Genomic DNA, 117,638 nt, shown 5'->3' with positions numbered 1-117,638 from the left:
ATAAATATAGTCTGTGATTAATTACTTGATTGAAGATGCTGTAAATAACTTCTATGAGGACTGTAAATGACTGGTCGTGCATCAACATACAGGATTACGTTAAGTATGTGATTGGGTACATTAGCACTTTTGTTAACAACAATGCCAACACCATTAACATGGTCATTCCCCACAAACACACCCATAAACTGTCTACACTTGGCCTGTACCTCACCTGGACTCTTTGACTGGGAAGCCTCAGTCTGTCAGTGTTGGTAATAAACCTTCAGCCGGTATTACTATAAACATGGGCACTCCACCACAAAGAGGCATTTTCAGTCCCATCCGCTACACTCTGTTCACCAACAACTGTGTTACCTATCACAAAGATAACATCATCTTAAAGTTTGTGGACAACACCATCCTGATAGGACACAGTACATACAAAGCAACCTACAGAAGGGAGGTCTGATGTCTATGTGCGAGAACAACAACCTCACTCTCAACACAGCCAAGACAAAAGAGATCATAGTGGAAGAAGAGGAGATTCCACCTGCCACCGGTCATCTGGGAGCTGGAAGTGGAGAGGGTAAGCTGCTTGGGTATCTACATCAGTGAGGACGTGTAATACCAAGTAGTCTGGTATGTTGCCTAAAATCCTCAGCAGTGTCTACAGCTGCATTGTGGACAATATCTTGACCAGTACAGTAATGCCAGTGCTATGCACCACAAATGCCTGCAAAGTAGTAAGGACTGCCAAACAATTTTCAAGTTTTCACAATTGATTATTAAGTATTTATTGGCATCAGACAAACTGGAAAGGATGCCACTGCCTATTGAACAGAATTTTTGTAATATGGAACAATAAAGGCATTAATGTGATTGGTTAAAAAAGTTGGGCCAAGGCAAGGGTTTAAACTTGGCCCTCCCTTTATGGTCTTTGTCCATCCCTTGGTCATGTTTCATCTTCTGCACTGGGCTTGTCCTGCAAGATAAGAGCAGACAACTCCTCCCACTTCACCATGGCAACAGCTCTGTCAGCCCTGGGGAGGAAGGGTGAGAGGGATGAAAGAGAGAGAGAAAGAGAGAGCGCTCTTCTCTAAAACTTTTGAATATAACTTTTGAACAAGATGGAAAAAAAAGTCACAAAATACTTGCACTATAAGAAAAATTCTAAAAACAAGCAGCATAGCCTGCTAACCTTCTGTCAAAAAGTTATTAGGCCTTTTTTAATGAAATAAATTGATTTTTACAGTAATCGCCATTAAACAGGCATTCAGTTATTGGCAAAATGGAAACATTCTTATTTACAGCACAGCCTCTGTATCAATAACTTCTTTATCAAATCTGTACCACTAGTACTCAACACCTGTAGAACTAATAACACGTAGGCTTCATTTTGTGTTAAATATAAATCTATTTTATTTCACTCTATTTCTCCTTTGACAAGATCAGTAAATTGCAGTTACACCAACATGAATAAATAAATTCACAAACTGAACATCTTTTAAACATACTTTCCAGATAAGTTGTATCTCATGTGAATGTGTTCTTATGCATTCAAGTATTCGCTCGTCTATTGTAAGACACATATGATCTTGGGTATCATCTGATTCTTAATCCATAAAGTTCAATCTCATGTCGACCCAGCCTTTGCAACTATCACAGCCGAAATTGTGGTTTATTAAAATGGGACAAACAGACAAATGGCACAGCTGTCGTGCCGAAAATAAATGCGCACTATCACAATATCATAGTGCCTTTTCCAGTTACGATCACATGGCCGCAAACTCGGTACAGTAGAAATGCGGTATAGCTTACAAACGTAGTCCTTGTGCGTGTGTGTGTGTGTGTGAGAGAGAGAGATTTCACTGTATTTCTAAGTTTTTTCACTTAGAAAAAACGGTGAACCTGGCTGAAGACTTGAAAACTATTTCTCTTTGGAAAAGCGAGCGAAATCCCTCACCTCGGGAAACCCAGGTGCAACACTTTGAAGCACATTGGTTCCGTTTAGGTGGCCCCACTTTACATTTTCAGCATAAAGTAAAAAAACAACAACACACATTTGTTTTCACTACAGGTGCAATTACTTACTGTGGTACGTTTTCTTAATACCGAAATATTATGTCTGCAGTGTTTTTAATTACAATCAGTGACGTGATGATAATGTAATGCTCACTGTATAAAGCATCAATACGCCTCTCTCACTCCTCTGGCATCCACCCTCTCTCCCCACATATGTTTGAAGCTCGCTCTATCACAGCCAGTCTCTGGCCCATCTCGAAGCTTGTGCAGCAATAATCTGCCAATAGCGAGCCTGCTGAGGTGGGGAGAGAGCGAGCACAAGCACATACTATACAGCGTGCGAAGCTCGTGTTTATATGTAATATGTGAGCGGCAGGAAGCAGCTCGCTCTGCTCATTGCAGAAGGACGGCAGGATGGCGAGAGGACGGCGGGGTCTCGTGGCCCCTCAGAACACGTTTCTAGAGAACATCGTCCGCCGGTCCAACGGTAAGATACGATCCGGTTCTGATCTGTTCTGCACCTGGCTTCAAATGGTGATAATATATTTCTTATATATAATGTTTTGTGATTTTGTTGCTCATTTCGCCTTCAGGCATAGCCACATAAACACACACGGGCAATTGCTAAAAACCTAAGTAGTACTGAAACCACAAGTAATTATGGTTTAAATTTATTATGGTAGCTCTTTACTTTCAGTGATGGCTATTCCTCTCTCTCTCTCTCTCTCTCTCTCTCTCTCTCGCTCTCCCTCACTTTCCCCACACACACACACACACACACACACACACACACACACACACACACACACACACACACATATATATATATATATATATATATATATATATATATATATATATATATATATATATTCACACGTTGTAACAGTTACAAAAGGCACATAGGCTCCTTATTAACAAGTAGGGGTAAGGCAAATCAATTTCATAGAGCAAAGTTTATTAGATAAACAACTACCAATTTAGAGCTGCAGAGAATAAAAACAAACTAAATAGCAGGGCTGACAGTACCAAACCGTTAAGACACTTTATTAATAAACATTACTTTAAAGGACCAGGTTCACTGCCATGATGCTGCCCTTGGTTAAAATAGCAGCTCAAGAAAATAGTTAACTAAAATGGTGGAGACTAGCCACTTGAAGGCAACCTACAGGGAGGAGGGACCAAGGGTGCCACCAATCACTCACCCGTGCAATCTTTCTGAAATCCTCACTGCCACTCTCACTGCAACTTAAATGGCCCGTTATACTTGTTTCCCGGTATGTACACTCCAATCCACAAAAGGGAATTCCACCACACGTGCCTAGCCCCCCTCCCCCTGCAAGCAGCTGTGTCTTCACTAAAGAAAATTAAAATAAACATGCATATCAAGCAATACAGAACACAAAATTCAGGAAATATTATATACAGGAATACAAACACACACACACACACCGTTTAAAATACAATTATTAGCAGTACAACTAAAAGCATGATTAAAATATAACAAACTGTTAACACTAAAGCACTATAGAACAAGGAACCAATCGATGCCAGTCAAACACAACAGCAACAAAGCAACAAAGGGTACAAGACAGCAGCGGTGTGTAGGCCTGTAACAAGAGAAAGAAACCAGTTATCCAGGGTCCACCCTACTTCTAAAAACAAAGAAAAGTACAAATGAAGTCACTTAAAAACAGCAAAAGTACGTAAGTGCAAATTGCATCAATAAATAATATGTACACTATAAAACTAAGAACATTTTCTAATTGTTACTCGCTGCTCTCTATGGGCGTATTTGCTTTAACTAAAGCCACACTAATCGGGGGGAATAATTATTTTACTAAATCACAGCCTGTATAGTAACATTCTACATTTACCTTTGCTGTAAGCTAACATTACCATCACACCTCACTGAATTGAATAAAATTACTCAGCTGCCTTAATTCAAACTGACACTACTCTACATTTATAATAATAATAATAATCAGTTTGTGGTTCCAAGTTTCACAAGAAACAATTTTCTTGAATGTTTTGCAAAGTACTGGTTGTTAAAGTAAATCCCTTTTTTGCTGCTAGTGCTCTCTCAGAAATGCCCAGACTTGTCCCATTGTTGCTTATACTAGGAAATGTAAATGTGCTGCATTGGTATCGAAAAGATACTTGCAAAATGGATGGATGGATGGATGGATGGATATTTTTTTTTTCATATCACCAGGCACTAATTTAAATGCTAGGAAGTTCCTCTAGACATGCTTTGAATTACACCAGCCATTATTCAGTAAAAGGGGGTAACTGCATCTCTAATTATATATTAACAAAAGACATTCATGAAGACTCAAGAAGGAATGCAGCACACTAAATCCAGTGCCAAGACCATGACCGTGCTGGAAAAGATAAGCAACTTTAATGACTTGAGTTTTCATTCATTATATTTATATGATGTCAATTTACAACAGTCACTTCAAGGCACTTTTATATTGTAAAGACCCTAAGACAATAATAGAAGAAAAATAGAGTACTTAGAGGAAGATGTCCGTGAAGGTTATCAGTCATCCAGGTCATTGTAGTCAAAGGAGCTTGGAAAGAAAAGCGTCTGGACTTTTTTAAGTTGCTTGAAGACGTTTCACCTCTCATCCGAGAAGCTTCTTCAGTTCTATGGTCAAATGGTGGAGAGTCCCAGATTTAAGATCTGTGGAAGTAACCCACCATGAGGGACAATTGACCCAATAATGATCCTCTACCTAATCACATGAGCCAAGGTGTGAAAATGGGTGTAGGTCACAATCAGCCAAGGTTTCGGGTGAGCTCATTGTGAAACCTAGCCCCACCCTATCATGTGATTTCCTGAGGTCAGATGGCCCAGGATGTGAGTGGGCGTTAAGGCGTCTGGGAAGGGATCTCAAAACTGGATTATAGATGGCAGACAATTAGTGTCGTAAACCACCGCCTGAGAGCAATGAGAGGCGAAACGTCTTCAAGCAACTTAAAGAAGTCCAGACGCTTTTCTTTCCAAGCTCCTTAGAGTACTTAGAGGAAGTAACAAGCAAGACAGTATTTTCCCCATAGTAGCTTCTTTTCATTGCCTTCGTGTTAAATCCAGAATCAAATTTCAACGTGCTTCTCCTTATGTAAGGTCTTGAATAATCAGGCCCCATTTTACCATCCATATTTTATCTGTGAAAAGTGCTTTATAAATAAATGTTACTTACTTAATTACTTTCTTAGCCTCTGGTTCCTGAGGTAAAAGTAGAATGTGGGGCAGAAAAAAAAGAGTTTTTCTTTTCTGCCGTCGCCTTATTTCCTCATAGAACATCTGATTGTTGGGGGTGGGATGGGAATCAAGAACCAGTTCCCAGGAGTTCAATTCCTTTGAACTGTTAGTCTGTGTGCCTGCTCATTGATTCCACTTGCACTTGTACTACAATCAGCTGATTTTGGCACATTCTTAAAGGTGGATATAGACATTACTTTTATTTTTAATTCACAAAAGGACAAAAATACAAGAGTAAGTGGAACCTCCATCCAGGACAAACACATTTTGCTGCCAACACAAATTCGGCTCTTTGCAAGTACCTGCACAGACAACATGCTAACACTAAGCTAGCTAAAAACCTAGATTGATGTTAAAGCTGAGTGAATCCCATCCCTGGTCCAGCAACTAGACCCTGAACTTCAACAGGTAACAAACAAATCAGTAAGAGAATCAATAAGTAATATCACTTATCCATACCAATAATAATGGTATTGGAATTGATAAATTCTTATTAATTCCCATCCACTATTAGAGGTTTCCCCTCTGTTATCAGAGGGTCCCAACCTTACAATAAAACGCACGTGGAGGACACTGTTGTGATTTGGCACTTTATAAATTAACCTGAATTGAACTGAATTGAAAAATGACTGTCTTTTAATAGCACAGGTATTAAGTGTAGGCCAGTTGGTTATTAAATAAAAAGAATCATCATAATTAGTTTAACACTGATTTTACAGGTGTAAAAGTGAGGCAATTATTTATTAGTTTAATTTACCACTTAATTGATTAGCAATAATTACTTACGTAATAGTTAGCTTAACTTAGCTTCTCTATTGGGTTTGGTGCTATTGAACAACCAAAATATTTTATCAGAATAATGTGGACTCTGGAAGGCTGCAATGGGCATTTTTTAAACTAGTTGTTGTAGCCCTCGTGAAATGTGGAGAAATATTGTGTATGCTGGATTCATATAATTTTTCAGTCATGTGATGTTGCGAAGTAGGGCAGACTATCACTTATTGGTTTCTGTGGTCAGATACCAATTTTGTGCTGGGAAACGCTCAGATCGTGGAGTGGCCTATCGTCTATAGCAATGATGGCTTCTGTAAACTCTCTGGCTACCATCGTGCTGAGGTCATGCAAAAGAGCAGCACCTGCAGGTACCACAACACACATGGATACCACCGCATGGATTATTGAGGACTGATTGTCTCAAGTAAATGTGTACTGTATCAATGCAAATACTTGGTTTTCCTCTGCAGCTTCATGTATGGAGAGCTGACAGACAAGGAAATGAGTGAGAAGGTTCGACAGACCTTTGAGAACTACGAGATGAACTCTTTTGAGATTCTGATGTACAAGAAAAACCGTGAGTATTTAATAGTACTGGATATGACCGTGTAAGCTGCATCCAAAAATGTTTGTATGAACTGCTTCCTCAAAAACCCAGATACCTAAGGATCTCAAGAAATCTAGAAATTGTATATATGCTAATCTGGGACACACCATGCTAAAAGCTCACAGCCTTTTAATTACCTAGCCAGGGGTCAGCAACCTTTAACACCCAAAGAGCCATTTGGACCTGGTTTCCACGCAAAAGAAAACACTGGGAGCCGCAAATACTTTTTGACATCTAAAATGAAGATAACACTATATATTGTTTTTTTTACCTTTATGCTTTGTGTGAACAACTAAAGTAAGTAAAGTTTATTTATTAAGCGCTTTTCACAGACAGGCAGTCACAAAGCGCTGTACACAAATATTAAAATAAACAATACAATCAATAGACATTATACACAATGTAAAAGATCAAATGTAAATAATGTAAAGAATATAAAATACGTAGATCAACAAAAGGCTTGTTTGAACAGAATATTTTTTAACTGCTTTTTAAAAGAATCCACAGAGCAACTAAGTTGTGTTGCTTATGAAATCCATGAAGTGCTACAGAGAAAATGACATTTTATTCATGTAAATAACACATTTTGAACTCTTAAAGAAATATAACAAAAGGAAAGACACCCAGCTGAACTAAAATGATCCAGCAAACAAAAGCTGTTGTGAGCCGCCACCCTTATATCGCCTTTGGGCTTTTGGAGCCTTGACCTGACTTTTAAAAAATAATTTGAAAAAAAAGCACTATGCTGCAAAAAAAAATTTGATATTTGCAAAATTCTGCCTAAATATGTATTTTACCTGGTTAATGTGTGTGGCGGGGCGTGGTCTGCAGCGCCGCTGCAGGGGAGGCAGACGCACCTGAGCGGGACCCGCAATCACGCCTCGCTGCCTTAAAGTCTGTGCCCTCTCTGCTGTTGAAAAGCTACAGCTGGCTGTATGCGTCAGCAACCGTGTGTGAAAAGTGGTCAATAAAGAGATGCTGAAAAGCATGATCATGCAAACATCGTCAGGTCTGCCGTGATATGTTTACAATAAGACTTATGGTCCCGAACCTCTGCGCACAGCGTCTGCAAATCGGGGCTTTCATCTTTACGCAGGACTGTAAGCTGTCGTCTGTGAGGCGTGAGCGGTGTTTGTTTTTAACATAGTTCACGGTGGAGAACAGCTGCTGACATAATGTGGATCCGAAGATCCACGATTGGCCTTCCTGGGGTTGAAAGTCTCGATAAACGCACAGCGTTTCGGCGGGTACACCGGCTTCCGCGAGTGTGACGCTTATTTTGAGCGATGAAAAAATAATAAGATATAATTTTATTTTTATATTTCAAAATCACAATAATCTTCCAATTTAGAACTACAAGTTAAAAAAAGAACTAAACACAAATAAAATACACTTCAGCTAAATACTTCTAATTTATTTTCCCAAACCACCCGGAGCCGCAAAATAAAGACTAAAGAGCCGCGGGTTGCTGACCCCTGACCTAGCCTATTACATTTGCAAACAACTTTTGCCAGTAAAAAAAAAAAAAGTATTTGATAAAGAATTCAGAAGGTGAAGGTTCCTTTATTTTTTATTTCTGTGTTTTTATATATTTTTATAAGCATAACACCACCTAAAGCAAACTTCACACATCATACAAAATAACTTAGTATTTAACAAGACTTTGGTTTTAAAATGGTATTGATTCTTCTAAGTTGTAAGATTATACTAAACAACTTTCCTTTTTGATAAAATTTATGGTTGGATCAGGTGACCCAGAACACTTGTTTAGGTATGCTGCAATAGGTCAAGGCTGCTGGAGGCTGCATATCAACAAAAAAACTGGGCTTTCTTGGCTCCCATGTTATCTTTTTCTCTGTTGGTGACAAGTTGTATAGTTAGGGGTTGTTTTGTGTAAAGGATCAGTGAAAAAAATATTGTTCTTTTTTTTCTGCCTGGATAGAAAGTTATCGGTGAAATTTAAATCTCTCTATTTGGGAGCAAATAACATAATTAGAATAGAAGATATCAAGCTAATGCCACTGAGCTATGTATAGCTGCAGATCGCATACGTTTACTTTTCAAATTCAAAGCTTGAAATTGGTCTTTCCATGGGATGCAGCATTTAACATTCCATTTTTAGGCACTTGCCATTATTGAATATTTCTTTGTTGTAACAGTGCTTCTTGGCAGTAGATTTTATACCATTGGAAAACACATTTCCTCTAAATGGTGTAACATTTATAAGGAAATTTAATTGGTTTGTTGAGCAGCAGAGTTGAGTATGTGGGTTGTATCAATGAAAACCTTGGCATATCATCTCTGCCAATGCCAAACAGGTTATTTTCCAATTGACTCCTCTTTGGTGGTTGGATGATTAGTCTAAAGAAACAAGAAATATTAAGAGTTTAACAGTTTATTCATCCTCACTCATGCTCAGTGGCGGTCCTAGCCTGTTTGGCGCCCTGGGCGAGCACTAACCTCTGCCCCCCCCCCCCCCCACACACACACACAAAACATGTTAAGGATTGTACCATTGTACCGAATTGGTGAATTGTACTGGATTGCACACACACACACACACACACACACACACACACACACACACACACACACACACACACACACACACACACACACACACACACACATATGAAGAGAGAGAGAGTATGCATAGTAGCATAGTATGCAAATGATTACCAAACAGCCATCATAATTTGTCATACAATGAGAACAGGACAAATCAACAACTGACACTGACTAATTAATATTAAAATCTGTAACATAATGTATTGTTTGGAGTTTAGTCTGTTACTGTTACTATTTTTACCATTTCTTCTTGGAACAACTGTAACCCATATAGTGTCCTTAGGGATTAATAAAGATTCTGATTGTTTCAGGATACATGACATAATCCAATGACACATCTGCTTACCTGCATCTTTTGCTCGTTTCTCCTCCTCTTCTTTTCTCTTTTTTCTAAACTGAGGACCTGATGGCTTTGAACTTTTCTTGTCCATCTCCCATTGGTTTTAATTTTGCACTCCAGTATGAACACCCATCCCCCAACCTGAGGATCACCACAACATAACCTTCACCTTAGTTCACAGATTCACTTTGTCTAGGGTTTATTTCTGGGATTCCAGGATTCAAATCATGAATACATAATGGATTTGGATTTACAACATTATGAATGAAATGTGCTCTATTTGGAAGCAGCAGGGCCCCGTCCCCTTTTGACGGGTTGTGTGTGAGACTTTAAATCATCAAACTATAAATTATAAATTGTTATTGATCCCATTACCCCGAGTCCTAAAGTGTGTATTTATTTTCTTACTCTTCTTCTTCTTATTGTTTGTTTACTTGCACTGCTGTAACAGGAGCCTCGTCGTCTCGTCTCTCTATATACTGGACTGTATGTAGCGGAGATGACAATAAAGTTTACTTTGACTTCAGCAGCGAGCAGGCGCACCGAGGGCTCTCGCGCTCACTTTTCGCTTATAGAATTTCGAAAAAACATCGGTGCAAATTGTAAGTCTGTATCATGATGTCTGGTGTTTTCGTGTTTGTTGGTTTGTTTTTATTTTGTGTTATTTTGCGAGCTGGTTATTAGATGCTGCTCCAGCCAGCCGGAGAATACACCACCCCCCCGCCCTCTCCTCCCTGTGCCGCAAGCAGCAGGCGCACCTCGCAAATGGAGGGCGCCCTTACTCCCAGCAAATGGGCGATAGAAAACCGGTCGGTGCCTATGCCATTCCCAATATGCGCTGGCATGATGTCAGGGCAGCATGAGTACGAGCAATTTTTTTTTTCCTGATGCCTGTGATGCCGCCCCCCACCACGATGCCGCCCCGGGCAACCGCCTGTGTCGCCCGTATCAAAAACCACTACTGCTCATGCTGGCCAGCTTGCTGTGGGATGGCATCCCAGTGTATTGGCCAATCTGGCACAAGCAGCACACCCAAGGCAATCCCATAAGTGTTCAATAGCACTGAGATCTGGACTGCAGGTCCGTTTTTCCATCCTCTCCACTCCACTTCAGGGTTCAGTGCTAAGACCACTTCTCTTTACATTACACATGATTCCATTAGGCAGTATCATTAGAGAACATAGCATATGTTTTCATTGCTAGGTAGATGATACCCAGCTTTATCCATGAAGACAGACACCACACACACCAATTAGCTAGACTATAGGAATGTATTTAAAACATAAAGACCTGGATGACCTGGATTCAGATAAAACTGAGGTTATTGTGCTCTGCCCTAAAAAATTTGAAACATGGTTTCTAACCAGATACTTACTCTGAATGGCATTACCTTGGCCTCCAGTAACAGTGAAGAATCATTTTTAAATGAATCTTTTTTGACCACAGTATGTTCTTCAGTGTGCATACTGTATTAAACTGTTTTCTTTTGATTGCACAATATGTCTAAAATTAGAAATATTTTGTATGAGAAGACTACTTTATGCATTTATTTCTTCCAGGCTGGACAATAATTCATTATTGTCAGGTTGTCTTGAAAACTCCCCAAAAAGCCTTCAGTTGATCGAAAATGCTGCAGCAAAAGTAATAATATATAAATAAAACTGAATTGAAATGAATTCAACTGACCACTGTAGTAGGGACCATGCTTACAGTTGCTGTGTATCATGCACCAATCAGCTACCTAATTGTCAGCACCTAGTGTAACAGTATAGTAGAATCAGCTGCTCGGCATTGGCAGAGAAGGTTTGGCAACTGTGCATTTTCCATTTTCATATGTGTTTTCCTTACAAATGTGGCACAATGTAGGGGGAAATAAACAGGCTTTCCAACAATATAAGAAGAAGGATGGTTACAACAAAGATAACTGACCAAACACCAGGGCTGGTCTAGCATACCAGGCATTTTCCCGGTGGGCCATCGCACTTTTGGGCCGATGTGCCAGCCTGAAGGGCTGCTGCGTAGCAACCGTACAAGCACTGATAGCAGCTCGTTGGTTCATTTTCATTACTGACAGTGGATTTCCCAATTAAATCTCTCAATATGACCGGCGCCTCCCCTACCTTCGCTGTTGTCTCACGTTTCTTGTAGAAAAAGTTTAGTGTGGAAGAAGTGGCAAACAAAAAAAAAAAAACAGGCCCCACAGTCACAGAAAGCTGCTGCTGCTAGCACCAAGCCATCCTGTTCTATCCTGGTATTAATGTAATAGGGCTGCAGAAAAGCAGATGCCAATACAGATCACTGGTGCATCTCAGGTCCAACATAGAGACAGGCAACAGTCCACACCCTTACAAGATCTAACACTTATTTGTCTTTCCTCAACATTTTTCTTCTTTTTTGTGAGAATTCATTTATCATTTTTCTTTTTGTTTTGTTTTTTTGCCTGTTCTATCCAGCACTGTTTCAATCAGCATTATTGTCTGAAGGCCAAGAAAAAAGCCCATCAGATTGCTATAGTGGTCAATTTGACTGTCATAGTTTATTAGTTTATTAGTTATTTGAGATGTTCCGAGAGAGGTGGAGTCTAAGACCCCACTCTACACATAGACAAACAGGCACACACTCAGATACAAACAAACATACATTCCCACCCCCATTTCACATATACTCAGCAGCTGGTGTCAGCACAGCCCCTCCCAAGAACCCTCAATGTCTACATGTATTTAAAATTGAGAGCACCAGCACCAGAGGTGAAGCAAAATAAATAGACCGTCTTTTGGACGCCCATCCCCAAGGCCCAATATGTATGCGTCATGAGAGTGGAAGTAATGTGAGCCTCTAAGTGGTGGAATAAAATTGAGGCACAGGTGGCCTGGAGAGGAAAAAGGACATATGCCTCCCCTGCACCTCAGTGACGCACCTGTACCTCAAGGCCCTGCATGTGTGGTGGTGTGAAGGAGCGGGAGGAGAGATGCAATTGCGGATGGGGCGGAAAGGATTGGCAGTGGGGGCAAAGTACCCTATTCTTGGAGCCAGCTCCCCTGCTGACCCCCATGGGCATCCCTGTTTCCCGAAATCTACCAAGGGCAGGGGGCCTGGACCAATCCAGACCAGGGCCCACAGCAGCAGCACCACCAAGCCCCATAGAGCACAGGGCGGCCCACCTGTCCCCACCGCAGAGGACAAACAATGCCCACTCTACATTCAGTCAACTCTCAGACTACATAAGACAATAGACACCAAGGTTAGGTTTATCCGCCACCTCTGCTAGATCCCTCCCACTTATAGAAGCAGCTTCTGCTTCAATCAATCAATCGATCAATTAAAACAGAATATTATGGATTTCAAAATCTTATTTGGTTTTCATATGTACCTATTTTCAATGATATCAACTTTAATAGCAGGAAATTAACTCTATACATATTCTTTTTTTCTATTGCCAAATTTTTCAAGTAACTTATATTTGACAACAACATAAAAAAAACCCATGAAATTCTGTTTTTGGTGCTACCCCCCAATATTTGTATGTACCCCTATGAAAAAATTCTGGAGGCACCCCTGCTAGTACCAACTGTGGAGAAGTGAAGAAGAGATGGAGAAAGTGAAATTAATGTGGTAAGAAAATAGATGGAGAAACATAATTATGAAGGGAGAGTATCACAGATTACCAACTTGTTTCAATCAATCAAACAAGATGAAATATATACATATATACATTACATACAGTGGGGCAAAAAAGTATTTAGTCAGCCACCGATTGTGCAAGTTCCCCCACCTAAAATGATGACAGAGGTCAGTAATTTGCACCAGAGGTACACTTCAACTGTGAGAGACAGAATGTGAAAAAAAAATCCATGAATCCACATGGTAGGATTTGTAAAGAATTTATTCGTAAATCAGGGTGGAAAATAAGTATTTGGTCAATAACAAAAATACAACTCAATACTTTGTAACATAACCTTTGTTGGCAATAACAGAGGTCAAACGTTTACTATAGGTCTTTACCAGGTTTGCACACACAGTAGCTGGTATTTTGGCCCATTCCTCCATGCAGATCTTCTCGAGAGCAGTGATGTTTTGGGGCTGTCGCCGAGCAACACGGACTTTCAACTCCCGCCACAGATTTTCTATGGGGTTGAGGTCTGGAGACTGGCTAGGCCACTCCAGGACTTTCAAATGCTTCTTACGGAGCCACTCCTTTGTTGCCCGGGCGGTGTGTTTTAGATCATTGTCATGTTGGAAGACCCAGCCTCGTTTCATCTTCAAAGTTCTCACTGATGGAAGGAGGTTTTGGCTCAAAATCTCACGATACATGGCCCCATTCATTCTGTCCTTAACACGGATCAGTCGTCCTGTCCCCTTGGCAGAAAAACAGCCCCATAGCATGATGTTTCCACCCCCATGCTTCACAGTAGGTATGGTGTTCTTGGGATGCAACTCAGTATTCTTCTTCCTCCAAACACGACGAGTTGAGTTTATACCAAAAAGTTCTACTTTGGTTTCATCTGACCACATGACATTCTCCCAATCCTCTGCTGTATCATCCATGTGCTCTCTGGCAGACTTCAGACGGGCCTGGACATGCACTGGCTTCAGCAGCGGAACACGTCTGGCACTGCGGGATTTGATTCCCTGCCGTTGTAGTGTGTTACTGATGGTGACCTTTGTTACTTTGGTCCCAGCTCTCTGCAGGTCATTCACCAGGTCCCCCCGTGTGGTTCTGGGATCTTTGCTCACCGTTCTCATGATCATTTTGACCCCACGGGATGAGATCTTGCGTGGAGCCCCAGATCGAGGGAGATTATCAGTGGTCTTGTATGTCTTCCATTTTCTGATGATTGCTCCCACAGTTGATTTTTTCACACCAAGCTGCTTGCCTATTGTAGATTCACTCTTCCCAGTCTGGTGCAGGTCTACAATACTTTTCCTGGTGTCCTTCGAAAGCTCTTTGGTCTTGGCCATGGCGGAGTTTGGAGTCTGACTATTTGAGGCTGTGGACAGGTGTCTTTTATACAGATGATGAGTTCAAACAGGTGCCATTCATACAGGTAACGAGTGGGGGACAGAAAAGCTTCTTACAGAAGACGTTACAGGTCTGTGAGAGCCAGAGATTTTCCATGTTTGAGGTGACCAAATACTTATTTTCCACCCTAATTTACAAATAAATTCTTTACAAATCCTACCATGTGGATTCATGGATTTTTTTTCACATTCTGTCTCTCACAGTTGAAGTGTACCTCTGGTGCAAATTACTGACCTCTGTCATCATTTTAAGTGGGGGAACTTGCACAATCGGTGGCTGACTAAATACTTTTTTGCCCCACTGTATATTGCCGTCTGAACTAGAAATGCCAGGGCTTTTTTTTTTGTCCCATTTCAGCTCTGCCAAACACAAATTTCCTTACATTTTATATATTTATTATGGGGGTCTTGAGGCAATTGTTGTGATTTTGCGGTATATGAATGAATAAACTTTAATATCTATACACAAACTCTTGTAGTAAAATGACAATTGGAGAATTTCTATGTGGATGATGAGTAAATTTAAACTAGTGATTAGCTAATAATATGAAAATCTGCAGTATTAGTATTTGATAATGAAAAGAAATTTCTATTCTACTTATCCACTGAAAAATTCACTTGTCCCTAACAGGTAAACAAGCTTCAGTATTAAGCCCTGTAGTGTTCTGTTAGTATTATTGTAACCTAACAGCAATTTGGAGTCTTCCACTGGACTGTAAGTTAGGGCAGGCTGGGGAGCAGTTAAATAATGTAGTGATATCCAGATGCTGTAACAAATTATATTGTATAGACAAAAAGGATTAGCAGACCTTTGTATGCATATGACGTGGTAGTAAATACATTACATTGCAAGTGACTAGCAGGTGTATATACAGCTTTAGGCATAAAGTTGTTGATTTACCGATATAGCAGTGGGTTACGGTGCATGTGATCACTCACTGAACTTCAGAGAGTGTGAACAAAAAACATTTAGGTTGTAGACCGCGTACACACAATATTATCAGATGGTGTCGATATCAGAATTATATTGTTTAAAAGAACCTTTTTGTACAATAAATTTTTTAATTGGATATTTAAAATGGAGTGGTCCCACCGATGGTTACTTGAATTTTTGACACCATCATGTCAACATGCCAATGCCCAGAGGAAATGTAGTACTACAGTGAAACAGTACAAATCACAAATAAATTGTTGTCTACTTGTTATTCTTTATTAAATTTTATTTTAATTTTGCATTATTATATTTTCCTTGTTGACAGATTGTTGTTGTGAGAAACAGTGCTTTACTTCCTGTTCTGTTCCGCAGGGATGCCAGTTTGGTTTTTCATGAAGATTGCCCCAATCAGAAATGAGCAGGACAAAGTTGTCCTGTTTCTCTGCACTTTCAGTGACATCACTGCCTTCAAGCAACCGATTGAGGATGAATCTTCTAAAGGTGGGTTGGTTCCAAAGTGTGGGTAATCTTGACAGAGATAAAAGACAAACATAGAAAAGGCTGAAGGAACAGAATAGGAGCACACAGCTGGATTAACCTAAGGATATAAAAAACAGAAACTCAAAACTTTAGACTTGAAATAACAATATCAAAGGAAATTTTACCAGGTGTAGGGAAAAAATAAACATAGATATATAAACATTAGGAAATGGCTGACAGCTCAATTCCAACAATACATAATCCTCTTTCAAATAAATAAAACTCTAGAAAGAACCAAAAACCCCCAAACTCATAACATAGACAGCCCCAACAGCAAGTGTGCCAGAAGTGTAAAAGGGTCAAAAAGCTATTATCCTATAAGGATCACCTTAGCCTTCATTCGCATCCACTCAAAGTCATCCACTGAGCATAAATATTTACTATATTGAAGAAGAAAGATGTGTAAAAGTATTGTGAGCTTACTTGGGAAAAGTGACGAGACAGAAATCTCAAATATGAACAGGAATTCATAAATACTGATGTATCACCCTGTTTCAGAAAATCATTTCTTCTGTTGACATTTGGGCATTTATTGAAGAGGAACAATGCACAGAACTCTATAAGCCTCAGCCTTAGGTAAGGTAAATAAATAAAAAAAATGGCAGTGGTGCCACTATCGAAACTTTGGGGCATTACTGGAGATTGACAATTCATCTCTTCTTCCACAACATCGCAGGATAAAATACTGTCCTTACTCAAGAGTACACTTTAGCTAACTTTCAGAAGAGTTGATTCTGTTAATCTGGACATAGTACTTTCAGTGTTTCCTTACTTATCCAAGCGACTTCTTCGGTTTTAGCTGAATGCAAGTTTCCCCAACCTTATAGAGAGTACATTTGTATGATTACTGAAACTAGCACCACTGATGAACGATGGGCTGTGAGGTCAGTTTCTTGATTATTAATATGCACATTGTCATGATTATTAATCAACAACCACTGATCATGACATGCCGTGAGTACCATTCACAGAGAGTTGGGGAATGGCTGCAATCTCAGCATTGCAATATAGTAAAAGATGTAACGTCCTCAATTCAGAGATAGTCTTTCCCCACTTCACGTAAATGGCCTCCTTGACTCCTTGCTCAAATTACTGTTCCTCTCTGTCCAGGATGCGTGTATCCTCATCTTGGAGTATACATGCATATGTATAAAATTCACCTCTCCCCCCTGTGGATGGTCTTTATCCTTCAAGCTCAGGTCCTCTGCAAGAGGCCTGGGAGCTTTAGGGTGCTGCACAGTGTCTTTGCTGTTCTTAGGACTGAGCTGCTCTGGACAGATCTCGGATGTTGTTCCTGGGATCTGCTGGAGCCACTCTGCACCGAGTGCTCCAATTATCACTGGGACCACTGTTACCTTCACCCTCCATATCTTCTCAAGCTCTTCTCTGAGTCATTGGAACTTCTCCAACTTCCTTTTTCCTGATGTTGCTGTCATTCGGTTTCGCTATATCTATCACAGGGGTCGGCGTGCGGCTCTTTAGTCGTTATAGTGCGGCTCCTCGTGGTTTGGGAAAATAAATTAGAAGTATTCAGCTGAAGTGTATTTTATTTATGTTAGTTCTTTTTTACCTTGTAGTTCTAAATTGGAAGATTATTGTGATATTGAAATATAAAAATAAAATTATATTTTATTATTTTTTCATCACTCAAAATAAGCGTCACACTCGCGGAAGCCGGTATACCCGCCGAAACGCCGTGCATTTATCGAGACTTTCTTTCTCACAACAGTTTTTGTTTGCTGGATCATTTTAGTTCAGCGTCTTTCCTTTTGTTATATTTCTTTAAGAGTTCAAAATGTGTTAATTACATAAATAAAATGTAATTTTCTCTGTAGCACTTCATGGATTTCATAAGTAACACACCTTAGTTGTTCACACAAAGCATAAAGGTAAAAAACAGTATATACAGTGTTATCTTCATTTTAGATCTCAAAACGTATTTGTGGCTCCCAGTGTTTTCCCAAATGGCTCTTTGGGTCTTAAAGGTTGCTGACCCCCCTAATCTATCACTACGGCCATTTTCCTCTGCTTCTCCACTACTACTATGTCTGTTTGGTTAGCCATCGCCATTTTGTCTGTCTGTGGAAGTCCCCAGGATCTTAGCTAGGTCATTCTCAACCACCCATTTTGACCTTGGGACTTCCAAGCCATATTCGGCACAGATGTTTCTATATACTATGCCGGCCACTTGGTTATAGCGTTCTATGTATGCCCTGCCTGCTAGCATCTTGCACCCTGCTGTTATGTGCTAGATTGTCTAAGGGGTATCTTTACACAGCCTGCACCTGGGGTCTTGCCCGGTGTGATAGACCCCAGCCTCTACGGATCTTGTGCTCAGAGCTGGTTTCTGTGGTGCCATGATTAGTGCCTCTGTGTTATCTGTCAGTCCAGCTTTGTCCAGCCACTGGTAGGATTTATGGATGTCAGCCACTTCCTCTATCTGCTGGTGGCACATACCGTGAAGGCATCTGTCCTTCCATGATGGTTCCTCCTCTTTCTTGGGTTTCTGCTGCCTGAGGTATTCACTGAGCATGCAGTTGGTCCTGGCCATTTTTCTGATGTACTCATGAATGTTTGTTGTCTCATCCTATACTGTGGTACTGACACTCAGTAGTCCCCGGCCTCCTTTCTTCCACTTAGTGTACAGTCTCAGGGTGCTGGACTTGGGGTGAAACTCTCTATGCATGGTCAGGAGCTTCCTTGTCTTGATGTCAGTGTCCTCTACCTCCTTTGACCAGCTTATTATTGCAGAAGGGTATGTGATCACAAGCAGGTCGTAGTTGTTGATAGCCCGAATGCGGTTCTCCCATTCAGTTGACACCTCAGGACTTCCCTGACCCTGCAGGTATTTGTTGGGTTCAGTTTTTCTAGCAGCCTCTTTATGGTTCCCATTTGCCTGTGGGATTCCCAGGTACAGTGGGGCAAAAAAGTATTTAGTCAGCCACCGATTGTGCAAGTTCCCCCACCTAAAATGATGACAGAGGTCAGTAATTTGCACCAGAGGTACACTTCAACTGTGAGAGACAGAATGTGAAAAAAAAATCCATGAATCCACATGGTAGGATTTGTAAAGAATTTATTCGTAAATCAGGGTGGAAAATAAGTATTTGGTCAATAACAAAAATACAACTCAATACTTTGTAACATAACCTTTGTTGGCAATAACAGAGGTCAAACGTTTACTATAGGTCTTTACCAGGTTTGCACACACAGTAGCTGGTATTTTGGCCCATTCCTCCATGCAGATCTTCTCGAGAGCAGTGATGTTTTGGGGCTGTCGCCGAGCAACACGGACTTTCAACTCCCGCCACAGATTTTCTATGGGGTTGAGGTCTGGAGACTGGCTAGGCCACTCCAGGACTTTCAAATGCTTCTTACAGAGCCACTCCTTTGTTGCCCGGGCGGTGTGTTTTGGATCATTGTCATGTTGGAAGACCCAGCCTCGTCTCATCTTCAAAGTTCTCACTGATGGAAGGAGGTTTTGGCTCAAAATCTCACGATACATGGCCCCATTCATTCTGTCCTTAACACGGATCAGTCGTCCTGTCCCCTTGGCAGAAAAACAGCCCCATAGCATGATGTTTCCACCCCCATGCTTCACAGTAGGTATGGTGTTCTTGGGATGCAACTCAAATTCAAATTCAAATTCAAATTTTATTTGTCACGTACACAGTCATACACAGTACGATATGTAGTGAAATGCTTGGACAACTGCTCGTGACCTAAAGAAAACAAAAAAGGAAAAGGCTATGAATAAGATAGGAAATAAATATGAAAAATTAAAAAGGGTAAATTTAACTAGGAAGGAATAAAATATAAATTAAGGTTAAAAATGAAATAACTGTACAACACAAATTAGAATGAAGGGTAAATTTAACTGGGAAGAATAAGATAAAATATATAAATTAAAGTTGAAAATAAAATAACTGTACAACAAAATACACAATATAGAACTATATAAGAATGTATGAAGAAATCTAAATATAAATAAATATATACACAATAACAGCAGCTGTACAAGTATTAACCGGAAATGAAGAATATAGTGACCAGTGTTGTGCAAAACCAAAGTCCAGAAAGTCCAGTGTGTGTGTAAGAACCATATGTGTGGGTCAGTACTGTGTGGTGGTGTGATTGAGAGACCGTATCACCTGCGGGAAGAAGCTCCTCCTCAGTCTCTCTGTGTTGGTCTTCAGGGAGCGGAATCGCTTTCCTGACCTCAACAGAGAGAACAGTCTGTTGTTGGGATGGCTGAGGTCCTTCACGATCTTCCTGGCCTTGGTCCAGCACCGCCTGCTGTAGATTGAGTGCAGGTCAGGGAGCTCGGAGCGGATGGTGCGCTCAGCTGACCGCACAACCCTCTGTAGAGCTCGTCTGTCCTGCATGGTGCTGTTCCCGAACCAGGTTAAGATGTTTCCCGCCAGGATGCTCTCTATGGTGCACGAGTAAAAGTTCCTGAGCACCTTGGAGGGCAGTTGGAAGTCTCTCAAGCGTCTGAGGTGGTAGAGACGCTGACGGGCCTTTTTCACCACGGTGTTGATGTGACAGGACCATGACAGGTCCTGCGTGATGTGAACTCCGAGGTATTTGAAGCTGTCCACTCTCTCCACTGGGCACTCGTTGATGACGGGGGTCTGGTAGTTCCTCTCCTGCTTAGTGCTGAAGTCCACTATCAGCTCCTTTGTCTTACTGACGTTTAGAAGGAGGTTGTTCCTCTGGCACCAGTTCTCCAGATTCCTAATCTCCTTCAGGTAGGCCGTCTCGTTGTTATCAGAGATCAGGCCCACCACGACGGTGTCGTCAGCAAACTTGATGATGGTGGTGGAGCTGGTAGTGGCCACACAGTCATATGTGTACAAAGAGTACAGCAGGGGGCTCAGAACACACCCCTGGGGGGCTCCAGTGCTGAGAGTGGTGGAGGCTGAGACATGTCCGCCCATCCTTACTGCCTGTGGTCTGCCGGTTAGGAAGTTGGAGATCCACTGACACATAGATGAGCTGAGTCCCAGATGCTCCAGCTTGGTGGTGAGTGTGGAGGGAATTATGGTGTTAAATGCAGAGCTGTAGTCTATGAAGAGCATTTTAACATAATTCCCCCTTCTAGTGTCCAAGTGAGTGAGTGATGTGTGGAGGAGATGAGAGATGGCATCGTCTGTGGAACGATTTGGACGGTAAGCGAACTGTAGTGGGTCCAGTGTGTCTGGTAGTGAAGAAATGATGAAGTCTCTGACCAGGCGTTCAAAGCACTTCATCACTACTGAGGTGAGGGCTACAGGGCGATAGTCATTGAGAGAAGCAGGGTGGGGTTTCTTCGGGACAGGAACAATGATGGACTCTTTGAAGCATGTGGGGATCACCGACTGAGATAAAGAGATGTTGAATATCTCAGTGAACACAGGAGCTAGCTGGTATGCGCAGTCTCTTAGGATACGACCTGGGATGCCGTCTGGTCCTGCTGCTTTCCTGGTGTTCACTCTTTTGAAGGCTCTCCTTACTTCATGCTCGGAGATGACGAGCACGTTTCCGGTGCTGGCAGTATCTTCCTGTCTGCAGCCGTTAGCGCCGCTAACACTAGCATCGTTGGAGACCTTAGCTGCAGCCTCGAAGCGAGCATAGAAAGTGTTCAGCTCGTCTGCCAGAGTCACGGCCGCGTTCGTCATACCGGTTGTTGGTGCTTTATAGTCCGTTATTGTCCTTAGTCCCCGCCACAGGCTCCTAGAGTCACTCTGTTGGAGTTGTGACTCTAGTTTCCTCCCGTAGCGCTGCTTCGCCTCTTTCACCGCCCTCCGCACGTTATATGACGCGGCTTTGTACGGGTCCATGTCCCCCGTCATGAGTCCCGTGTTGTAGGCAGCGGTGCGGGATCTCAGAGCGTCGCGGATGGTTTTATCCACCCACGGCTTCTGGTTGGGAAACGTTGTGATAGTCTTTGTCTCCACGGTATCATCCGCTAGTTTCCCGATGAATCCCACAACCGCTTCCGTAAACACGTTGACGTCATCGTCGGAGCTGTTTCTGAACATGCCCCAGTCTGCGTCATCGAGTGCGTCCTGTAACGCGGCCACCGATTGATCCGTCCAGCGCGCGACCTTCCTCTGAACCGGAACTTCCTGTTTCAGCCTTTGTTTGTATTTTGGCATGAGGAAGATGGCGGCGTGATCAGATTTGCCAAACGGGGGGCGGGATTGTGCCTTGTAGCCGTCCTTGACCGTAGTGTAGCAGTGGTCCAGTGTCCTTCTTCCTCCAAACACGACGAGTTGAGTTTATACCAAAATGTTCTTGTTACGTTTCGGTGTGTCAGTGTTTTGTTTTTGCATGACTTATGTATTTCCTGCTTTACTTTGAAAGTCTGTGTTATCTTAGTGTGTTCAGTTTACATTTTCCCTGTCTCGTCAGTTCTAATTTGCCCCAGCTGTGTTTCCCTCCTGTGGTCCATTCCCTAATTGCTCCTTCTATGTATTTAAGCCTTGTGTTTCAGTATGTCATGGTCGCGATCTTCCCCCCGTTGTAAATAGTTTGACGTCTTGTGTTTGGTGATGTAAATAAATGTGGTATCTTGCTTTAAATTTCGTTTTGGGATTATTTTTGTGGAAGTCCGTATTAGTTTTTTCTCGTGTGTTTTTGCCTTATTTTTATTTTCCTGCGTTGCACCCCGGTTGCAGTTCTACTTTGGTTTCATCTGACCACATGACATTCTCCCAATCCTCTGCTGTATCATCCATGTGCTCTCTGGCAAACTTCAGACGGGCCTGGACATGCACTGGCTTCAGCAGCGGAACACGTCTGGCACTGCGGGATTTGATTCCCTGCCGTTGTAGTGTGTTACTGATGGTGACCTTTGTTACTTTGGTCCCAGCTCTCTGCAGGTCATTCACCAGGTCCCCCCGTGTGGTTCTGGGATCTTTGCCCACCGTTCTCATGATCATTTTGACCCCACGGGATGAGATCTTGCGTGGAGCCCCAGATCGAGGGAGATTATGGTAAAAATGGCCTGTATTTATATAGCGCTTTTCTAGTCCCTAAGGACCCCAAAGATTATCAGTGGTCTTGTATGTCTTCCATTTTCTGATGATTGCTCCCACAGTTGATTTTTTCACACCAAGCTGCTTGCCTATTGTAGATTCACTCTTCCCAGTCTGGTGCAGGTCTACAATACTTTTCCTGGTGTCCTTCGAAAGCTCTTTGGTCTTGGCCATGGCGGAGTTTGGAGTCTGACTGTTTGAGGCTGTGGACAGGTGTCTTTTATACAGATGATGAGTTCAAACAGGTGCCATTCATACAGGTAACGAGTGGGGGACAGAAAACCTTCTTACAGAAGACGTTACAGGTCTGTGAGAGCCAGAGATCTTCCTTGTTTGAGGTGACCAAATACTTATTTTCCACCCTAATTTACGAATAAATTCTTTACAAATCCTACCATGTGGATTCATGGATTTTTTTTTCACATTCTGTCTCTCACAGTTGAAGTGTACCTCTGGTGCAAATTACTGACCTCTGTCATCATTTTAAGTGGGGGAACTTGCACAATCGGTGGCTGACTAAATACTTTTTTGCCCCACTGTACTTGTAGCTGGTAAGCAAACTGAAGGGGATCCTGATGTGGCCTGACAATAGGTCAGAGCTGGTCAAGGATAAGTCTTTCCAGTGTCTTCATGACATGGGAAGTTAGTGCCACAGGTCTGAAATCCTGGGGGCCACTGGGACCCCAGTGTGTCTCATTCCCTGTGCGTCTTTGGCACAGGAATGAGGCATGATGTCTTCCACAGCAGTGGGACCCTCTGCATACTCAGACTCATCATGAACAGTTTATGAAGGACTCCACAAAGCTGGGTCTTCAAGACCCAGCTTTGTGGAGTCCGAGTGCTGGTCTTGAAGACACAGGGACTCACCCCATCTGGACCAGCAGATTTTCTTGAGTGGAGTCTTCTCATTAGTCTCTGAACCCGGGCATGAGTGAAAGTGATAGATGGGGGAGGGGTGTCAGAACTATTACAAGGGGCAATGGTGCCAGGTGGTAAGAGAGCGAGAAATAGTGGTGTAGCTGTGTATTACACGCTGACTAGAGGCAAGTCAGAAGGGTGGTGATCATTCATTGCAGTGATGAATCTGTTGAAAAACACATACAGCTCATTAGCTCTGTCCTCACCGCCCTCAGCTCCTCTGCTGTTAATTGGCCCGAATCCAGTGATTGCCTTCCACACCTTTCTCATGCTGTTCTGCTGGAGTTTCCAAACCAGCTTTCTCTTGTAATTGTCTTTAGCCTCTCTGATCTTGCCCTTCAATAACAAATGAACCATTCTGACCATTCATATACCTATCAGTTGATGTTCCTATACTTTGGGTCATACCACTACGGTTTGCTGTCATGGAAAGCTATCCGTCTTTAACATTAAATGGTTGGAATATTTAAAATTGTTTAAAAAAAGGAAAGAACCAAACCAACAAAACTAGCCTACTATGGCTAACTGGGTTAAACATTAGTTGCTTCAAAATCCAGCAGTGTTTTAGTCATTCATCATGTTTAATGTTAAGATAAGTTTTCAGTGTCTTCATGCTGTTGTGTTATCTCCTTGACAGGGTGGGGTAAATTTGCTCGTTTGACTCGTGCACTAACCAGCAGTCGAGGAGTTCTTCAGCAGCTTGCCCCAGCTGTCCATAAAGGAGAGAATGTTCATAAACATTCACGCCTGGCAGAGGTAACACCATTTCCCCTACAGTAAGGTCTTTTTTCTCCCTAATGAAAAAACAAACAAACAAAAAAAAAACACTGGGATGGGGTACTGCAAGGGTTGAGGAGGTGATTATGAGAATGTGTGCCAGGCACAGTAGCAGGAGGGCAGGCCACACAAAGGACACACATTAATACAGAAAACCAAACAGGGAACCCAGGAGTAAAAAGAGTTGTAGAAACATCTTTTGTCACACATCAGCCATGTATAGAAGATAGAGGATTATGAGCTCATTTTGTCAGTTTGCTGAAAAAATTATCTGAATTAAATTTGTAATAGTCACCATGCCAAAAATAGAGATAAATACATCTAAATAACAAGAAGAATTGTGCTAAGCTAAAAGGTTTGTTGCCCCAAAATAAGTTTTTAAAAATACTTTATCATGTTTGTTGAACTTCTACTAAGTCAGGTACTTCTGGATAATTGCTGAATGTTATGTCTTACTTACTATAGGACAGAAAATACTGTAAGATAGCTCAAATGTGCTGTTTAGCAAAGTATTTCAGTCTCAGGCTGGACAGTTTCAGGTAAAAACAAGTTGTACTATACTGCATCGCTTGTTCACATTATGGTAATATATTCTTTCTGCTTTTAAGCCCAGCCTAACTCTTGTGTGTGTGTGTGTGTGTGTGTGTGTGTGTGTGTGTGTGTGTGTGTGTGTGTGTGTGTGTGTGTGTGTGTGTGTGTGTGTTTTGCAGGTTCTCCAGCTGGGTTCAGATATCTTGCCTCAGTACAAACAGGAAACCCCAAAGACACCACCACACATCATTCTCCACTACTGCCTTTTCAAGACCACGTGGGACTGGGTTATCCTCATCCTGACATTCTACACTGCTATCATGGTGCCCTACAATGTCTCGTTTAAGACCAAGCAGAACAATGTCACCTGGCTGGTGGTGGACAGCATTGTGGATGTCATCTTCCTCGTGGACATTGTCCTCAATTTCCACACTACGTTTGTTGGTCCAGCTGGAGAGGTTATCTCTGATCCCAAACTAATTCGCATGAACTATGTCAAAACCTGGTTTGTCATCGACCTCTTGTCCTGCTTGCCTTATGATGTTATCAACGCTTTTGAGAATGTGGATGAGGTTTGTAGGGATTTTTATTATAATTTATTTAAGATGAATGCTATGTTTTTACATCCTCTTTGTTCAGTCATGAGGTTGCAGTCATGATTGAACACTGGGTTCCTGTCACAGACCAGATTTAAAACTAACCAGTGTGTAGTACCTAAGATGAGCAGACTTAATAAGCTGTTCAGTGCAACTGAGTCTCTTGGAATTTGGGGATATTTTAGGGACATATGTTGATGATGTTTTAGATTGAAAATAACTACTGTGTTTAATTATCAATGAATCTATTATTCAGCTCCATTCAAATCCAAAGGCATTTGGTTGATTAAGACTTTCCATAATCATAACAGTATTAAATGATTATAAGTGATTTGTAACCTTTAGCAATTCAAATCACATTTGTTGAGAATGAGCTCTTGTTATGTAAATCTTTGAAACCAAAAAAATATAATTGGCTGATTTATGTCATGTTTGGGTTTGACCAGCAAATAGAACTCTTTAGAATTTGAATATTCTTTGGGTTAAGACTGGAAGTATTTAGCCTAGTCTAATTTTTGATTGAGGGAGAAACTGGAGTTTCTAGAGAAGACACGTGAAAGCACAGTGTATACACAGCAAGATGTAATGTATTATCTTTATAACAAGTTTCCTATGTTATGCACAGGCCCTTAAACTTCAGCTTGTAGAATCAAAGCTCAAACATAGAGGTAGAAGTGTGATGATTTGGGTGTCCCTTGACTAAAAGAGATATGACAGAATTTTGCTGAGAAAACGCCTATGGGAGCAGCTATATTTTGACTTTTCGTAGAACAGAGTGCCGGCTTCCAACTCATATTCTTTTATTTGTGTTTTCTTTCAGCATTAATGTGAGAGTGCAGCTACAATGGATTTTTCATCTCAGAGACTCACTTTATTTTTTACTTCATGTGTTTTTAAGTCTTTGCAAACTGGCCTGAATTTTAATTTACTCAAGCAGTTTGCTACGAACCCAATTCCACAGAGGACTTGGGCTTATTTAATGCATAGTAACTTCTCAACAGAAAATATACATATAAAATGTAACAGTTATAAACTTCCAGTTTAACATAGGCTTACACACAGCTAACAAGTTGGTTACTCTTTTGAGACCTGCATATATGTGTCTTTCAGAAAGACATCAATGTTAAATACTATAGTTTAAATAATCTTTGGTAGTGAGGAACTAGTTTCTGTAATGCATCAAATTTCTGTGTGTCTATTTTTGATTTTTTGATAGCCAACTCTTCCTACACAGTCAGGAGTTGCGCATCCGAACTTGGCACATAAGTCCATTATAGGCCCTTGAAGACTCTGAAGACCATGTCACATATTATCTTGTCATTGTCCTGCATAAACTGTTCATGATGAGTCTGAGTATGCAGAGGGTCCCGCTGCTGTGGAAGACATCATGCCTCATTCCTGTCATTGCGTTGTTGACAATTGACAGGCAAGCGGGCTAACAGTTCCAAGGAATTCCCATCCTTACTTCTTATTCCCTTAGGTGGATTGGGCATGCAACCTTTTTCCTGCTCAGAACCATGGCCCCTATATTGGAGGAGTTAATTCTAATTCTTCACATGACATTGTAGAGGCATGTCAACCAAGGCAGCCCTACATCATCCAGGGCCATCTGGAAGTCAGGGTCTATTGCATCCACCCCAGGGGCCCTGCCACCAAGGAGTTAACAGCCTCAGTAACTTCGGCCCCACTGATAGGGAAGTCATCCCTGTCATTCCCACCCATATAGAAAAGAAATAGTAAAAACTTACATGATTTACTCATGAAAGTGGCCACTTTCTCATTACTTTCATATATTGTTTTAGTAAGTATCCAAAACATACAAGTTTCATTATATAATTTTTCACTCTTGTATGCTTTTCATACAAGTTTCACACAAGACAGATGCAAACTTTATAAGATTTATATATATCTTTTCCATATGGGCAAACTTACCGTCTGAAATTTTAGTTCCGCACATCAAATAATTTTCAAGAAAATTTAGTTAAATCTGTGTATATTTGTCATTTTCAAAACCTGGATCACTTGAATCTCAAATCATCAGGTTTTTGGGGATGAATCTTCTAAAGGTGGGTTGGTTCCAAAGTGTGGGTAATCTTGACAGAGATAAAAGACAAACATAGAAAAGGCTGAAGGAACAGAATAGGAGCACACAGCTGGATTAACCTAAGGATATAAAAAACAGAAACTCAAAACTATAGACTTGAAATAACAATATCAAAGGAAATTTTACCAGGTGTAGGGAAAAAATAAACATAGACATATAAACATTAGGAAATGGCTGACAGCTCAATTCCAACAATACATAATCCTCTTTCAAATAAATAAAACTCTAGAAAGAACCAAAAACCCCAAAACTCATAACATAGACAGCCCCAACAGCAAGTGTGCCAGAACTGTAAAAGGGTCAAAAAGCTATTATCCTATAAGGATCACCTTAGCCTTCATTCGCATCCACTCAAAGTCATCTACTGAGCATAAATATTTACTATATTGAAGAAGAAAGATGTGTAAAAGTATTGTGAGCTTACTTGGGAAAAGTGACGAGACAGAAATCTCAAATATGAACAGGAATTCATAAATACTGATGTATCACCCTGTTTCAGAAAATCATTTCTTCTGTTGACATTTGGGCATTTATTGAAGAGGAACAATGCACAGAACTCTATAAGCCTCAGCCTTAGGTAAGGTAAATAAATAAAAAAAATGGCAGTGGTGCCACTATCGAAACTTTGGGGCATTACTGGAGATTGACAATTCATCTCTTCTTCCACAACATCGCAGGATAAAATACTGTCCTTACTCAAGAGTACACTTTAGCTAACTTTCAGAAGAGTTGATTCTGTTAATCTGGACATAGTACTTTCAGTGTTTCCTTACTTATCCAAGCGACTTCTTCGGTTTTAGCTGAATGCAAGTTTCCCCAACCTTATAGAGAGTACATTTGTATGATTACTGAAACTAGCACCACTGACGAACGATGGGCTGTGAGGTCAGTTTCTTGATTATTAATATGCACATTGTCATGATTATTAATCAACAACCACTGATCATGACATGCCGTGAGTACCATTCACAGAGAGTTGGGGAATGGCTGCAATCTCAGCATTGCAATATAGTAAAAGATGTAACGTCCTCAATTCAGAGATAGTCTTTCCCCACTTCACGTAAATGGTCTCCTTGACTCCTTGCTCAAATTACTGTTCCTCCCTGTCCAGGATGCGTGTATCCTCATCTTGGAGTATACATGCATATGTATAAAGTTCCCCATTCGCACCTGTGGGCGGTTAATCCTTCAAGCTCAGGTCCTCTACCAGAGGCCTGGGAGCTTGAGGGTCCTGCGCAGTATCTTAGTTGTTCCTAGGACTGCGCTCTTCTGGACAGAGATCTCCGGGACAGAGATCGCCGATGTTGTTCCCGGGATCTGCTGGAGCCACTCGCCTAGCTTGGGAGTCACTGCACCTAGTGCTCCGATTACCACTGGGACCACCGTTACCTTCACCCTCCACATCCTCGCGAGCTCTTCTCTGAGCCCTTGGTATTTCTCGAGCTTCTCGTGTTCCTTCTTCCTGATGTTGCTGTCATTCGGAACCACTACATCGATCACTACGGCCGTCTTCTTCTGTTTGTCTACCACCACTATGTCTGCTTAGTTAGCCACCACCATTTTGTCTGTCTGTATCTGGAAGTCCCACAGGATCTTAGCTTGGTCATTCTTCATCACCCTTGGGAGCATCTCCCATTTTGACCTCGGGAGTTCCAGGTTGCTCAAGAAATGCTCTTTGCTCTTTTAAAGGGAGAGTACCTAGCCACTGGTACAGATATGTAGATGAAACCTGGGTCAAAATCAAAACACGAGAAGTGGAATCCTTCATTGCTCACATTAACGTTGTGGATAAAAACATCAAGTTCACCAGGGAAGACACAAAGGATAACTGTTTGCCTTTTCTGGACTGAAGAGAATGGAACCCTCAACATTGAAGTTTACCGGAAGCCCACACACACACGGACCAGTGCCTCCTCTTTGACTCCCACCACCCCCTGGAACACAAACTTGGAATAATCAGGACCCTACATCACCGGGCAGAGAATGTTCCCTCTAAGCCTGAAGGGAAAAAGAAGGAGCACACACATGTAAAGGAAGCGCTTAAAACATGCGGCTATCCTAGATGGGCTTTCATCAAGTCAGCAAAGAGGCACAGAAAAGAAGATCAGACACTAGGGAAGATAAGAAAGAAAAACGCAACAATATTGTCATCCCCTATGTAGCCGATGTATCTGAAACACTAAGAAGAGTCTTCTCCAAGCACGACATCCCAGTGTACTTCAGACCCCGTAACACACTCAGACAAAAACTGGTTAATCCCAAAGACAAAATTCCTAAACACAAGCTGTACAGTGTAGCGAGGAATGCCCAGACCTCTACATTGGAGAGACCAAACAGCTACTTCATAAACGCATGGCACAACACAGAAGAGACACCTCCATGGGACAAGACTCGGCGGTCCATCTGCATCTAAAGGACAAGAGTCAGTCTTTTGAGGATGCCAATGTACACATATTTCGGACAGAGAAGACAGATGGTTTGAAAGAGGATTAAAAGAAGCCATTTATGTCCACTGTGAGCGAATGTCTTTGAGCAGTGGTTTACGGTGGTTTACGACACCATCTATAATTTTGAGATCCCTTCCCAAACGCCTTAATGCCCGTTCTGAGATCCCTTCCCAAACGCCTTAATGCCCTCTCCTGGGCCTCTAACCTCAGGAAATCACATGATAGGGTGGGGCTAGGTTTCACAACGAGCTCACCCAAAACCTTGGCTGATTATGACCTACACCCAGCTTCTCAGATGAGAGGTGAAACGTCTTCAAGCAACCTAAAGAAGTCCGAGAACGGTCATTGTAGTCTACGATGACAGAGAACCTGCACAGACAGGTAGGTGTACAGTTTCGCTAAACCAAAAAGACTATCATGAGAAAATTTTGTCACTGCTTAGTGACGAAAATACATATGAGTCCCTGAAACGAAACCACGGAAGTGACTACAGGAGGAGGGTGATAGACCATCTGAAGCAGTTAGAACAGGACAATGCTATTGACCGGACCTCATACCACAGGCTATACCCAGAGGAATCTACACCAAGTCTGTATGGTTTACCGAAGATACATAAATAGGATGCACCTTTAAGACCGATTGTCTGTATGATCAACTTGGTTATGTCTGTGAAGGTTCTCAGTCATCCAGGTCATCGTAGTCAAAGGAGCTTGCAAAGAAAAGCGTCTGGACTTCTTTAAGTTGCTTGAAGACGTTTCGCCTCTCATCCGAGAAGCTTCTTCAGTTCTAAGGTCAAATGGTGGGGAGTACCAGATTTAAACCTAGTGGGAGTGGTCTTCAAGCAACTTAAAGAAGTCCAGACGCTTTTCTTTGAAAGCTCCTTTGATCAACTTGGTTACCTATAACATCTCTTATTTTCTGGCTTTGGTCCTCAACCCGCTGTTAGGCAGCTCTGAACACCACATTCAGAACCCCTTGGATTTTGTTGAGAAGGTGAGAGATGTCATTATGGAGGCACATGAAACCATGGTCTCGTACGATGTTACATCTCTCTTCACTTGCATCCCAGTCACGGAAGGGAGGTAGTTCGTAAGAGATTACAGGATGATCCCAACCTCAGCAACAGGACCACTCTCCGCATTGAAAAAGTCTGTTTGTTTTTGGAACTGTGTCTTCATTCCACCTATTTCACATACAAGGGTCAGTTCTACAGGCAGAAACATGGGTGTGCCTTGGGTTTCCCAGTTTCACCCATCATGGCAAATTTTGTACATGGAAGAAGTGAAAAAGAGGTCTTTATTTTGTCTACCTTGGAACACCACAAAGTCATTGGTTCAGGTATGTGGATGACACTTGGGTGAAAATCAGGACGTACCACAATTCACGGATCACATTAACTCGGTGGACAGACACATCAAATTCACCAGGGAGGATATGAAAAGTGGCAGGTTTGCCTTCTTAGACAGTGAGATCTCCATCAGTAATGGGGGACATCTAAAAGTCGATGTGTACCGGAAACCTACGCATATGGATTAGTATTTAAGGTTTGACTCTCATCATCCACTGGAGCATAAATTGGGTGTCATCAGGATGCTACAACACAGAGCAAACACCATCCCCACAGACACAGCGGGCAGAGAAGCAGAAGAACATCACATCAAGAAGGCCCTGAGTGAATATGGTTATCCCAGCTGGACTTTTGTCAAAGCTGGGAAGGCTCCTAAAGAAAGCTCCAGCCGATCCAGGAGATAAGGATAACCGCTGACGAAGCGAAAACCTGTAGTGATCCCATACGTGTCAGGAGCATCGGAACAGTTGAGACATATTTTTTCTAAACACCGTGTCTCTGTGGGTTTCAAACCTCAAAAAATGCTGCGCCAAAAATTGGTCCACCCCAAGGATCAGGTCCCCCGACACAAACAGAGTAACATAGTGTACGCTGTTAAGTGCCAGGAGGATTGCCAGGATTTATACATTTGGGAAACCAAACAACCTCTGGCGAACCGAATGGCACAACACAGAAGAGTTACCTTGTCAGGCCAGGACTCTGCAGTCTATTTACACCTACAGGCCAGTGGACACTCTTTCAATGATGAGGATGTAACATCCTGGACAGGAAGGAACGCTGGTTTGAGCGCGGAATCAAGGAGGACATTTACGTGAAAAGGGAATCGAGGAGGGGGCTTCTGTAAGCCATCTTACAGTGCTGTGATTGCAGCCATTCCCCAACTCTCTGTGAATGGTATTCATGGCCATTGATCAGTGGTCTTTGATCAGTGGTTGTTGATCAGTGGTCATGAGAATTTGCATAATCACGATGAAGGAACTGACCTAAGTGCAGTCGAAAAAACCCTCAAGTGCTATCATGAAAGTGGCTCACATGAGGACCGCCCCAGGAAAGGAAGACCAACAGTCACCTCTGCTGCTGAGGATAAATTCATCTGAGTTACCAGCCTCAAAAATTGCTAGTCAAGAGTACCTCAGATTAGAGTTCCAGTAGCAGACACATCTCTACATCAACTGTTCAGGGGAGGCCAAGAAACACAAGGAATGTACATTAGACCAGTGGAAATCTGTGCTTTGGTCTAATGAGTCCAAATTTGAGATGTTTGCAACCATGCATATGGAGACCATCTCCTCACACAAAGACACTGTGTCTTTGTGTGAAGGGATGGTCTCTATTTGCATGGTTTCCATCATGAAGCATGGAGGAGGAGGTGTGATGGTGTGGTCAAACTGTTGGGGATTTATTCAAAAATGAAGGCACAATGAGTCAGCATGGCTAACCCAGCATCCTGCAGAGATGTGCTATCCCATCTGGTGTACGTTTAGTTGAACCATCATTTATTTTTCAACAGGACAATGACCCCAAACACACCTCCAGGATGGGTAAGGGCTATTTGACTATTTGACCAAGAAGGAGAGTGAGGGAGTGCTGCTCTAGATGGCCTGGCTTCCACAGTCACCTAAACTAAACCCAATCGAGATGCTTGGGATGAGATCGATTGAGGAGTGAAAACTATTTCAGGTGACTACATCATGAAGCTCAATGAGAGAATACCAAGAGTGTGCAAAGGAGTAATCAAAGCAAAGGGTGGCTATTTTGAAGAATCTAAATCCTAAAACATTAGAATTTATGTTATGAGTTACTTCATAGTTTTTCATTTGCTACACAATTCCACACGTGTTTATTCATAGTTTTGATGCCTTCAGTGAGAAGCTGCAATTTAAATAGTCATGAAAATAAAGAAAAACCATTAAATGAAATTAATTAAATTGACTGGTAGTGTATATTTACCTTTTAGTTAAAATATACTAAAAGGCAAAAAAATGCATATATATAAAATTCCCCTCTTGCCCCTGCTGGCAAACTTTATCCTTCAAGCTCAGGTCCTCTGCCAGAGGCGTGGGAGCTTGAGGGACCTCCACAGTATCTTATCTGTTCCTAGGACTGTGCTGTTCTGCATAGAGATCTTGGATGCTGTTCCAGGGATCTGCTGGAGACACTCCCTTAGTTTGGGAGTCACTGCACTAGGGATGGGTATCGTTTAGGTTTTATCCGATACCGGTGCCAAATCGGTACTTTTGAAACGGTGCCGGTGCTCAAATGGTGCTCAAACCGGTGCTTAAAGAATGGAGAACACAAAATTGGTCCAAAAACCTCTCATGTTCAGCTGTTTTTTGTAAAAAGATAACAATGTTAGCCTTTTCTGCAGCTATGGGGCATATATGGTATCACTCTTGGCTGGAAGCAGTGCTTAAACAATGGAAAAAACACAAACTTTGTCCAAAAACCTTTCATGTTTAACTGTTTTCCACTTTTTCTTTGGTCATTTTAGCCTTTTTGTCCAGGGTGAAGGGAGTATCTGCCATCAAACAAGAAGACAGCTGCATGTAGCTATGATGATGTTTGCTAGTTCACCTTACATGCATTAATGTAATAACGTGGTTAGCCTACTCAACGTAAATTACACACGAACAACATTAAGCTACTCACGCAGAGAAGAACGGCTGCTGCTGCATCATCATCCGTCATCATTTCTGCTACACTGGCAGGGCTAGGGGCCAGGACTCTCCTCTTCGTGTTTTTGGGGGATGTTGCATAACAGGCAACCCACCCGCAGTAGATGCGCTCGGTGTGAGGTCTCGCAGCAAGCTATCAAATACGGTGCATTTCTGGGCTTTTAAAAAAAACGCTATGCGTCGCCAGGTGTTTCATCGGATTTGAGGTGTTACCTCCTTTGACAGTATCACAGTATCAGCTTAAAGCACTTGTTGCTGCTGAGTTTGCATATTTTGCTGTGAAGTACAGCCAGACTTTTGACCGCTTCGCCTTGGACATTTTTAATCTGTAGCTCTGCTCTAAAAGAACGTACGTACCTGGGCCCGCCTACTATCCTCGGAAACGTAAAGTGATTGGCTAGAAGTGTATCACAGCTCAGGGAAAAAAAGCACCGAAATAAAGCACCGAAATGTGCGCTGCTTTTCGGTCTGGTTACTACCGTTTATGTCAGAACCGGTGCCATCATGGCACCGGACACCGGTACCCATCCCTACACTGCACTAAGAGCATTGATTACCACTAGGTATTGCCTTCACCTTTCACATCTACTCAAGCTCTTCTCTCAGCACCTTTAGTTCTCTAGCTCCTCATGTTCCTTCTTCCTGTCCCATTTTGACCTCTGCTGTTATGTGCTGGGCTGTCTCAGGGGCACTTTACACTGCCTCCATCTGGGGTCTTGCCTTTCATGGTATGATCTTGTGCCACTTCCTCTATCTGCCAGGGGTACTATGCAGGGGCCTGATGATTTTTCTCTTTGCTCATCTTCTTTCTCAGGTTTCTGTTGCCTGCTGTATTCACTAAGCACACAGTCTGTTGTGGCCATCTTCCTGATGGATGTTTGTTGTGTCATCCTGGAAAGTGGTTCTGACACTCACCAGTCCTCAGTCTTCCTTGTTCTGCTGGGTGTACAGTCTCAGCATGCTGGATTTGGGGTGAAACCCTCCATGCATGGTCAAGGAGGGTTTTATGTTTCCTTTATGTTTCCTACCATTTGTTTTGTTTTGTTTTTTGGCAAAAAAGAATAAAACCTTACTCTTCTGGATGTCCTTCCTTATGTCAAGATCTGGTTTGGTACAGTTGCCAGTGCTCCTAGGTGTTGCCCACTTCTTGAGTGGTAAGAAAATAGAATAGCTTAGTGAAAAGGGAAGTCTGGGTTTCAAAAAAGAAAAGAGAGACACGTGGAAATTACACTCATAGCAAGTCAATATGAAAGAAACTGCTCGACTTCCCTAGTATTAGTTACCTTACTTCATTTCTAATGGAAAATAATGTTTTGGGGTTTTTTTAGCCGACATGTAATCGGTGCAGGCAGACCCTTTGAACATGTTATATTTATATTCATATTTTTTCTACACACAATTAATTTTGTGATAATAGTATATTATCACTACAACCCACATAACCAGAGTGTTTTTGGAGAAGTGTGTATTGCTTTGGATATATTTTGCACACTGTCGATGACTAATGCAGGTGAAGAGAGCTTTCATTAAGCTAAATCAGATTAAAACCCAATCTTTGCACAGTGTTATATTTTTAGGGCCACCGTGATTTGCAACATTAAACTAATATTAAATTGGGCTAATATTTTTTTCATGGGGCCCCAAATCCCTGGTGGCACCCCTGAGTACTCTTCCCCATTCCACACTCTTTAAGATTATGTTAAGCAGCCTGGTCAAAAGGTCCACGGCCTGCTCTTCTACACATCTCCATACCTCCATAGGCATGTCATCTGGACTGACTGTCTTTATCTTTTTGTGGCTATTTCAACAACATCTTTACCCCTCTATTCATCTTGACCTTTAGTAGACCTGGCTGGATTTTTACAGTGTCACATGAGCTCCTCGATTGTTTCTATTTTGTAATGATACTGATTGTAAAATACTTTAACAGTGCTGTTGCTTATGAATTAGCACAATTTGTGCAGCTAATATTTTTTTTATTAGAAGCTGCAGTGTTCAGTACATCAACATAACAACAAGTTGACTTGTTTTTTCATTTAGTCTTTTACCTTATTGGGTAGTATAACTGATTTCATTTTAATCTAAACAATTTTGACAATAAAAAGAACAGAATCAACATTTTACACTGTAATGGATTTGTTGGTGAAATTAAACACTGACTTATCATTTTTGTTTTGGCCAGCCTATTACAGAATGAAGTATCACAGACTGAAGAAAAAGAAAGAAAATCCATCCATCCACCCATCCATACATCCACCCATCCATCCATCCATCCATCCATCCATCCATCCATTTTCTTCAGCTAATCCAGGGCCAGGTTGCAGGGCCAGCCTAAGCAGAGAAGCCCTGGACTCCCTCTCCTGGGTACCTCCTCTAGCTTGTCAAAGGATTTCCTCGTAGCCCCGTAGCCTCATTCAATGCCCAGAACACCTCACCCAGGAGGCGCCCAGGAGGCATTCTTGTCAGATGCCTGAACTTCCTCACTGGCTCCTTTCCTACTCTGAGCCCCACCCGAATGGCTGAACTCCTCACCCTATCTCTTAGGGAGAGGCCAGGTAAATCTTGAGAGAAAGTTCATTTCCACCACTTGTATCCGCAATCTCATTCTTTTGGTCACTACCCAAAGCTCGTGACGATAGGTGAGGGTAGGGACATAGATCAACCGGTAAACTGAGAGCCTCGCTTTTATACTCAGCTCTCAATTCCCCACGACGAACCGGTACAAGGCATCACTGCTGCTGCAGCACCAATCTGTCTGTCAATCTCCTGCTTACTTCTCCCATCACTCATGAACAAGACCCTAAGATACTTAAACTCCTCAACTTGGGGCAGGAACACATCCCTGCATTTAAGTCGGCACTCCACCCTTTTCTGACTTTTGGAGGTGCTGATTCTCATTGCCGCTACTTCACACTCGGAGCTGCTGGCTGTCACTTGATGAAGCCAATAGAACCACATCATCTGCAAAAAGCAGAGATCAGATTCTTAGACCACCCAAGTATAAGCCTTCCCCCACTTGGCTGCGCCTAGAAATTCTGTCCATAAAAATTCTGAACAGAAAAGGGCAGCCCTGGTGGAGTCCAACACCCAATGAGTCCAACTTATTGCTGGCTACGCAGACCAAGCTCTTTTAGCAGTTGTATAAGGATCGAATGGCCCATAGCAATGGGCCAAACACCCCATACTCCCGAAGCACCTCCCACAGGACAGTCTGAGGGGTACAGTCAAATGCCTTCTCCATGTCCTTAAAATACATGTAGACTTGTTGGGCAAACTCCCAGGCGTCCTCAAGAAACCTGAAGAAGGTAAAGAGCTGGTCTAGTGTTCCATGACTGGGACAAGAACCACATTGTTCCTCCTGTACCGTGGTTGGACTAACGGACGGACTCCAGCACCTTGGCATAGACTTTCCCAGGGAGGCTGAGGAGTGTGATCCCCCCATAGTTGGAGCACACCTTCCGGTCTCCCTTATTTGAAGATGGGAACCACACCCCTGGTTTGCCAATCCAGAGGTACCACCCCTGATCTCAATGCAAGATTGTAGAGGCATGAAAGAGAAACAAATTCAACTAAACTAAAATAAATGGGATTCAACAATGGGATTCAATACTGTTGCCATCATGTTCTGTGTCAGACCATATCATCACAATTGGTTTGGTGTCATGTACTGAAATTATAGATTAGAATTAGATTAGAATGTTGGATTAACAGTTTTACAAAATAAAAATAACAAAAAATAAAGCAAACATGGCAGTTCAGCTTCTTATTAACATGTATTGTCATCAATAAATAATTATTTCTATGATAACCAGAAAACAGAACTTATCATTTAACAATAATTTTAATGAATTATGTCAAGGACATGGGGGGAAAAACAAACAAATGATTTGTTGGTATTCCTAGAAATGAGGGGGGGTAAGTTGGTGAATAAAGAGATCTATTGATCCGTTCTCTTCCACTTATCCTTATTAGGGTCGCAAGGTGGCTGTAGCCTATCTCAGCTACCATAGCGAGGTACACTCTGAACAGGTGACCAACCTGATGCAGGACTAACACAAGCTTGCAATAAATTTTGCAAAGCTATTTGTGATGGCAAGAGGATAAACTCTTCTAATGTTGGTGGCCTAAAAACTTTTTAAACTGTAATTTGGACTGTACAAGAAATATAAAATAAACTTATGATAAAAATAAAACACCTCAAACTGCCCAAACTAATGTCATGCCAAGGAAGAAGCCTCAAAACTTTATACATAGCAATTATATAAGTTAAGCAAGTTCTTTCTGCACACAAATGTTTATATTATACAACAACAGTGGGAACATGTCTGTCTGAAATATGTTATTGGTATCAAATTCAAAATATGCTTATATTAAAAATGAAACTGCTGACACTCCAGATAATAGACTGTGATTTTCTTTATATCCTTTCCTATGTTTGAATTTCATTAAGCAGTGGCTTATAGGATTCACAGAAAATGATATGCAACTGATCTGATCCAGCAAGACCACTCCTCAAGTCAGCAAAGCAATTATATGACAAATTGCGATGTCTGGATTGTCATAATATACATTTGATTCGTGAAATTAGATTAAATAAAACACCTGTGGATGACAGCAGTTTATATAATAATTTGAAGACAAATCAAAGAAAACAAATGAAGGAAGAGCAAGAAAACAGCTTGTAATGAAGTGAATTTTCAGGTCAACCATTTCCAAAAAAAAGCATCAATGAAAGTCTCCACTCAGTTTCCACTCAACACAAAGAGAGGCCCCAATATAAATACGTAACACTGAGTGGAATAACAGTTAAAAGTGTTTTATTACATGAGAAATTACAATCGAGATTGATGCAGGCTAAAAGATGCAATGGACAGCAAAAACAAAGACATCAATATTTCACAGTTTGTTTTTATTGATAAAATCTGTTTCCTTTTGTTTGAAATCTGGTTCAAGTTTACACTCATTCAACAAGATCTTCACATAACAAGATACGTGACTGACATGTCACATACTGATTAGATGATGATGTGATCCTGCATAATTATAGGTTACATGGTAAAAATAACAATCATAGCAAAGTTATTATAAGCACACAGTTTGTGTGAACTGATGCCAGCATGTTTGATGGAAAAGGCCCCTTAGATTCCCATGATGAGCTGAATGTTTGAAACAAGAAAAATCTTTCATAAAATTAATTGTTTCTGTACTCTTCTTTCACCTTTTTTCTCTTTATTTGTCCCCCTCCCTCCTACGGTGTCATATTTTCTCTTATCTGCTTTATCTCTTCTTTCACTTGCAGGGAATCAGCAGCCTTTTTAGCTCTCTCAAAGTGGTACGTCTGCTGCGTTTGGGTCGAGTTGCCAGAAAGCTGGATCATTACATTGAGTATGGCGCTGCTGTGCTGGTTTTGCTGGTTTGTGTGTTTGGCCTGGCAGCCCACTGGCTGGCCTGTATCTGGTACAGCATCGGATACTATGAGGTGATTGATGAGAACACCAACACTGTGAGGATGGACAGCTGGTTGTACCTGTTAGGAGAGACAGTTGGGACGCCATACAGATTCAATGCCTCGAGCTCAGGCATCTGGGAGGGCGGGCCCGGTAAAGACTCAGCCTACATCACTTCGTTGTACTTTACCATGACCAGTCTGACCAGTATTGGCTTTGGAAACATAGCACCAAACACAGATGGAGAGAAGATCTTTGCTGTAGCCATGATGATGATTGGATGTGAGTCCTTGTCATTTCCTTTCAACTTATTTCTCTGTGCCAAATATGCAAAACATTTCTGCCTTCCAGTTGTTTTTTGAGTTTATCAAGGTACTTGGCAGGAAAATTGCTGAACTTACCAGTTTTTCTGTGGATTTGACTCTCTCAGTGTCTTTTTTTCCCCTTATGACACCAGACAGACTCCATGATGCTGAGACCAGGTCTCTTTCTATAGTCTCCAGATTATCTCTTGCACTCTCTTTGTACTGCTCGTAAATCATTTCTTCCTGTCAAAACAACTTATTTTAGTTCTTTATGACTCTGACTGGATTGTCAAACATCTCCCCATTGATATTAAGGCAGTGTCAGCAATCTGTAAAGTCTTAGTCTAGGCTTTGCCATGTTTAACCAACCTAACGTTACAGTATACAACCTGGTAAATCCTGGAATATCTGTAGTTATACTGTACACCCGAAAAGTAAGGAGCTAAAGCATGCTCTTTAAGCTCTAGTCAGCTGCTACCAGAGAGGCCTTTCACAACATACAGCCTTTGTTACCGTCATTGTTAATATAAGCAAAAGCTTCTCACAACACTGTCAAAATGAAACATCCAGAGAGAGAGGATATTATGATTCATAGCTCTGTCAGTCAACCTACACGTGAATAATATTTTAATGATCAAATATCCTGTCCTATTCTTATGTGTGTTTGGTTTATATTAATGTATATAAATGCAGGACTAGGTAAACTTAAACCACAGGACTGTGTGCAATGTCTGTGTTTTTAAGTTCAGGTTTAGTTTATAGATAATTGTCCTGTTAGACCTCCAACTGTCTTTCGAAGCAAAATTAATGTAACATCCTGTGTTCTCCAACTTGAGTGTATTTAAATATTTATAGAAAATATATAAATTTAAATATAGAAAACTATTCATCTCCATCTAGTTTAGTGTACTAGAAATACCACTGACAATACCACTGTCTTTTTTTCTTGCGGAATTGCTGACCCCTCCCAGAAACTATTGTTAGGCTTCCATTGCATTTGCTCTTGGTATTCAGACTCTCCAGAAGATACATTTCTTTTTCTTTTTCCCACCAACAATATCATAAAATGTTCTGTTCCCATTCCTACTCTGCAGAAGATAAATCTTTCTATTCTAATGTCTTTGTCTTTGCACTATAAATAACAGTCTATTTTATGTAACTGCTGAAAGTAAAGGCAAGCAGACAGTTTCATGTTTTCCAGAGCAGAGAGGACATCTGCACGTAAAAGCTTTTCCTCACTGAGCTGAAGAATGAGGAGCTGTAGGGTTGACAATTTGTCTCCTTGATCGGAAGCTCCTGTCACCTTGTGTCATATCAGAATCTACAGTCTGTTAGCCTAGATCAGCTTCACACACCTAATGTTGCAGAAAAGGTAATCAAATGAAATAGGTGTCTAAAGCTTCGCTTGCAAATTGAAAATAATGAAAATATCTGATTTGTGATGGCATTGTTAGGCAGCAAACCTCAGAAATTAGGCCCCAGAGTGTTTAATGAAAATCCATTTCTAACCCAGTTTTAGTTGCTGTTTTTGAGTGTGCAGTGATTTATGTGGCTGTGAGAGCTTGTCCATTTGAAACTCTTGTAAAGACGCTGTACTGAGACTATATTGAAGCTACCAAGCAGTCTGGTCTGGGTAGACCATTTGGTTTCCTATTAGAATTCACAAGGAACGAAAGGAATGAAAGCTGTAATTAGCACACCTTTCTTGTCCACAAAGTGGCTGAAAGCCTCTGGAGAATCAGTTTGGGTCATTAGGAATACGAGTGAGAGAGTTATAATGCTAACTGCAATATCAGGTTGGAATCTGCAGGAAAGACAAAAATAGATGGTTAATTTCCTTTCCAGAACATTCTACATCTGTGATATCTACATCAGAGATGCTGGACTGAAATCTGTTCATCACTTCTGTGATAATACCAAGAGATTCACCATTTTATGTAGCCTAAGGAGCTTGGAAAGAACCTCATCATGAAATTTCTTTAAGTTTCTTGAGGACATTTCATCTCTCAACCAAGAATCTTCTTTAGCTCTAAAACCAAATGGTGGTACAGAGTACAGTAGTTACAGAATAATAGTTTGCCATTTTTGCAGTGCACATTGAGGAGAATGGAAACCTTAACACTGAAGTTTACCCGAAGCCCACAGACACAGACCAGTACCTACTCTTTGACTCCCACTACCTTGTGGAACACAAATTTGCAGTAATAAGGACCCTGCAACACTGGGTAGAAAACGCTCCCTCTAAGCCAGAAGGGAAAGAAAAGGAACACACACATCTAAAGAAAACTGTTAAACCCAACTGGGCCTTCATCAAATCAGCAAAGATGCACAGGAGAGAAGGTCTGACACCAACTTTGGGCAAACAGAATGACAAACGGAACAACACTGTCATTCTTTGTTTATCAGGTTTATCAGAGAAACTCAAGAGAATTTTATTCACGCATGACATCCCAGTGTACTTCAGACCCAGCAACACCCTCAGACAAAAACTGGTTAATCCCAAGGAGAAAACTCCCAAACGCAAGCTAAACAAAATAGCTGCATAGCATACAAACAAAATAGTGTATGCTATGCAGTACGGTGAGGCTCGGACATACACTGGAGAAAAGAAACAGCCACTCAGTAAACCCATGGCACAACATAAAAGAGCCACTTCAACAAGACAAAATTCAGCTGTCTATCTGCATCTAAAGGATAAGAAGAAGAAGATAGATGGCTTAAAAGAGGAGTGCAAGAAGCCATCTACAGTGGTGTGAACAAGTGTTTGTCCCCTTCATGATTTCCCAAATTTGTTTTTGGTATATTTACCACACTTAAATGTTTGAGATCATCAAACAGATTTAAGTATTTCACAAAGATAAACACAAAATTCAGTGAATGAAGATGTTATTATTAAAGGGGGGGGGACAAACCTACATGGCCCAATGTGAAAAACACACATGCATTCATACTGATAAATGTATGTGCAAAAGTTTTGAGCCATCTCCATTTCTATGTATTTTGCTAGAAAAATGGTAAATAGGTCCAGCCATTTCTTGAAACATGGAAAAGCATACATCAAAATACAGTATGTTTGACATAATCAAAAACGTTTCCTAATGAACTTGAAAGTCAATTCTAGATTTGTATCCTTTATTCTTTATTCCTTCATAGCCTTAACTTTCTTTCTCTCTTTCGCTTTCATGTAATTTTTTGAAACAATCTTTGGGAAAAAGGTAATTCCAAAGCTGTTCTTTGGTGGTTGAATGCCTTTACTTGTTTTCTGTCAAAATGATCCCTTCAATAATGTTGAAGCCTGAGCTCCGTGGAGTCACTGCGTGACCAATATCATTCCATTTTGTGTTTCTCTATCCAAATTTTACTGCACTGGCAGTGTGTTTCGGATCTTTGTCATATTGAAAAATTAAGCCACTGCATTTATAATCCCCAGCACCACTTGCTGAAATGCAGCCCCATCCATAACAGCGCATTCACTATATTAGATTGGTGTAGACACTCAATCTTGTACATCTCTCCTGATGTCCTCTGTAAATATTAACAATGAACCAAAAATTTCTAATTTGTATTAATCACTCCATAACTTGTTGCCACTGATTTTCAGTCCATCTTTTCTGTATTGTGACATAGCCTAGCTTTTTCTCCCTATTTCAATTCTTTAAGAAATGTTTCTTGATAGTCACTTAGGTCTTTGTTGAATTTTTGTCTTTCAGATACTGCTCATTTGCTGCTTTAGGTCTGACTTTTGTTCTTTCATTTACAATTTGTGTAGTTTCCTCAAATTTATTGAGGACAAACTGTGCACCATGCAAAAATATGGCAAGTTTTCAACTAATAGTGTTCCTATCCAGGGGGGTCTCAGTGGCTGTAGGTAGCTTATGTGACGGAACAAAATGTGCTCCTTTGGAAAACCAATGACACCCACCAGAAATGATGTTTTAATAGCGAAGTTGTTCAACTCACACCTGGGTGACCCAATGGAGGGCAGCTCCATGGGTAGATCGTGGTACATATTGAAGATTGGGTAGACCTGTGCCAGGGTCTGGTTCCTCTCTGAGAGTGAGACGGATGGTGCCTTCAATTTCCCTGCAGCAGCGTTCTGCCATATGGATCAGTTCTCTGACACAGCTGCTCCCATACCAGGATGTGATGTGATGGAGGATGCTCTCCACAGTGCCTGTATAGAAAGTCCTGAGGATCCCTGGAGAGACCCTGAACTTCCTCAGTTGTCGGAGATGATACAGGCACTGCCTAGCCTTTTTGGATTAGACCTGAATGTGGGCAGACCATGCCAGGTCTGAGGAGATCCACTTTATCCATGTAGGCCGCCCAACACCACTGTGCTATCAGCAAACTTCACAATGGTATTGGAGCCATGGGTGGCCACCAGAGATGGGCTACGCGTTACTGTAATCTGATTCCTTTTTTTGAGTAACGTGTAAAGTAAGGGATTACTATTGCAGAAAAGGTAATTAGATTACTGTTACTTTCCCGTAAGCACGGTGCATTACTGCGTTACTAAAACCATGATTTTTTTGCGAGAGTGTCTCATGTCAATGACGTAAGCGAGTGCGACATTCGTGGCGACAGCTGTGTGCAGATCAAAAATGGATAATATAACGAGTGCGGGAGAGAGTATGAGCGTGCAGCGTTTAAAGTGTGGAAGTACTGACCTTACTTTGAGTTTGATTCTGTAAAAAGTGATAAAAACATTAGCGTCCGCTGCTCACTGCGTGGGAAGAAAACTTCTTTTTACAGCGAAAAAAACCCTAAATGTCTGAGTAAGCACCGACAGTACGCTGCCACAGCAATGTGTAATTCACAGAGAAACTGCCGTATCCTTCCACTGACCGCTGCGGCACACCTGCACCAGGGCAAACCTCCGCCTACCTCACTCCTGCTTTACAGGTGAAAATAGAGCAACAGGACCGCTGAGTCTTTGATTTTATTTATTTTCTGCTGTGTTTTACGTGCATCTATTTGATAGAGTGAGTGTAAACACAAAAAACTATTTTATTTTATGTGCTGGAAAATGCAGAAATTAGGTTTAAATGTTAAACAAATAAAACAAGTTTAAAAAGAGACTTTTTCATTTGATTACATTTTATATGATGGATTATGCAGTAAAAGTAGAACTGGACTAAAAGATCTATCGCTTTATTACCTATTTAGGGGATAAATCATGTTTTAAAAAGTAAATAAGTAACTAAGTAACTGATTACTTTTGTAAATAAGTAATCAGTAAAGTAACGGGATTACTTTTTGGGAAGTAATCAGTAATTAGTTGATGATTACTTTTTTCAAGTAACTTGACCAACACTGGTGGCCACACAGTCTGAAGTATAGAGGGAGTAAAGCACTGGTGACAGTACACACCCCTGTGGCACTCCCGTGCTGATGGTGATGCTGTTCGAGATGCACCTGCCCACCCTCACCACCTGAGTTCTGCCAGTGAGGAAGTCCAACACCCATGCACACAGACGACTGTTGAGTCCTAGATCCTTTAGCTTAGTGAACAGTCTACTGGGCACTCTTGTGTTAAACGCTGAACTGTAATCAAAAAACAGCAGTCTCACATAGTTACTCTGTTTCTTGTCCACGTGGCTAAGGGTGGTGTGCAGGACATGGGCGATGGCATCCTCTGTGGATCTGTTGGGTCAGTAGGCGAACTGGAGCGGATCTGTGGTGTTTGGGATGGAGGAAGAGATAATGTTCTTGAACAGCGTCTCGCACACCTCCGTAACCACTGAAGTCAGTGCAACTGGCCGGTAGTCATTCTGGCATGAGGGCTTGTTGTTCTTGGGCAAAGGGATGATTGTGGATTTCTTGAAGCATGCGGGGAACACAGACTTAGCCAGGGATTCATGGGAAAGTACCACACTTACATTTTTCGGCTTTAACATGAAGACGGTTTTCAAGCAAGCATTGTAAAACAGAGCCCACACAGAGATTTTACGACCTATGTGGGGATTGTGTTTCTCTAACTATGGGAAACCTAGAATGATAGAGCGTCTAGTAACCTGAATGTGGAAAAGGTGAGTGATTCAAGGGAATCAGAATCGGAGAAACTTAGGGAAATTAAGTTGTCATATCAGCATGTTTACAACAAACAACAAGCACTCATATAATAGGAGTGTAGAAACAGAGTTATGATAGATATATATTAAGATAAATAGATAAATATAGAGATATAGGTATAAATATAAATATACATATAAATATAAAAAGACAAATATGTGTGAAAATATGTCATGGTGTACAAAAGTGACCAGGGTGCATTGAGGTGTGATTAATGCTGTTCCACATGTGTGGATCTGATCCACGTAGATAAATTAAAGATTCCGATAGCAGTGGGAAGGAACGACCTCCTGTAACATTCCCTCAGGCAGCAAGGTTGAAGGAACATGTTGCTGAAACTGCTCTTCAGATTGTCCAGTGTGTTATGGAGTGGGTGGGAGTCATTGTCCATGATTGCCAGCACTCTTCCCAGCATTTTGTTACTGATCACCACCTCCAGGGTGGCAAGCTTCATGCTAGCAACAGACTCAGCCTTTCTGATGACTTTGTTCAGTCTTTTTGTGTCCTTCTCTTTGATGCCCGCACCTCAGCACACCCCAGCAAAGAAGATGGTGCTCCCAACAACAGACTGATAAAACGTATAGAGCAGCTTGCCGCATAAGGATCTGAGCCTTCATAGGAAGTAAAATCAGCTCAAACCCTTTTTGTAGGCAGCTTCTGTGTTGGCAGACGACTCCAGCTTGTGATCCAGATGAACTCCCAGATACTTGTAGGATGTGACTATTTCGACGTCAGTCTCACCAATGCAGGATCTGTTTCTTCAGAAGTCCTCCATCAGCTCCTTTGTTTTGGCCACATTCATCTGCAGGTGGCTCACCTCACACCACCTCACGATTGATCAGTCCTCTGTACTTCTCTTCCCTTCCCATGCCCACACTTCCAATAATGGCCGTGTCATCAGAGAATTTCTGGAGGAGACAAGTGTCTGTGATGTACTTGAAGTCGGCCCTATAGATGGTGAAGAGGAAAGGGGACAGAACAGTTCCCCGGAGTGCTCCAATATTGCTGTTCAGACTCTCTGACACACAGCTCTGCAGTCTCACAAACTGTGGTCTGCCTGTCAGGTAGTTGCTGATCCACTGGACCAGTGGAGCCTCTACCTGCATGTCCTCCAACTTCTCTCTCAGCAGCCCAGGCTAGATGGTGTTGAAGGCACTAGAGAAGTCAAAGAACATTATCCGAACTGTGGTGTTGTGTCTGTTGAGGGAGGAATACGCTCTCTGCTGCAGATGTATCACTGCATTGTCCACCCCTTAAGTGGGGCTGGTATGCAAACTGCAGAGGGTCTTGTGAGTGGAAGGCAAAGCTCACTGACGAAATCGAAGTCGATTAAGCTCTGCTCAGTGCCCAAATCTATGAGCGCATTCAATGAGTGAGACACACGGGGCAAGCTAATAGTCACAGGGAGCATTAGACAGGGCTTAGAGCTAACCGTGGATCCGCCTACCCGTATCCCCATACCTCGTACCTTTTCCTTTCTTCAGAAGTAACTGCCAAAGGAGCTGGACCGGAACGAGAAATGGGAGCGGAAAGGAAGAAAGATCACTAGGTTCAGTAGTTCCTCTCAACCAAATCCTTGAATGTGGCCAGCTCATCACAGGAAGCCAGGTGGTCCTGCATCTGATCATTCAGGGTATGATGGAAAACCCCACGGTGCAAAAATCAATAATAAATTCTGCTGTACTGCGTTTCCCTGCCTGAGATTTAATTTAATTTAATTTAATCTCTTTGCCGCACTGCCCTCAAAAGCAAGATGAGAAAAGGTCTTTTTAAACTCACCCAGAATAGCATCATACGGACACATGGAAACTGGACAGAACGTGAGAAACACTTCAGCCTAAGCCAGTGCTCCTCCCCTGGTTCAGCACAGAACCAGCTCGGGGTGAGTTGCAGTTTGTCATTCCCAAATGTTGGGTAAGATCTCATCCTGCTTACCCCCAATAGATTTACATTGTTCAGTTAGATGTTGTAGAACCTGTTCATATTGTCCTAATTACACACCTTGCTTGGCAATTGCAGAGCGAACCGGGTCTGTTGGGTCCATGGCTTGACCAGTCTGTACTGTCACAGGGCAGCCCAGAGGCCTGCGCAACTAAAAGGACCCAAAAGCAGGCTCAGTAAACTCAGCGATCAAATCACACATGTTTTATTCAGTGAGAAGAACTCCAAGTGAGAAGACACCCAAATCCACAATAACCCAACATGACCTATCACAAATATTTACACGACTGTACATAAGAATTGGGAAGTGGCGAGGAATAGACATAGGGAAGGCTTGAAACTTGAAAAAGGCACAGAAGACAGGTTTGTTAACAGTCATTTAACATGAAGTTAACTAGTTAAGTTAGTTAAGTTTTTTTTTTTTTAAAGCAGCTTGACTGCTTTGGTAGATGGGAGAGAAGTTTCAGCTTTGAGTGTGTTTGTGAATAAATTAATGTTACAAAATAAGAAACATCTTAACTGCTGCGCACAACAGCTCAGTAGTGGACCTATAGACCTGGCATCTGTTCTGAACCTGCTGTTATTGTTTTAACACCAACTCAGCTCCACCTCTGTGCTGAGGCTGCACAGTAACCTTTCGGGAGGTCACAGCAAGTTCTCTATGCTGCGGTCAGCTCCACACTTTGACTGTGTTCATAGTGGATGACAGCAGGCTCCTGCTGCATGCTGGATGGGGTCGGCATTGATCTGATGACCCAGAGTGCATACTGCTGACAGGCAGTGAGGGAGAGCAGCTGAGTCAGGGATAGACTGTATGGGCTCAACTGATGGGCTGAGCTGTGGATTTGCTAAAGGTTAATTTTTTTATACAGAGAAACACCAGTGCACACGTTCATTACCTTGTAGGAAATACAACAGAACTTTCCAAAGAAACATCTTTAGAGTAAAAAAAAATGCCTGTTTGCTAGAAATGTCCTCTTGCTTAGAGCACCTCTCAAATGATCACTTACATGAGGTGAGAATAGCTAATCAGAGATTTTGTCTTTTTTAATATGTTAGTCTGGGCTGGGAAATGAATGTCTCTGTATGATTTACAGCACAAAATGAATGCCAGTCCTGTAATGTAGTACACAAGCCACAGTTAAAAACAGTCACACGGCGCTTTATAACAAAAATGATGATCAATTTAGAATCCCCAGTTAACTTGGTATATGTTATAAGCATATGTTAGGACTGTGGGAGGAAGCCAGAGCACCCACACAGACACAGTAAGAACATTAAAACTCCACAAAAAAAGGCCAGAGTCAACAAGGAGATTCAAACCTTTCAATGCTGTAAGATTACTAAACTTCTGCACCGTCCTCTACTGTGATTTCACTGAACAAAAACCTTAAACCATAAAAAATCAGTTGCAACTATTGAGCATTTACATTTAAGTGCCTGATTAACAGAAAGTAAACAGATGATAAAACTGAAATTATGTTTCTTTCCGGAACACTTCTTTGTCATTGTTATTTCAAAGAGTGTTTTGAGGTCTATTAAGTGAATCACACAACATGTTGATGTGCTTTTACAAATCTGGTCTTTTCTCTGCTGTTGATTTCAAAAAAACTTTCAAAAACCTGTCACTTTTTATTATCTTTCACTTCAATCTCTTTGAACTAGGAGCTAAATGAGGAGCTATTTGTAGCTGATATAATGAGGAGTTTCAGAAATTTCAGACAACTTGTACAAGTATTCTAGCATTGCTATGGATAGAAATTTCCTACCCAACCTAGCACCACTGATTAAAAGTGGGCCGTGAGGTCAGTTTCATGGTCATTAATATGTTAGTGACCACTGACCATTGATCAGTGACCATTGATCAATGGCCATGGGCGCCATTGACAGAGAGGATGCAGTCACTGCATTGGGAGATGGTGAAAGATGTACCCTTTGGCCCCCTCTGCGATTCAGAGACGGTCTTTCCCTTTTCATATAAATGGCCTCAACCAGCATTCCTCCCTGTCAAGGATGTGTGCATCCTCGTCATTGACAGAGCAGTCACAGGGCTGTAAGTGAAAATTGATTGCAGATTCCTGGACTGATGAGTTAGATCTTCTATGGTCTGATGTGACGCCTTCATATTATTTATCAGAGTAATTTGTCGTTGTTTGAATCAAAAGACTCTTCAGAGTCCTCTGTCAGCTTAAGCAGAGTTTATTCGCATGACTGTGGCAGTGGTCAATGGAATTAGATCGTTAATGGATAAAGGCATTTCATGCATCTCATACTGGACTTTCGTATGGTCTTCACATTTTTGTATTTTCTGTTTAAACTTATTCTGTAACACAATAAGTTTTTAGCATTTCATATCTTATAATATGGTATTTGAGCACATCTACAAGTGACTAAAGTGATTGCTGCGACACTGAAATTCTGTTTTGTGAATAATAAAGACAGGTTTGACAATATAACATCTACAATGTAACAGTAGGTTTTGTAGAGAAGTATAAGAACTTAATGTTTTTTGTCCTCTGTTTACAGCGCTGCTGTATGCCACCATTTTTGGTAACGTCACCACCATCTTCCAGCAGATGTATGCCAACACCAACAGGTACCATGAGATGCTCAACAGTGTGAGAGACTTCCTCAAGCTCTACCAGGTCCCTAAAGGCTTGAGTGAGCGTGTGATGGACTACATTGTGTCCACCTGGTCCATGTCAAGAGGCATTGATACTGACAAGGTAAGAATTCAGTCCAAATCATTGTGTTATTGGAAGTGAAACAGCTGGTTGTGGTTGTATTTTTATTTATTATGAATTTTTGCTTCTATACAGTTATAGCTACAGTTTTAGCAGTAGCATCACTGCCCAACCAAACTGAAACCAGAATTCTTAAATTTTTAAGTTAGTTTTGAAAAAATGGAACCATTCATTTCCAACACCAGGCCGGGGTCTTTCTGTGTGGAGTTTGCATGTTCTCCCCGTGTTTGCGTGGGTTCCCTCCGGGTACTCCGGCTTCCTCCCACCGTCCAAAGACATGCAGCTTGTGGGGATAGGTTAATTGGAAAATCCAAATTGTCACTAGGTGTGAATGTGCGAATGAATGTGAGTGCGAATGGTTGTCTGTCCCTGTGTGTTGGCCCTGCGACAGACTGGCGACCTGTCCAGGGTGTACCCTGCCTCTCGCCCTATGACAGCTGGGATAGGCTCCAGCGCCCCCCGCGACCCTGAAAAGGATAAGCGGAAGCGAATGGATGGATGGATGGATGGAACCATTCATACTCTTCTGCACAAATAAATCACAATATATTTCCATGAAGAGGCTGCTACGAAAACTGCAACCACTAAATACCTGCAAAGAGTAAGACAAGTCCTGAGCAGTCAGCTGAATGGAATGAACAAGATCTGGGCAATCGACACTTATGCCCCACTGGCCACCGGATACCTTGCTGGAATAATAATATGGCCAAAGGAGGACATAGAAGCCACTGACATCAAGACAACAAAGCTGATTACCATGCATGGAGGGTATAAACCCTAAATCGAGCATCTTGAGACTGTATGCTAAAGAGAAGGAAGGAGGCCAAGAACTAGTTAGTGTCTTTGTTGTCCAGGATAAAACAACAAAGATCCATGAATACATCAGGAAGGTGCCACAGCCAATCCTGTACTTAGTCAATACTTCAAGCAGTCATGACCAAAAGGTTTGGCAGTGGAACAATGTTTATTCCATGTGCAACTTCAGTTTTTATTGATATTAGTTTTTAAATGTTTTGATGATACAGTGAAAAACAATCTCAAGGATTTCATAAGTTTCAAAAGTTGCTGGTGAACTGCTGGTGAACAGTAAGTAGAATGTAGTTCATCAGCATGGAAATGAAGCATAAAAAGGGCAGCATCATTATGTCTGCATTAACTGTATTTCTGTTTTCACGTCAGCTTAGGAAATCCTGAATATAACTACTGATGACATTTTAGCAATGATCATTATTTATCTGGCTCTGTGTGACGTCACCTTGGTCTAACTCTGTTTGCAGGTGCTGCAGATTTGTCCAAAGGACATGCGAGCAGACATCTGTGTCCACCTCAACAGGAAGGTGTTTAAGGAACACCCAGCATTTCGCCTGGCCAGTGATGGCTGCCTGCGGGCTCTGGCCATGGAGTTTCAGACCATCCACAGTGCCCCTGGTGACCTTATCTATCATGCTGGAGAGAGCGTGGACAGCCTTTGCTTCGTCGTGTCAGGATCGCTGGAGGTCATCCAGGACGATGAGGTGGTGGCCATTTTAGGTGAGGGTCTTCAGTTAGAGAATAAGGCTAAGATTGTTAAAAAATGAAGCTTTAGTCTTTTTAAAAGACAGTGTGACAGTGGGAAGGAAAAACTTGCTTTTAAGCAGGAAGAAACCTGTAGCAGAACCCAGCTCATGAAGGGGCAGCCATCTGCCGCAACCATAGGGGATGAGAGTGGGGAAGACCGGACAAAAGACATGCTGTGGAAGAGAGGCAGCAATTAATGGTATCTAAGTAGCCTAGAGCTACTGCAGCATAACTAAGGGAGGATTCATGTTCACCTGATCTAGTCCTAACTTTATGATTTGTCAAAAATAGCTCTCCATTTCTAGTTCTCATCCCCTACTCTTTCTGCAGTATTTTGGATCAACGGAAGGCTTTTAAAGGAGTCTTTAGGACAGCCTGATAATCAGGGGCGGAGCGTGGGGGTGGCTTACTGGGCTTAAGCCCGGGTTGTTTTGTCAGAAGCCCGGGGTCTTTTGGAGTGTAATTTTTTCATAGTTAGATGTCTGGCTGACAACTGTATAAAACAAAAAGTACACACAATATTCGAAGCACATAGTGCACACTGTGGGAATTTACGACTGTGCGTGAATCCCCCCTGATATTGGTATGATCCGAGCTCAGGCACTAAGTGACTGAGCGAGGGGGCGGGGCAGCTGCTGCCTGTGTGCGCTGTTGGAGAAACGGAGCCAGCCATACTAAGGAGAGCTTAAGTTTGACCAGTTACCAAAGAAAATCATTCATACCGTACAAATAATGTAAATATGACGGTGCATCACAAAAGATTGATATCAAACTGATCACTTGACCAATATTACGTTACTCGCTCTTCAAGTGAATCAACAAATGGCGAAATGAAAAGCCGAACAAATGCTATTTTTTTAGAGTCTTAGCTTACGTGTGTTTATTTCATATTTTCAGTTCTTACCCTCCCCGACTAAATCGGTTTCAGTTATGTACTGAAATATAAGAATGGACATTAGAGGCTTCTTTCAAAGAAAAAACTCAGGTAAATGTTATTTTATATATTATGCTTTGTATGTTGTTCAGTATATTTCTATGCAAAACAAGAGGGATTTCAGTACACAGCAGGATATTCACATTTGTAACCAGATATTTACACTTTAGGGAGAAAACATAAAACATTTTTACTGTACAACATCAATTTAGAGTAAACTTTTGTTTTAGATAAATATTGAAATATCTTTTGAATTAGTTAAATGTCAGAATAAAGAGAGACAGAGCTGTCTATTTTTTATCACTTTGATCAAATTTAGGAGTACATATACATTAAGTTTATTGTTAATTAGTAAGAAACTCCAGACGATTCCATTCTGAGCTGAAGAAGCTTCTGATAGGTTAGTAGAGTCCATGTGAGTAAACTGGTGGCACACCTGTGGATGCATATAAGGCAAAACACAGAGCCTGTTTTTTTGAAATGGGAAAATCAAGAGATGTCAACCAAAACACCAGGAAAAGAACTGTGGAGCTCCATAAGTGTGGCTCAAGTTTGAATACAATTTGGTGCCATTTGCAATTAAGAAATACAGATAGTTTCTCTCTTTACTCTTAAAGTTAACAAATATGTTTTTTATATTTATCAATCTAAAAAAATAAACATTTAGTCCGATTTGATGTTACAATTAAAAAGTGTTTGTGTTTTGATCTGAACAGTACATAAATATGTGGTTTCAACTGTATATTTGATGATTGTCAGCACAAAGAGGGAGAGAGAGGAACAGAGAGGGAGATGGAGAATGAGGACAGAACAGAGATGAACAAGAGCAGGTGAGAGACACATGTTAGTCAAATGGTCATTTGCCAAAAGTATCACCGTATCATAGGTCCTCATGTATCTCGTACCTAGTGTTTCTTTTTAGGTTTGCTATTTTTCAAATTCTATATTTATTAAGTTATGCAGGCTTGTTCGCACAACAAGGATAAATAATTATATAAACTTTTCTCAATCTAAATATTGTACTTTGGTGGAATTAAAAAATAAGTGTAGTGCAGGTCTATGATGATTTTTAGTGCTACTATCATCTAGTTCTGATTCTGGTTCTGTCTTGGTTAAGTCCTCAGTAGTCCTGATTTTGAACTGTTGTAGTCCTGTTTTAATTCCGGATCAGTTCTGGGTCTGGTTGAATTGGGGTTTAGTCCCTGTGTCTTGATACAGCCCCGACTTTGTTCTGCCTTGCTGCTTAATTAAAAAACTAGTTTAAGATGTCCTGCACATGTGATATATATTTTTCCCTATATGAAGTCATTCTTTTTTGAACAAAACTCAAAACAGAGCCTATTAATCTTTCAGTCATTTCTAACCCCCCCCCCCCCCCCCCAAAAAAAAATAAAAAAAAATAAAAAATAAAAATACCACATGCATACTACCCTTTAGGGCTAAGCCCCGGGTGTTTCAAATGTCTGGCTCCGCCTCTGCTGATAATAATGAATTCCAGTAGTCAAGAAGTCTAACCTTGCCTGACCTCGTTTTTCAGGATCACCCTGAGAAAAGATGTTTCTAATTTAGAAACATTGTGTATATGAAAGAAAGGAATCCTACATGTTAATTTAATATGCAAATTGCAGGTCATATCCTGTTCAAAAATTCAAAGATATTTAGGAGTTTTAGTTTTATATGAATTTAGAAGCATTAGAGATCATCCAGGCCTTTGTGTCTTAAGGCAGTCCTATAGTTTAACTAATTGATGTGTATCATCTGGTTTGTGGCTAGATAAAGCTGGGTACCTGCATCGGAGTGAAAATGTATGCTATGCCTTTTATTGATATTGAACAGAATTGATCCTAGCACAGATAGGAAAAAACTCCATTCCTCTTCAGATGATAAGTTAGCTGTTTTACCACTACTCTTTCACAATTTTTTAGATAAAAGGAAGGTTGGAAGTTGGCCTATAATTAGGCAAATGAGCTAATTATAGGCTAATTTGTGAGCTAATTATATTACACCTTCCCCATTGCCGAGTAACTAATTTGTACATTTCTTATAGCCCATTTGTTGAAACAAAAATGATTTATTGTCCATTGTACGCTCTCATAGTAGTGCTATTAACCCTCCACACTATGTGGACCAAATATAAATAACAGATCAATGGTGTCTTTCAAACGCTATTGCTTCTAGTTAGACACACACACTTGGCAGATTATTTGTTACTTTCTGCATGATGAGAACGAAGGCTGTCTAAAATTGATTAGTTCTGGTGGGTTGCCACGTGGCCAGCGGCTGAGTTGAATCAGTTCAGGTGGGCAGCCCCATGGCCAGCAGCTGAGATGAATCAGTTCAGTCGGGCAGCCCCATGGCCAACAGCAGCGCTAGAGCCAATCCAGAGGACGGCCCGCATAGAAAATGGCAGTGACACAGGGCAAGCTGTGAATGGAGGCTGTTGGGCAGCTTGGCAGGTGGCTGGCATGCAGGACCAGACGAGGTGGATCCTGCAGGCGATGGCGTGGGAGCTGCGGGTAGAGGAGCTGCAGGTGACGATGTGGGAGTCGCGGGTGGAGGAGCTACAGGCGATGGCATGGGAGCTGTGGGTGGTGGAGATGAAGCAGGACTAGCAGGTGCGGAAACGTCTGGCAGCGGAGACGAAGCAGGGACAAACTGAACTGAAATACACATGCGGAATTGACAACTACAATGACAAGACAAGGAACTGAGGGAAACTGAGGACTTAAATACACAGGCTAATGATGATGGTGATAAGAGAGTGTTGAGTACACAGCTGAACTTAATGTAACTAATCACAACAGGACGTGGAACTAGACATAATGCACATAGTCAGAAGGTTACCACACTAAGACAGGAAACACATGGACTATAAACAGTGAACATAAACAAACTGAAAACACTGGATCAACAACCCAGGAACCCTGAAACATACATTTTAGAGTCAAATGTTCATCTACCACTATTATTACTATTCATCTACCACTAGAATATAGAAAAAGGTCACACATCAGCTGTCCAAACCTTGTGATGTACTGCTGACCAAAAAGAGCACAAAGTTTCATTTCACATTTGCCCAAAAAACATCTTGATTAGTCTTTTGGGAAAATATTCTTTGGACTGATGAGAAAATCTGTCTGTGTAATACACTATCACAACTCCTTTTTCCTTTCCAGCATGGCCACTACTGAAATAGGGAAGGCATGATTAGAAGATGCTCACCGGCTGCGAAAGCCAGTCTCCCCTGCCACCCACTGCACATGCTCCACCCAGGTCTCACTGTGGATGACAACATCATCTAGGTAGAAGCAGTATATGTAGCTTGTGGACACAGCATGCGGTCCATGAGGCGCTGGGGATCTGACACAAGCCAAACCGAAGAAGCATTGTAACAAAAAGTGAGCAGTGCCTAACCAGTCCAGGAGCTCGTCGACCCGTGGCATCAAACTCTGAGATCTCATTCACCTTGAGATATTCAACACAGAACCATATAGCCCCATCTTTCTTTACTCCAAAAACAATGGGGCTACACCACGTGCTGTGTGACTCTTCTATTACTCCCAGCTTTAGCATTTCAGCCAACTCCTTTTGAACCATTTGTCTCTTGTGCTCAGGTAACCTGTAAGGTTGTGAACGCAGGGTCACACCAGGCTGTGTTTCAAAGGGGCACTCCATGGGAATCATATGGCTGGGCAGAGGGGAACACATCTACAAACTCCTGTTGCAGTGTAGCAACATCTGCTCTCTGGACCTGTGTGAGATGGTCATCACAATGGAGGAAGATGGGAATGATCGAATTTGGCACCTCTGGCCCCAACTAATCTCTCTCCTTCAGACTCATCAGAGAAGCCTCTCAGCATCTCTCCATGTTTCTAGGAGATTGAGGTGATATACCTGTGTGGCTCCACCTCTGTTTCACCGCACCACCTCATAGTCTACCTCACCCATTTGCCACGTGACCACTAAAGGTCATAACCTCCCCAATGTGTGCAGCTTTGCTCTCAGGTCCAGCATGTATTGAATCGTATTCTTAGCCAGGCTTGTACCTTCCTCCCAGCTTTCTTTAATCAGGTCCAGCAACCCCACAGCTTTCTGCTGGACAGCAACTCTGGGAGAAAGGGAGAAAATCCTGTGGATGACTGGAGCACCTCCTACACTGTAAACAGGTCTTACCAGCAACCCAATTGCAATCATCCTCATGAATGAACTTCTGAATCATAGGCTTATTCAGAGATGACCTGAAAAAAGTGTGCCTATGCCACAATTTTTGGAGGGCTTTCAGATCTGGAAACACAGAGGGAATGAACAGAGAGTCAGCTGAGGAAGATGAAAACCAGGTAGGCCACGGGTCCAGATGGAATCAGCTCCAGACTATTGAGGGACTGTGCAGATCAACTTTATGAGGCTATCACATACATCTTTAACCTCAGTCTCTGTCTGGAGAGGGTCCCCATTCTGTGGAAGACCTCCTGCGTGGTGCCGGTCCCAAAGACAACGCACCCCAAGGAGCCGAACCACTTCAGACCCTTTGCACTGACTTCACACCTGATGAAGACCACGGAGAGGATCATACTACACCATCTTCGCCCATTAGTCGGGAGAGACCTAGACCCGCTGCAGTTTGCCTACCAGCCGAACATCATCTACCTGCTGCATTGGGCCTTCTCTCATCTGGAGAGCACCAGGTGCACTGTGAGAGTCATGTTTTTTCATTTCTCCCGTGCCTTCAACACAATCCAACCCTCAGTGCTAAGGGGGAAGCTGCAGTGGGTTAGACCCCAGTATGTGAGGCTGCAGGACTGTGTGTCTGAGGTGGTAGTCTGTAGCACCGGGCCCCCACAAGGAACAGTACTCGCCCCTTTCCTCTTCACCCTGCACGCTGCAGATTTCAGTTATAACACGGACACTTGCCATCTCCAGAAGTTCTCAAACGACACCGCCATTGTGGGTCAGGTGTCAAAGGGAAACAAACTGGAATACAGGAGGGGTCATCAATGACTTCGTCAGCTGCTGTGAACAGAACCAACTTTGCATCAATGCCACAGATTGACTTCAGCAAGAAGACAACCCCTATTACACCAGTGAACATCCAGGGTTTCGGCATTGAAACGGTGGAGGAGTATAAATACCTGGTGGTTCACCTCAATAACAAACTGGACTGGTCCACGAACACAAATGCACTCTACAGAAAGGGTCTAAGTTGACTCCACCTGCAACGGTGGCTGAGATCCTTCGGGGTGAACAGAACACTCCTAAGGACGTTTTATGACACTGTGGTGGCGTCTGCCATCTTTTAGGCTGCGGTCTGCTGGAGTGGTGGAATGGCAGAGAGGGGCAGGGGGAAACTCAACAAATTGGTCAAGAGTGCCAGCTCTGTCCTGGACTGGCCGCTGAAGTCCATTGAGCAGGTTGGGGAGGAGAGGATGTTGTCTAAGCTAAGATCCATCATGGACAACACCTCACACTGAGCAGCTCGTTCAGCAGTGTACTTTTACACCCACAGTCTTGGAAGAAGTACTATTGCAGGTCATTCTTACCAGCAGCTTTTAGACTCTATAACACAGGTTATCTTACTGATCAGCAGTGATGGGAATAATGGTGTTACAAGTAACGGTGTTACTAACGGCGTTACTTTTTTCAGTAACGAGTAATCTAACTAATTACTATTTCTATCGTTACAACGCCATTACAGTTACTAACAAGAAAATGTGGTGCAGTCGCATTACTATTTTTCAACAAACAGACGGCTGAAGCTTTGTTCAGCTTACCTCATCTTATATCAGTTGCACGGAAGTAGCTTACTATGTAAGTAATCTGGGCGCTATAGTTTTAAACAGCTGCTTGCACTCCCGTGGACGGCAATCACTTTCTGGCAAACGATCGCTTTTTGGCACAACACCTGAATATAAGGGGGCAAAACAACCGCATGAGTGCTGCTGTTTGACTGAGGAGGAATAAAGTAGTCATGGTAAGCCAATCACATGACCACTTTAAGATGTCAAAGCAACAAGGTGATATATACCAGTTTTTAAATTGTGTTGATAGGCCACGTAAAACCAGAGTCATGATAAACAATATATATGTGGTGTTTTTCCTTTCCTTTACTTCTTTAAAAAAGTTAGTAACTGATTTACAATATTCTCAAATTAATTAATTAATTAATTACTTGAAAAGTAACTATTGCATAATGTTTAACCCTCTGGTGTCCAGGGTATAATTGGCCATTTTTAACTACTTTTGATTTTACCTCTACATTTTACCTTTAAAAACTATTTACTTTGCCTTGTTTGGTATCATTCTTTTCAGCACAACCTCACAGGTCTGAATTTACAGTCATGTTTTCATTTTGACATACTCTATTAACACAATTGATCTAAAAATCAGACAAAAAACATAAAATCCGAGTAGAAAAAGTTATATTTTTATTGTAACAACCACAAACATGTTTAATGAATCATATTTCATAACTTTAAATGCAATTATAAATTGTCAATTTTAAAATCCTATGCACAAGTTTTGCAAACAACAAAGTTATTTGCAGCTATTTACCTTTTACCCTTTTTCAAATAACCATTTCAAACTATTTACATAACAATCAGCTGTTCTGCATTCAATAAGATGCCACACAAATTATTTGTGCCACTCCAAAAAAAAATTTTCTGTCCACTATAAAGGAGAACATCACAGCCTGATACCTGCAGGTCTGACAGCAGCAGGTGTATCACTCCTGTTTCTACCTGGAGACCGCAGTCGCCTCTAGGGATGGGTATCGTTTAGGTTTTATCCGATACCGGTGCCAAACCGGTATTTTTGAAACGGTGCCGGTGCTTAAATGGTGCTCGAACCGGTGCTTAAAGAATGGAGAACACAAAATTGGTCCAAAAACCTCTCATGTTCAGCTGTTGTTGTTTTTTTGTAAAAAGATAACAATGTGTGCCTTTTCTGCAGCTATGGGGCATATATGGTATCACTCTTGGCTGGAAGCAGTGCTTAATCAATGGAAAAAACACAAACTTTGTCCAAAAACCTCTCATGTTTAACTGTTTTCCACTTCTTCTTTGGTCATTTTAGCCTTTTTGGCCAGGGTGAAGGGAGTATCTGCCATCAAACAAGAAGACAGCCGCATGTAGCTATGATGATGTTTGCTAGTTCACCTTACATGCATTAATGTAATAACGTGGTTAGCCTATTCAACGTAAATTACACACGAACAACATTAAGCTACTCCCGCAGAGAAGAACGGCTGCTGCTGCATCATCATCCGTCATCATTTCTGCTACACTGGCAGGGCTAGGGGCCAGGACTCTCCTCTTCGGGTTTTTGGAGATGTTGCTAACTCTGGGTCCGATAACAGGCACCACACCCGCAGTAGATGCGCTCGGTGTGAGGTCTCGCAGCAAGCTATCAAATACGGTGCATTTCTGGGCTTTTAAAAAAAACGCTATGCGTCGCCAGGTGTTTCATCGGATTTGAGGTGTTACCTCCTTTGACAGTATCACAGTATCAGCTTAAAGCACTTGTTGCAGGCTGCTGAGTTTGCATATTTTGCTGTGAAGTACAGCCAGGCTTTTGACCGCTTCGCCTTGGGCATTTTTAATCTGTAGCTCTGCTCTAAAAGAACGTACGTACCTGGACCCGCCTACTATCCTCGGAAACGTAAAATGATTGGCTAGAAGTGTATCACAGCTCAGGAAAAAAAAGCACCGAAATAAAGCACCGAAATGTGCGCTGCTTTTCGGTCTGGTTACTACCGTTTATGTCGGTACCCATCCCTAGTCGCCTCATTGTTCTGACACACAACACAAAACTATCCACAACACTACACATTAACTACACACTCCAAACACGCTAAACGTCACAAATCTCTCACATTTCAAAACTCGCTCGCTCTCTTTTTCTGCTGTCTGTCTGTCTTTCTCTCTCTCTCTCTCTCTCTCGCCGTCACTCCTAAAACTTCCCCCTCTCCCTAAACAACCAAATGTCATGTTGCCATATCATTTTTGATTGGTCGACATTGTACATTTTTCCACCAACACGAACAGGCTGTTTTTTGTTTTGTTTTTTTATTTTTTGGTCATAAGCAGAGAGTGCTTGCTAGTGCTGTCCTTAAACAGTAAATGTGACGAAACTATTGAGGAAAAAACTCCGCGTATATATTGTTTACCTTGACTCTTGTGATTAAGCAGAGGATAAATAGGGGGTCCACAACACTCTTATGGACACTCCCAACAGGGCTTAAAAATCTGTGACTCTGTACCAATTGCTCTTAGAACTGAAGAAGCTTCTCAGGTGAGAGGTGAAACGCCTTCAAGAAACTTATAGAAGTCCAGATACTTTTCTTTCCAAGCTCCTTAGACTACAATGACCTGGATGACCGAGGACCTTCACAGACAGACCATAGAATTCTTTTTTTAGAGTTTTAGAATTCAGTAGAATTCACAAAGGAACTTACAGCTGTAGTTGTTATATTTACTGGGGAAATGAGTAAGGAGGACAAGGGAGGGATTTGAGGCAGGTTTCTAAGGTGTCAGGAATTGGCATCACCATATTAAAGTAGCTGCTACACAGAATGTGCACAAGTAATTTGTTAGTAAAGTAGCTGTAAAATTTGCATACTATAATTATAATAGTCTATTTATAGGTTATCAAAAGGCTTATCTGGGCATACAAGAGTTGTACCATGTATTTGTTGTGCCATCCCTTTTTTGCCATCATAAGGAGAATGAGTAAAGGAAAAAAGTTAGATGAATTGTCTTTTGGGCAACATCAGGGCTTCTCCTCCTGGGTATCTTGACTCTTGGCCCGTAAATCTGTGTTAAGAGATGAAGTTAGTTTGGTTTTCATGTTAATTCTGTGGTCTAATTTCCATATTCTGTTTGACTCCTGGCTCTGCCCCATGATCCACCCTATAACTGGCAGAAAAATAGAATCTTTGAGTCAATATAAGCTCAGCTCTCTATACAACCTGCCTCGCTCACAAACTCATGCATGCAACCTGGAGCACACAGGGAAACCAAATCACCAACCTTTCGGTTAGTAGGTGATCTGCTCTGCCACCTGAGCATCCCCTCATGCTATGGTGATCTGTGACCACTGCTATCCTGCTTTATATTTTGGGTTGCATGATGCTGAATCATCCACAAAGACCCTCAGAGTTAGCCAGTGGCACGTCCTATGGGTCAGCTCTGAATGCCCAGATTCCAGAAAAGGCTCCTATAAAATCATATGGGAGAAGCAATGACCTTTAACTGTGATATTTTTTAATAAATACAAAGTGATACCATAACCAACATGCAGCTAGTAAATACATGTTTTTTTTACAGGAATCAGTGACACAGAATATAATGTGGGAGCTAAAGGGTTGAGTCTGAATGGCCCACAAGCTCATGTGAACCTACAATGTCTTTTGACCGTCTGTTCTCTGTCATTCCCCCTGCTCCTACAGCAAAAGGGTAATTCAAACTAGGTGGAGTCTGTAGTTTTAAATCAGTAAAAGTTTTGTCTGGGTGTCATCAGTCCGCTGTAATCTGTCATGTCCAGTCAGTCCCCTCCCATGTATCATTGCTGATATTGGAGCATCTCATGACATCATGTCAAAAAATAAATAAATGAAATTCATTTATAAAATAAAATAAATTCCTTGTGATTTTGGAATGAGTTGGATCGCTGCAATCCTTTTTACCCACAAGGACATTCCATCTGATGTGTGATCCAAAGCCCATTTTAATTTGGAGAGGCGTACTTTGTGACTGTTGTCAGTGAGGTATTTTACAACACTTTAGTTTCAATCTTGCAGGCCGGCTTAAAAGGAGAACACTATTAAATCATCAATGTATAAAAAAATTTAGACCCCCCTCCTAAGAGATGAAACTCTACATGTTTTCTTTAAGTGCACTGTTATCAGTGTAGGGAATAACGCGTTATTAAGTAACGCTTTACAGTAACTACGTTATTATTGTGGTAACGAGCACGGTAACTAGTTATTATGCCAAAATCAAGAATGTGTTAATCGTTACTGGGATTTAGATAGGGTTGTTATTTGTTACTTCGTGTGTTGCATTCGACTTACCTCGGAAATCAGAACACGGACCTGGGAATGATGTCACACTCGAGTAAATGGCATTCTGGTTAGCCTCGTCAGAGAAGTCGGGATTCCAATATGGCAATGCCCTTGAAAATGGTTGTTTTGCTAGCCCTCTACAAAAAGAAATTACTACTAAACACATATGCAGCTATAGCTGGACTCGGTGGGCAGATGGAGATTTTTCATTTCGTTTCGTTTTTTTTCGTAACGGTATAAACAATGAAAGGTGGTGGATTGGCCAGATGCTGGCAGATGTGTAAAAAATAACTCAACTGTTTGGTGGTGACATGGCGGAGCTTCCACAGATTCAGTTACATTAGCAAGTGGTGGAGGCCAGCAGGTGGATGAGAGAAAGGTGAGACAGGAGAAGGAGAGACCTGGGGCGGCCAGCGGTAAAAGGTATCAGGGGAACTGAACTTCAGGTAAGAAGTTGTGACCTGGGTCAGATATAAACCAAGTTTAGGTGTAGTTTATTTTTGTTGTGCTAACTTTTTACAGTATGTTACAATAACTCGTACTGTGTACTAGCTAGAATGACGGAGTTTCTATACAGCTGGGCGGGTGCTATGATGTTACTGATAGTGAACTTTATTTTATTCATAAGGTTAGTTAGTAGAGTTGCCAACCGTCCCATAAAAAACGTAATAACCCGGTATTCAGAGAAAATATTACGCCTTTCGTATTGAGCTGAAAAGGAACGTGATTTGCCCCGTACGCTAGAATGAAAACAAGACACAAAGCTGGAGTTATCCTGTACGCTGTACAGCTGCTTCTTCTTCTCTCATTCTGTCCCCTCCCTCTCCTGTTGCTACTTCAATCATGAAACTGATCAAGAATCAGGTGATCGGCTTTTCTGTCACAAGTCCAGTCTCTCTTGTTTGTTTATCACCCATTTTGAACCAGAAAGAGGAACCCGATGTTGTGCTAAATAACAGCAGCACATTTAAGCTTGATCAGCTGTCGTTAGAATTTATTTAATATTACTTTCTAGTATCAGCTGATGTTTGCTGGAGCCACAGCTGTAAAAGCCGCTGGTCATGATGTCGGTTTGGATATGTGGTGAGAGGGAAACATGAAGATGAAACCAGGAGATGTCCTTACTGAATCATCAGAGCTGAACAGGTGATGGAGAAACAGGTTTACCTTTGAGGTGACATGAATGAGTTGAAGGGAAGTTATGAACTGTTTCTGAGAGACAAATAACACCAGGATCCTTTTCTAAGTAGCTGACAGCTGGTAACTGTGCAGGGGCGGGTCTAGCAAAGTTTTGTCAGGGGGGCCAGGTAGAGCATTAACAGGAAAAGGGGGGCACAAACAAAATACCCTTCTTTCTTATTCTCATTTAAAATGTCTAGCTTTTAGCGAATAATTATCCGAATCTTACAACCAATGTTTTCATCTGATGTAAAATGTAGAGAAATCCATTATTGTACATAGTAATTTATATTCCAGGGTCCCATCATAATTTCCTCAGAAGTAAGTACTGTATATGATGCCAGTATTTCCCACATTTTCTAGATTCTGTACCAGTACTGTGTAGGGATGGGTATCGTTTAGGTTTTATCCGATACCAGTACCAAACCGGTACTTTTGAAATGGTGCCGGTGCTTAAACAGTGCTCGAACCGGTGCTTAAACAAAAGAGCACTTAGCACTTTTAACAAAATGCTATACGTCGCCAGGTGTTTCATCAGATTCGAGGTGTTACCTCCTTTGCACAGTATCACCGTAAAGCACTTGTTGCTGCTGAGTTTGCATCTTTTGCTGTGAAGTACAGCCAGACTTTGACCGCTTCGCTTTGGGCATTTTTAATCTGTAGCTCTGCTCTAAAAGAACGTACGTACCTGGGCACGCCTACTATCCTCGGAAACGTAAAATGATTGGCTAGAATCCAAAGTGTATCACAGCTCAGGAAAAAAAAGCACCGAAATAAAGTACCGAAATTTGTGCCGCTTTTCGGTCTGGTTACTACCGTTTATGTCAGAACCGGAGCCATAATGGCACCGGATACCGGTACCCATCCCTAGTACTGTGTGTAAAATACCATCAAAAAGTCAATTAAGTTTTATTTTGATTTTTTTCTTTCTATTTATTTCTCACCTGTCTTTCTGTCTCCTTTCACTTTTTAACGGTTGCCATGTTAGAAAAAATATTTTGCCTGCCATGCGGTTTATTGATGTGGTAAATAAATAGTTAATGAAAATATCACTAAATCTGTCATTTATTATTTTTAATATTCAGTAACGATCATGTCTCACCTGTAGTCTTCTCTGTCTTAATGTCAGGTTTCCACTATGTGTTGTAGATAGTTCAGGAGGTTAACTCGAGCAAGCAGTCTTCGGGTTTCAGCTAAGTACTGTTTCGAATACCAGAATAGGGAGAATGGTGTAGGTTTAAGTTTATTAGACTGATACATATATACCAACAAGACAGTGTACATCACTGTCACAACAGTGTTTGTTTTCATTCAAAGGCCTCTTTGGTTCTTCCTATAATGCCTGGTGGGCCAGTCTCTAGTCAAAATGCCTGGGCCGATTTTTTTGTCCCAGTCCAGTACTGTATGGCTCTATATACATGCTTAATGTTGGAGTACGCATGATCTAGGGTGTTGTCTCCCTGTTGGGACATTTGACATGCTGATAGAATTTTGGGAGTACAGTTTTCTTGTCGACCTTATTAAAATCACCCGCAACAATGTGAACACTATCAGGCACCATCAGGGCCTGCTGTTGTTTGTTAGTGGTGTTCAGCAGGATGGGCAAGCGCCATGTTTACACTGGCGTCGGGTGGAATGTACAAAGCCGTGATGATCGCTACTGTCAGTTCTCTTGTTAGAAAAAAAGTCTGGCATCTTTTAGATATGTACACGAGGTTTGGGGATCAGTTTATGTCTATAATTGTCCCATTGTTGCACCAGCTTTCATACAAATAAATACAGACGCACTCTGGTCTGCTCTTACCGGAGTCCTTTGTCCTGCCCCAGCAGACCAAAGTGCGTCCTGCTAGCTGCACGCTAGCATCGGGTATTCCGGATTAAGCCAGGGTTCGATGATGAACAAGGCAGAGCAGTCATGGACATAGCAATTTCCCACTAGTTGCAATTTCAGGTCATTCATTTTATGCACAAGGGATCTGGCATTGAATAGATATAGGCTCGGAAGAGGTGGCTTGTGTGGTTGATTCCTAAGCATGACACCGGACCTGCAGCCCTGCTTTTGTTTCCTCTCCCTCCTCCGTCTCCTCTCCCTTCTCTGTCTATGCTTATGCTAAGGCATGCATTGCAGTATTCAAAATTATTGCATTAATAAAATTGTTTTGTTGTTGTTGTTTGTTTGATGTTTAAAGGGAGATGCGACTGTAAATTCATTATGTCATGTAATGAATATGAAGCTATTTTGCTTTTCTTAAGTGTTGCAAAAATGAAATGACTGAGCCTCACACAGGAATATCGTTGCGACGTGTTTACTAAACCTTCTGTTTAGTCACATGTACCCAGTGTTGGGTACATGTTGGGTAAGTTATTTGAAAAAAGTAATCAGTAACTAATTACTGATTACTTTCCACAAAAAAGTAATCCCGTTACTTTACTGATTACTTATTTTCAAAAGTAATTAGTTACTTAGTTACTTTTTAAAAACATGATTTACAACCTGAATAGGTAATAAAGCGATAGACCTTTCAGCCCAATTCTACTTTTTCTGCATAATCCATCATATAAAATGTAATCAAATGAAAAAGTCTCTTTTTAAAACTTGTTTTATTAGTTTTAATCTTTTAACTTTTAACTTAAAGATGTTTTCTTCCCACGCAGTGTACAGTGGACGCTAATGTTTTTGTCACTTATTATGGAATCAAACTCAAAGTAAGGTCAGTACTTCCACGCTTTTAAATGCTGCACGGTCATATGATCTCTCGCATTGAAAGTATTAAAGTAGTTTGTGCAAAACTGTGAAGTGAGGACTTAAAGTGGTTTAAGTGACAATGTGTCGAGTCCAGTAGTTGAAGTGAGTGTGTAATGGTATGTGCAGAATGTCAACAGTTCAAAAGCCTGATCGCTTGTGGGTAGAAACTGTCTGTGTCTGCTAGTGCGGGTCTCTATTCACTGCTTCTGGCTTTAATGGCTTACTGATGCTTACTTGGTCTGAAACAGACCAAGAACACAAGAAACAAAAAACAAATAACCTGGAATCCCAAACAGAAACAAAAAAGGTACAGAACCCTGACTCCAGAAGTCCAAAGAACACAGTTTACGATGTGGACATTCAGGGGGTTGACCCGGAGGACGATACCACAAAAGTCCATAAACACCAGGTTCCGGCGGCCGACCTGGAGGTCGACGGCTCAACAGTCCATAACAGAGCAGGTCTGGTGGCCGACCGTGTGGACGGCAACGGCGGCAACGTGGAGCACAGTCTTCTGATTGGAGGTGGCAGTGCTGGAGGTAAACAGTCCAAAAACACCCTGCTTAAGATTCTGAGGAAAACACAAGTCAGGTTGGGACGTTTCACAGTTCATGTTACCATGATTTGAATCCATATTGTTGTCTTCAAGTTTCAACGTGAGTTCATGATCAGCATTTTCAGTTTTCAGTTCATTGAAAATAGGAAAAGCAGGCAAAACGTGATCACACATCTCACACTCAGTCTTTTCATACTTCATTTCATGACCTGTCTCCTCTGAAATATCCTTACTTGCTATGAAAGCATAGGGGCCTTCTTCAAGTAGCTCCTTGGTGAGCAGAGCAGAGTCAGGAAGGGATGCATTAGCCACAGATAACTCAGTCTTTGATGGAACCCCAGGCACATTAAATGACACAGAAGAAAACACTTCCACCCCACTCCCCACACAATTAACATTATGGCCTGTGGAAATCTCTTTCAATCTAAGTGTAGTGTCAGAGGTCCCTACAAGATTACTAGGTTTGTCCATGATCATCTTTGAAACAAATTCTCTTGGCTGTGGCTTGGTTAGAAGAGCATTACTCAGCCTAAAGTTAGCACTGGCTAATTCTGAAACAGTGTCTTTATTTTCACAAACAGAAACACACAAAACAGGGGATTCCCCGGTCAGCTTAGAGGCTGGACAGTCAAACACCTGTTTGGGTGGCGGTGACAAGAACACAGGCTGAAACTCTCCAGTGCTGGGATTCACAGTCCATGTGGGTCTTACTCCTTGTTCATAGAAGCCAGACGAACAGACCACACCATTCTCAGTACTAGAGTCAGCCATCTTCACACTATGAGTCTCTTTTAACTTTGACTCTTGAATCTGTAATTCTGAATCTAGTTCAACTTCTAATGTTTCAATGGAGGCTGGTGATGAAAGACTGCATTCACTCACCTCCGGTCGTTGTGCAGTGCGACAGCGACGCGAACGCCGTTTCTTTTTGATGGTAGTTTCGGATGACCCAGACATCAGTGCCTCATGGGCGCCAGGCGGTGTTGCAGAGGCTGGGGAGCTGGGTGCTGACGGAGCGGTAGGTTCCCGGCAGCTCAGGGGACCCCCGAGAGCCAGGCGAGTTCCCAGGAAAATCTCTTCATAGTTAGGAGTGAGCCATGGCTTCTACCAGAGCTCCTCCTCTAGTTGAGCGCATGCAACGAGCTGCCGCTCTTCGAGGTCGAAATCCATGACCTCCACAGCATCCTCAACATCCTGTGACGGCAAAGTAGAAACCGGCGAGCTGAGGGGCGGAGCGGGCGCAGAAGGGTGTGGCGCTGTGGCAAACTTCAGCGTGCCAACTCGCACGCTTACAGCTGGCGGTGGCGAGGCTGCGCAGCCACGGGGCTGTGGTGATGCAGCCCGCGCACCAGGCCACTGATGCTGCCATGGACGGGGTTGGAGGATGTTGCGGAGGTAGTTCAAGATCAGAGGGGGTAGCGCTTCTTATAACTAGGGAAAAGCCTTGACGCTTACCCGCAACCAGTGAAGTAACTTCCTCCCTCTCCTCCACTGGCAACATAACAACTCCACTGCCTGGATTACTTCTCTGCTATTTGTTGCTGGGTCTGTCATGGTCAGGACGTACTGTCATGGCGGGGTGCGCCGGTGTGTTTGTTGGAGGGGACCCAAAAGCAGACACTGGAGGCAAGGAGCTGGTTTGCAAACTGAAGGCGAGCCTTTATTTCGGCTGAAAACATGAAACTATGAAACACCAAGCACAACTATGATAAACTATGACGAACCTATGACTGACCATGATAACAAAAGGTAAAACTATGACTGTGACAGGAACTATGACTGTAACTAGATGACATGAGGGAAATTGGCAGACATCCTAACAATGAACAGTAAGAGACAAAGGAAGTAAATACATTCATGAGGTTATCGGGGGAAGTGGAGACACATGAGGAAACAGCTGACTGGGGTGAACATAATGATGCACAGGAAATGTAAACTAAAACACAACGACATGAAAACTAGACTTTCAAAATAAACAGGAAAACATGACAAGACAGGCATGACAGCATTAACCAGGCAGACCAGAAACATGACACATAAGACACAATAAACAACAATGGGAACTTTAACACATGGGAACACTGCTGACACACATGAACCTAATGACAGGGCAGGGGAAGGGAAACTAAATACAATGAACAAAGAACATACTGGACTCTTTCAAAGTAAAACAGGAAACATGGAGACGTAGACATGACACACAGGGAACCTGATAAACCATGAACTAAACTGCAAACTAAACATGGCTGAATAACTAGATAACTGAAAAGAAACTGTAATACAGATGAAATAACAAAACAACATGAAACTCAGAAACACTGGGTCGCATGACCCAGGACCATGACAGGTTGCCCATAAGTGCTCTGGGATATCATGCAATTCTGGAGGTTCTGGGGTCAACTGGCATGGTTTCACTTGCTGAATATACTTTTATTACTTTTATTTTTATTAGCAGCTAACAGCTCTTACAATACTACTGTCTTGTTGCATGGTATGTGACTGGCTACAGGACTTTTTGACTGGCAGGCCCCCAGTCTGTCAGGATCAGCAACAGGACTTCAGCCAGCATTATTACAAACACTGGCGACTCCTGGCAACTCCACAGAGTTGCGTCCTCAGTCCCATCCTCTACACACTGTACACCCATGACTGTCACCTCCAATAGGGAAGTTCGTGGATGGACAACTCCTTCTTCCCCACTGCAATTAGTTTCTTGAACAGCTGACCTATTTTAACAGTAATAATAATTTTTCGCACATCAGGTCATCTTAAATATTAAACCAGCATATTAAGCTCATAGCTCTTTTGCACACAAATCTATTTAACACTTCAATTTTTGTCTCCATTTATTTATTTATACTACAGGGTGGCCATTTAGAAGTCGGCCATCTTGGATACAACTTTTGTTTTTTCAATAGGAAGAGGGCCATGTGACACATCAAGAAAAACAATGGTGTGCTTGGTTTCAATGTAAATTCTTTCGTGAGTTATTTACAAGTTTCTCTTTGTTCACAGCCATTGACATGTCGAAGAGGTTAACACGTGAGGAGCAGATTGAAATTGTGTTGATATCTGGTGAACGCAGTAACCGGGTCATTGCAGCAGATTTCAATGCAAGACACCCTACGAGACCACCCATCTCCCATGCTACAGTTAGCAAACTGCTTGCTAACTTTCGTGAAACTGGTTCAGTGTTGGATTTGCCAAAATGTGGACGCAAGAAAACTGTCACTAATGAAGAAACATCAGTGGCTGTCCTAGCTTCATTCAGCAAGAGCCCACAGTGTAGCACTCGCCGCACGTCACTGGAGAATGACATTAGTTGAACATCCCTTCGGCGGATATTGGCTACTCACAGATGGCACCCTTACAAACTCCAGCTACTGCAGCATCTCAATGAGGATGACCCAGATCGGCGCACAGAATTTGCAGAATGGGCAAAACACAAATTGGAACAGGACCCTCAGTTCACGCAGAAGATTTTGTTCAGTGATGAGGCAAACTTTTATGTAAATGGTGAAGTTAACAAACAAAACACCGCTATTGGTCTGACACTAACCCACATTGGATGGATCCCTCCAAGACTGTTGGAACAACAAAAGTGATGGTTTGGTGTGGTATATGGAGTACAACGATAGTTGGTCCATTCTTCATCAATGGAAACCTCAAGGCCACTGGATATTTGAAATTGCTACATGATGATGTGTTTCCCTCTTTATGCACTGAAGCTGGCATGTTCCCTGAGTTCTTCCAGCAAGATGGTGCACCACCACATTATGGGTGCCAGGTCCGAGCATTCCTAGATGAACAGTTTCCTGGAAAGTGGATTGGTCGTCGTGGGCCAGTTGAATGGCCTCCAAGGTCTCCCGATCTGACCCCCTTAGACTTTTATCTTTGGGGTCATCTGAAGGCAATTGTCTATGGTGTGAAGATACGAGATGTGCAGCACCTGAAGCTAGGGATACTGGATGCCTGTGCTGGCATTTCTCCTGCGGTGTTGCTATCAGTGTGTGAAGAATGGGAGAAGAGGGTTGCATTGACAATCCAACACAATGGGCAGCACATTGAACACATTTTATAAGTGGTCAGAAACTTGTAAATAACTCATGAAAGAATAAAGTTACGTTGAAACCAAGCACACCATTGGTTTTCTTGTGACATTACCAATAAGTTTGATGTGTCACATGGCCCTCTTCCTATTGAAAAAACAAAAGTTGTATCCAAGATGGCCGACTTCTAAATGGCCACCATGGTCACCATCCATCTTGAGGAGTTTGCCCCCTCACATATACTAATGTGCCACAAACAGGACTTTAACATCACCAACCATTCCCATTTTATTAGGGTGTATCCATATAAATGGCCCACCCTGTATTTCTATTTTATCTGTTCTAGTTCTGTTTGTACATATTAACCCGACATCTGTGTGTGGACAACAGAGAAAGCATTTCGTTGCACAGAGACATGCTTTTCTTTATACACATGACAATAAACACTTTGAATTTAATGCTTAATCATCCAGGTTTTATGTGTTCCCACATTAAAAACAGCCTTCATTATTTCTCAACCCCATATAGTCCTGAGATATTTTGTCCTCTGCATTTAACCCATTCACTCAGTGAAGCAGTGGGCAGCTACTGATCCAGCACCCGGGAAGCAGTGTGTAGAGACGGTACCTTCCTTGCTCAAGGATACATCAGAGTAGCCGTTCGTTGCCTTTGAACCCCTGACCAGTCTACCTACTGTGTTATCTCTGCTCAGGCTATTCCTCCATGTTCTTTTCTCCCTCGTTGTTATCTACTTCCTCCTTCTCACCACTGCTGTCTGCCTCTACCACATCCTGCAGCAGTTCATAGTTGTGACATGTACATTCTCAACTGTCCCATGGGCAGTTTTTCTTCAGCCTTGTGTTATTTTTCAGTCTCTTCCTCTGAACCTTTACTCCTTGTGTGGCAAATCTTGAGTCCTTTCACACACAGTGATATTGCAGATCGACTTGCCAGCTTGTGATTTGGAGGGCATCTCTTTATCCATGATTGTTCATACAAGCTGAAGCTGTGAAATGTTTAGCCAAAAACTGAGCCTGAGTGTAGTTCTAATTATGTTACTGATGTGGGTAGGTGGGTTGATCCAGGTCCAGGTTTACCTGCTACTGACACACTGAGACTTTTAAAAAATAAAATTTTTCATCCTGTTAACACTGTTAACACTCTCCCTCTGATTCTTCTTCTTTTTTTGTCAAAAATAATATTTTACACTGCATTAAATTACTCTCCCCCCCCCCCCCCCTTTTTTTTTTTTCAATCATCTTCTTTTTCACCTTCAGGGCAGTTGGTCCTTTCTCCCCTCACACTCTAATCACAGCTTTACTCCGTTTCATACAGTTTAAATTGCAATAATCAATATTTCCTTAAAAGCCAGTCATTTTATTTGGCAAAACACTTCAGCAACTAATCCAATCAGCTAGGCCAGGGGTCAGCAACCTTTAGCGCCATTTGGACCTGGTTTCCACGCAAAAGAAAACACTGGGAGCTGCAAATACTTTTTGACATCTAAAATGAAGATAAAAAAAACAATATATACAGTGTTACCTTTATGCTTTATGTAAACAACTAAGGTGTGTTGCTTAAATCCATGAAGTGCTACAGAGAAAATTACATTTTATTTATGTAATAACACATTTTGAACTCTTAAAGAAATATAACAAAAGGAAAGACACCCAGCTGAACTAAAATGATCCAGCAAACAAAAGCTGTTGTGAGCCGCCACCCTCATATCGCCTTTGGGTTTTTGGAGCCTTGACCCGACTTTTAAAAAAATAATTGGGGAAAAAAAGCACTAAGCTGCTGAAAAATGAAAAATAGATATTTGCAAAATTCTGCCTAAATATGTATTTTACCTGGTTAATGTGTGTGGCGGGGCGTGGTCTGCAGCGCCACTACAGGGGAGGCGGACGCACCTGAGCGGCACCTGCAATCGCGCCTCGCTGCCTTAACGTCTGTGCTCTCTCTGCTGTTGTGTTGGTGTGTGTCGGGCTGTGCGCTTTAACACCGGCTGTATGCGTACAGCAACCGTGTGTGAAAAGTGGTCAATAGAGAGATGCTGAAAAGCATGTTCATGCAAACATCGTCGGGTCTGCCGTGATATGTTTACAATGGGACTTCTGCTCCTGAACCTCTGCGCACAGCTTCTGCAAATCGGGGCTGTACGAAGTCACTTTCATCTTTACGCAGGACTGTAAGCTGTCATCTGTGAGGTGTGAGCGTGTTTGTTTTTAACATAGTTCACGGTGGAGCTGCTGACATAATGTGGATCCGAAGATCTAGAATTGTCTTACCTGGGGTTGAAAGTCTCGATAAATGCACGGCGTTTCGCAGGGTATATCGGCTTCCGCAAGTGTGACGCTTATTTTGAGCGATCAAAAAAAAAATAGAATATAATTTTATATTTATATTTCAATATCACAATAATCTTCCAATTTAGAACTACAAGTTAAAAAATAACTAACATAAATAAAATACACTTCACCTAATTACTTAAAAAAATGTATTTTCCCAAACCACCACTAAAAGGACTAAAGATAAAGAGCCGCATGCGACTCCGGAGCTAGGCACTGCTTCAGTTTCCACAGCCAGACAGTTTGTTGACACTGTGCAGTGTCTGCTGTCTTCTGCCTTAGCTGAGACACCGTTAATATCTACCAGCAACTTTAAATCTCCACACAATATCACATTCCAGGCTTCAGTTGATCTCACACATGCTTACAGATACAGTTGTTGTCTAAGTAACCTAAGAATTTGCATGGGTCAGCACCCAGGTTGCTGTAAAAACGGGATATTAAACCCTTCTTAAGCTGATGGTTTATTGCTATGTCCTCTAATGAGTTTAGAGTAGGCAATGTTAGGGATTTTTGAGTTTTTGAAATGAAGCTTCTGATTTGAAGAAATTTGAAAAAATGTTTGGTTGGAATACCAAATTTCTGTGTCAAGCCATTAAAACATAGTAGGGTGTCCTTGTCAAATAGGTCTGCAACTTTGCACAGGTCTCTGACGGCCCACATTTTAAAGCCCAAATCTTTCCAACCGGATTTAAAGGCCCTATTGCCCCAGATAGGTGAGAATTGGGATAGTGCAGGTGTTTCATCTTTAAACTTGAGTGCGTCGAACCAGACACGGATGGTATTTTTAACAAAGAGGTTTGATGTATCTTTTATCAGATCTTTATACTTTGCGGAGTACAGTTAAGTGCTGAGCGGTAAGGGGGTAGTGCTTGTCCTTTCTAAAGTTACCCAGGGTAAGGTTGTCGTTGAAAACCAGCATGAGGCCGCAGAAAGCTGGGCAGCCCAGTAGTGCCGTTTGAGGTTTGGAACACACAGACCTCCCCTGTCATACGGGAGATATAGTAGCGAAAGGCGCAGTCTGGCTCGTCTATTATTCCAAATGAATTTAATGAATATTGTTTTTGCCTTTGTGAAGAAGTCATCTGGAGGGCTGAGAGGAATGACTTGGAAGAGATATAGAAATTTTGGAAGAACGTTCATCTTGAGAATATTTCCGCGTCCAATCAGAGAGATTGGCAGCATAGACCATCTATTGATTAAGTCAACAAGAGAGTTGATTGTAGGAGAGTAATTTGCATGTACCAAATCATTAATTTTTGAAGTGATTTTTATACCTAGATTGGTAAGACTGTCTCTGGCAACTTGAAACATTGTTTGAATAGGTGGTTTAATTCTTTCAGAATGTTTAAAGAAGAGGATGGCCGACTTGGATTTATTAATTTTATAACCGGAAATATTGCCAAAGGAGTTAATTGTTTTGATTAGGTGGGGAATTGAGCTCTTTAATTTGGACAGCATTAAGATAATGTCGTCCGCGAATAATCCAATTTTGGACTCAATATTATTTGTTCTAATGCCAGAGATATTTTGATTGCTCCTTATCGCAATAACCAATGGTTCAATTGCTAGGACGAAAAGAAGAGGCGAAAGGGGGCAGACGTGTACCTCTACCTAGATAGAATGGTCTAGATATGATGTTGTTAGTTCTAACTGAGGCTATAGGTTTATTATATAATATTTTGACCCAGGTCATGAAGTAACTGCCAAAGCCAAATTGAGGCAGTACCTTATAGAGATAACTATCTCTATAAGGTACTGCCTCAATTTGGCTAATAATGTTCGACCCTATCGAAAGCTTTTTCTGCGTCCAAGGAGAGCAGAGCCATGTCTGGATGTTCTGAATTTGAGTAAAGTACATTCAGTACTCTGCAAATACCATGCTGCACTTGCCGGCCTTTTACAAAACCATTCTGGTCAGTATCAGCGAGAAGATGAAGGTATCGTTCAAGTCTGTTTGCCAGTACTTTACTTATTATCTTGGCTTCAGAGTTTATTAATGAGATTGGTCTATAAGATTCACATTTTGTAGGCGGTTTCCCAGGCTTAGGGAATACCGTTATGAGTGCATTACGCAAGGAGGGGGGAAGCTCTTTTAAATCATAACTTTCCGTTAGCATGTCGTACAGAGGGCGTACTAATTTGTCTTTAAATATTTTGAAAAGGTCTAGTGGGATTCCATCTGGGCTGGGAGTTTTTCCCATTTTTAATTTATCAATTGCAATCGACAGTTCACTCATTGTTACGATTTGGGGTTGGCAGTGTATTGTTTTAGGCGTTTTGTTTTGGCGTGACTGTTATGTGTTTCCTGTTTTACTTTGAAAGTCTGTGTTATCTTAGTGTGTTCAATTTACTTGTCCCTGTCTCGTCAGTGTAAGCGTTGCCCCAGCTGTGTTTCCCTCTTGTTGTCCATTTCCTGATTGCTCCCTCTAGGTATTTAAACCCTGTGTTTCAGTATGTCATGGTCGCGATCTTCCTCCCCGTTGTAATTAGTTTGGTGTTTTGATGTAAATAAATATCATATTTTGCTTTAATGAAAATAGTTGTCGATACTTTCGTTTGGGATTTTTTTTTTTTGTGGAAGCCTGTATTAGTCTTTTTTATGGGTTCGCCCTCCTTAAGAGCAGTGAGCTTGGGTGCCTTTTCCCCTTATTTTTATTTTTCCTGTGTTGCACGCCGGTTGCCTAGGCCGGGGTGTAACACATAGATAACTGAGAGTCTAATTCACATCGAGCTTCTTCAGAGAGTGAAGGGGTGCTTATTGAGTCAAAGAAGGATTCTAGTGACTCTTGAGTCGCATCTCCTGTTGAGGTATATAGTTGTGAGTAGTAGAGTTCAAAGAGTTCATTTATTCTGTGAGGATCTGTGGTGTTTTCGTCTGCAGTTCTAATTTCATTTATTGTTTGTTCGTTCAGTAGCGTTTTTATGCGCCATGCCAAAAGTTTTCCTGCCTTCTCCCCCTGGTCATAGTAGGTCTGTCTCAGTCTAAATAGTCCTGCTGAGGCTTTCTCAGTAGTTAATTTATCATATTTTACTCTTAATCTTAAAAGTTTTTGTTGTTTTTCTTTAGAGTCATTTAGGTTTATCTCGAGTTCCACTTCTTTTATTTGACCTTCGAGGTCCAACATCTCAGTATAATTTTTATTTGCTTTGTTTTTGGTGTAGCTTATCATCTGCCCACGTATAAAAACCTTAAAGGCTTCCCATCTTACTGAGGCTGTAGTTTCGGATTTATTAAAGTAAAAATAGTCATCAATATTTTTGCCTACATATTCCAAGAATTTTTATTATGCACCCAGTGTGGTTTTAAACGCTAAACAGGATTACGTCTAAAAGCTATTGTAACTGAAAAGTTAAGCGTGGTTAATGAGTGGTCAGATATAAGCACACTTTTATATGAACAGCTGTTAATTCTGGGGATAAGAGAGTTTGAAATAAGAAAATAATCTATGCGACTGCGGCTATTATGACTGGCTGAATAACAGGAGTATTCTCTCCCTGTTGGATTTTTTAATTTCCATATATCTTTAAGGTTCAATTCAGACATAAAGTGTTGTATGGCTTGTCTAGATTTTGGATGGGAAGAGTCTAAACCTGATGATCTATCAAGCTTAGGCTCTAGGGTACAATTAAAGTCCCCCCCAACAATTATCTCACTGTGGAGGGCTGCAATAGAGAGGAATAGATTGTTATAAAAGCTGGAGTTGTCGATATTGGGGCCATATAAATTAAAATTAAGTCTTGGTTCAGCACGGAGCACTCCTCTAGCATGTGTTGAGAAGTGGCTAGAGAAAACCTGACCTGGCCATTTCCTCCTTATCCGGGCAATTTCACTCGCAAGTAAGTGTGTTTCTTGAATAAAGACTATCTTTGGGTGATATTGTTTAATTCTATCCATTACTCTTTTCAGTTTAATACATTTCCTAAGGCCTCTTACATTCCAGGAAATTAGTTCAATATTTGAATAACTACTCATACAGTTTGTGCCCTTAGTAACCTGAACCTGACTACATCTCGTCTCCCCTGTCGGAACTCACAAATTATTATTTCAAGAGCACTGCACTTTAAAGACAAACTCTTATAAACAAAAAAACAAAACAACCCAGAGACCTCCCATCAGTGTAGATCTCAAAACTTCCCTCCCCAAAGTCATTGCAGCTTGGTTATGCATCAGATCCACGAAAAGGAGCTGATAAAGCGTCCTAGTATTGATTTGAAGCTTCAAACTTAGATCCGACCGTTTTTGGGTTTTTTTTGTTTGTTTGTTTTTGTCCCGTTTGGATCTGTATTAACCGTATTAACTGAAGAAGTGGCCACATAATGTAAATGAATGAAAAGATTTAAACATAACATATCTAAGGCCATCTATATCATACCTGTAAACCAAAGCCACTGTAAGTCCGAGCTGAAATTGTTCATCAGAATTACACATTTTAGATATGATAGTGTTTTGGAGTGGGCGTGAATTTATCCCTCGTTTTGTTGCCGGACTCTTCGTATGAAATCTTCCACCTCCACTGGTGTGTGGAAGAGGAGCCTGTTGCCGTGGTGGAAAATCCTCATTTTTGCTGGAAAGATCAGTCCGAAATTTATGTGCATTTCACGGAGTTGTTGTTTTATTTTTCCCTTCAGACGTGCCGCTCTCATCACCCTCAACTTGTCTTGATAATTCAAGAACTTCATGATGATCACACGGGGTGGGCCATTTGGGGTATTTCAGCCTTGTCTCAAAACGTCAAGTAGCCAGGTACAAACCTGGCTACTTGACATTTTGGGACGGGAAAATATTGTGATTTCTCCTTGTTCAGTATTCTCGGGTAATCCGACGAGTCTCGGATTGGATCTCCGGCTTCTATTTTCGAGGTCGTCCACTTTTAGCAGGAGTTCCTGAAGTTTCTTTTGAAGGGAAGCCTCTTTACTTGTGAGGGAAGAGACGTCGTCTTCAACTTTGCTAATGCGAGTTTCTGCTGAGGTAAGCCTCTCTGAAAACACTCCAATTGCGTCTTTTATTTCTTGGTTTGATGTTATAACTTCTTGCAGTTGAGCAGTGAAGTGTATTTTCAGCGACGGAATTGCGGCCAAAACACTCGTCTCAGTCTGTTGGGCGCTAGCACAAGCTCCTTCCATCTTCTCGGTTTCAAGTTCGTTGCTAGCATCGTCGTCTGATCCATCCTTTCCGGCTGTTTTAGATTTAAACCTATGTTTAGTCGGCATCCTAGCTGTTTAGATCAGAGCAGAAGCTTAGGTCGGAGAGGAAGCCACTAAAAGGTTGACTTTTAACCGCTGTTTAGGCGTACTTAAAGGATGTTAACGTCGGAGCTCGAAGTCTTGCTGCCGTTCAGGTGGACGCCATAACCCCCCTGGGTGTTTTCTTGTTTGTTTGTTTGTTTATTTGTTTTTTGTGTACAACTTGAACACTAAAGTGGCCCTCAAATGAAATGACAGTGGCAGCAGCGGCCCACAGCTCATTTGAGTTTGAGACCTCTGATGTAGAGGGTGAAGATAACAGTAGTCCCAGTGGTAATCGGAGTTCTCCGTACACTGACTCTTAAGGTAAGCGAGTGGCTCCAGCAGAATCCATGGACAACATCCGGGATCTCTGTACATTTGAGTGCAGTCCTAGGAACAGCTAAGTTACTGCACGGGACCCTCAAGATCCCAGGCCTCTGGTAGGGGACCCATATTGAAGGATAAAGACCACCTGCAGGGGAAAGAAGGGAATTTTGTGTGTATATATATATATATATATATATATTAGGGGTGCAACGATACACAAAATTCACGGTTCGGTTCGGTTCGATACTTTGGTGTCACGGTTCGATATTTTTTCGATACAAAAAAATGTTCATGCATTTTTAATTTGTCATTTATTAAAATTATAAATATATATTTTAACTCAAAAGTACAGTTTTTAAATTTAACCCTAACCCTTGTGCGTGTTTTTTATTTTGACAGCGAATGCGCACCTGTGGACCACTTATGTGCAGCCCTGGTTATTTAGCTCATCATATTGCAGCCACAGAAATTCTTTTGTCCATGAAACCATAAAGCTGCACTTTCTTTTTGCCTTATAGTCTCATTTGTCATAACTTCTCCGTTTTGTGGTAAGCTTTTCTTTGGCTGTCACTTCTTCACCCCGACCTGTCTTATTTGGCTCAGCAGAACTAAAATATATATCCTGCTGCTTTTACACACGCACTCACATAAGCTCAGCGATTCTCTGCGCGATCAACCTCTCACATGTTTAAGCTTGCTGCGGGAGATTTCACTTGTCATGTTTGCATAGTAAGCTAACGATTAATAAGACGATGTCAGAGGAATTGGTGCACAAATTATCATCACTCACAGATCAGTGCTGTCGCTCTCTATACACAGTTCGCATGATTGCAAAGTGAAAGCAAAAAAAACAAGCGCAAATTCAAACGCGACTTCAATATGTCACATATTGACAGTGGCTCACCGATGCCAATGACATAATTACCCAGCTGCATTTCTGAAAGAATGCAAAAGCATTGACATATATTTTTCCTACAATAGCCCGACGGGCAGGGAAGAGATAGATTTTGGTAGCCCGACTGAAAAAATCTCTAGCCCCGGGACGTCGGGCTAGCGATATTGCAAGCCCTGTATCTGATTGAGGAATCACTCATCTTTGGAAAAGAGAGTTTATTACAGAGAAATGTCTCTTTCCAAAATAAAAGCTATACTATCCGCTTCTTCTGAGCTATATTCTCAGCAGCATAAGGAGAATCATGTGCTAACAGCTGTCTAAATGACTCGGCTAAAGTTAGTAGCATGCTTGTTGTTTTTGTCTTTGCACTAGGATGATGTCGGCGTAAATGTGCAGTCATATTCGTTGTGTTCCCACTAGTGCTTTCAGGTTAATCTCGTTGAAATGACCTTAACGCCACAACACGGCAAATCTCTGTTAACGAGCTACCGCCGATCGCTCCGTGCATGGGGCTAGACGGCCAACACGTTAACGAGCTAACTGCGCTAACACACTAGTTCACACCAATGTAATTGAGCATTGCATGGCACATCCAACATACTGTTTTACTTTAGTCCATGACTCGCTTACCTTCAGGGTCATATGTCACATGAAAACCAAAATAATTCCAAACGCCAGATCTGAATGAGGTTCAATTTGCCTGTTGCAAGGAGAGCTTAACTTCTGTCTCGCTAGCTTGCCCTGCGCTCTTCCTTCTGACTATGCTGTCTGTGTTGAACGCTCAGTGGATCTGCGCTGGACAGTGCAGCCTAGGCGGAGTAGTCGAACACAGATTCACTGAGCGCTCAACACAGACAGCATCGTCAGAAGGAAAATTGATAAAATAAATTACAAATGTTGTATTGTTCGATACATATGCGTACCGAACCGAAAGCACTGTATCGAACGGTTCAATATCGATACGAATATCGTTGCACCGATACACAAAATTCACGGTTCGGTTCGGTTCGGTTCGATACTTTGGTGTCACGGTTCGATATTTTTTCGATACAAAAAAAATGTTCATGCCTTTTTAATTTGTCATTTATTAAAATTATAAATATATATTTTAACTCAAAAGTACAGTTTTTAAATTTAACCCTAACCCTTGTGCGTGCTTTTTATTTTGACAGCGAATGCGCACCTGCGGACCACTTATGTGCAGCCCTGGTTATTTAGCTCATCATATTGCAGCCACAGAAATTCTTTTGTCCATGAAACCATAAAGCTGCACTTTCTTTTTGCCTTATAGTCTGATTTGTCATAACTTCTCCGTTTTGTGGTAAGCTTTTCTTTGGCTGTCACTTCTTCACCCTGACCTGTCTTATTTGGCTCAGCAGAACTAAAATATATATCTGTCTGTGAAGGTTCTCAGTCATCCAGGTCATCGTAGTCAAATATATATCCTGCTGCTTTTACACACGCACTCACATAAGCTCAGCGATTCTCTGCGCGATCAACCTCTCACATGTTTAAGCTTGCTGCGGGAGATTTCACTTGTCATGTTTGCATAGTAAGCTAACAATTAATAAGACGATGTCAGAGGAATTGGTGCACAAATTATCATCACTCACAGATCAGTGCTGTCGCTCTCTATACACAGTTCGCACGATTGCAAAGTGAAAGCAAAAAAACAAGCGCAAATTCAAACGCGATTTCAATATGTCACATATTGACAGTGTCTCACCGATGCCAATGACATAATTACCCAGCTACATTTCCGAAAGAATGCAAAAGCATTGACATATATTTTTCCTACAATAGCCCGACGGGCAGGGAAGAGATAGATTTTGGTAGCCCGACTGAAAAGATCGCTAGCTCCGGGACATCGGGCTAGCGATATTGCAAGCCCTGTATCTGATTGAGGAATCACTCATCTTTGGAAAAGAGAGTTTATTACAGAGAAATGGCTCTTTCCAAAATAAAAGCTATACTATCCGCTTCTTCTGGGCTATATTCTCAGCAGCATAAGGAGAATCATGTGCTAACAGCTGTCTAAATGACTCGGCTAAAGTTAGTAGCATGCTTGCTTGTTTTTTTTCTGCTTCCACTTGTCTTTGCACTAAGATGATGTCGGCGTAAATGTGTAGTCATATTCGTTGTGTTCCCACTAGTGCTTTCAGGTTAATCTCGTTGAAATGACCTTAACGCCACAACACGGCAAATCTCCGTTAACGAGCTACCGCCGATCGCCCCGTGCATGGGGCTAGATGGCCAACATGTTAACGAGCTAACTGCGCTAACACACTAGCTCCCACCCATGTAATTGAGCATTGCGTGGCACATCCAACATACTGTTTTACTTTAGTCCATGACTCGCTTACCTTCAGGGTCATACGTCACATGAAAACCAAAATAATTCCAAACGCCAGATCTGAATGAGAGTGGGGGAGGTCCATCTTGCAAGGAGAGCTTAACTTCTGTCTCGCTAGCTTGCCCTGCGCTCTTCCTTCTGACGATGCTGTCTGTGTTGAGCGCTCAGTGAATCTGCGTTCGACTACTCCGCCTAGGCTGCATTGTCGAGCCTAGGCGGAGTAGTCGAACGCAGATTCACTGAGCGCTCAACACAGACAGCATCGTCAGAAGGAAAGTTGATAAAATAAATTTAAAATTTTGTATTGTTCGATACATATGCGTACCGAACCGAAAGCACTGTATCGAACGGTTCAATATCGATACGAATATCATTGCACCCCTAATATATATATATATATATATATATATATATATATATATATATAAAACCATCATGGAAGGGCAGGCCCCTGCACGGTATGTGTGGCTGTTGCTGTTCTGAGAGTCTATTGTGCAAGTGGTGTGATATGCCCATGTAGAAAGGACGGCACTGCAACGCTGGACTTGCCCTTACTCTGGGCTCCCTCTTTATTCTGGCAACTGGTACAAAGAAAACAGCACACAGTCTTCATTAACAATCTGCAAAGCAACTGCAACATTCAGTTCACCAGCTTGGGAGTTTTTTTCCTTTTTCCTTTTCCAAACATAACACTTAACAAATGACTAAGATATATTTATACAACACAACATCAACAAAATCTTTCTTTTAAAAGTTCTAGCTGAAACCAAACTTGTGATCGTATAGTAGCAATATTATTTATTTATTTTTCTCCTTTTTCCTAACCAACAACAACAATAACATATAAAAACAGCTTTTCTATTATAAAACAATCATCATTGTTCATCATTTTTTTTTCCTATACAACAGCATCAATTAAAACTTATACTTAACAGCGCCTACCTGGTACAAAGAAAACAGCACACAGTCTTCATTAACAATCTGCAAAGCAACTGCAACATTCAGTTCTGTTAAAAAGAATTAGAACAATCACAATCTCATAGAGAAGCATTAGAGCTGAGTGCAAGTCAAAAAGCACCCGACTAGCTAACGAGTATTAGCTTAGCATGCTAACTAAAAATGCTACTCGTGAATAAAGTTACTACCCATGCATCAAAATGCCTGTAACTTTCGGGATACATGCTAGTACTGCTTACAATCAAAATACATGTTGACAATTACCACTATGAGGGTGTTTTCATTAATACAATTACAAAATTGACAACAGTATCGCTCACTAGCACCTACCACCAGCTTGGGAGTTTTTTTCCTTTGCTGAGGCATGCGCTGTGCAGCAATTTGGAACCTTAACAGTTGCAGTTGCTGTGTTTGTCCACCAGGTGGCTCCAACTATTCACAAAGCACATCAATTTTGAGGAAATTCATTAAGCTATTTTCTAACTCTGTTACATCCACCCCCGCAGAATTTCACTCAAAATTAAAGATGCACAACCCACAGCATCCACCAAAATCAACAAAACAAAAGAGAAACCCAAAAGAAAACAGACCCGACATGGTTATATAGACACACCAACTCAAGAAGTATCCCCAAAAGGATGAAGCAGAGTGAGCGGCGCCAACTCACTACCAGCTCCTGGATGCAGGATGCCGTCTACACCCCACACAAACCATGCCCCACAGAAAAAGAAATGTCCCCGCATCGGGACCGAAGTTCAAACATGGTGGTGCAATGGAAAACCAGAATGGAACAAAGAATACACCAAACTGGAAACCACAATGTAGAAAATAAAAAAAACTTACTGAAAAGCCTGACGTAATGACTTAGAGACTTTGCCAATCATCTGACTTGCATCATTAACAACCTCTTGAGTGGACATTACATGGAGCAACCGATTGACTGGTTTGACAATGCGTCCAAAACGAGATCTGACTGGTTGTACATCGCCAGGACCAGAGTGGGTGGAAGGCGTGAGTTGTCTGTTCCCTCCCTGAGTGATAGTCGAGGGGGCCGATAAGCAGTCTCGTTCAGAGGTCACTGAACCGGCTTGATGGTGCAAATCACTCACACTCTCAGGCTCATCAGCCATGCTCAAAACATGACCAGAGGGCTCAGCGCCCTCGCAGCTGTCCGAACGTGCAGCCGACAATTTGTCAACCCATTGCCGAGTTCTGTTCACAGAATCCCCACTCTCTGAGAAAGACAGCAATCCCGTTGCATCCATGGCATCGCCAGATCCAGCTTCAGAAGAAGACTGAAAGGTGCGATCTGCGTGACTGTCCACGTCCACAGGCAAGAAGTTAACAAGCATCAACAGGTTACGGTGCACAACCCTCTCCTGTCCAGTGATAGGATTCTTGATCACATATGTGTGAGTAGCAGGTTTCACACCAACGACAGTGTATATGGTGGACTCCCACCTGTCTGCTGTTTTTCGCTTCCCTTTCTCACGTCTGTTGGAAACCAGGACTCTATCACCCGTAGCGATCAAGTTCCCCTTCACACGGCGGTTATAGAGCTCAGCCTGACGTCTCTGTTCTTTGTCAACATGTCCTTGAGCAATAGCCATTGCCTCTTGAAGATCCTTTGTCAGGGACACCACGTAGCTATCATAACAACCGATTTCAGGATCTTTCAGTATGTTTTTGAACAGCACATCAACTGGAAGACGGGGGACCCTACCAAACATGAGATAGAAAGGAGCGTAACCTGTTGTCTCATGCACAGTACAGTTATACATGAATGTCAGGGTCTGGAGGCGCCGGGGCCAGTCGTGTTTCGCATCAGGAGGGAGGGCACGAATCATGTTGCCCAGTGTCCTGTTAAAACGTTCCACACTACCGTTGCCCATTGGATGGTACGGCGTCGTCCGAGACTTCTTCACACCAGCAACCCTGAGCAATTCGGCAACCAGCTGACTTTCGAATGATGCGCCCTGGTCAGAATGGACCCTCTCTGGGAATCCATAAATGCAGAAATACTTGTCCCAGAGTTGCTTCGCAACCTGTTTAGCAGACTGATCTCGGCAAGGGAAGGCCTGGGCCATCCTAGTAAAATGGTCTGTCACTACCAGCACATCAACAGGTTTCTTGTTAGAATCCTCCGCAGTCCAAAAATCAATGCACACAATTTCCAAAGGTGCAGATGTCTTGATACTCTCCAGGGGTGCCCTCCCCTCAGGATCAGCTGCCTTACCAATGACACACCGCTGGCATTGTCGCACATAATCCTTCACATCTCTGTCAATGTGCGGCCAAAAGAACCTCTGGCGGGCCAGACACAAGCTCCTAAACTGCCCCTGGTGGCCAGCATTGTCATGTGTGCCCTGGAGGACCTCGGGTTTAAGGGCATCAGGAACAACAAATTGGTATCTCTTCTTCTTGGAGACCTGATCCCTAGATACTCTGTAAAGGACACCATTACACATCGTCAGTTTGTCCCAGTGTTTAAGGTACCTAATGACCATGGCACACTCACTGGATCTTTCCCTCCGGGAAGGTCGACGGCCACGTTCCACAAAGTACAGCACTCTGGAGAGGACAGGATCCCTCAACTGCCCCTCACGAAGCTCACCCTCAGAGAACACAGGTTGAGCATCTGTTGCAGGGAGAAGTAGCTGTGGAAGCTGTTGGAGGATGTCAACAGCACGCGTTCTGGCACCCGACTCCCAAAGGGTATGTGTCTCAAAGATGGCAGAGACCTCTTCTTTAGTCAAGGACTGGTTCTTAGCATGCACCGACACATTAGGCTCCTCCTCGACCTGGCCATCGAAGAGATGTCGACTGGAGTTCGACTGTCGAAATGCCTCCTGTACTGAGCCAACAGAGATGGGAAGAGCTTCTCCAACTAGGTTGCTATAGGGACAGCAGAGCAACCTCTCTCCGACAGCCAACTTCACAAACGGTCGACGGCTTAGTGCATCTGCGACAATGTTCTTAGAACCAGGGACATATTTGATATCAAACTCGTAAGATGCCAGCTTCGCCACCCACCGCTGCTCACAGGCGTCCAGATGAGGTTTAGTCATAATGTGTGTAAGTGGATTATTATCAGTCCACACCGTGAAGGCATGTCCCTTGAGCCAGTGGCTGAACTTGTCACACACAGACCATTTCAACGCAAGGAATTCAAGGCGATGAGCAGGGTACTTACGCTGGGCACGGGAAAGGGATTTACTGGCAAATGCAACTGGTCTAGCCACAAAATCACCTTCCTGAACTTGTGAAAGAACTGCTCCCAGCCCATCCAAGGAGGCGTCGGTGGACAAGACAAAAGGGCGAGCAAAGTCAGGATGGGCCAAAACTACTGAGGACACCAAAGCAGCCTTCAGATCCTCAAATGACTGTTGATGATCATGTGTCCAGTCAGTAGGTGTCAGCTTCCGAGATTGCATAGCACGGCTCACACGTGCCCGCCCCTTGCGCTTCTGCTTCTGGCCAGACAGAAGGTCAAAGAGGGGCCTTGCCAAGGCAGAGCAATTGGGCACAAAATGCTGGTAATAGTTCACCATCCCCAGAAATGATCTGACACGGGACTGTGACGGGGTGATCCCATCAGGCTCCATTAGGTCCGCAATGGTCATATTGCTGACAGCCTCGACCTTAGCAGGATCTGTGGACACACCAGACTCATTAATGATGTGCCCGAGGAATTTCACCGTCCTCCTGAGAAGCCAGCACTTCTTTGGGGCCAATTTCAGGTTGTGTTGGCGAAGTCGGCTGAAAACCATTTCCAATCTCTCCAAAGCCAACTGCTCAGATGGTGCAAAGACCAACAGGTCATCAAGGTAGCACAGCAGGCTGAGGAAATTTTGATCGCCAAAAATGCAGGTCATCATTTTCATGAAGCTGGCTGGGCTGTTGCACAAACCCTGAGGGAGGCGGTTATACTCGTACAAACCCATGGGTGTTGTGAATGCAGAGTATTTGCGATCCTCCTCATGTAGCGGCATGTTATAGAAGCCAGAAGTCAAGTCCATCGTGCTAAAAAACGCATTGCCACCAAGGGCTGCCAAGCAATCAGCTTGATGTGGCAGGGGATGAGCGTCCTTTAGCGTCCGCCTGTTGAGCCATCGAAAATCGGTGCACACTCGCAAGTCGCCATTTCTCTTCCACACAAGGACAAGAGGTGAGGCAAACTCGCTAGTAGACTTCCTGATTATGTCTCTCTCCTCCATCTCGTTAAGAACCTGGCGGAGCTTGTGGTATTCGGCAGGAGGCACACGCCTGTAGGGGAGACGAAATGGCCTGTCATCTGTCAGTCGAATCCTGTGTACAAAGCCCTTAGCCTCACCACAGTCCAGATGATGGCGAGAAAAGACATCTTGATAATTGACCACAAGGTCAGCCAACTTTTCTTGCCAGTCCGATGACACATCACAGGATTTCAGGTCCAGGTCACCCAGGCCAACACGGTCCAGCCTCTCCTGTACAGTACCAACATCCACTGTGGGTACAGATGTCCCAGTGGGCTCTGTACGAGTAGACTGTTGACTGAGCTCTGGAACCTCCATATCCTCCAATGCAAGGCAGGTGTAGACATCAGCAAGCTTGGCATTCCTCCGCAGAATAACAGGGTTGTCTGTGACATTAAGGAGCTTGAGTGGGACCCACCTGTCTCCCCAGAGAGGAGTCACCACTCTAGCGACCATGATGCCCCTGGGTGCAGAGCGAGAGGTGGTTGGCTCAGTAACTACAGTAGAGCCGGGAGATATCTTAACATCTTTCGGAAGTTTCCCCCATACAAGAAACTCACTGTTACCTGGCAGGGTGACAGCCCTGTTGCACCTGACTGTGCCCACTTTGTCTGGTATCTCAGTACCAGACCAGCGTTCCAGGCCAGCAAGCAGAGAGAGGAACTGTTCAAGTTCCTGATGCCCTGAACGCGACATCGAAACTGCCTCCCAGTAGCTTGCATCTTTCTTGAACTGACGGATTAAATGTCTGATGACATTCGAGCCAACTATTAAGTCATCTTGTTGATTCTCAACAACAAAGGTTGGAACCAAGATACGACACCCATACACTTCCATGTCAAGCTCCACCACTGATTTAGGCTTCACTCATACACCACCACAGCCAACAAAAACAACAGTGGGTGCCCCCTGATTTCTCAAATCAATAGCACCAGCAGCAGCAAGCCTCTGCAGCGCTACTTCACTCAAAGAACAGGCCATTGAACCACTATCCAACATAGCACCAAGGGATGACTTGCCTCCGATTGTAACAGGAGTGTAGAACAGGCTGTCACTGCTGCTGATTCTCTGTGTGTCCTGAAAAATAACTCTCTCAGACTTGTCTAAGTCCTTTACATTGTCATACAGTTCTGCTGCATCATGTGTGTGGGAGTGTTCTTCATGACCTGTACAGCCTCCCTCAAAGCACAGGTCGTCTAGTTTCCCTGGGCATTGTCACCCGTAGAGGCCCCATTGGCACACGAGCGACGTGTGTGACCGGGCTGAAAGCATGTGAAACAGAGTCGGGCAAAGCGGCAATGGGACTGTGTAGTGTGGTCCTCCTTATTACAGACCTGACAGCTCCTGCCATTGAACAAAGGGGCCCGATTCTGTACTCGTCTGCCACCCTGCCGCGAGGGGGAATGTCCATCCCCAGCCTTCGCTTTATTCAACAGCTCCCTGAGCATCGACATCATCTCACCAAGCACAGCATTGTCGCTGGGCTGCTGACTGTGGGGGAACTGCTGCTCAGGAGCAGGGAGGGCAGACTGCTTCTGGTAATGCAGGGGAATAGTCTGGCATCTATTCTGAGTTGAGGTCGTCGGATTCCGTTCCCCATCCTGTGACAATAGAGGAGGAACAGTGGGACAGCTTGGAGCAAGAAACATCTGCTGCGTCTGGGACAAGAGAGGAGAGGGTGAGACAGAGGGTCCTACCCCAGGTGACGGGGGTGACGTAGGAAGCGCGTCAACACCAGAAGACTTCCTGTCATCGTTATTCAAGAGCTCAACACGCGTGTCATCACGAATTAGCGCTGCTGCATGGGCCTCAACCACGCGCACTCTCACAGAAGACACCCTCTCGCGCCGATACTCATCTATCCTCTCCTGAATCTCCTTGCACGTCCACTCATGTATCTGTTTGTACTTAAACACAGATGCGAGCTCAGGATCTGGGCAGTGTTTCACAAACATTTTAGCGATCTCACCACCAATGTCCTCCATTCGCCTGCCTTGACGCTTCAAACCTTCCTCAGCCATATCAGCAGCCTTGTTGAGGCGTATCCAGTAATCAACAGGATTCTCCCTGTGAGAAGGCAGAGTTGAGTAGAAGTCCTGCAGGGGTAGGCAAGAGGAAGTGCTGCTGAAGTACCTTATCAGCATGTTGAATATGACATCAGGGGCGCAGGAAGTAATAAGCGCAGGATCACTTCTCAAGCCTATCTTAACTACATCCCTGGCCTTCCCCATTAGCCTCCCCATCACCTCCTCTGTCTGCAACGACACATCAAGACTCTGCTTCCTGATGTATGATTTCATCAACTCAACCCATTCAGTCACTGTGTACTTGTCTGTACCATCACCCCTGAAAATGACAGGTTCCCTGTCGGATTTTACAATAACACTGAATTGAGTGTTTTCACTAGGTGTATTCGTATCGCCACCCGAATGTGAAGTCTGGTTATGTGAGTGAGCATTATTTCGGTCGACATCACCAACAGCTCCACTAGACATAAGTCTGGCCGCAATAGATTCACCTATCTGTGAACCAAGTTGAAAGATCATGTCACTAAACTGGTTTAATGTGTCATTCCCATCACCGGGAGTGGAGTGACGTGCTTCGCCCCGCAAAAATTGCCCCACGGGAGACTCATCCGGATCTAAATCCGACCCAAAGGCTCCAACCCTCCCAGGCAACACAGGTGAAGCTCCCTCATCCCTCCCAACTGACCCATGTGACAGTAAATGAGCACGTGCTGCACCTCTACCCCGCCCAACAGAGGAGAGAACATTTTCACATATATCACTCAGCTGGAATTTGCTTGCCATATTAGCATATAAACAGAAAAAAAAAAGGAAAAGCAAGAAAAACAAACCAAAACAAAACGTAGACAATAACAAATATTCAGAGTTGCAGGTGTCAGCACAAGCAGTCCGGAGAGAGTCCCATCAAATCAAAGAACAAACAGTCCAGTACCTCAACGTAATTCACAGTCCAAGACGAGCAAAGGATGAATCTTTAAGCACAATACACTGCAACCTGGGTTGGAGATCTGCATCAAGTTGATCTCAAATCACAGAGTCACGGCACCAATGTGGCTGTTGCTGTTCTGAGAGTCTATTGTGCAAGTGGTGTGATATGCCCATGTAGAAAGGACGGCACTGCAACGCTGGACTTGCCCTTACTCTGGGCTCCCTCTTTATTCTGGCAACTGGTACAAAGAAAACAGCACACAGTCTTCATTAACAATCTGCAAAGCAACTGCAACATTCAGTTCACCAGCTTGGGAGTTTTTTTCCTTTTTCCTTTTCCAAACATAACACTTAACAAATGACTAAGATATATTTATACAACACAACATCAACAAAATCTTTCTTTTAAAAGTTCTAGCTGAAACCAAACTTGTGATCGTATAGTAGCAATATTATTTATTTATTTTTCTCCTTTTTCCTAACCAACAACAACAATAACATATAAAAACAGCTTTTCTATTATAAAACAATCATCATTGTTCATCATTTTTTTTTCCTATACAACAGCATCAATTAAAACTTATACTTAACAGCGCCTACCTGGTACAAAGAAAACAGCACACAGTCTTCATTAACAATCTGCAAAGCAACTGCAACATTCAGTTCTGTTAAAAAGAATTAGAACAATCACAATCTCATAGAGAAGCATTAGAGCTGAGTGCAAGTCAAAAAGCACCCGACTAGCTAACGAGTATTAGCTTAGCATGCTAACTAAAAATGCTACTCGTGAATAAAGTTACTACCCATGCATCAAAATGCCTGTAACTTTCGGGATACATGCTAGTACTGCTTACAATCAAAATACATGTTGACAATTACCACTATGAGGGTGTTTTCATTAATACAATTACAAAATTGACAACAGTATCGCTCACTAGCACCTACCACCAGCTTGGGAGTTTTTTTCCTTTGCTGAGGCATGCGCTGTGCAGCAATTTGGAACCTTAACAGTTGCAGTTGCTGTGTTTGTCCACCAGGTGGCTCCAACTATTCACAAAGCACATCAATTTTGAGGAAATTCATTAAGCTATTTTCTAACTCTGTTACATATGTACCACCGGCAGATAGAGGAGGTGGCTGATATCCAGAAATCCTACCAGTGGCTGGACAAAGCTGGACTGAAAGACAGCACAGAGGCACTAATCATGGCAGCACAAGAACAAGCTCTGAGTACAAGATCCATAGAGGCTGGGGTCTATCACACCAGGCAAGACCCCAGGTGCAGGCTGTGTAAAGATGCCCCAGAGACAATCCAGCACATAACAGCAGGGTGCAAGATGCTAGCAGGCAAGGCATACATGGAACGCCATAACCAAGTGGCCGGCATAGTGTACAGGAACATCTGTGCCGAGTATAACCTGGAAGTCCTGAGGTCAAAATGGGAGATGCCCCCAAGGGTGGTGGAGAATGACCGAGCTAAGATCCTGTGGGACTTCCAGATACAGACGGACAAAATGGTGGTGGCTAACCAACCGGACATAGTGGTGGTAGACAAACAGAAGAAGACGGCCGTAGTGATCGATGTAGCGGTTCCGAATGACAGCAATATCAGGAAGAAGGAACATGAGAAGCTGGAGAAATACCAAGGGCTTAGAGAAGAGCTCGCGAGGATGTGGAGGGTGAAGGTAACGGTGGTCCCCGTGGTAATCGGAGCACTAGGTGCAGTGACTCCCAAGCTAGGCGAGTGGCTCCAGCAGATCCCGGGAATAACATCGGAGATCTCTGTCCAGAAGAGCGCAGTCCTGGGAACAGCTAAGATACTGCGCAGGACCCTCAAGCTCCCAGGCCTCTGGTAGAGGACCCGAGCTTGAAGGATAAACCGCCCGCAGGGGTGCGCTGGGTGTTTTTTTTATATACACATATACATATATTTATATGTGTACACACTACCATTCAAAAGTTTTAGAACACACCAATTTTTCTAGTTATTCATTGCAATTCAAAAGTCCACTGAAGAGCATGAAATGGTACAAAGGTAATCGATGAACTGCCAGAGTTTGCAAAGAAAGTCAAGGCGTCAGTGAGTACTGAGGGCAACCTCTGACAGGAAGAGGTCTGGCAGACCCAAAGCCACAACTGACTCAGAGGACAAGTTTCTGAACATTAACAGTTGTATGATAGGTGGCTCACAGGACAACAGCTTCAAGCACAGCTTAATAGTGGTCATAGTAAGCAAGTCTCAGTTTCAAATGTGAAGAGAAGGTTTCGAGGTGCAGGTGTGACAGAACGAGTTGCAGCAAGGAAGCCATTGCTAGGATTGCATCAGAATAAGGCAAAGAGCCATGCGTAAAAGCTTTGCCAAGAACTACCTCAGGAAAAAAGAACAAGATGGTAAGCTTGAAAACATGGAGTGTCCAGCACAGTCTCCAGACTTAAACCCCATCAAGCTGTTTTGGATGAACTGGACAGCAGAGTGAAAGCAAAGTAACCAAGGGCAACACATTTATGGGAACTTCTGCAAAAGATAGGAAAAGAGGTGTTCAGCTGTTTTATCTGCCAAAGGTGGCTACTTGCATGAGTCAAAAGTTTAGAATACAATAAGTTTAGGTCTATATATTGATTCCATGATTTCTTTTCTAACTCCAATTTCTTATTTGTACTATACTGTCATTTCAGAGTGCAATGAGACATCAAACTGCATTATTTTCAATAAAAAACTGGAAAAATTGGGGTTTTCTAAAACTATTGACCGGTATTCATATATAACATTATACACGACATCATATATAAATGAATTCTGCTCTCTACCAGAAAATCCTGACGGAGAGTGTCCAGCCATCAGTTTGAGCCCTGAAGGTCAAGCACACTTGGATTATGCAGTAGGAATATGACGAGAAACACACCAATCCACCCCTGAATGGCTCAGAAAAAAATAAGTAAGCAATGATGTTGTTGTTTGTTTTGTTTTTTACTGTGGTGCATAAGTGTCTTCCACTCCTTGATGCTCTCCTTGATGGTAATATTGGATGCTGGGTGCTTTGCATTGCTGAGACAGGCTAAAACATTTATCTGTTGTTGTCACACTTCTGAAACAACATCTGCAATGTTGTTTCCAATTTCTGATTCTGTGGCTGTGATGATTTTGAGTAGCAAACATTTTCTCAGCATGACAGAAAGCTTCAAGGTTTTTGTAAGGATGCCTCCCTCTGCTTGAGTGAGCTGTCTGTCAGACAAATTTTTCCCCTACTTGTCTACATTCTTTTTGTGTGTCTGATATCGATCCCTCTATTAGCAGTTTAGCCCTATTACGCCCTTCGTATCATATTTTGATACATGGGTTTCTGAGACCTCTATCTCATCAACATGATCAATACTTGCCATAATTTCAAAATGTTATGGAAAAATTATTTTTTTTGCCTAAAATTAACATTGTTGTTAACAAAAACACAATATAAATTTTTGTTGAATCTGCTCCTCTTTTGATTTTAAAGTATCAAGTAAAATTTGTCTCACATGTTTGTTTATCAGTTGACCTAAGGCATAGCAGCAGATCTGTGCCTTCTGGAAGATATTAGTAGCTTGGAAGCTCTTAACAGATTATCTCATTACAGACTTTTAGAAGTTCTTTGACTTACATTAGATTTTAGAGTTTAATTACAAATTTCATTGCAGTCAATACTTCTTTAGTCTGACAACTAAGAAGGGGTTAGTCAGTACTGCATTGCTGTTTGGTTTTCCAAGCTGTAGAGTCAAGTCTCAATTCGGTTGTCTAAGAAGCTTGGAAAGAAAAGCGTCTGGACTTCTTTAAGTTGCTTGAAGACGTTCATCTCTCATCCGAGAAGCTTCTTCAGTTCTAAGGGCCAAATGGTGGAGAGTCCCAGATTTAAACCCAGTGGGAGTTTTCCCCCAAAGAGGGACAAAGGACCCCCTGATGATTCTCTACCTAATCACATGAGCCAAGGTGTGAAAACGGGTGTGGGTCACAATCAGCCAGGGTTTCGGGTGAGCTCATTGTGAAGCCTGGCCCCACCCTATCATGTGATTTCCTGAGGTCAGATGGCCCAGGGTGTGAGTGGGCGTTAAGGCGTCTGGGAAGGGATCTCAAAACTGGATTATAGATGTCAAACAGTTGGTGTTGTAATCCACCGCCTCTGTTCAAAGATGGTCGCTCACAGTGGACATAAATGGCTTCTTTCCCTCCTCTTTCAAACCATCTGTCCTCTCTGTCCAAAATGTGAACATTGGCATCCTCGAAAGAGTGTCCTTTATCCTTAAGATGCAGATGGACTGCTGAGTCTTGTCCCATGGAGCGACATCATATATAAATGATCTCAATTCAGTTGTTTCTTCATGGGTGCATCCAATAGTAATAGTCAGTAACAGTATGTGGGCTGTGTTAGTTCTGCTATATTAGAGCATTCCACTGATGGAGGAGAAGGAATTGGTGGGTTTCTTCTCTGATAGATGGAAAGAGTGGGTTCTTGGCAGCTTGCCACCTCCTAGGCCAATTAAGTAATCCAGCTTCCAACTCCAGGGAGTTTTTAAAACTTCCATCCATCCAACCATCTTCTTCCACTTATCCGGGGCCAGGTCGTGGAGGCAGCAGCCCAAGTAGAGAAGCCCAGACCTCCCTCTCCCCAGTCACCTCCTCCAGCTTGTCCGGGGGAACACCAAGGCATTCCCATGCCAGCCGAGAGATATAATCTCTCCAGCATGTCCTGGGTCTGGCCCTTGGGGCTCCTCCCGATGGGACATGCCTGGAACAGCTCACCCAGGAGGGGCCCAGGAGGCATCCTTGTCAGATGCCCAAACCACCTCAACTGGCTCCTTTCGATGTGAAGGAACAGTGGCTCTACTCTGAGCCCCTCCCAGATAGCTGGGCTTCTAAGCCTATCTCTAAGGGAGAGGCCAGCCACCCTTTGGAGGAAGCCCATTTCTGCCTCTCGTTCTTTCGGTCACTACCCAAAGCTCGTGACCACAGGTGAGAGTAGGGGCATAGATCGACTGGTAAATTGAGAGCTTCGCTTGCACACTCAGCTCTCTCGTCACGACAACAGACCGGTACAGTGTCCGCATCACTGCAGCCCCAGCACCAATCCATCTGTCGATCTCCCGCTCCCTCTCCTGTCACTCATGAACAAGACCCTGAGATACTTAAACTCTTCCACTTGGGGCAAGAACTTGTCTCTTAGCCCGAGTGGGCACTCCACTGTTTTTTGGCTTAGGACCATGGCCTCAGATTTGGATGTGCTGATTCTCATTACCACCTTGGCTGCGAACCATTCCAAAGTGAGATGGAGGTCATTCGACTCGACGAAGCCAGCAGAACCACATCATCCGCGAAGAACAGATGAGATTCTGAGACCACCCAAGTGAAAGCCTGCCGCCACTTGGGTGTGCCTAGAAATTCTGTCCATAAAAATTCTGAACAGAATTGGTGACAAAGGCCAGGGCTGGCGGAGCCCATCACCCACCAGGAATGAGTCCGACTTATTGCTGGCTATGCGGACCAAGCTCTTGGAACGGTTGTATAAGGACCGAATGACCTGACTCCCAGAAATCATCCCCTTATCCCCAGACTCTGCTTCCTCCACGTAAGATGTGCCAATGGGATTAAGGAACTCCTTAAGGTATTCCTTCCACCGCCCGACAATTTTCTCAGTTGAAGTCGGCAGCGCTCCACTGGCACTATGCACAGTACAAGTAGAGCACTGCTTTCCCCTCCTGAGTTGCCTCCTGAGTTGCCAGAATCTGTTCAAGTCAGTCCAAAAGTCTTTTTCCATGGCCTCTCTGAACTCCTTCTACACCTGAGTTTTTTCTTCAGCCACTGCCCGCACTGCATTCTACTTTGCCTGTCGGTACCTATCAGCTGCCTCTCAGGTCTCTCCAGCATCCTCCCAGCTCAGCCCCTCTCTTTACCCAAGTGGCCAGAACATATGGCTACAGGTCTGGTGATACAATTAAAAAAATCGACCATCAACCTGCAGCCCAGAGCATCCTGGTGCCACACGTCCAGTGTTGGGAAGGTTACTTTTAAAATGTATTCCGTTACAGAATACAGAATACATGCCCCAAAATGTATTCTGTAACGTATTCCGTTACGTTACTCAATGAGAGTAACGTATTCTGAATACTTTGGATTACTTAATATATTATCGTGCTTTTTACAACAACGTGAATGTACTATTGCTGTGTGATTTATTACTATTACTGAAGGTCCGCGACTCCGAACTGTAGTAAAGGGACCTCTGACTAATACGGCGGGGTCCCTGTCGGCTCATAGCCGAAAAATAGCTTTACTTTGTTGTGTGGGTCAATTTTTCTTGCGAGAGACAGAGAGAGGTGTTGAAAGGCTGCTCCAACGGAACTTATTGTTTTCGGAGGAAAACACGAACACAGTGTACAGTCGAGTCTTAATAGCTTACTTACAACTGGGCTCGTCAGGCACTCTTCTTGGCTGCAGTGGTTATTATTATATTTACATGCTTCCAGCTCCCGTTTTTCCTCGACGACAACTCGTACCTTTCCACTCGCCTTTTTCTCCCTCCTCGCGCTCACAGACACATAACGTGTATGGCAGTGCATTCTCCCTGCAACACGGACTACACTGCCCATGATGCTACATTCTTTAGAGCTATGCTTGTAGCATTCTGCCTGTTAGCTTAGCACAACAACAACAACGAAAAGGCGCTCTCTCACCCAGGAAACACACAGTCGCAGAAAGAGAGAGAGAGCGTCGCCCTGTAACCATGGCAACCGTAACGCTGCCGCCTGGAACAACAGAACGTAGCTGTCAAACAAAACCCAAACAGTCCTGACCCGCGACAAAATGAAACAGGAAAGTACCGCAGTGTAATCCATTTATTTCAACAAAGTAACTGCATTCTGAATACCACCTTTTTAAACGGTAACTGTAACGGAATACAGTTACTCATATTTTGTATTCTAAATACGTAACGGCGGTACATGTATTCCGTTACTCCCCAACACTGCACACGTCCACTTATGGACACTCTTATGTTTGAACATGGTGTTTGCTATGTCCAAAAACAATACACTGCTCAATCATTCCCCTCCAGGTCTCGCTGTCGTTGCCCACGTGAGGTTTGAAGTCTCCCAGTAGGGAGAAAACCTTCTCATCCACTGGGAGAAACCCCAATATACAGGCAGCAAGCCAAAGGGATACCCAGATACCCACCCCAACCCACCGCCTCTCACCAGGGGCAACTCCAGACTGAGAGTCCAGTCCCTCTCCAGAAGACTGGTTCCAGAGCCCAAGCCATGCATTGACGTAAGCCCGACTATATCTAGCCGGTACCGCTCACGCACTAACTCAGGCTCCTGGAACCCTGCTCCTGGCTGCCGTCCTGCTCACAATGCATACTTTTAGAGATACAAAATGCTTGGTTTTCTTTCTCCTTCTTTTGCGAACTTAATTCTCAGTTCTCGTGTTGCATGCGTTGCATTTTCTACCTGCTCTGGCTGACCATGAGTGCTAGGAAGGAGCAGATGAAGTCTCCTCCCTCATTCCAATAAAACCGTTTAAACCAAGAAATTGTCAACTTAGACAATATACAAATTAATAAATTATCTTGTAATCCAAAGGTGTTATTCTTCTTATTATATAATAATATTATATAACATTATAATATAATAACAATATTAAGGAAAACAAAATCGAATAAAATATGGTTCTCTATTTCTACTGGGCTGTCGTAATCATTGAAACAATAACTTACCCTGATTTTGGAAACCCTTTATTCACATTGGTTATTTATATAAAAACTAGTGATTGACAGCTGGAAAACCATAGGGAAGCAGGAGATCAGTATGTCACGTGTGGGTGACATAGTGACAGGGAGGTCTCCAGCAGGTTTAACTACTGGAGTGGGTGATCGTGGCTCAAGAGTTGGCAATTCATCTTGTAATCGTAAGGTTGCCGGTTCGAGCCCCGGCTCGGACAGTCGCGGTCGTTGTGTCCTTGGCCAAGACACTTCACCTGTTGCCTACTGGTGGTGGCCAGAGGGCCCGGTGGTGCCAGTGTCGGGCAGCCTCGCCTCTGTCAGTGCGCCCCAGGGCAGCTGTGGCTACAATGTAGCTTGCCATCACCAGTGTGTGAATGTGTGTGTGAATGGGTGAATGACTGAATGTAGTGTAAAGCGCTTTGGGGTCCATAGGGACTAAGTAAAGCGCTATACAAATACAGGCCATTTACCATTTACAACATGGATCTCAGTTTCTCACTAATTTGTGTTTGCCATGTAAACGTACATTTCTCACTAAGATGTTACCCTTCGGTCAAATGGGCCTTTTTTTATCTGCTGCTTTTTGTGCATTTCAAGAAGCTAGATTGCAACTTTTCTCAGAAGTTGACCTGAGATTTTGTGTATACTGTGAGTGTGAATTCGAAATCAGGCCCTTGATCAGTATGTGGCACCATAGTGGACAATAAAGTTATCCCCCAAACAACAGTCTTAACTTTCTGGTTGGGTCTAGGCATGGTAACTGCCTATTTAGTGAAATGATGTGTCATTACAAGGATGTTCTTTGGGTTACTGCTGTCTGGTTCTAGATTGAGAAAGTTCACATGGACAAGTTCTAATGGTTGAGAAGTTTAATGTTTACCAGAGCAGCTGCTTTTTCAAGAGGACTCTTTCTTCAGCGGCCAATAAAACCTAGTTCTAAAAAGGGTTCTGGGAATACCCAGTTGGTCCATGTGCAAATTGTGAACCACTAAGGCTCTGAACTCTTCAGGGAGAACCAATTGATAGGTCACTTGGTCCTGCATCTTGCCTTATTATTTTACCTTGTTGTGTAGTTCTAAGCGATTTAACTCCCACAGCAAAAATGGGAAATCAGGGAGCTCTTTGCTGGAGGTGGGGTGAGGTGTTTCTTCCAGTACAATCTGTGCTATGACTTCTCTGATAGTTGGATCAGATCTTTGTTTATCCTTTATTTCAGGATAAGACAATGAAGAAATTGTGGGTAAGCCATGTTTGTTCTCTGAAACAAGGTTAGTGTTAGCTTTTAGTTTTCAAAATAAAAACCGGCATCACTTTAGCCAGCTCCTTATGCTATAAATTCTGCACTCAGCTTTGCAGTTCTCCAATATGTTTGAGATGCAGCCAGATGCTTCTCATTTAACATTTTCGCTTGGTTTTTCATTTTTTTCCTAACTTTTCATTTAAATCCAACTCCCCTGTATTTCTGTGTACCTGGCCTGTACAACTATAAATGCTGTGTTTGAAATGTCTGCCCCCCTCCATTCTTTCACATAAAGGTATGATCCCAGTCACATGGCCATATGGCTGAGAGCTCATCCCAGTGATCTAAACCGACACTCAATGTAACCGAGCATTTTGAAATGAGGAACACCAATTCAGGCTGGATACTAGATTTGACTTCTGGAAAGCCCTTGATTAACAAAAGCAATAACTCTAAGCTGACCTTTGATACAATACTCATCAATATATCACTTGACTGTTAAAGCTATTAAATCAGCTTTTCTGTCAAACATAATTTCTAGCAACAGTCACCAGCCCCGAGTTCTTTTTAATATTTTGAATTTTTTGTTTAACCCCTGTGGTGCTGTTCATGTGAACATCCTCTGCACTTTGTGAGAACTTTCTGGGATTTGTGGAGAGTTTCAGTCTAACCGCTGCCTTTGACACAGTTGATTATAACATTCTTTTATCAAGACACAAACATGCTGTTGGTTTTAAAGGTACAGTTTTATTACAGTTTAAATCCTGTCAGAGAGGTCTTTTTCTGTTGCAACTGGGGAGTACTCCTCTTCTTCTGTCCCTATTAGTTGTGATGTACCACAGGGGTCTGTTGTGGTCCGCTATGTTATCTTTACACATGCTGCCTTTGGGAACGATTTTCAGGAAATATAATATTCCCTCTCACTGTTATGCTATTGATATCCAAATTTACTTCCTGATGAAATGGGATGCCTCTGTCACACTGCAGCCTCTGTTTATCTGTCTACATGACAGTTAAACCCTAAATGAAAACAAGACTGAAATTATTGTTTTCGGAAATCATAGCTCTTTGGATGAAGCAGCATATACCCCATGGCCAAAAAGATTGAACCTAAGAACTCCAGTGCGCTTGTCTGTATTAAAGTAATTAAGGTGCAGTTATTTCATCATTCACTCCAGTGTAAACACAAACTGTTAAAAGCTACAGAAAATCAAGCACATTTTATACATTATTATTTAAGAAGAACCACTGAGTTCAAATTACAGGCCCTTTAGGCTGTAAATCAAATCAGTTATTGTGGTAGAATTCATTTAGTTTCATGAAGGAAATTTCTTTTGTGTACATTTACATGTAGTGTTTTTATTTTTGGTTCAATTGTGCTGCAAAGAAAATTTAAATTTTAACTGGCAATTCCCTTAAAAAAATTTTCCTGTACTGTATTTCAGTGTTATGTCGTTTTTATGTGTCTCTTACTGTGAAAACTAGAAAGCAGCATGTTGTCATTGCCGTTGGTTATTAATATTAACTTCCTGTTGACTCACACATTTAGGTATTTATATAAGCAGGTACTGATGTTAAGTTTATGTGTGTTTTGTTTTTTATCTGTGTTCTAAACATTGTTCTCTAAACTTGTGTTTTTTATAACTTAATACAAGTGTCTATTCTGTATAATACTCTTTGAGTAACATTTGAGAATTTGCTACAATAGTGGGAGTGGCAAAATCTACCCTTTGGTACATCCTGAAAAAAAAAGAAAGAAAGTATTGGTGAATGCAAAAAGACCTGAATGTCCACAGAAGACAACAGTTGTGCATGCTCGCAGAATAATTTCCATGGTGACGAGAAACCCCTTTATAACAGTCAACCAAGTGAACAACACTCTCCAGGAGGTAGGCACACCAATATCCACCTACCATAAAGAGAAGACTCCAACAAAGTAAAAACAGAGGGTTCACTGCAAAGCGCAAGCCACTCATAATTTAAAAAAAAAAAGCCAGCACAGTTGTGGAAAAACGTTCTTTGGAAAGATGAAATCAAGATCAACTTCTACCAAAAGGAAAAAAGTATGGAGACATGGAACAGCTCATGATCTAAGGCATACCACATCATCTGTAAAACAAGGTGGAGCCAGGGTAAGGCTTGGGCATGCATGGCTACCAGTGGAAGTGGGACACTCGTGTTTATTGATGATGTGACACAGGACAGCAATTCCAGCTAAATGCATTTAAATTGTTTGGGTGGCCTTTCATACAGAAGGACAATGACCTAAAACATAACCCAGCCACCCAGGAGTTTCTTAAAGCAAAGAAGTGCAATATTCTTGAAAGGCCAAGTCAGTCACCTGATCTTTACCCAAATGTGCATTCATTTTACTTCAGGACTAAAATTTGGAAAGAAAGACCGACAAACCAACAGCAACTGAAAGCCGCGGCAGTAGAGGTCTGGCAGAGCATGGAAAAGGAGGAAATCTGGTGATGTCAGGCTTTCATTGGTAGCAAAGGGTTTTCAACCAAGTATCAGAATTGAACATTTTATTTTTTTTAGTCATTTAATTTGTCCAGTTACCTTTGAGTTCCTGAAATGAAGGGATTGTGTTAAAAAAATACTTGAAGTTTTCACATGTCTGTGAGAACCTTCACAGACATTTTACACTTCAACTGCATCTGAGTTGTTTCACTTAAAATTCATTGTAATGTACAGAACCAAAATTAGAAAAAAGTTGTATCTGTTGAAATATTTGTGGACCTAACTGTGTTTGTTTTGCAGGTAAAGGTGATGTGTTTGGTGACGTGTTCTGGAAGGAGATGACACTGGCTCAGTCCTGCGCTAATGTCCGAGCATTGACCTACTGTGACCTCCATATAATCAAAAGAGATGCACTGCAAAAAGTTCTGGAGTTTTACGCCAACTTTGCAAACCACTTTGCCAAGAACCTGGTGCTTACTTACAACCTGAGGAAGAGGGTGAGTTTGCTTTACTGATGTATATTTAGTATCTATTACATGTATTTTAAGTCATGCCAAAAAAAACCTTTTCACGGGACTTTATACAGTCCTAAGAAAAATTTAATTTACCACGTGATTCAGTACATTGTAAAAGCACCTTAAGCAGCAATAACTGTATGTGAAATTAAAACTCTCACATCATTTTGGATGAATTTCAGGCCTTCTTTACAGCAGTGGTTCTTAAACTGTGGTACTTGAGTTCCCTCTAGTGGTATACAGGAAATCTCTCAAAACAATTTCCAAATTAATAATATACTGTGGTGGGGTGAAGCGTCTTTACTATAAAAAGCCCACGTAGAGGTTGAGCTAGCTATTCCACCCCAAAAAGAAGAAGGGAGAACTCCTTTTGTGAGATACTCACTGCATTACATGATGCTTCAGAGCCTTAATGACCAAGCACATGAACTCACTCATGGTATAAACATCTATTTCCATCGAACAATAACTGCCAGTAAATTTACACTGTAAAATTAACAGGTACAGTTAAGATTCACGTAACAATAACAGATGTAAATAACACAGTTTCCTCATCTTCCTCATCAACACATGTTCCTAAGGCATGATTGGAGATAACTAGCCACTCCCAACAAGCCACAATACCATGTTCTGATTGAGAGATTTCTGAAAAATGAAAACGTACAGCACTGCTATCACTTCCGACATAAATGAAGACAGAAAACTAAACAGAAGTGACATTTGTAGGGTTACTGATGTTGGGCTTTGTTCCCCTTTTGTTAAAAACGCAACACACAAAAATACTGCAAAAGGAAACGGTTGCCTTATATACAAAGTGTATAAACTCCAAATGCACATTTCACTTAAAAATTAAGATGTGAAAATGTGAACAAATCAACTGTTAGAGATATTCTTCTCCTGTTGACCCCCCCCCCCCCAAAAGAAATAAATGAGTCTTCTCATCAGATATTGATGCTTCTTTCCTGTGTGACAAAAAATAGGAGACATATGTTTGTTTGTTTGTTTTTTAAGTTAATTCCCAATAAAACTGTTTTATTGCTAACTACATTGCTGTCTGTATTATTGCTGAAGTCCTAAATGATCACCTTTGAACAGCACTGACTGGGAGGCTTTGAACAGATCACATAGTTCAATTCAACATATAAGACTTTAAGAATGAAAAGCATCTATAAATGATTGGGTTATTCTTAATCCCCATTTGTAATATTGTTTTTTTGTCACAGACAGCTATGCTCCAAAGGGAATAAGGTAAAGTGGACCAAGAGTCTAGGTGAGAGTGAGAATTTAGATAAGCATGTAGCCACTCCCATAAGACACGGCTACGACATGCCCAATTATAAAAAATTAAATTTGGTAAGGCTAAGCCTCCCCTATCTATAGGCAGTTGTAAAGTTCCAATCCTTAATCTAGGTTTCTTGCCACGCCAGATAAATTTTGAAAAGGCTTTTTCTATATCACAAGAAACTTTCTGAGTGATCAGTAAAGGTAGCATTTGTAGGGGATATAAATAAACGCGGGAGAATACTCCTTTTGATTAAGTTCACACGCCCCATAAGAGAAAGCGGCAATTTTTGCCATCTATCTAAATGTTTTTTGATTTTTATTATAACTGGTGATAAGTTCAGTTTCCATAAATCTTTAAGAACTGGTGGAATGTTTAGCCCAAGGTATGTAAAGCCTCTGGGGGACCATTGAAAGGGATTAGAAATATCTGGCAAAGAGTTAATCTGATCACCCATGACTTCTGATTTCCCAAAATTAATTCTGTAACCAGAGAATGAGCTGAACTCATGTATAGTAGACATAATAGCTGGTGTTGATTGTTCTGGTTTTGATAAGAACAGCAAAATATCGTCAGCATACAATGCTATCTTATGATTTGTTCCACCCACTGTTATACCATGCACATCTCGGTGTCAGCTAGAGGTTCAAGTGCTAATGCAAAGAGGTAAGGGGACAGGGGACAGCCTTGCCTCGTACCTCTTTGCAGTGGAAACGCTGATGATTGTACACCATTAGTTATGACACAAGCTTCTGGAAGTTTGTAGTGTTGTGGAAGTTTTCCATTTAAATAAAGCCTGCAGACAAGCGGTGAGCGGTAGCTAACATTCTTTAATCAAAACACACAAAGACAACAGACAACCAAGCTAGATGAAGTCCCTGCATGTCCGCGGGACAGACGGTCAGCAGAGTCTCCCTGAGCCTAGCATGGCTCTCAGTTAAATACCTTCTCCAGGAACAAAAGGCAGTACACAGCTGTTTCACACTTTAAGGTTCAGACTCCCTTGCTACCTCCCAGAGTCCTCGAAGAGACAAAAGACTCTTCCTGTGGAGTTGTCTGCTTCCTTGCTAGACCCCCACCATTTGTCTTTCAGTATGAGTGTCAGACATGTTAAAATCCAGTGGCACCAAGGCATTATACAATAAAATAATGTGATTAATACGTAAGTAAAAGAAATTCCTATACAGTAGATAGTTTTAATCCATGCAATAAAACCCTCACCTAAGCCAAATCTTTCTAATACATTAAATAAATATGTCCACTCGATTCTGGCAAATGCCTTTTCGGCATCTAAAGATATAACATAGGCTTTATAATTGATTCGAGTATTGTATAATATTTAATAGTCGTCTAATATTTGTAGATGAGAAACGATTTTGGATAAAGCCTGTTTGATCAGGGTTTATAAGCAGTGGGAGAATGCCCTCAAGCCTCCTTACTAATAGCTGTTATGGTCCTCTCTGTGTCAGCTCACCACTTTCTCTCTGGCTCTTTCTCCTTTAGTGCTCTCTATCTCCTCTTTCTCTGTGTGTATGTCTCTGTTTATGGGACAAAGACACAAACTGAACTGGAATACCATTTGTAGATAATCCTGCCCTGTGGAATCTTCATTTGAATTCAGTGTTAATATGCACTGAACTTTGGTACACATCCTTCCTACCTGAGTGATCTTTGACAGCTTGAATGTAACTTTTCACAATCCTTATGTTTGAGAGAATAATTGAACAGATCAGTCTGTTGTGGCACTGGCAGAAAATATTTTGCAAGTTTTTTTTTATTTTTCAACTCTGCAGCTGAAGCCACAAATGCATTTTCCAACAACTGTGGCATCATTTAAGAGGAAATAAATTTATTACAAAGAAGCATTGTTACAGCAAATAAATAATTGACCAAACACAAATTTTCTTTTTGTGTTGATAACAAAAGCTGATATTAAATAGGCTATTCAATAATTTACATTTCCTGTTCATTGACAAGAAAACTGTATGAAGACAAGCCTAAATTCTTGGGGAATTTTAATAAATTTTCCAGTTTAATACATGGGGCCTGTACAATAAAACAAGTTTGCTATACCCGGGATATCTTTTCGTCATCTGGCTTCAGTTCAGTAATCATTCTAGACAACCCAATGAGTCAACGAGTTTACAATTCTAGCTATAAGCTGCCTTGTATAAAACAGTTCGTTGGCAAAATATAACCAAGAAAATAGCAAAATAAAGAAAATGGGTAAGTCCACTGCCCATTACATTTCTAAAAATAAATAAATAAATAAATAATAGTAGAAAAGTCTAAAGAATTTAAACACATTATAGGTTAAAACAACACAGTAACTGCAGCATAAAGTGGCAGTGTAAGTGTTTTAGATGTGGGAGTGGAGTGAATTTATGTGTCATTTAAATGGTTTAGGTGGTCAGTAAGACTGGAAAATCGTTATAAATAAAGTACCTTTAAAGCCAGATAGGAAAGCTAACAAAGAAGATTCATCAGTATCAGTACCACAGTACTGATTCTTTGAGCTGCAATAACTATGGTCTATCTCTTAACAGATTGTCTTTCGGAAGATCAGTGATGTGAAACGTGAAGAGGAAGAGATGCTGAAAAGGAAGAATGAGGCTCCTCTCAACCTCCCACCAGACCACCCAGTTCGACGACTCTTTCAGCGTTTCCGGCAGCAGAAGGAAGCCCGTCTCGCTGCTGAGCGGGGTAGTCAGGCCACTGGTGATGTCGAGAAAGGTGTTATTCACCTGGAGCCATCCAGAGGTCCAGAGAGGCTTGCCTCTACTAGTATTGTCATAGTAACTGAGAACCAAACTGCAACCACCAGTTCCTCCACATCTTCATCATCCAGGGCATCCAGCCAAGCCATGTTTCATGTTCCCGGCATCCAAAATGGCAGCCTAACTGGTTGCAAATCTGCAGAGCCACCCAAAGCTAAAGGGTGGGGACGTTTCAAAGAGTCAGTTGTGAAAGCTGAGTCGTGGAGCAGTGTCTCCAAGGCTGAGTCCATGGAAATGCTGACTGATAGAACTAAGTGTCACAACGAGGTGTCTCTAAGGAAAACAGATTCATGTGACAGTGGCATCACAAAGAGCGATCTCCGCTTAGATAATGTTGGCAGTGTCAGAACACCACAGGAGCGAAGCCCAGTCCAGTCTGATGAAAAGAGGGTCTTTTGTCCAATACCAGAGCAGAGTGTGCAAGCGTCTATCCTCGAGTTCAAACAAGAATTAAAAGGAGACATCAGAAATCTGAACAGTCGCATGACAGTGCTGGAGACACAGCTTACAGAGGTGCTACGACTTCTTAAATCAAGGAAATCATCTGGGTCCTTTTTCGAGTTCTCTCGGCCACCATCTCCTGACTCTGATAAGGACAGCTTCAATTAAATTAGATGGCTCGGATAATTGTGGTTAATGATGATTCATCATTGTCATATCATACTCAGCATACTCATCCTATGCTGTCTGTATGGTATCATATACCATATGATACCTGGGACATAAAGACAGCAAAAGCACCTTTTATGTTTTCAGCATTACGTTTCTTTTTGAGATAGTCAGGTCCATAAATATTGGGACACCGACACAATTCTAACATTTCTGGCTCTATACACCACCACAATGGATTTCAATGGAATGATACGAGCAAGATGTGCTTTAACTGCAGACTGTCAACTTTTATTTGAGGGTATTTATATCCAAATCAGGTGAACGGTTTGCATATGTGCCTCCCAAAAGTAATGGGACAGAATAAGAATCATAGATCAAACTTTCACGTTTTAATTCTTGGTTGCAAATCCTTTGCAGTCAAATACAGCACACACATAGACATCACCAGACGCTGGGTTTCATCTCTGGTGATGCTCTGCCAGGCCTCTACTGCAACCGTCTTCAGTTCCTGCTTGTTCTTGGGGCATTTTCCCTTCAGTTTTGTCTTCAGCAAGTGAAATGCATGGCATATTTTAACCTGTGCTGCTTTTGTCAACAGTCACATCATCAAATACAAGAGAACGCGTTCCACTGGCAGCCATACATGCCCACGCCATGACACTACCACCACCATGCTTCACTGATGAGGTGGTATGCTTAGGATCATGAGCAGTTCCTTGATCTTGGTGTCATCTGTCCATAGGATGTTGTTGTTCCAGAACTGTGAAGGATTTTTAGAGGGTGTTTGGCAAAATCTAATCTGGCCTTCCTGTTTTTGGGGCCCACCAATGGTTTACATCTTGTGGTGAACCCTCTGTATTCACACTGGTGAAGTCTTCTCTTGATTATTGACTTTGACACACATAAACCTAAGCGTTTTTTTATTCCCACCCTATTCCCACCTACTAATAATCTGAATACATATTGTTTGTGCATCACAAGGCTGTAGTTTTACCTGTGGCATGTGAGGTGACTTCAAGATGCAAGTTAGACAAAAAAAAGTGAAGTGGTACAGAATACTCTAGACAGCTATCATATTTAAAGCAAGGGCCACAAAAGTTAACTTGGTAAGCTTTTACTATAACGAGATGATCAGAGCCAACTTGCTAATGCTGGTGCTATCTTGACCATATTGTCAATATAGAACACTTTGTTTTTCCCTTTTGCTTAGAAAGGCCCTCACTGTAGCTTGTATTTAGGGTGGTGTAGGAGGCAACTTTTCTGTTTCTGGTTACTTTTTTCATTCTAGAAAATAGATAAGGATAGGATTTTTATAAAGTATATGATGTTGTTGTTCTGAGCTTGTTTTAACTGACCTTATGTCATAATCTTTGTCTTTGACTTTTTGTAGAATCCTATGTGTTTCTAAAATACATGCAGAGAACCACGTTTTGGCAAGTATTGTACACTTATTAAACTACTGATTTGTTTGTAAAGAAGCTGAGGTACTGGACACCGAATGGTAACACAGTTAGGCTTTTACTGCCTAAATGCTAACTGTTGTCTTTAGATAGTTCACACTCTGAAGGTGAAGTTTCATTTATGTCATAAAACCTGCTCAACCTGCTTCAAGGGATTTATTAAAATGAGTAGATGCCCTCACGAGCAGCAAGGGGCCTTAAAACGAATTAAAAAAGAAAACGCAATCCACATGTAAGATAAGATAAACCTTTATGAGTCCCACACGTAGGAAATTTTTGGGTCACAGCAGAAAGCACAAGTTAAGAGCAGTAAAAATAAAATAAAAAATAGAATAGAATAAGATAACATAACATAACATACTGTACAAAATATTAAAAAGTTAAAATGAGGATTAAATTTAAGGTCTTATGTAATTAATATCACACAAATAGTTAAAGCTGCATTCATTCATATTTGACACCATTTTGACAGAAAGATTTTAAATAATGTTTCTTCATTTAGATTACTAGAGCTATTGAATAAGATATTTATGTGTATGTCAGTTAGTGCCTCCTTCAGGCCCCTAAATCTTTGTTGGATTTTTTAAAATTTACTATTTAATATGTCATTTAAAACAGTTCCTATGAAAAAAAAATCACTTGCCAGATATTCTTTTACTTTACCTTACTTTAGCAAAGACTGGTTTACTTCTGTTAAAGTTTTTGTGTTTTCAGTCAACATAACTTGTTGATACTTTTAAGCCACCACCTCTGGACCACTACTTCTGTTTGGGCAGTTCATCAACTCTCATTAGTTTCTTTTTTTCTTTTTTTCTCTTTTTTTTTCATTCACTAATATTAAGGTGTGTTCACAGCAGTGAAAAATTCCAGGCCACAATAACATTTTAGATTATCTAGCCAAAAGACAAAATTTATGTCATTGCAAAGTGTCCATCATCCATTAACAATTCATAAGAATCCCTATCCCTCCTTGTAGGAAGCCAAGTTACACACACTAATGCGCTAATGATTTTTCATCTAAACTGTGCTAAAGGTGAAGGTCATGGTTGTTGAAGGTCAAGGACTGATCGAAGTGCTTAACTTTAAAAACATTAAAAATATAAAAATACAAAAATTATATATCTGTGTGTGTGTGTGTGTGTGTGTGTGTGTGTGTGTGTGTGTGTGTGTGTGTGTGTGTGTGTGTGTGTGTGTGTGTGTGTGTGTGTGTGTGAGGAACCTTGGAGTAATTTTTGACCAGGATACGTCCTTCAATGCGCAAATTAAACAAATATGTAGCGGCATTCTTCCATTTGCACAATATATCTCTAAAATATTTCTAGGCTGGACTACTGTAATTCGTTCGTATCAGGATGTCTAAAAACTCCCTTAAAACCCTTCAGTTTATCCAAACTGCTGAAGGAACTGTACCTAAAGTGATTAGAAAGAGAGAGCATATTTGTCCTATATTGGCTTTTCTTCATTGGTTGCCTGTTAAATCCATAATCAAATTTAAAATCCTTTTCACCACATACAAGGTCTTGAATAATCAGGCCCCATCTTATCTTAATGGCCTTATAGTATTATACCACTCCACAAGAGCACTTTGCTTTCAGACTGTGGGCTTACTTGTTGTTCTTAGAGTATTTAAAAGTAGAATGGGAGGCAGAGCCTTCAGCTTTCATGCCCCTCAACTATGGAGCCAGCTTCCAGTTTGGATTTCATCTCTTTTTCTCATTAATTACTGTTTGTAAGCTAGTGAAAGTCCTAATATGGCCAAAGATGGGCCAAACCTTAGGTAGATGTGCACATTACTATGGTAGGTAGGGACACCTATTATCACCTATTACCTAGTAAAATTATTTCTATAATTAACTTTTAATTATACAAATTTTGACCAATATCTGAAGAAATATGGACTTTCCAGCACACAGGACCATGCAGTTGAACAAATTGAAGTGTAAGCTTTACATCATGTGTCCACATAAATTGTAAACTGTATTGTCTGTATTGTAAACAAGGGTCTCCACTGACAAAACAGAATGTACATGTGGTACATTCTTTCATACTAAGCTGTAGAAGGTGTTTATTCACTGAACTTTTCCTCACATCATTTAAATGTCTCTATTAGCTTGGAAAGAAAGCAACTGGACTTATTTAATTTTCTTTCCACGCTGCCTAGACTACCATTACCTGGATGATTGAGAACCAACATAGACATATTGCCTTTATTAAAGAATGCATCATGCATATATTGTTCTGCAACTTTAATCAGCATCAGACTACTTTATTAATCCCTAGGAAATTATGTAAATTATGTAAGCTCTGTGTTGTCTGCAAGCATGAAGAAAACACTAAAACTGTGCCAACTATAAACTTTAAATGAAAACTTTACAGTAAAATTTCAAATGTCAGGCTTCATGACAAATTTGATAAAGAATTACTTAAAGGCACAGAAAATAAAGTGTGTCATTCAAAAAATGTCAAAAATGTACCTCTTGACTTGTCTAAATAATAACCTGAGATGTATGTATCCCAACTTGGTATCTGGTGTGTCCTCTCTCAGTGTGATAATATGCAACCATTGTCCTATATGCTGCGTTTATGGAGAGACTGGTTGTTATTTGTGTGAAGTTGTGAAGGTCATGTTGTCCTGCGGGGAAACTGCTATCAACACTGATGCATTTTGATTGTCATCCCTGCATGAAGCTTGTGTCTGAAATGTGTTTTTCTAAAGGAAATGCTTAAATCTAGCTGAATGCCTTGTTACTTCACTACTGTTACTTGTTACCTGGCTGGATATCTGAAGCCTCTTCTCTAAACTTTACCATTTTCTGTTAGTCACATATATGTTGCGACTGTCACCTGTGCATGACGACCATAACAATAAATAAATAGATAGATTTTGTTTTGTTTGTTGTTAGGTCTGTTTCCATTTTTCACTTGTTATGAACTAACACTGTATCAGCACAAAGAATATTGATAAAATCACATCAAATGTCATCAAGACACCTTGTACTTGTATCTTTGCTGTGTATTTTTTGGAAGAAGAACGTTGTTGCTCACAGTAACAGACACAGATAGAAGTAGAAACCTTTTGTTGCGACTTAATGTATTTCAGTTAAAGTTTTTAAAGGTAAAAAGACAAAACCAACTTTAAATAGATAACTGTATAAGAGTTATTGTGTTGAATGTTTCAATACAATTTATTTTTGTTGATTATTCACTTTGCAAAATAATTTTTTTCTGACGTTGATGAACATTTTCATTTTAATCAATGGGATTTTTGTCCAGCCTTTGGCTGTTTTTTTTCCCACCTTTGGTCTTACCAGGTGTGACCAAACATTTGGTCCCACCTGTTAGGTGCATCCTTCTGGGTCGATCATCATAGCCGTTTTTTCTACAGAGTTCTCATCGTTTCGAATCACGTGTCCATAACACCTCAGGCGGGACTCAAGCATCTTTTCCTTAATTGGGGCTACGCCTATTCGCTTCCGTATGTCTTTGTTCGTAACACGGTCCCGTCTTGTAATTCCCAAGCTCCATCAGAGCATGCGCATCTCCATGGTGTTTAGGGCCTGTTCATGTGTGGTCAACGTTAGTTTTTAAAAAAACATCTTACTCCCAGATGTTTCTTTAGGTTGGAGGTGGAGTCTTTTGATGCCGAGAGCAGCTTGGTTGCTGGCAAACAGAGTATGCATCCCACGGTCAGATTTTGCCCATCCCTTTCTTCTTTAAATGTGAAGTGGTGTCAGAATTTCCAAGTAACAAATGCATTCCTGTGTAACTGACACCACCAGCATTAACAGGATACTTACATTAGAGCCTCTTAGACTACGTTCACACTGCAGGCGAAAGCGCATCAAATGACCCTATGCGACCCACATCCGATCATGGTATCACAGTGTGAACGGCACAAATCCAATATTTTCAAATCCGATCTGGGTCACTTTTGTATGTGGTACTGAATCCGATGCATATCTGATGTTTTAAAAGTTTTAGACTGCTGTTTGAATGGTCATGTCGCATTAAATCTGTCTTTTATGTCACTGACACAGGACAGACGCCAATTATCAGCGTCGGAGAAGTGCCCGATAAGACATCGCAAACGCTTCCTGGCCATCCCGTGTAGATGTCAGTGAAACTGTTGGGAAGACAGTATTGGAGAAACGTTAACATTTTATTTGTACTGTATAATCTGCAGATTCTGACAGAAATCTGCAACTATCCTTTGAAGCACCGCTCCTCTAAAACAGCAATAAGGATCATTATTAAGCCATATGTAAATAAGAAAATAACTTTAAGTTTCCAAATTTTGCTTTAAGTTATAAAGTCAGAAGCAAGTCTTTATATTAACAGCTAACAATACTGTTTGGTCTAGGTCTAAACAGGGAGAAAAGCGGACTACTCCTCAGGGTGGAATATATAATTATTATGTATAATCCCTGAATACAACAGAAATGTCACTAATGAAATCAGTTGCAACATAAAATCACAGCCTGCTTTAGATCCGCATCCAGCTTGTCTCTTTGTTTCTGGGCCAAGCTCTGCTTACTTTTCCTTTTTCTGGATCTTTTTTTTCTGAATCTTTTCTATTCCAGCAGGGATCCCCATAACCTCACCCTTGAAAAAAAGCTTTCTGCAAAGCCCCCTCCCTTCTTGTTCCCTGTTCCCACTTTCCTCTTTCTCCTCCTCAACTGATGATCTGTATTGCAGTGCCAATCCTCCTCCTCACTGCAGCAGAGAACAAACAAGAGGGTCATCCTCTCAGACTGAGAAGAAAAAAATACATCTACAACCAACTTCCCGTTTTTCCATCCTTTCTGTATTATACTCATGCCATAGCATGGTCTAGAGGGCTACAAATGAACAGCTTCCACTTCCTGCAGGTTACTTCTTCTTAGACCAGGGACATTTTAAAAATCAATTAGACACTTGGAAAATAAGCTTATTATATGTATAAAGGATGACAAGGATGCCACCTGGGCGCCTCCTGTGTGGTGTTCCAACTCAAGACATGCTGGTGAGTTTATATATCTCGCCTGGTCTGGGATTGCTGTGATGTTTCTCAGGTGCCTGGGGAGAGGGAGGTCTGAGCCTATCTGCTGAGGCTGCTGCCCCCATGATATGGTCCTGGATAAGCAGACGAAAATGGATGGTCTGATGGATGGATAAATAAAAAGATGTATAAATAAAAGTAGTAGTTTCACAGTACCAAAATATATATTTAAAGTTTATTGTTTAATTTTAAGACAGACACTGAATAGTGCAGGTCTAAAATGTGTTGCTTTGGTAAGAATATTTGGCAGTAAATAATAAATCCCTGATGAAATCTTAACAGTGGTGACATTTTCTTTGACTTTAACTTGAAAAAGTGTTTTAGCTAGATGAACATGAACACGAACACAATAACTCATATGGAAATAAGAATGTACACACTGGCAATAGTTTGAAAAAGATACTTTAGTGTCTCCAGCACAACATTCTAGTGAGCTTAAATTTGAGTGTTTTTGAACTCTTTAAACTCAGGATTGCTATTGCTTCAAAACTTTAGTAATCAGGCTGCTACCTAAACGCATAGTAATTAGTGAAACTTATTTTATAACATAGTCATTGTAGTCATCTTGACATTAAACTTTAACAATCTGTTTAAGCAATTAGGAATTAAATGCAAAAATACTTAGATGTCAAATGTTTCGAATATTTGAAACAAGCAATTTAATTGGTTTCACATTTCACTACTTTCATCTTTAGCTTACCAGCGGCGTGGATATTTCTTCTGGAGTTTTACTGTATCTGGCCCTGATAACCGTCACATTCCACAAAGAGCACAGAAAAAGCTGAACAGTTTTCATTTTTAAACTCTCCAAATGCATTGAAATCAGTTGAATGAATGCAGAGTTCAGTTCAGTCCATCGCTACTTCAAACTTATTTTCAGGTTAAAAATAGGAAAGGCAGCATTTCACCTGCATATTTGCCTTAACTTGTCAACAGGCTAGCTGAGCTCAGGATCACCCATTGCCATTTGCAGTCAGAATTGCTGAGTGGGCCCGCCTTTTTAAAGTACGCCTTTGCCCCTACAGAGGTGTGTGTGTGTGTGTGTGTGTGTGTGTGTGTGTGTGTGTGTGTGTGTGTGTGTGTGTGTATGCCACTACCCCCTGTCCCCCATCCCAACACACATACACACCACCTGAACAGGTCAAGGCCTTCTGTTTGTTATCAGACTTGTTTTTGCATCCTGGCTGAACCTTCTGGTGTGTGAGGAAAAAACTGCAGTGGGGATCATATATCTACCTCTGCAGGGCTGCCGGGGGCATAACCTAACAAATGTGTGGGGTCAACTGGTAAGGACTTATTTCTGTTGTGTTTGTAATGCAGAAGTAGGGAATACTGCTAGGTTGAATGATTAGGTAAGAAACTGCTTGGATATGAATAACAATGACTGGGATTCCTGCAGTTTAAAACTGCTAACTTTTAAACTATTTAAGAGATTCAGAGTGAGAACTCCTGATGAATTTGACGCATGTGTTCTGGTTTGACAGTCCTGTAAACTTGTAGATCTGCTTATAATTTTAAACAACTTAGTAATAGTTCTCTCTTTAAGATGAATGGTTCTTTTCATGCTGTAACAGACAGAAGGGAGCTTTTGTGACATTGCTGCTCATGATTTGCCCAGCCAGATTATTGTCAGATAATAATGAGCTGCTATTGCTATCTGCTACATCTTGGACAAACAAGGAGAATATTAACTGGTTCCTCTGATTTCTTAAGTATGCTGGCAACCAGGCAGTAAAAAACAGCTGTTGTGAAGGAGGAAGATGTAGTAGGCTTGGGTAGGGATTAAAATAATTTACAATTTAAGATTAAACAAATAAAAGGAGAAAATGATTGAGATGAGTCAAGAGGTTTTGTACTGAAGATGTTTAGTTAGATGGCTTTACATAACTCATTTTAAAGTAAAGATGCAACTTCCCTCACTTTCTGAAGCCTATAGGAGCACTTGAAGAGAGAAAGAAGCTAAACAAGAAATAATCAGATGAAGACAATGAAATGGATGAAGACTAAAGATTGGGGGGGACAACACAAACAGTTACCCTCGGTACATTTAACATTGAGCCCAGCAGGCGACAACAATGGTGTCAGCAAGACTCTTCTCGGTCTGAACGTTGCTAGATTTCTCTTTGGCTGATTTCAGTGTGCTTGGGCAGCACAAAGTTAAAACAATTGGGAGGGGTTTTTTTTTTCCTTTTTTCCATTGTGCCCAGCAGGTCTCAACTCATATAAAGACACAAAGGTTGCAGGTGCTTCATGGTACTGCACAGCTCTTATATTGACAAACTGCTGCTTGATTGTCAAGAATGGGAAGCTGGAGTCTTAAGCATGCTAAATCCTTTGCTATGATGGTACTTCGGTGAGGAGTGTTTCTTTTCAAGGTGCTGCCCTATTTTCTATTTCTGACTCAGAGAAAAACAGCGATAGGTGAGAATGGGATTGGTCAGTTGGTTATTTGTCCAAATTGTTGAACTACAAACAAAGTGAAAGATAAGAACTGTAAGAGATGTATTCATATATATATATATATATATATATATATATATTGGAGACCTTTTTTTCTCTCACATCACCTCACTGACACGGTTACTGGATATTAGAAATGAGGAGAAGCAAAGCCCAAATGTAAGGGAGGAAGAGTGTAACATTGAGATTTTTTTTCCTGCAAACATGCTGATGGATGTTAGGAAATATAGTGATGTTTGTTGTTAGATGTGCATGTAGTAAACTGTTGTGTTGTGTACTGCTTGGTTCTGCTTGCTAAACAAGACTATGTTACTGCATAAAACAGCTCTGAGTGTGTCTTGCGAACATGTGGTTTGCCAGCTGATTGTGCAGCTCAGTAGACCCGGCCCGAGGGGGGGAAATCCTACTGTCAGACTCCAACTTGTCAGTCTGGTGACCTACACAGACTCTCATCTGCACAGTCCTCATTCATAGTCTTCTACAAACCCTAACATTACAGCTAACAGGTAGATTTTCTTATTTTAGTCCAGCTAGGTCAAACAACAAAGACCCACTCAGTAAATGGCACCACATTTCCAAGGAAAAGCAGTGAAGCTGAGCCTGTGGGTCTCACACGTGGATCCTGGAATGCATAAAACTGTACAAGATCAACAGGAACTTAAGACCCTTCATCAGGG

General features: G+C 41.9%; 2 protein-coding genes across 2 annotated transcripts; both read left to right on the top strand.

Annotated features, from left to right (window-relative positions):
• Positions 1-2,145: 2,145 nt before the first annotated feature.
• Positions 2,146-114,780, top strand: LOC146571934 (voltage-gated delayed rectifier potassium channel KCNH1-like). The gene is made up of 11 exons (XM_085275934.1): positions 2,146-2,491; positions 6,294-6,417; positions 6,520-6,626; positions 15,890-16,018; positions 24,635-24,753; positions 25,485-25,877; positions 39,775-40,204; positions 50,770-50,969; positions 52,265-52,517; positions 103,118-103,314; positions 107,161-114,780. Exons 1-11 carry the CDS (start codon positions 2,419-2,421, stop codon positions 107,998-108,000), a joined length of 2,865 nt encoding a protein of 954 aa, XP_085132060.1. The 5' UTR covers positions 2,146-2,418; the 3' UTR covers positions 108,001-114,780.
• On the top strand, positions 86,596-94,285 carry LOC146571935 (uncharacterized). The gene is made up of 2 exons (XM_085275936.1): positions 86,596-93,257; positions 94,178-94,285. Exon 1 carries the CDS (start codon positions 92,476-92,478, stop codon positions 93,220-93,222), a length of 747 nt encoding a protein of 248 aa, XP_085132062.1. The 5' UTR covers positions 86,596-92,475; the 3' UTR covers positions 93,223-93,257; positions 94,178-94,285.
• Positions 114,781-117,638: the final 2,858 nt, after the last annotated feature.

Source organism: Mchenga conophoros, linkage group LG6 (genome assembly GCF_057382185.1).
Source record: "Mchenga conophoros isolate Kocher_MC1m ecotype Shallow Benthic linkage group LG6, M_conophoros_male_GT1.1, whole genome shotgun sequence".
NCBI lineage: Eukaryota > Metazoa > Chordata > Actinopteri > Cichliformes > Cichlidae > Mchenga > Mchenga conophoros.
Note: the sequence above shows the minus strand (reverse complement) of the source record. Positions and strands in the feature narration are given on the sequence as shown.

Coding starts and splice junctions, on each gene's coding strand:
- LOC146571934 (XM_085275934.1), top strand. CDS start 2,419: ATGGCGAGAGGACGGCGGGGTCTCGTGGCCCCTCAGAACACGTTTCTA. Junction 6,627..15,889: donor TCTGATGTACAAGAAAAACC/GTGAGTATTTAA, acceptor TCTGTTCCGCAG/GGATGCCAGTTTGGTTTTTC. Junction 52,518..103,117: donor TGAGGTGGTGGCCATTTTAG/GTGAGGGTCTTC, acceptor TTTGTTTTGCAG/GTAAAGGTGATGTGTTTGGT.
- LOC146571935 (XM_085275936.1), top strand. CDS start 92,476: ATGTACCACCGGCAGATAGAGGAGGTGGCTGATATCCAGAAATCCTAC.